Below are 143371 nucleotides of genomic sequence, written 5' to 3'. Positions count from 1 at the left end.
ATTGCCGGGCTCTTGATAGCTTTGCACAAAATACACGGTTTAGAGTTACGACAGCGTGACAGCCTCCATACAGTTTTCAAGAAAACACACAGCTCTTCTAGTGCTGCTGCAGGAGTGCTTGAGGGAATGGGAAATGCAAGGTGGGTACATTTTGCCACATGTGGTTCTGAGGAAGCATAAAGTTTCGCTTGTGCCGTGTTGCAGATGATATTCAGATAAGAAAGTTGCAACCAGTGTCATGCCCCACGCATGTTTTGGCTGCAAGTGCAACTCACTTCATCACTTTTAGCCAGCCATGACTGGACAAACTGTTACTATAATAAGTCTAATCATCACCAAATAGCAACAGCCACCAGCAAGTACCTGTTAGCAGTGACAACTCTGAGAGGCTATTTGATTTCGTCCTGCCAAGTTTGCCTTCTCGCCTGCAAGCCCATGGGAGTGCTCTTAAAGAACACGCAATTCTGAGCTTGGCTACTTTGTACAGCGATATTCTGCTGCATCAGCGTCATAAATGGTTCTAAGAAAACATGCCATGCTTGTTTGCTCACAAGAGAACACAATTTTTTTTGTGTGTGTGTTTAAATGTCAGTTCATGTTTTGTGAGCTTTTGTTGCTATAACCATTGATTTCTAAACATTCCTCAGACATTTCAGCTATGGAGCGAAGCTGGAATATCCAAGTTTCGAAGTGCAGGTGCCTTGGCCGACGTGCCAGTTCTCTTCGGCGCACAGACTGCATCCATCCCAACTCATCAATCTAACCCTTATGAGCAGACCAAAAATGCAGCAATGCCCCCCCCCCCCCCCTTCCCTCGTAGAAAAGAAACATGCATAGATGCACAAGCGAATTAAATCTTTGAATTCTTTGTTTTGTTATTACCATCCCATGGCCTGTCTACGGCCCATAACACTTTGCTCAGGTGTGGTGGTGTCATGAACCTCCTCAACATGAAGGGTGTGGAAGGTGGCTTGTTCACAAGATGCAAGTAACCCTAATTTCTGCAAAAGATAACTCAGCCATACATCCTTTGGGGTGCATTCTCTCAACATGGCAAGCACCCATTATGAAGAGAGTTAACGAAGAGGTTTCTGGAAGAATGCCAACAAAACCCCTTTCTTGATCCGTTTTGAAACTTTACAGTACATTTGTGTTGCAAGCTGTCTTTTTCATCCACACATGCCAGTTTTCATCATAAATTTATGTGGTGTGCAACACAGTGTGTCCATTGTTGCTGAAACGTTAGGGTGCCTCCTCTTCCAGGCTGATGCAATCTGTAAAGTAAATATTCTGGATGCGGGTAGGGTACACAAGGAGGCAAACATACATTTGTAGGATTCTTTTCTTCACTCTTGACTTCCCTTCACTATCAATGGGTTCACATAGAAAAAGGCAGTTGCGGCTGGCAAGAGCTATTATGCTTCCCTAAATGTACTGAAGAGAGACATTCCTTTACTCTTGCATCATCCTATGTATTTGAACTGTTTTGCTCTTGATGGTAAATGGCATTAACATATATTTTTTTATGTGATGGCCATATCCACATTTTTGCAAATGAATAGCTCAGAAAGAGATTTGAGGAACATCGATGTAAGAACAACAGTCACCCCGTTTCTGTGACACACTGGTTGTTGAGCCTGCTGGTAAGTGCACTTTTGCGAGTGCACAAAAGCCCCTTCTGGTACCGTCGTGCCGCTTCCCTTGTATGAATATAAGCTTACGATGATAATGATGCTCCTTCAAAACATGGCTTGTACCTCAACTGCTCTTTGGTTTGTTTCGTTACTTTTTCAATGTCAAGTTTTTGTACTGTTCATTGGCCCATACTTCCTTTTCCTGTGGGCAGGAATTTCAGATGCTTCACGAGTGCGAGCCTGCATCCACAGACGATATTATCTTGAGATGATCCTTCCAGCTCCAAGACCACTGCCAGCTATAACAAGTGACAACTGAGAAAGCGAATGAAGCTAAAAAAAAAAGAGAGAGAAGGTTATAAGATGCTGCAGAAAGCCACTAGCACATCCACTGAATTTCAATACAAATAAAAGTTTGTATGGATCACACCCAAGAATTTATCACAAAATTTAAATAAAGAAACTGCAGCCTCATACGAATTTTCAGCATTTCAATTCAGTTTTGGGTTCTGGAACATTCTAAGTATAGAACTTAAAGCAGGCTCAGGGATAGCTTAGCACACCGCCTAAAGTAGCCACAATGTGGCACACAATCATTTAGGCTTGCCACTTGGCTGTGTTTCCACCAGCATAGCCAGTTTGTCCCTCAAGCTGCCGGTTGCCGGTTCGACCCACACATCGACACACCACTTGTCGATTTTTTGGTTCTCCCTTAATCGCCACATTGTAATCTGCATCGCAAACATTCTGTCGGACATTCTTTCATAGCATACAACAGAATTGTTGAAAGCAGATTCATCCCCACTTGTGAGACTGAGCGACAAGTGGGAGACTGAGTGGTTCATCTTCTCGCTTTCGTTTTTTTTTCGCCTGAGCTTTCTTTTATGAGTCCAAGTGCAATTTCTACTTCCCTACAATACATCTTCTTGGTGGCCACCAAGATGTATTGGCTGTTGGCGCTTATTGCATCAGCTGCAACGACCAGTTTGCTCACATAAGCAAAATAGATTCACATTGTTTATTCTCCTGCCCCCACACACCCCTGAGATAGGGAAACAATGCTAAGCTGGCCGTTAACGTTACCAGCTGGTCTTTTTTTTTTTTTCAATGTGTACCAAAATTTTATATAAAGTCATGCAATTGCTACACTACTGCATTAGTTCCATCTGTTTTTACATACGCTAGAGCATTTCTTTTTTAACCTACACTTCGTGCAGGCTCATGTAGACGAACGTAGTGCAGGGCACAGGCTATGACGTCGTGTGCTGCACTTGGCTCGCTGGGCTGTAGCCGATCAGATCAGACAGCGCATCGTCTCCTGCATGAGCAGACGAAAAGCGCCCGACTTCGCACTTTGCCCGACTTCACACTTACTGGCTGCATATATGCCCTTGCCTAAAGCTAAACGCCAATGTAAAAGTTTCCTTTAATCAACATATCTAGACAAACTGCAGCGAAATAAATTGTGAATGTGCAGGGCACTCAGTACAGTAACAAACCTTAAAAGTTTGTGTCAATATGCAGACAAGTTGGCCTTTTCTGGTCAATAGCAGTGCCCATTAACTGATGCTACGCCAGATGGTAGCTATACTGGACAGCACAGTATGCTATATTATAGTTGTCTCATGGCCAGAAAGAAAATTATCAAGGGACACCATTTCAGGTTTGGGTTCAGGTCTGCTTCAACAGCCTGTCTGATACAAGCATGACTCTCCTCTGGACAGAGTTTCGGGGTTATAGAATGACAATCAGCCAGATATGTACTGAAACTGCATTTGACTTGCAATTAGTTATAAGGCTTTTCCAAAGTTTTCTCTCATTCATGTTTCAACCAGACATAGTAGCACATCAGTGCTTTCTAGTATTGTGTAGCAGCCATTTTAGGTACTGCCTACTGTGTGTAAGTGCAGAACATTTCATGTACTTTTATGCACGCAAACTCTCTTTGTAGCTTCCTTTACAGCTGCACCAGAATATCGACCTTTTCAAGAGTACAAACCGCGATGTAGATGTAATCAGTGAACGCTTAAAATTTAACTACACTACAGTCAGATCAGCAGCTCTAAATTCGGCCTTAATGTCAATAATCTCCCCTTAATTTTGTTTGCTTTTGTGTTAACCCCAGGAAGAGAAGCGTATTTATGAAAAGAGGCTCCGCAAAATGCGAGAGTCAGTGCCTTGGTTTCATTGGTAATGTATGCCACATTATTCTCAGTATGGTAAAGCAACAGTAAAATGTCACTTTTTTGCTGCCTAATATGGATAGCCCAAACAAAGACATGGTCAAAAGGAAGATGAGACAGGAGAGGAGCAAAAATGTTTTGCCTGTGTCGTCTTATCCTCCTCTTGGCTGTGTCTGTGCTGTTCATTTTAAATGCTACTGTCAAGTAGCCTACTACTTACTTCTTTTTTACCAGCGTTTCCCCAGATGTCAGACATGGGAGAAATTGCAAAACAAAGGAAATGACTGCTGGAATTCACACAAGTTTGTGCTCTTTCATAATATGCAAATACACTGAAATCGACTTTCTTGACTAGCTCCCAGAAAATATTTTTGATAACACAGACAGTAACAACATTGCAGATGGTGCAATAAGGTAGCTCCTTGCTACATGGTCAAGAATGCATAAACCAAAGCTGGAGATCCCACAACATCAGGAATGTTTTCCCAGCCACACCTCTTCACAAACGCATATGTACAACTGAAAAAAGAAAACAGGGCTCCAAAATGGCATTGGTTTCACATGCCTGTTATCGCAAAGTCATGTACGACTTCTCGGTGAGGTGTGCTGGCTACAAATCTGTCTGTAACCAGCTCACCAAGTAAAGTCCACCACTAAAATTGCCATGATCAAATGCCTGATAATGGAAGTTTCCACAAAATTTTAAGTGCAGCTCCTGTAATATATGAAACATTAACAATAAAATTTCACTCCTACCTGATGCAATTTTCAAGTTACAGCTTTAAAACGGTAAAAATCATGCTTACTTACGAGCATAAGGTGCACAACAGCATGTCACCTTTCTCATTGTGAAAAATATGACACTGCAACAAAATCACTAAGATTTGGAGGCTATAGCAAACCACACTCCTTCCTGCTAAATGAACAATAGTGTTAACAGCGCCACAAGATGCAGCTGACAGTTACTTAAGGCACAATCCACACAGCTCAAAGTGTGTAATGCAGTAACCGATTATCACAGCAGCCAGTGCACATCAGCAAACTGCAACCTTTTGATCAGAATATAGAACACTCTTAACATTAGATGCATTATGTCATGTGCAAAGTGACTTTGCTTACATTTCAATTGTATATGCATTGAAACTGCCTGTTAAACCATAATGAATTGTAGTCACATTTATATATGACAACCAAAGTGCATATTTCGTATTTTATTTGAAACATCCACAGGTTAAATTCATGTTATCGGAACCATTCCATGGCTTTTGTTTCTCTTGGTTCTATAAAAAATCTTGATTCTGAGTCCTGCTTAACCAGAGCGCAACTTTCTTGCTATTTTTGTAGCACACAGAAGTGGCTGTTCTTGTCATGTATGCACAACGGTTACCATCCCCAAAAAAACACCAAGTCGACTGAAATATGCCAGTGAATGCCCTTTGGCAGGGCACAAATGAAGGTTTCCTCGATGGTCGATGGTGTCAAAAATGAGAAGCAAGCCGACCGCTACCCAAGTGGCTGCATCTTTAAAATACACAAAGCTATGAATCCCTGCATCCATGTTTTCGCGCAGACCTATGGTGGCGGCGTCTGTTGCTGCTCGTAGTTAAGCACACGGCGGCGGCACTGGCGTAGATACTGGTGCCGCTTGAGGTAAATCTTTGCGGCACCCTTGAGGGCGACAAAGGCCAAGCCGCCCAGCAGGCTACGCTGCGACGGCGCCAGCCGGCCGAAGAAGAGACGGCCAACCAGGCTCGCAACGGTGGGCAGCAGCAAGGCGCCGCACAGCAGCCTCGTGGCCGACAACGGATCCTGCGGCGGCACAACAAGCAGCAGCCGCTTGGCCAGCGGCGCTGATCGCCGCCACCACAGTCGCAGCAGGTAGTCCTCCCAGCGCACCATGCGCGCCAGCACCAGTACTACGGGGATGCTTGGCAGGCCGACAAGCAGGAAAAGCGGGTCGGCTTGCTCCATGACACTAAGGCCTTGCTTATGGCCCAGCACCTGCATCACTGTCACGGCGCCGTACGTGACGGCCGTCCAGTACACCGATCCCATGAGCAGTCCCGCCGCCACAAACGGGCACGCGCGGTACACGCTCCGATCCACCAAGTCCAGCAGGTACACGGGGCCCCCTGCGAGACAACGCGGCGGCCTGAAAGATTATGTCGGGCGCGCGCGATCGCGCGTCCTCACCAAGACTGGGCAGCACCACCACGTATTCGCTGCTGCACTGCGGGCACGCCACTTTTGCCGCACTGTTACCCCCCTGCTTCTCGTCGATCCAGCGCTGCAGGCAGGCCTGGTGCACCCATTTCGTAGTTCCGCGGCATTTACACGGCTGCACCCAAGCTGCGTCGCGCTCTTCGTCTTCCGATGCGAAACACACCCAACAGTAGCGCCTGCGGGGCAAAGAGGGGCATCAGCTCGACCCACTGCGCTTGCGGCGCCACACTCACCGTTCGCAGGGGCCATCGGTACTTGCAGTGCTCATGTTAGCGGATGGCACCTACATAGCCACCTGGAACCTTCCAAGTGGGTCACGTTCCCAGCGAGTGTTGCTACTCGTAGCCTAAAGACTGTCACTCGCCTTGTGCGCGAAGAACTGCCTTGGGCACGCAACAGAAAGATGTTAACAATGTCCAATTGAAAATTTCTGCAACAACGATCTCGCAGATGTCCACTTTGCTATGAGCCACGCTTAACGACATCAGAACAACGCCACAACGCGTACCTCTAATCTGCCTAGCTGGCCTTGACGATGCGCCGCTGCGTTACAGCATCTGAGTCAGGGACAGCGGGCACAAGCAGGAAGTACGACACTTTCTTATAACATAAGTAAACTAGACTAAACTCATCAATTTTCGGCGTTTTTATAATAATGTTTAAAGTTGTTTTTCATTATTTTTGTGGGATTTTATTTTGACAACGCAGTATATTGATCTTTTGTGTTTTGCTGCGGGGCAGTTTCGCGTTGCAGTGCCAGCTGTAGCAGACGAACGCTGCTGCTGGGGGGTGTCTTTTCCTTTGCACTGCAAAATCACAATCTCACACCTCACTATTCTAGCATAAACCTGAAAAGTCGAACGTACCTTGGTGGACCCTCATCTTATGGAGTAAAACTACCTTTAGTGTAGTAAACAGTAATCTTGGCGGCTATATATACGGCGGCAAAGTATGAGTAATGAACACAAATTAATAACCGAATTGTGAGCCGCCATCTTGATAGTGAAACGTTCTGTTTGGAAGGACAGCACGGCAGCTTCTTGACGAAACTGTCGCCATAGATAAAAGGTAAGTCGCAAAGTTAACCTTGTTTTTGATGGCGTAAAAGGTCGACAACAATGTTGGCTTGCCAACGTGCGATTCCATATATGTCTGCATCCGAATGCGCCAACAGTCGACCTAGCAGACGATGTTTTTCATGTGATGAAAACAAGACAATGATTTGATTAAATGATTAAGTTGGAATTTCAATGCGCTTGCTATATTAATACAGAATTGTTTTCTTGTGTTGTGTATTATTTTGATTAAACAGTGAGTCGGAAACTCCATTGGCAACAGATGTCGCAGTAGTAGCAGAAACGGAACGCAGACGGCGTTTTCTGCTGCAGTGCGTCTGCGGTGTCGACGGTCGAGGAGACTTGGCCTGCACTGGCTGTAAAAACACGGTGTTTTTGAACAGCCTTATGGGGGATTATACTTTCAGTGTATCCGCCAATGTGAGGGCCTTGTCTCCAGTCGAGTTCCAGCCCAATCCAGGTAACAGCGCCCTATTCTTTACTCCCGATCAAATTGGCCACACGATGCAAGACGACCTGCTGCTTGAGAAGACCGCCGGCAAACAAGCCTCATCCCAGCTGTCGACTGCAAGTGTCGAGACTACATCCAACGGAGAACAAGCCCTGGAAGAGTATTCGTCGCGCAAGGGCAAAGGGGAAGACCCGGCAGCAAATTCGCTGCCCGAGAAGACTGAGAGCCCGGACGTAGTGCCTTCTCCGCTGCAAATGGGCTTCTCGTCAGAGGTGATCGCCACCTCGGGAGCCAACTTTTGGTCAGCTGTGGCGACGGACGAAGCCTTTATCCAGGGCATCCCGACTGTTAACGGCACGCTGGCTTTTCCCAGCTTCCCGAGCCCGATGCTGGGCGCAGGCCACCCCCAGCGGCGGGCCATCACGGGTGCGCACAATTTCGCTGCGCCGACTAGGGGCCCGCCGCCTCAGGGGCCCCCCCTGTTCAAGGCCTACTCCAGCTGGAGCAGCCCGCAGCAGCCGAGCTGGTCGAGCCCACCGTGGAGCGGTTTGACCCAGAAGCGCTCGGTTCCCAGCCTTGGGCCGCTCTCGCCGGCCGGCAAAGAGAGCCCCAAGTTTCGTCGGAGCACTTCGCTGCCCAAGCCGGACGAGGACGGCTTCCAGGTGAGCGGCCCCCGAGGGATGCTACTCCTGTTCGGGGGTGCTGCCCACCTCGCAGGGCGCGCATGCGCCAACATGGCGGCGCTCCGCGGAAGCGCCCGATCGTTGCCTGAGCGGTGGCGCACGCGGCCCCCCAGGTCGCCCAGGGCCCGCTGGACACGCTGCGGTTCCCGCTCGAGCAGCAACTGCTCGACATGGTGCGCCAGGATCCGCCTGAAGCAGCTGCCCACTACTGCAAGCCGTGGGGTGGCCTCGGTGCTGCATCGACGCTCGGCTCGGCGGCCGCATACCCGGGCGCCGCCGCCGAGTTCAGGCCCGACGAGGCTCGGCTTCAGGCGCGCGGAGGTAAGCCGGACGGCCAAGCGCGCGACCCGAACCCGAGCGCGCGCGTGCACTACGCAGGACGTGGCGGCTTTTCGCGGAGGAAAGGGCGCGCGGGTGGCGGTGGTGGTGGCGGCGGTGGCGGCGGCGGGCCCTGGCTCTTGGCCGGCGCCAAGTCGCCTTTCTTCCTGGATGGCGACCTGGTGCTCGAGGAGCAGCGCTGCTCGCCCAAGGGCGGCGAGCCCGCGGCCGAGCGCTACTCGCGCAAGGTGTTCGTGGGCGGGCTGCCGCCGGACATCGACGAGGAAGAGATCACCGCCAGCTTCCGGCGGTTCGGCCCTCTGGTAGTGGACTGGCCCCACAAGGCGGAGAGCAAGTCATACTTTCCGCCCAAGGGCTACGCGTTCCTGCTCTTCCAAGACGAGTGCTCGGTGCAGGCGCTGATGGACGCGTGCATCCAGGAGGAGGACAAGCTGTACCTGTGCGTGAGCAGCCCCACCATCAAGGACAAGCCGGTACAGATCCGGCCCTGGCGGCTCGGCGACGCTGATTTCGTGCTGGACGCGTCGCTGCCGTTGGACCCGCGCAAGACGGTCTTCGTGGGCGGCGTGCCGCGGCCGCTGAAGGCCGTCGAGCTGGCCATGATCATGGACCGGCTGTACGGCGGTGTCTGCTACGCGGGCATTGACACCGACCCCGAGCTCAAGTACCCTAAGGGTGCTGGCCGCGTGGCCTTCTCCAACCAGCAGAGCTACATTGCTGCTATCAGCGCGCGCTTCGTGCAGCTGCAGCACGGGGACATCGAGAAGCGGGTAAGTTGCCGCCGCACGTACACCACACATGCATGCACTGACACGGTGCTCGTGCGGCGCACAGGTCGAGGTCAAGCCGTACGTGCTCGATGACCAGATGTGTGACGAGTGCCAGGGCGCCCGGTGCGGCGGCAAGTTCGCGCCTTTCTTCTGCGCCAACGTGACCTGCCTGCAGTACTACTGCGAGCACTGCTGGGCCACCATCCACTCGCGGCCGGGTCGCGAGTTCCACAAGCCTCTGGTCAAGGAGGGCGCCGACCGGCCGCGGGCTGTGCCCTTCCGCTGGTGCTAGGCGCGTGTGATATAGCCTCTGCTTGAGTTCCCCTAGGGACAATCAGACGCCCGTAGACGGTCGACACGTATATATATTTATCGACATATCTCGCCCTTTCTAGTCAGGCAGCCGTAGCAAGCTCACAGACAGGGTTGTTGTGCCAAACTTGGTTGGCTTGGGTTGCCCCAGGGCGTCAGTGGGGGATTCGAGCCTGTAGTCAGCGCTGCTGAGTGTGTCGTTTGCCTCTCCCCGTTGATCTCAGGCGGCGGACGCCAGTGTGTTACTGTTAGGCGAGCAGTTCGTTGTTGCCGGGCCACTTCTTAGAGCAGCCCGGTGGCTCCGTCAAGCTAGCATGGTTCCAGCTGTTTTCTCTTCTGCATCGACGTGTCTTTTATATGCTACTCCATGTGATCAAAATTTTAGCCTCTGCTCGTTTCACTTTTGGACGTTTTTCGTTACTTTTTTTATGAGGTGTTGACTTTTTTAGGACAAGTGCAAAGATGCACTTGCTTTAGAAGTGCGCGAAAAGTGGAGCGCCAAGCGTGGGGTACTTTTTGCCGTCCGCTTCCACACTTTGCAACAATTGTGTGAACCGAGTGCAGGAGTTTTAAAGTTGCACTTTTTTTTACCTTCAACAAGTTTCGAAGCAATTGTTTGTGACATACTAGTCAGGCAGTGCCAGCAGATGACACTTTGGCTGTTTTTTGTACAGTGCACGGTCAGTTTACTACACACACTTGTGTCAAGCCCTGTGTACACGCGTGAGCTCACCCGAAATGAGCCTTTTTTGTTTTCTAGAATCAATCGTGCTTTACATTAGCGGCTTTACTTGGGTTATGTTGACCAGTTGAAGCTGTTTTATATACTGGCTCAGGGTTATGTGCAAATAAGAGGACCGCAGAAATGTTGTCATATGTTAGTGACCTTGCAATCACTTTGCATTAAATCTTTTTTTAGATGATACTGTGCCGCATTTGAAATTCTGGCCACTGCCACATGCCGTGGGCTCCCAACAGTAGGACAGCATTCTTCTGAATGCATTCCAAGACACTTTCTTCAGGCATGATGGGGTTGCACAATTGTTTCCTTTTATTTATTTATTTTCATTTCTGGTCCTATGGCACGAACGTGCGTGTCATGTTGTTCACAGGTGACTGAAGAGAAAAGAAAATAGCTGCCCTCATCTGTTTTTTTACTTTGGCAACTTGGAAGCGGAAATCACCACTATAATTTACAGTCACCATTTTCTAATCCTTTTCTGAAGTACATGCTTTGTACAGGTGTGCTGAAATATTTGAAACATACTTGGAGTTCATTCAATCCTTTGCCTTAGGTGGTGATGTCTCTGGCATCCAACATTGCCCTTGGATACCTTGCTTTACATTTTGGGGACAATATGTATGGTACAACAATAGGTTTTTTTGTACTGATAGTATTTAAATATTTCACCACTGCAAGGTGTTTCCACATGCACCATCAACACTAGTCATAGCCAGAAGATCTTGGATTTTCTTCAAGCTTCTATCAACAAAGCCAAATGATCAACATCTGCTGAACAGTGCTTGAAAATGGCAATTACTATGTGCTTGTTGAACTGTCCTAGCCATAGCAGCCGTTTTGCACAATTTGTTAGATTAGATGTATGTATAGATGAAGAACCGTGTGTTCGTCGCAAGAGTGGTTATCAATGCTCAAATTTTTAGTTGCCTTTGTAGATAGACGACACCAAAGGGCCATAAAACCTTATGCTTGCATTAGACCATATGTTTAATACTTCATGGAGTGAGTGGCACTACTGCATTCCTTTAATGATTACACAATCCCAAGGAACAGTGCCATACTTCAGATGTTTTTATGCTCTTCTATTTCTTAGCTAGCTTGCTGTAATGAACCTCACTTTGTTGGTTGCCAGGCCCCACGTCATTTGAGCAATGGATTGTTGCTATTGACTTGCTAATGACTTAGTAGCTTGTGCCTTTTCTTCTAGTTCTAAGACAATTTATTGCTGGTATGGTTGCAATGCTTATATATAGTGTGACAGCTACAAGCTCCATTATGAGCTGTAACGAAGCCATTAGGCATGCGTTAAACATTATGTGTTGCCACTCACATTGTCAGGTCGCTATTGCTGTGTGAAAGGCCTTGACAAGCCAGGAAAAATAATAATAATAAATAAATAAAGCCTTGGCAGCTAAGGCTCAATGAAGCCTGTCGAATTATAAAGGTCATGGACTGTGTAGCTGCAGGATGGTTGACTGACTAACTACACTGTCTCCTTTTTACTCCACCTTGGTAGTCTTAGGGGGGGGGGGGGGGGGGAGCAGCTGCAGAAAGGTCCAAGTCTGGAAATTTTAATTCTGAGGGTCTTAGTACTGCTTAATTACTTTCTGTCAGCTATATTGTATAGCCACATATTCTTTAAACATTTTATAATGTTAAATGACACTACTTTGAAATATTTGGTAATTCCTTCAATTTTTAAGGCATATAATAGTAGACGTGCACAATGATTATCCAGAAAGAGGGTAAAGAACACATCTCCATATAGGCTACAAAATTAGTATTGCTTGTTTTGTGGATAGTCAAGAAGTCAAGAGGGGGCACTGCGAATGAGTTTTGTCCCCACCTCACTGCAAGCATGCCTGTACATAAATATTGAAAAACGCAGATATAGTGCAGTCATATTCCACAACTGCCTACCTTCCCTCATTCTTGAGATGGAAACCAACTTGACAATTTCTGACCTTGAGATATGCCTGTTATTGGCCTGCATCACTTAGTGCACATGATCACTTGATTAACAGCAAAGCAAGAGCTTGTACTGACCACATACGCTGTAATAGAGAGCTTTGCTGAATGTTTGCCACCTTATTATTTTTATTTAAAATTGCTATATGAGTATTCATATGTTCAAGTTAAGATTGTGTCCATCTCATATCTCCTTTTTGTTTGTTAGATTATGTACTCTAACTAATTTAATTAAAAAGGTGCTGTTTCCACAGCTGCAGCAGTAAGACAGAGTGTAAACAACATAGGTATTTGAGTAAAGCCATGATATGTTTGCTTTACATAGAACACATTGCAAATCGTTCTGCTCTGCTTGAATATCAAACATCTAGATGCTTCTTAGTTACAGAGGTAAGCCTGTGGGATCCTAGTTTGGTGTGCATGACTAATTTCATTCTGTGTTGTGCTTCATTAATGTAGGGCAATTGCCTTAGGAGCTTGTATATCTTTGGCACTGCTGGGCTGAATTGTTTGAAAGGCACAAAAAACTATAGAAACTGCAGCGATACTGCTGTTCACTGCACTGTTCTGTGCAATGTAAGATAAGAGCAGTGAGTTTGAATTGCCTGAAATCAGCTGATCCAGCTCCATTGTTCTGAACGATATATCTAGGGGTACTTTGCTGAATGGCATGCAATTATTTTTCTGAAAAAGTCACCATGTTGAGTGTAAGGTAAACTATAAATGCAACAGTCCACAGCAGTTAAGCAATCCATATCTTCTTTTCACATGTTCGTGAGATCAACCTCTTTTCATGATGTCTCCTTACTGTGATAAGTCAACTAGTCAAAAGAAATTGACCTCCATGCTGCTTTTGACAAGTTAACTTGTCAGTAATGTTGCTATTCAGTGATGCTCACTGAGAGATATGCCTGATAGGACATTGCTGCTAGCCCATTTCGAATAGGGCATAATGATGCTATCATAAAATAGGAATTCCCCCAAAAGTAGTCTGCATGTCGTGCTGGTAGCTTTTAAAGGTACTCAGCCAGCTGTCTGATGTGAGTGGATTTCTCAAGGTTAGAGTCATCTGACTGTTCAGTATGCTTTCACATTATCTGTCTGCCCTGCAAAATGTTTTTAGCATGTAAAAAGCTCCCCAAAGGTAAATTTTTGTATTGGGAGGCAATTATACGAGACTTGATAAAGTTCACTCGAAACCTGCAGATGCATAATATATGCTTGTTTAATATGTCCCATAAAGGCAGAGCAAGACACATTGTAGGCATCCATCATAAGTAAAGAAACCACTGAAAGCTGCTCATCTATTCTGGTGCAGTGTTGTCAGTTGCTATCCTGTAGCATTTAACACCAGTGCACCCTGTGTACCTGTTTGTTCAGAAAGCTTTTGGGCAAGCACCAATACAGCAAAGCAAACACAGAACAGAAGCACATAACATGTAATTAACCTGATAGTTGCATAATGCTTCTTCTAGAGTCTTTCAATGCTGATGTAGCTGCATCATACGGAGTGTTTAAAATTTGTGTTGATAAAAGGTTAAAATTGTTTAGTACGAAGGTAGCTTATACATTGACTTTTGTTAAGCTTAAGGTTATTTTGCAAAGGCATGTGTCATCATTCCTTGCTTGCTTTCAGCACCAAGGCATGGTTTGTATTAGTGCTTCATTGAGATTCATTGCCCTGATAGATCTAACCCACAGCCATTATCGTGCAGAGTGGTTCATTGTTTGGGTGACCTCTGCATTTGTTTTTTCAGACAGGCAGGCATAATTTCACAAACATGAGCAGCTAAACTTGCCTAATGTCTTAGACAAGTTTACATGATGTGCGTGCTCCTGAATGCACTTTGTTTTTAAGGAATGCATTGTCTGCATGCAGGGTGCATTGCTTTCACTGGTTACAGATAACACGTACATACTGAAACATGTGAAACACAGAGCTTAATTGAGAACATGCCCTTATGTTGTCCACAGTGTACCTTAATGCTACTTCTCAGCAAAGGACAAAGCAACCGGGACACAAACTTTATGCAATATTGTCATGATTTGTTGAATTATTTGTACTATGTCATTTTAGATAAATTTGCCTCTGAAGAACAATGGACATTGCAGGTTTTTTTATGGTAGAATTGTTGTGACACATCATTCCACAAGTGAAAGTATCTGCTATAACTGGGTGACTACACATTTGTTAGGAAAAAAAATAAGGTGGCATTTCAGTTGCTAAGTAGAGCAGAGTCATGGGAACATTGTGATGGAAAAGAAGGAAATGAGGCAGGCGAAAAGACTACAGCCATGAACAACCAAACGCAGTCTGTCCGTTCTTTACTAATGCCGCCCATGGCTCAAAAGTTTTCCAGATTTAAAAAAAAAAAAGAAAGAAAGCTTATGAGCCATGGACAAATGGAAAAGTTGGATGAACATGGTGATTTCTTGCTTTAAAAAAATCTTAATTCACAAATTTTTAAGTGCACGGTGGTCAATGCAACTGCATAATTTAAGCCATTTTGCATATACATACATATAAGTTCAGAGACAATTAGCGTGTAGACATAAGCTTAATACACTAGCTCCTGTGTCACCAAGATGGATCAGGACTCTTGAAACAGTGAGCGAAAGTTGAAAAATCCCAAATTTATACACGCCTGAGTGATGTGTATGTGCCCAATATCAGAGTGGCAACTACTGCACAACGGTGGCACTTGTTGCTTGCCCTAACAGTTATTTGCTCTTTGTTTTCAATATGGCCAAGGAACTCAAAGTGCATTTCATGGGAGAATGCTAAACAGCATATTTTGTTGTCTGCACAGGACAGTGCACATGTCCTGTGCTCTGGTGCAAGCCATTTCATTGAGTGACAATTGAAGAGCAATCATAAAAGACAAACCTGCTAATATGGAAGGGTATTGTGTCACTGCCCTCATTATATTAATGAGAAATGGCTGTTGCCCCTGCTTCATTCAGATCAAGTATAACCGCTGTTTTCCTAACGTCTCAAATTATAGAGACTACAACTCATATTCCTATGCAAAACCTGTAAAGTTTGATGAGAACCTCAATGCACACATCTGATAGCAGAATCCCAGGTAGGACTGCTATAAGTAGTTATCTGGTGTATATGAATTATCAACCTATCGCCACTTGTCATCATCAGTATTGTTGCAAAGTAATAGCTTGGTTATCCTACCATATGGCGCACTTGGTGGCTGTGGCATTATTCATACACAACACTGCAATAATTAGAAACATCAATCTGTCACTTTTCACATTGCTGCTCAGTTAGTGCTGACACATTCTATTCGCTTGCACTGCAAAACTGTACAGTGATTGAACATTTTCTACATTCTGCTGACCATACCAAATGTGATATCACACACTGGCTTAAAATATTATCTAATGCCAGCATAAAGTGCAGCAGAATTAAATAATTTGTTATCCAGTTATTTCTATGCTTATAGACCTCTGCAACAAGAGCTCCCTGGTGCAGCATGATTAAAAAATTTATTATGTAGTTATTCCTATGCTTGTAGACCTCTCTAACCAAGAGCTCCCAGGGTGTTGCCACACTGCAATCAAGACTGTTGTGAGCCCAAGAGACAGTGACAACGTGCTTTATACTGACGCAACACTCCAGAGAGGAGTTTTCTCGCATCTTGATGGAAAGGCCTGCAAAGCCGGCACCAAAAATGCTAAATATGAGAACATTAGTGAGTGCTAAAAGAACAGATAATGGACAGATGACACATATAACAATTGAATAACTAGCAAGCCTTATTTTTGTAGGCACCCCTGAAAGTTTGCAAGAACCAAACACCAAACACATCCGGACCTCTTCCTTTTAAGTATCCAAACACTATGTATAAGCTTGGTATGGGCAATTAATCTAGTTCAACTGGTCAGAATAGTTCTGCATGAAATAGCTATATTTTGCTGTATCTTTCTTTTTGCTGTTATCATGCAAGAGGTTAACAATTCTTATGAAACTGTATTGTAGATTCTATACCAAGTGTGTGCTTTATTCTTCAAGTGCAAGTGTATACTACTGCAGTGCTCCTGCAACAATTTTATCAATGGTATCATGCACAGACTGCCAACCCCCCATTTTCAAGATGTTGACTACATTTTTGGTGAAGTTTTCTTGCTCTGTGTTACATTTGTTCAGTTGTCATATGAAAAAGACATGGTTGGTTCTGAACATTTGCACAGTGTAGCTGCTTTATAGTTATTGCTATACTGTGTCATTTGTTCCTCTCAAGCGTCATCTGTCACTGCTTGCTGTGTACACCTTATATCATTTTAGCAGGAGCCACTCTCCTCCCTCAGTGCTAGAGAAATAGATTTGCAGCAACCTCAAATGTCTACAGGAGTGCTACAAAATTTGATCAAATGCATCATGCAGACAGGTCTGTAGTGTGTAAAACAGTTACAATCTGTGCATGATGATTTAGTTTGTTATTTGAGGGAAAAGCTATATTAGCAAAGGCACATTTGTATGAAAAGAAAGGAAAGAAAGAAGGTGTATAGCCAGGTATGCCAGTAAAGACCCTTTAAAAGCATTATCTGATGCTACACAAAGTGTGCAGATATCTGCATCGTGAACTCTGCAGCCGCTTATAAGATTGAACTTTGAGTTTTGAGTGAATGGCCTCACTTAACAAAATGAAGTCAACAGTTACATGAGTGCAAAGTTTGTTTATACAAAGAAACCAAGAAAACCACGAAAACCAGATCATCACTATACAGAAGTGCAGTGTGGTCACATGGTCAAAATAAACGAGCACATGCATAATTACTAGCAAAGTAAACATACTTGTATTAATTGATGTTCTGGAGCCAATATGTGTGCCTTGTTCACAATGAAGGGCATGGCAGGAGGGTATGATTATTTATGTGCTGGATGGTATAGTGTGTAGGAGTATACCTAAGGAGGAAGATTACCTCACATCTGGTTTATCGTGTGTGTGTTGGTCAGATCCATAATGATTTCAAAAGCAGATGTTAAGGTGGATGCTTTTACTGTTGTGATTACTCCAACAAAATTCCAGTCAGTGTTGTAGTTAGCATTAATAGGATGCTCCGTCATGGCATTCGAGCTTGCATTGCCTCTACCGATGTTGTTCTGCTGCTGCTAAGTCCTTTTAAAGTTTCGCGTCTCTCCAATATAGGATGCATTACAATCCTTGCACCGTAACTTGTAGATTACCTCTAGATACGTTTAAGTTTGCAAAGAGCTTTCCATTCAGACAACCTGTTGCTTTAACTTTCTAACTGGCACGTAGGTAATTTTTACATATCAAAAATTTAGAATTCTTGCAAGTTACTCACTGACTCCTTGCATGTAGAGGACTAGAACATGCTTTTGCTTTTATTTTTCTCAAACTGTTTCACACTTAGTATCAGAAAAGTGGAGTTGTGTTTTTGACTCCAAAAACTTTTCATTCAATATGTGGATAGTTGCCTCCGTGATCTGTCACCATAGCGTGACGCCTTTTCTTGAACATCTGAATTTCATCATTCCAAGTCTTCAGTTGGCCTTGGAGGAATAATATTGACAGAATGCATTCCCCGATGTCCTTATATAATGTACTTCCCGGGGACTTTCAAACTGTATGTATAGGAAGCTGACCCTCACTGGCAAGTAATTAAGGTTTGACTCTGCACATCCCATTGAACACAAGCACTTTATCATAGTTGCACTCTTATTCTGTATGTACCGCATCTGCTCCAGATGTACAAGTTACAGAAAGAAAGGTAAAAGATTACAATTACAGTTACTTCTTCCAAAAATTTATTCATTACAGGGTCTGATTACTGTCCCATAAAAGTAACTGAACAATTACTAAAATGTAATCAATTACTTTTATGCTATTTTGCACCCAATCTTTGTTAACATTGCACAAATATAGTAAATAAAATGAGCTTGCCTGGTTCTTTCAGTAAGCCATCTGCAGCCCTTCATTTACCTTACCTAACAATTCCTTTTAAAAATTTGCATTGGTCATCTTCCCTCACTTCCATGAGAAGATATGATTAGTGAGATTGGAAACTCGGTCAGTGAGCGCACTGGAGGCAAGAGCAGTATAGTAACATATGAACACCTTGCACACAATATTGTGGTTATTGAATGCCGTGATGCTTACGTCTAGGAAGTGCAACGCTTTGTTGTACCTGGGGCTCGGAGAAGGCACTCCTGGTAGGGCACTGAAAAGCTGGAAAATCCAATAGTGATTTACTGCTGTGAACATCCGAAATGGCCATTGATATCGAGCCAGAGCAGTGCCGATTCAAATCATCGGCCGCTACCTGGTGGAGCGTTGGTGGAGCGGTGGAGTAAATAAATACTGACGCCTTGGTTTAGTGGTCTGAATATGTGCCCTTGCGAGGCTACTGTATGACACAACCGCAGGCGTTTTATACTCTTTTCTGCCAAATTCAAGTGCTCAAAGCTACGCCACCTGTTACAGCTTGTCTTGTCATTAAAGAAACTGGTTATTTGTAATTGATTGCTGAAAAAAGTAATTGAACTACAGTGAGTGTTGCACAGTAACATAAGTAATCGACCAATTACAAACTTACATGTGATTAATTACAAGTAATTAATTACATGCAATTCGTTACATACAAGTCTGATCTGCTCTGACCCTGGAGACCATAGGCAAAAGCTAGCCACGCTGAAAAAAAGTGCTGTCCAACAATCCCTATCCTTAAAAGCTGCCGAAAGCACAAGAACTCTACTCTTCTGTTGGCTATGAAATTAAATATATATATAAAAAAACCCAGAACTGTGCCCCGGTCTCCCATGCACAAGGTACCAACAAGTGACTTGCAAGAATTCTTGGCAGATACGGTGTAAAAATTGCCCAAGTGCCAAAGTCCAGTGGACTCTCTTGAAAGGGAACGTCGAGGGACCAGGAAAATTGGTCAGGAGTTCTGATCAGGAGAAAATTATCAGGAGTTCCATTTACCAAAAGACAAAGCTGAATACAATTGCATGAATACAAAACCAACCAACCATGAGCATGGCGTTTCGTTTAGGAGGCAGTTCTGTTAAGCAATTTCCTTTTATCAAGATTCCACTGTAAGTTAAAGCAACAGCTCATTCAAGTGAAAGACTTTGTAAACCTAAGTATTCAGGGGTGATCTACAATATATCATGCAGGAATTGCGACACATTCTACACTCATAAGACTGAAAACTTTAAAATAAGGTATTCAGCAGCATCAAAAACATCAGAAAAGGCTGTGCATGCTCGAACACCTTGGTGGAATATCGCATTAACATCAACTGCAACAATGACTGGGCTTCAGCTGGTATAATCACAACGTTGAAGTGTCTATCTTTGAATCGGCATTTAAAGTCATTATGGAACAAATTGACAATGAATGTGATAACATGGATGTTGGGTAATCTCCTAGAGATATGCACATGCTCTCTGCGGCTAGCACATAAATAATCGGCGCCTTAGCCTTGCATTGTGAACAAGGGACCTGCAAAAGCCCTGAATTTAAATGTCAATTGCATGAGTATATTTGTTTTGCTAGTAGTTAGGCAAGTGCTCTTTTTATTCTAACCATGTATTGCCAGTTTTCACCAAACTTTGTACTACTGTACTCACATATGCTCACAAACTTATACACACAGGCTTCAAAACTCAGCAAATGGACTCCACTCAGCAAAATATTCTTTGCAGGTGTTGCAGATGCATTCTTTGCAGTTTGCAGGTGTAGAAAATGAAAGCAGTGGATTTGTGAGAGTGGATAACAAAAGTGTTAGGTGATACATGCAGTGCTTGATTACAATTCTGATGCAATAGCCAGTGTATGCACCCATTACAGCCTATATATAGGAGGAGGAAGCTGTTGATACAATGTGAGGGAAACACTGGTCATCTCTCACTGCATGTCTTCAAGTTGGGTTGTAGTTAAAAAAAAAAAAAAAAGAAAATGCTTGTAGCTATATAGTAGTAGTAGGGTATTTGCAAATTCAGATAACCTTTAAAAAAAATGCCAGGTGTGGTTACTGGAGTGCTGTTGCGAACCTAGGCCAGAATAATGTGGCGATTTTGTTCCAATTCTTTCCTTTTTTGCACTTTATCAGTGGTCTGAATAGCGCTCTGCCTACGTTATCACCAGGCTCAGCTGATCTTAAAGGGGCCCTGAACCACCCCTCGGGCTTGGTGAAATAACGTAGTCCGCGGGTAGCATACGCTGCTGTGAACATCTCGACCAAGTTTTGCTGTCGTACGCGGAGCGTGGAGCCACAGAACACCTATATGGTGGAGCTCGCAAGCGGATTACGAAGTCACCTTTCTCTCAAACGCACTCTTTTCAACAGAAGGCACTGTCCTCACACTCTTCTGGACGCCTTATTTCGTGATTCCCTTAGACGGCTGCTATTGGCCGATAGCTGACATCAAGCTGCGGTCGGCTACATGGCGTAGATACCGCGGACGCCGCGGGGTGCTGCCACAAGTCCACTGGCTAAGCGCACTGCGGCTCGCTGAGTACAACCGCGTTTTGGCTTACGTTTAGCGCGTCGTAGGCACCAAAGGCGGAAGTCGTGGCGTCAACGATACATTCAAAATGAAATTTGAACTGCGCGCCATGGTGACATTTAGAAGGCAGCGCGTTGTGGGCACGCCCCACTGCGCCGTAGCCTTCGCAGTTGTGGAGGAAAGAAACAAAATAGGAGAAGCCTTGACGTCACGTTTTTGAAGCCGGAAATGCAGCCATGTTAGTGTGGCATCTCACGTTGCGCCTCCATGCAATCAGCTCGCCGGAGCAGATAGGCGGGATCTTTGAACTTGCATTGCTACGAGCCGCCGGTAGTGTTTGCTTTATTCTATGATTTGCTGCCGACACACGTCAGAACAGAGCCTACGAAACAGTTTTAGTGAAGCAGACGCGCTCTTGTGCTTTTTCGTGGCGCGCTGAAGAAGACGACGAAGACCCGTGCTGTCATTACTTTGAGCGTCTTTGTTGCTGGCTGACACTCACATTCATATATGCCCTAACACAACTTTCAAGCTTACACACGAGGCTGCAAAGTCAGGTTGTCTCGCGAACAGAATCTGCTGCGAGAAAGACACGGACCGAGAAAACCTACTTCGCTTTTCAGAGGCCTAGAGCAGCAGCGAGAGAGCGAGGAGCGTGGTTGCTATGGCAACGTTGACGTTTGGGATACAAACCCCTCCATACACGTTTCCGCCGACCAGCGGCCACGGAGGAAGGAAACTAAGGAGAGGCCCTGACGTCACTCTTTGTGAAGCAAAAGTGAAGCCGGAATTTGGCGTTGCTCATGGCGATGCTCCGCCTTTTGGGCCACCCTCCTCTCTTGTTTACATCTTTCGCGAAACCACGCCGCGCGGAGCGCGCGCGCTCGCGCAACATCTGTCACAGCACGGTGCAGGTAACACAGCGCAACAAGACACGGTGACTAACGCAAACCCGCCCACTCAGCGCCTTTGCCACGGCCCGAAAGCTACCAGAGCAACACGAGTGAGCGCTCAAAACCATAACAACGCCGCCATTGTGGCCCAAAAGACGTGGCCATACAACAAAAAAAATAAAAAAGCAGCAAAAAAAATGAGAACCTTCTACGTCATTTCCGCCACACTTTTCTCCTAGCGCGCGGAGGGGGTAGGGCCTCTCCTTAGTTTCCTTCCTCCGTGCCAGCGGCGGTGGCGCGTGGATTAACCAGTCCCAGTGGTTGTAACGTAGCCCAGCCTAGCGGGAGCGCATTGCCCAGCCGGCAACCCTGAGCTCCCAAGAGGCTGTTGCGCGTGCTCGAGTCGTCGGCGTGCGTTGCAATAAAGAGTCTTTGTTCAGCACTCGCCTTGGTGTGCGTGTCGTTACTCACGCTCGTTACAGTGGTCCTTTGCGAAAAACAGCAAGTGACTTCCGCCACACTTTCTTCAATACGTCCGTGCTGGCCGGGGCATCTCCTATGCTTTCCTTCATCCATGCTTCGCAGTGCAAGGCATTCAAGATGGAACGGAAGCACAGCGGGTGCCGTGTTTGATTGCAAATAACTCCGCTTCTGCTGAACACATTGAATTACTTTTTGCTGCAAAGTATTTCTGAAATAGCCTATTTTCACTTCAAATGCCTTTCTCCACTTTGATAAAAAGTGCTTCAGGGCCCCTTAAGCAGTGGTTGATCGGAAAGGAATAGAGTCGAGTGAAAGGAATTCCTACAATACACCAGCACCAGTCGCATATATAGTACAAGATGGCCTCTAGATAAAACAAAGCCATCATATAGCATGCTGCCTTTAAGGACTAAAGTTCGATGCTACCCTGTTGTGTGTTTAGTCTGATATGCAGCTTTCAATGCACATGGTGTTCAACAGTGCACAGCCAGGTTATAATTGCATCCGCCATGCATGCAGATTTGTCACATCAGGATTGAACATATGCTTCTTCTGGAAGATGTTAAGTATCTTTATTACTGATTATTACAAATCAATATATGGAGGCTCCCAACTTCACCTGCTGTCACAATTAACTGACACCACAATCTATACTACTAAAGTATTGCTATGTATCCATGGAAGAATAAGATAACATGTTGATTTTGCTTCTCGAAAGCAATGGTAAAACGTGAACTTTTTTGTAGTAATGTGCAACATTCTAGCAATGTAACAACATGGAAAACTGGACATGACAATAACAGCAAGTATAGTCAAACAGTATGAAACAATTAATGAGGCTGCGCATTTTCTTTGGTGAGTATAATGATGGTATGGCAGGTACAACCAATCAACCAAATTATTACTTCAACCCCAATATTCTCAAACGATTCTTGGCTCTAAGTTATTCCTCCACTTCATCGAGTTAAGCACAGTGCCACCCCTCAATTGATGAGGATACAGTTCTCAAGAATTGCCATGAGCATGGATGGCCGTGAGTGACCATGACTGTAGTGACCATTTTTGTCATGGGGTGGCGAGGCTATCTACTTATTTGCGTCGTATTCTATGGTGGAGTGTTCAGTAGAGGAACGGTTCTAGTATATGAGGGTTAGATTTGCAGTTAAGCTCAGGCAACCAAATATTATATAGTTAAGTCTCCAAGTAAATTAAGGTACTGCATGGGCCACATATTCAGCAAGTACCCTCAGGTAGTCATAGGTAATTTTAACAAGGCAGAAACCCAAAATATGGGGACCATACCGCCCCCGTACTGCGAAATAGCCCCAAGCATTGAATATATTCACAACCTCAAATGATGGCACTACTGAAATAATTAAGCTCCTTTTCTTTTATTCTTCTTCGCAGTGCTCTTCTAAAACTATGTTTTCCTATATTAGAAATTACCATGGCTACGAGTTTTATACACCGCACAGAAGAACAATTAATCGAGGACCAACTAGCGTCTGGAAAAAAGTGAGACTCTGGCTTTTTGTGCCTGACTCATCGAATTTCTTAGGCTTTTATAACATCGACACACAGTCGTACATAACTTATTACTGTAATATGGGACATTCGCTTAAGTTTTTACACCTCAGAAAAGGGAGCAAGATGCTAGTACTTTCAAACCGTAAAGGACGCATTTGTCTAGGACATGGCTGAGTCTTGCTTTTCGCAACTCCAGCAATTCATGCGACACCTAGCGGCAGTAGGGAGAAACGCCATACTGAGGTCCAATCGCCTTGTGTGCCGTAGAGGCTGCTGTCACAGACGGAAGAATGGAGCTGCTAGCAAAGAAAAAGCGAACGGCCAGGCAGTTCATAGAGTTGAGGCAGTGACCGTGGATCACATGGGAGAGCTGATAAGCAGCGCAACCCTAAGGAGCTGCACGGTGTTGGAATCTCAGCGCTGACACCCGTTGTTGCAAATGGGTCGCAAGCCCCAAGGGTAGCGTTGGCCTGGCGGCCTGGGGCACAACTGGAAGCATCCGAAGGTCCTGGCAAAGCATGAGTCGACTGCTAACAGAACAACTTGTTTATGCTAGCATCGCAAAAGAGCGGCCGGTCAGGTCGACCAAAGTGGAGAGATGGGAGAGCACGTTACTCAACAGAAGAAATCGGAGCCTCCCTCGGCGTCCGGGAGCAGCTGCTTTTATACTCTCGGAGTCGAGGGGGAGAAGGAACGCCTCGTCAGAGGCGCACGTGATGCGGGGCACGGACAGGCTGAGAGACACGTTGAGACGTGTAGTGACGCATCCGCCGGGCCGGCGCCGGTCAGACCTCCTCGCTTCACACTTGGGGGGGCTCCTCTCCCCGACTGCCGCGCTTTGACAAGCGTGGGCACCAACATGCACACACACACACACGCACACACGAATACACGTGGCATTGAAACATGCCTGGACGCGCTTGGCAGGAGGCGTTACGGCAGCGTTGAACGGGCCAAAATGTCCGCCGCTTTGAATGAAGCCCCGGCGTCCGTTGCATCCGCGCCGGCTATACCGCGCGTCGTAGGCGAAACGTAACAGACCGCCCCGCCGGGAGAAGGAGATCCCGATGGTCAGGGGACTGCATCCGCTGTCCGGAGGGATGTCGCTCGATGATGCTCATAACCGAAGTCGGTCGTCCCTCGGCGTTTCTTGAGCGCAGCGCACAGAGAAGGCCTCGTTCTCACGTTCAGGTTCACACAGGACACTGCAAAGTGACTTCGGGAGAGTTGCCATTTTTCTCTCGTTCCCAGCAAGCGTTAGAACTACGCCGAAACTCAACCGCTCAGTCAGCAAGCACGACACAACCCTCACTAAGCCCTGCCAGGCTCTTTGCCCTTTTGTACTACTGTCTAGTTCCTTACAGTAGTCTAGCAGCACTCAGAACGCGTCCACAAATTGGAAAATGGCACTAGAAAGCACATCATCACTTTGAAACACTACACAAAAGCAATATGTTAAAAATCCTGCCTCAGGAAGAAAAACATCCGTAACAAACAACTTTGAGACTGATTCCTACGTTAGGGGCTTCGACTTAAGCCATCGGCGTTACCGTTGAGACTCCCCTTTTTGTAACGCACCTCAAAGGAATATTGTTGCAAAGCGAGGCTCCAGCGCAGGAGGCGGCCATTTTTGGGAGAGATGGTCTGCAGCCATTGGAGAGGGCAGTGATCCGTCTCAATGATAAACCTCGAGCCGGCTAGGTAGCATGACAATTTCTGAACGGCCCACACGAGACACGCACACTCTTTCTCGGTGGCGCTGTACGCCTGCTCACGACTGGTCAGCTTACGACTAGCATACAGGACGGGGTGTTCCACTTCTCCATTTTCCCGTTGGCACAGTACAACGCCCATGCCTCGCTCACTAGCATCGCACTGAACAACGAACCCTTTTGTGTAGTCTCGCGATCGTAGCACAGGCTGGCTTGTTAGGGCGCTCTTTAGGGCGCTAAAAGCTCTTTCCTTTGTCTCGTCCCATACGACTGTTTGGGGCTCTGTTTTTCTTAGAGCATCCGTCAGGGGAGCCGCGATATCAGAGTACCTGGGGATGTACCTCTGATAGTAGCCGGCGACACCTAAGAACGACCGAATATCGGTCTTCGTGCGCGGTTGCGGGAAGTCTCGCACAGCGGCCACCTTTATTTCAGAGGGGCGGCGACGACCCCGACCAATCACGTGACCGAGGTAGACAACCTCGGCCTGTGCTAACTGGCAGTTGGGAGCCTTGACTGTCAAGCCCGCTTCGCGCAGGCGGGTTAGCACAGCCCGCAAGTGTGCCATATGCTCAGACCAGGATGCGGAAAATATCGCTACGTCGTCTAAATACGGTAAAGCGAATTCTTGCTGTCCCCGCAACACTTTATCCACGAGGCTTGAAAAGCAGTATGGCGCGTTCTTCAAACCAAAACTCAAAACTTTAGGACGGAACGTTCCCATTGGTGAAATGAACGCCGCATACCTACTAGCCTCTTCTGTAAGTGGAACCTGCCAATAACCCCTGACAAGATCTAGGGTGGAAATAAACTGAGCGCTACTAACTTTCTCAATGCGCTCCTCGATGTTAGGGATCGGATAAATTTGATCCTTAGTGATGGAATTAAGCCTGCGGTAGTCGACGCAAGGACGAGGTTCCTTGCCCGGTACCTCAACTAAAATCAAAGGGGAGGTATAATCACTCTCACCCGCCTCAATAACACCGAGCTGTAGCATTTTCTTTACCTCAGCCTCCAAATATCGCTCTGGCGGGGTGACACCCGGTACGCCTTGGATCGTACTGGCTCTGGGGAGGTAAGTTCTATGTCATGAGTAAGGACAGAAGTCCTACCAGGCCTCTCAGAGAACAGACCTTGAAACTCTTGTAAGAGACGGTCCTTAGTTTTCTTAACTCCTAGGTGTCCGGACCACGAACCCCCATGCGACAAGCGCAACAGATCCTGACGGTAGCACTGAGGCACGATCAGCTGATCGAACTCCACTCCCCTGCGGTCTAGATACTTCCGGTACAGGACCCCACCTCTTTCCACAAAACGAGCATTTTTCTTGGCGATACCTTCCTTGACATTGTAGCGGATGTTTTCTAGGCTGCCATCCTTTTTTTTTGCTCGGCTATCAAAGCCGACCGGCTGACTTTTAGCAACCTATTCAGTCCATCTGACGTAGGCGCGATGAGCAAATCTGCAGATAGCTCTTCTAACTTTCCCGTGTCGGGCATTTCCTCACCAGTATCTGGTGCCTTCAACGCTACAGGCTAAATTTTATTCAGTTCGGACGTGCTCTGAATATCAGCTTGCTGCGCCTCTGACCCTTTCTCATTGTTCGACAACGTCGGCCCCGCAACTACCGCCTTTGCAGCGAGCTCCCGAACCTTCGATCTGGTTAAGGCCTGAACGCTAGCCTCGCCAAACAAAAGCCCCTTCTCGCGCAGGAGGTGATCGGACCTGTTCGAAAATAGGTACGGGTACTGGGGGGGGGGGGGGGGGGGGGGGCAGCATAGATGACACTGCGGCCTCCGTCTCAAGTGCTCCGAAAGGTCCTTCAATAAGCACTTTTGCTACGGGCAGACACACGCTATGAGCTTCTACGGCTTGCTTGATCCATGCGCACTCGCCCGTGAACATATCGGGTTCTACGTAAGAGGGGTGAACTACATCCATCGTAGCTGCTGAATCGCGAAGCACTCGGCACTCTTTCCCGTTCACGAGGAGGTCTCGCATGTAAGGCTCGAGAAGCTTCATGTTCTCGTCAGTGCTGCATAATGACAAAAACACGACTTTTGTTTTTGTTTCCGGACACTGCGCCGAAAAGTGACCCGGCTTCTGGCACGTATAACAAACGCGCGCTTGCCTCGTCTCGAACCGCTTTCTGCGTTCGGCTTCGGTTGCCGCCGTCTCCTTACGTTCGGTCGGACTGCTTTCACTCGCATCCGCACTACGTGTGTCGCCCCTTGCTCTCATGGGTGTGAACTTCGGCCTCTCAAACTTGGAGCCAAATTCACCCTTTTGACCGTCCTTAGCTCCGCGAGCCCGACGCGTCACAAACTCCTCGGCTAGCTCGGCGGCTTTAGCCACTGTACTAACGTCTGGCCTATCCAAGACCCAGTACCGCACGTTCTCAGGTAACCGACTATAAAACTGTTCCAGCCCGAAACACTGCAGAACTTTCTCGTGGTCACCAAACGCTTTCTCTTCTTTGAGCCACTTCTGCATGTTTGACATAAGCCTGTAGGCAAACTCTGTATATGACAAACTTTTGCCTTTCTCATTTTCCCGAAACTTCCGACGGAACGCCTCCGCTGACAGCCTGTACTTTTTTAGCAGACTCGATTTCACTTTGTCGAAATCCTCTGCCTCCTCTCTCTTCAAGCGAGCTACTACGTCGGCCGCCTCGCCGGGTAACAAAGTGAGCAAGCGCTGTGGCCACGTTTCCCGAGAGAACCCCTGCTTCTCGCACGTTCGCTCAAAGTTAACCAGGAACAAACCAATGTCCTCTCCAAGCTTAAACGGCCGCATCAGGTCAGTCATTTTGAACGATACTCGTTCTCCTGCACCGTGTGCCTCACTTCCATTACGAGCGCGTTCCATCTCTACCTCGAGACGCTTCATTTCCAAAGCGTGTTGACGGTCGCGCTCTTCTTTTTCTTTCTCTTTTTGTTCTTTAAGTTCCTGTCTTTTTGCCGTCTCCCTCTCCTCAATGGTCTCAAGGCATTCCGACAGCTCGTCATCCTCAGCTTCTAACTCAAGAATAGCCCTTAGCAGTTCTGGTTTTCTGAGTTTGTCTGAGACATCCAGACCCAACTCTCTTGCAAGCTCCAGCAATTTCGGTTTGCGCAACGACTTCCAATCCATGGCTGCTCTGAATGCTGCTTTCTCTACTGCCTACTATTGTCTTGCCGCAAACTAACCCGGCAGCAACGACAACCACAATCACCAGCTCTGTTTCTGACACTAACAAAAGCCTGGCAAAACTCAGAAGAAGAAAGTCCCGCACTCACCAAACCTCGCAGCCAAGAATTCAGCGCAGTCGTTCCGCTGCAGGCAACCAGTCATCACACAGGGCTCGTTGCACTGCTCCCGGATGGTCGTTGTGCTGCTCAGCATACAGTCAACCGCATATCTTCGCTGCTGGCCTCCGTTGTCGCTATCCCACCGCTGGCAGACAGTTGTTGGAATCTCAGCGCTGACACCCGTTATTGCAAATGGGTCGCAAGCCCCAAGGGTAGCGTTGGCCTGGCGGCCTGGGGCAGAACTGGAAGCATCCGAAGGTCCTGGCAAAGCATGAGTCGACTGCTAACAGAACAACTTGTTTATTCTAGCATCGCAAAAGAGCGGCCGGTCAGGTCGACCGAAGTGGAGAGATGGGAGAGCACGTTACTCAACAGAAGAAATCGGAGCCTCCCTCGGCGTCCGGGAGCAGCTGCTTTTATACTCTCGGAGTCGAGGGGGAGAAGGAACGCCTCGTCAGAGGCGCACGTGATGCGGGGCACGGACAGGCTGAGAGACACGTTGAGACGAGTGTAGTGACGCATCCGCCAGGCCGGCGCCGGTCAGACCTCCTCGCTTCACACTTGGGGAGCTCCTCTCCCCGGCTGCCGCGCTTTGACAAGCGTGGGCGCCAACATGCACACACGAATACACGTGGCATTGAAACATGCCTGGGCGCGCTTGGCAGGAGGCGTTACGGCAGCGTTGAACGGGCCAAAATGTCCGCCGCTTTGAATGAAGCCCCGGCGTCCGTTGCATCCGCGCCGGCTATACCGCGCGTCGTAGGCGAAACGTAACAACGGTAACGGAGGGGGAAGAAGCAGCTGTGGCTCTAGCAGCGGCGGAGGGTTACCGTAGAAACAGATCCTTGATAATACTCACAGACTCCAAAGAAGCATGCAGAAATTACACGGCAGGTAGAATCAACAAAGGTGCGCTGCGAATCCTCCTCGAGGCAGGGCTTCCGTACGAAAAGATACTGCATACGATTTACTGGATGCCGGGTCACACCGGAATAGAGGGTAACCAGAGGGCCGACAGTCTAGCTCGCTAGCTCACATACCGAGTGGGACAATCAATGGACCTGGATACCACTATGACGGTGGAACCAACGTACGCGGAAATACTAAACCATCACAGAGGCAAAAGGATAATATATCCACCACCCCACCCATCTTTAACACAACACGAAGCAGTCGGCTGGCGAAGGCTGCAGACAGGAACATTCTCCAATCTACACATCCTACATAAAATGTTTCCCAGTCAATACAGGGACACATGCCCATGGTGTGGGGCCATCCCAACACTATATAACATCACATGGGAGTGCAGAAATAACTTCTCTTTCCACAAAGAAAAAAAACCCAGTGCGGAACAGTGGGAGGGCCTGCTCACCAGCGGCGTGTTCACAGTCCAAAAAAGATTGGTTCAACACGCTCTCAAAGTGGCCAGGCTCAGCGGTGCTCTGGAATAGGGGCGCCGACCACTCAAGACGACGGAGACTTCAGTAAAACATGAAGACCTCTGTTAGCCATTGAAAGCCGTAAATAGAGCAATAATGTTTTTCCTTCCCTCCTTCCTTCTGCCGTTATACATGTCGCTGTGGCACCTTATGTAAACACGTTTCACATTGCGAGGACTGGCGATTGGGCTGTGCATTATTTGCTGCATATGTTAGCCGCAATGCGAAATACGAGCACAGCTTCGAGACCTGTCACACCGGTTTCTCCGAGGAACGTCTCCTCTGCACTCGTTGACCACATTGGCTGTAATTAGAACTCATGTTCGACGTTTCACAGCGGTTTCTGCGGGGAACGTCTCCTCTGCACTCGTTGACTACACCCGGCTGTAACTCGGGAGGCTTTTGATGCCCAACACGTCTCGCGCAACTTATACGGGCGCCGGAGATTCAAATGTTTACGAATGATGTACTAGCAAGTTCGGGAAGTGTTCAGTGTAAACGTGCCACGTATGTGGCATGCTAAAGCGCAATAAATATCATGTGTGGCGCGGATGAACTTGCAGCACAGGCGCACTGCACACGGGCACTTCCCAGCGCGACTGATTACGAATTTGCCACTTGCACTTGAGAATCTCCGACGCGCTCAAGAGTGCCCATATGACACTGGTATTTCGCACCGACCGCGAGCCTATCACGTTCATTGCAGAAGTTTGCCACTTACGCGACAGCTACATGTCAATTTTACACGCGTTTGCTAGTTGCGAGAAAAATTAACGGCGTCCGCCGTCTACTGACGTGTCCCATATATATGTGCAGTATTAGTACCTAAACTAGCATTATCTGTATTATTAAATCATCCCCAAATAAGTGGCAAAAATACTACGGTCATATGGTGGTGTTTGCACCTGTGTACTTTGTGTTATGAGCAGCTTTCAACTACATTTTGCAGATGCTACATTCGGTGTACAACGTTGCATAGCCCTGCACACTCAAACCTGTGCTTCATTTCCTTGCAAATGCTTTTTTATAAATATTGTGGCCTTGTTTCCGAGGTAAAAAGAAAAAAATTTTGGGTGCAGCCAATATTGAGACACAATAAAGCATAAACAATTCATTTATTTTTTCAGATGTAGCATGTCAAAGACGGCGGCTGAAAAAAATGCAGTACCAACTGAAAACCTGCCAAGGACGTCATGTTATGATGAGAATAAGGATGCTCGTATGAAAGAGCTTTCACTGGCAAGACTTCGTTGACGTGCATATCGGTCAGCCAGAGTAAGTTAATTTGACCGCATAGTGCAGCACTTATATGCTAATGGTACATACACCATGGCTACAAGCATGCAATAAATAATGTCAACACCTTTTAATGCATTACAGAATGAATCAAGCAAAGAAACTGCTGCCTCCCCATTAGAAGCAAAGGCGTTGCCCCATGCACCTGTCAGCACGACCACCATGGTAAATTGGCTGCCCACAACTTGTGCACACATTGTTTCACCACTAATTCCTTGGAATTAAACTTTGTCTGACATTGCAGGACGATCTCCCATCCCCTGACAGCAACAGCATGGACCAAATAAGTGACAAACGAAATATGGTAATTTCTTTTTGTATATGTATGTGTTGTGGTAGCTGTGTTTACCTAGACGGCGGCATGCTTTCTGGACTTACTTCGTCAAAGCATTGTATTACGTGGTGTGTGATGGGTGCACATTAACTGCAACTTGTGCACACATTGTTTAACCACTGGTTCCTTGGACTGAACTCTATCTGACATTGCAGGACGATCTCCCATCCCCTAACAGCATGGACCAAAGCCTTGCAAACACCATAAGTGACAAGGACATTGCAAATATGGCAATTTATTTTTCTATATATATGTGATGTGGTAGCTGTCTTTACCTAGCCGGCAGCATGCTTTCTGGATTTACTTCGTGAAAGCATTGTGTGTGATGGGTGCAAATTAACTGATGCAAAAACTCTGGGTTTCCTACTTCCAGCATTGAATTTAACACATTGACGTGCATTATTGGAATGACAAAAAAGAAGCTGCATCTCGTGTCAGTTATGTCAGACATTATACATAACTCTTGCTTTTGTTTTGTGACAGGAATGCGCTTGCCAACCTGGCCCCCGGACATTAATGGCAGAGTACTCAAGAGAAGAAAAAGACGTGACAAATTTCCTACTAGAAATGGCTTCAGGAACAAGGCTTACAGAAAGCAAGGCTGTCCAAGTGACATCGGGTTCTTTTCCACAGAAGTTTGTGGACACGATAAATAGTAGCAACGTAAATACGTTCACAGGCCTGCCATCATTCGATGTTCTGAATGCTCTTGTGACGTGCCACACAAAAATTCATCCACTTTCAGGACGGCACCAGTTATGCGTAAAAACAATTGCATTGACATTGGTGAAATTGAAGCATAATATTTCCACTGCATTCTTGAGTCACCTTTTTAACTGTTCTCTAACTAAATGTAGCAACATAATTGCAGAGACTGCTCAGTTGATGTCTGAAATTTTAAAAGTAACTGTGGCTGTGCCACCAAAAGAAGATGGTGTTGAACATTTGCCCGTCTGTTTTAAACACTTCAGTAACGTGCGTGTCATTGTAGATTGCACCATAATTCCTATTGGCCAGCCCAACCGTTTGCGATGTGCATTACAGACCTACCCCTTCTATAAGAAATGTTTCACGGTTAAATATATGGTGGTGGTTACACGAAGAGGTCTTCGTGCCCACATAAGCCAAGGATATGGAGGCCGCACCTCAGACAAGGCCCTGTTTGAGCAAAGCTGCCTCATCAAGCAACTAGACCCGATATCAGATGCCATAATGGCGGACCGTGGCTTTTTTATTGATGACAATTGTGCGGACAACTTAATTTAGTTAATCAGGCCTCCATTCAGAAAACAAAAGCAGATGTCAAAAGGTGATTCAATTAGGACACAAAAGATAGCATCAGCAAGAGTTCATGTAGAGTGTGCTATACAGCGAATGAAAATATTCTAAGTGTTGTCAACAAGAATCCCATGGAGCATGGTAGGATTACTTGACGACATTGTTATAATAGCTGCAGGCATCGCAAACCTTTTATCACCGATTTTAGCAACACATCGATTTTTGCGAGTCCTGCATCAATACATTTCCCAAACGTATTATTTGCATCGAAGAGTGCTTCGTGCTTTCCATGCAAGGAAGTTTTAAAAAGTTTAAAGGAGTGGAAGCGCCATGTTCCTTACCAGCAGAGGTGAAGCCAGCGCTTGCCCTTATTTTACATTTGAAATAGACCTTTGTTGGGTTGTCCTCTTACAGATCAAGTGGTTTGGCTCTGGTAATGTAATTGCATGGCTAATTACAAACTAAAAGCATGTTGTTCCTGTCAGAAGTATTATCTTCCTCTGAGTCTTGATTACGTTATTTCTGAAACGATTTGCCAAGAATTTCAGGCTTCATCTTAAAACCAGTAACACTAAGATACACGTCAGCCAGTCTCTGTATGGCAAAATAAGTCACGTTAATGGGGTTGAGACATCAAATTTGTGGCTTGCGCGTTCTTTGTTTCAAACGCTTCTTATTGCTCCAGGAAGCATGGTACACACTCGAATATCTTATATTCTCAGTAAATAATTTAATATCGCATTATTTATGTGAACGATTTTCAGTTTCGGTTCGTGGGGTAGAGTTGGACCGTGATGTTAATGTCTAGGAAGCTTGGTCACGTGGGCCCACCAAGCGGTGACGCACACACTGCTGCATCATCTGGTCTCGCACACACATTCTGTACCAATGCAGGCAAACAAAACCACGCCGACACTTGTCTTGGCTAGCTGCGGCAGCTCCAATTATGACTCTACGATTGACGCGGCTCATTGCCCTCTAGACTCAACCTCTCTAGGCTTGCCCGGTGCTGTGGGTCACGACTCATTGCACGTCACTCTAATGTGGTATGTCGTCACTAAAACTTTCGTTGTGCTTCCAACACAGTGACATTGGTGTCAATCACGGTAGCGATGGGTTTCGATCACGAGAACGAGCATTTAGGCACTCTTTGGAAGCAAATTAAAATATATTTTAAACTTTTTCTGTGTCCAATACTTCATGTTGAGTATCTTTGCATACAGAGGAAGCCTACAGTATGCTTTTTATAGCCTCAAAATTTGGTGCCTCAACCTCTTTAAACTAGTGTGAAGTGTGAGGAAAGCACTTCTTTTCCTTCATTGCAAACTAATCTTTTATGGTGCCCCTCCTAAATTGGTGGTGTTGGTTCACTTTTGGCAAATCAATTCCCCTCCAACAATTTTTTTATATTCCTTGTTTCCATTGTGTACTTCCTTACTATAGCCTGTTCTAATGTTTTGTTTGCTTTTTTTTTTTTTACATTTCCACAATCTTATGTATTGTTGCAGCCCATTTGAACTTGACATGTGTTGCTATGTTGCCTGAGTTTACTTTTTTTCTGTGTTAGGAAAACTTAATTGTGCATGGCCTCGTAAGGGCCCCTCACCTGGCCCTATTGCAAATTTTGGTTATACACTGGTATTTGTAAGGTGCCGTCTAGAAAGCCTTTTTTTTCCGAAGATTTTCAAATTAATTCACCTGATGTCACTTGGACAACCTTGTTTTCTGTAAGCCGAGTACCTGAAGCCATTTCTAAGAGGAAATTTGCCACATCTTGGGAAATGGAAGAACCTGTCCTGTAACCATGCTGCCAGAAGGTAAGCGTTACTACCAGCAGACATTTTGTTTCTGCCTCGACTAGGGTGCGCAAGTGTTCTTTCCCTGGATTCTCCAATACCAAAGCGAAGAGACCATGTCACACGAACATGTCGTACCCCGCATCTTTTTAAAAATTCTTCACAATTCCGGTGGCATGTTTGCATATTCGGCATTAGGTGATTCACCTGAAGTCATGCGCCATGGCTGGCGACATTGCAAGTAGCCTGTCTTGCATAGAGGCATTTGTGCGTGTGACCTTGGCTCCGTCAAAGCGTGGCAGCCTTGAGAGTAAGGGCATGCGGTCTTCTGTTTGGAAATCCAGCATTTTTTATGCCACTCAGCCGTTTCATACTTTTCAGACAGGATGGTTACCATGTGATCTACATGCTGCACTTGTTTGCATTGGCCAAACCTGCAGACTTCAACTTCAACACACTTTTTGTAAATTAGCAATGCACATTCTTTTGCAACTTGTATTCTTCATTGAAGTGCTGATTTACGCTACGCATTCTGATGCAAGTTTTCGTCTTATGGTATTCCGAGATATTTGCAGTTCACTTATGATCTGTATGCATAGAGTTGAGGTTATTCTTCAATGGCTGTTTGTTGTCCCTTGCCTTACTTGTATTTTTTCACAAAATAAACCACACGCATTCAATTTTTTTGTTCACTGTACTCATTGTCAAGGTGTTTGCCTCATACATTTTACTCGAGCCCATTTTCGTTGCACTTTTTAGCACATGAGGGTTTATCTTGCCAAACAGAACATGAGAAGTAACATGGAACAGTGTCAAACCTGCATACAATAAATATTTGGAAAGTCTGGCCACCAGAGCTGAGTACCCTAAAAGGATGGTTTCATTCAGATGACTCCAGCTGGTATATGTACCATAATTTATGCTTCTTCCCAATTTGTTGAATGCAATGCAAATGGCTGTCCTGGGAAGCATAACTAAACCACCAGTAATACAAGATGGGGAGACATTTGTGCAGACCTAACATCAGTAACATCAATAAATGGTAAGTAAGTGACATATAAAAATTTAACATGCACTTAAAGCACTTAACAAGCACTTAAAGGGGCACTGAAACGCTTTTCCGACTGATCATCGCGACCTCACTACTAAAGGACATCGCCTGCTGCAAAAAATTTCTGAATCCTTGAAGTGTAAGCGGAATTAGTAGTTATCGCACCGATGCATTGCTTTCTCCTTTCGTCTCATCTAGTGTGCTGGAAGCTACACAGGGCATGGTAAGGGAGCAAGGCCCCGCTCAAATTTCTTTCTTTCTTTCTTTTTTTTGTCACATTGCTACTTGTGGTTCAGGCACGTGTTCTAAACGCGAGATCGACGCCTGGAGCTACATCACTTATAGAGGCCAATCAATACACACGGCTGTCTGATCGCCCTGCGGACAGGGCTTGTGGCGGTCGTGGTATCTATATTATACAGCAAGCCAGTTTTAGGGCCCCTTTAAGAAGGGCACAAAGACAACAAAGTTGGTTTCATGAGTTCTGCCTGAGTTGCCACTGATATCACGCAGTTGCTTGTGCACAACTTTTGAAACAATAACCTATGAGCCATAGGAAACGAACAGTCATGTCGGGAAAAAAAAAAGAAAAAAAAAGCAGGATATGTATTGTGATAGGTGACCTCAAGCGCCACAGCACAAGGTGAAGCTAAGTTGCAGTTTGGCACATAATAGGATCTCTTCTGCTTACAACGGTGCATGCACATGAACATTTCACTTTGCAATATGAACAGCATTGAAACGCAATGTAGAGATGAAACATTAAAGGGACTGATAACTACACCAAATGTGCCAGGAGAAACAGCTGAGATGTGCTTGCACTTTTGCGACAATCCAGCAGTGCACGAGCACTTTGCCTCCACGATCGATGGGTCCCGGAATGCGTCGGTGATTCTCACCACAAGCTCGTGCGGGTCCGCTGTCACGCCGGAGGTTTGCAGACACGCGCGACCACTTCTACCTCACTACTCACTGTACCACTAGTACCGACTAAAATGAGGTGCTCGGCGTCCACTACCCGTTCTCCCTGCACAAAACAGCGCGAATTAACATCGCACTGCAAGAAACTTAATATTTTCACCAAGGACAGCGCACGCGGGGACCTCCGTATAGCCGCCATGCTGCACAGTGCAAGGTAGACTTGCTAGACCGGATGGATGGATGGATGGTATGAGCGTCCTTTTTGGAACGGGGCGGTGGGTTGCGCCACCAAGCTCTTGCTACTATGCTGCCTAATATCCTACCTATAGCACTCTTAGGCAAAGTTACACCCTTTGGCTTGCCCCTTCTGCCACACAACAGTAATCGTTATCTGCCTTGATGCGTTTCCTTTCTTTAACGCTGCAAGCCCGGTACTTTCCAGTAACGAACGGCACGCCCGTTATCAGCATAGAACAGTTTAGACCCTTTGGATTGCCCCTTCTGATAGCGCGCGTGCCGTTCGTTACTGGAAAGTTCCGGGCTCGCAGCGTTAAAGAAAGGAAACGCATCAAGGCAGATAACGATTATCGTTGTGTGGCAGAAGGGGCAAGCCAAAGGGTGTAACTTTGCCTAAGAGTGTAGGTTAACCAATGAAAAAAAAAAAAACGCTATGAACTACCACGTCCAAATTATCTGATCCCCTATTGCGAACTGTGCTTTTGTACGTCTCCGTCTTTTGTCGTTTCCCTACTTTTCTTCCACCAATCCTCCAATCGCCTCTTACTAATGTCTATTGCGGACCTGTTTGCTTTACCACTGCTCTCGCTGAACCCAAGGGCTTCAAGGAGGCCAGTGGTGCCTAAATCGACCGCTGGGTAGACGTCTTCACATTCTAATAAAATATGCTCCGTCGTTTCCCTAGCTCCTAGCTTTACCGCAGCAAGCACATGCTTCTTCTTCCTTAGCTTCGCAGCGCCCCCTAATGTTGATTTGAGTTGCGATTAGGAGCAGCTAGCATGCACAAAATCAACATTATCGCGAACAGAGCCTTAATAATCCAGAAATTGAGGTAAATGCAGAACATGATCAGAGATACCCCTGGGACATTCAAGCAAGTTTCAGCATTCAAGTGCTTGCCCGATGACGAAAGCACTCCTTAGTTAAATGCTGTCGCTAGTACTCAACCATTCGTTGCATAAAACATTCTTGTATTGTATTATAAAATGAAATAAAATGCTACTTGCCAATTCTGTTTCATTTTTAGGAAAAAGAACTAATTGAAATTGCTCTTGACGACGACGCAGGCGGTCGAAAGGTTTCGTTTTCGCTCGACTCTGCGCCATATGTCTGCGCTGCCCACGCTTTCGCGTTTCAGCAGTTTAGTTATCGCGTAGTAAAGTTGTTCTTTATTCTATGGCGTAGTGCTGCGCTTGGTCGTCGGTACACCTGTAGGGTTTGCCTAGCCGAGTTCACGGCCGTCTGCGCACGTGCAATTCCTGAACTACGACGAGGCCAGAACCACTGAGGAATCGTTCTATAGCGAGTTACCCATCGCGATAAATAAAAAAATTTAGGCATGTAGGGCCCTCTGGGCTGTTCTTGTCGGCGATAAGCGTACCCGCGCCGCCTATGGAATTATCTGACTGAGCTATGTCAAATGCTCGGTTGCCATAGGTGGAAGTTGCCACAGTCATTGGAAGGAAAACTGGGGAGAAGCCCTCCCCCGTCCGCGCGCTATGAGAAAAATGTGGAAGAAATGACGTAGTAGGTTCTTCTCTCTCTTTTTTTTTTTTGCTGTTTTTTTTTATTTCTTTTGTTGTAGCGGCCATGCTTTCGGGCCATAATGGCGGCTTTGTTATGGTTCTGTGCGCTCACACGTGTTGCTCCGTAGGCTTCGTACCGTGGCAAAGGCGCCGTGTAGGCAGGTTTGCGTTAGTCGCCGTGTTTTGTTGGGCTGTGTTATCTGGACCATGCCCTCCCGGATGTTGATGTGCCCAGGTGGGACAGGAGGAACTAAAGCTCGTGAAATGAACGCGCACGCAACACAGTGTACCGCGCCACGGCAATGGCAACGGACGAAGGAATATCCGCGGAAAATTTTGCCCTCTTCGGCGTAATCATGCTGATGTGCCATCGCAGGCCGAAACCGACGCGTTTCAGAATCTGTACATATGAACGCCTTGTAGGTCAGTGATTCCAGCTTTTGACAGCGCATGGTGCATTTGCGGCATGTAGAACGTACGTTATGCAAGAATGCATAGTACTGGTTTTAGAACATTCGTGTTCAGTAACAACTTGCTTTTGTGCTTATTAAAACACATGTTGCTTAACTGTTGCATGTTTCTCGCAGTACTCGCGACGGCACGAAGTTTTTTAAGCAGAACGCGTTCGAGCTTCATGCGCACCTGCACAGGTGTACGCACGTGCCGCAATACACGTGCAGATGGAGCGTTACGCACAATATGTGCATTTTGCTGCCCTCGGCACCGTGCGCCGGCCAGTCGACGCTTCATCCGTGAAGATTGGAAAGAAGCGGCTGCTTTGAATGAATCCCCCTACCGCAGGCGTATCTTATCTGTGCGCGTACGTGAGAAGCGCAGGGAAGTGAAGGTTAGCCCGCGGATGCGCCTGCAAGAGTGAGCAAGGCTCCACAGAATTGTACGCCTGCGAACACATCAAACTGCTGTTCCATGGTCGCACGTAGGCCGGTTCTACGCGCGTACTGTTCTACACCGTGCGCCAGCTATCGCAAAACTTTGGTTCCGTGAAGCTTCACTTACCGTGGCAAGAAGGCATCTCAGGCCGCAGTCAATGAATCTAAACGCGGAGTCAGAAATGACATATCCTCGCCGGCGCGCTGACGCAGTGATGCGCGGCCACCCGAAGTTTCTTCAATAAAGCACGACGATTCCTCAAGCCACAGCGAGAATACGTGTTTGTGCTCATAAACTCCACATAGATCCCAAATGGGTCGGTGTGCCGTACGTGTCTCCAGTGCGTTCTTGTAGTGCAGTGAAAATGCATACATTCTTTTTCGTGTCGACGTCTAGCTCGCAAGTCCGTCTGAGAGCCCCAGCTAGGAAGCCCAAGCAGAGCAAAGCAAGTAGAAGGGAGCGATAAAGGTGATCGTTTTAAAAACACACAAGAACGGGGAAGCGGCCGGTACCTGCGGTTGACGAGACCAGTTGACTGGGCTGATAAAACATGTTTATTTTCATAAAAGCCGGTAAAAGCGGCCGATTCGACCTCACGGCCCAATTTGCGAAGTTCATTATGATCGTCTTTCAACATGCCTTCGGCAACGGTAATGCAATGAGACATCGCGATTACATCCTTCTGTTTTGTATTACTGCGGAGCGCGCGCGTCCGAGCAGCCCGGTTGCGCGCAGCGCGACGTAGTTTCGCGAGAAATGTAAACAAGAGAGGAGAACTGGCCTATAGAACTTCCGGCTTCATTTTAGCGTCACAAAAAGTGACGTCAGGGCTCCTCAGTTCTCCTTCATGGTCATAGCTGAGCCATAGAGTTTATGTGAGCTGAGCGCGGCACATACATCTGGAGGGGTATTCTGTAAGTCCACCAAGTGGACTGCCTATTTCGGCCGCTGCTGATTGGCTATGGCCGCTCGTATCCTCTCTCATACAGTCCAATCGGCAGTGGACGAAATGGGCAGTACACTAGGTCATGGAGTTTCCTACAAATTTGGTAGGAAACTCTATGCACTAGGTGGACTCTTACAGAATACCCCCCGGGTGACCTAAGTTCGCTTGAAAAAAAAAAGAAAGAAACAGCTATCAGCACAGATGTCGATCGAAAAGGGCCCCTCGGGTCCATTTCTTGTTCACACACACAGATCATAGAGTTTCTCACTACATTACCTAGAGGGAAATCTGGCGCTGCTGCGCTGTGGTATGCATAGGAATGCCGGTATATTGTGGATTCGGATTGGCATCGTTCTCGTAGAGACAGGACACCTTGAAGACGCGCTTGGTAAGTACGAAAGGTTAAGTACCGTTCCGTCTGTCACAATCATTCATTTTCTACTAGAACAGCACGTGAAAAGCTGTGTTAGCTTTATTATTACGCGAAAACATGTTTTGTTTAACTATGAGAACTAGTTATTGCGTGTACGATTATATGTTACGTAAAAAGTATCAGCGGGCCGCTAAAGTTGGAGAACAGACGACAAAGTTCGCGCTCGCTTTGAAACAGTTGGTCGTCTGTTCTTGTTTTTGTTCGCTTCGTCATGCATTGTAGGTGAGTAAAGATGTAATATGCGTGAATGGAAACATTTTATGAAGATTTTACTTTGAGAACGCGTTATTTGCATAGCCATATCCACGTTTTAGACGAAGCCTCTTACAACACCAGCCAACACGAGCCTCGCAGACACATATACCGTCATTCCCATGACGGCACTACAGTGTACTAGAATAAGTTCTAGTTCACTATAACGGCATGGTGCCCCCTTAAGAAACTCCCATAGACGGTGGCGCCAGATTACCCTCTAGGTGTTATAGTGAGAAACTCTATGACACAGATTATATATATATATATATATATATATATATATATATGCTTGTAAACCCTGATTATAGTGCTTACAATATTATACTGGCCAGTATATTTTAGGTCGGTCCACCGGCCGAAACTGTAATTGAAATTAAATACTTGTTCTGTTTACCTTGTAGCACCGCTCAAGTTCTTTACGTTTGAAAGGTAGCCTGAAAAATTACGCTTTACCTACTATATACATATATATATATAATTTACTTTGTTTATGTAGTTGTAGCAGCATGAGTGCGCATGCACACTGAGGAAGAAACGGCAACGGATAACTAGCGCCACGACGCTCGTAGGTTACATTTATTTATTTATTAATACTGTCAACCCTCATAGAGGGTCATAACAGAGAGGGCAATACAATTACATACATCAAATATGGACAATGTCAATTTGCCTAAAGTTGCTTAACACCAGACGCGGGTGAGGATTGACATACGCAGTTTGTGCATGCCAGCTGCCCCTCCTCCAATTAATCCCGAAAACTGTACATGTGTTGTATCCTTGTTCAAAAGAATGAAGCTTTATCGCGGCAAAGGTCCGGTGTATTCATTGGTCAGATTCTAGGACGGAGATATTTAAATGAATGATTTTTTTCTAAGTTATAATACTGCTTCGAGCAGCAATACTTGCATCTAAACTGTTAAAAGAGATTGAGAACTGATTGACATTTGCGCCTTATTTTACTGGAGTTAACAACTTGGAAGAGAATTTCACGAGGCAACACTGTAAAAAAAAACTGCACGGGCTACATTAAATTTTAATAAAATCAGTGTTTGATTGGCAGCATAATAGTTTAGCATGCAAAATAAATATAATAAAAATGTATTGGTAACTCATATTTAGTATCTTAATATATTATATTTTATTTAGGTAGTAGTGTGTGCGGGGTGTCTTGAAGATGGTGGCCTAACTTTTGTCGTCTGGTAAGAAGTATAAGTTATACACTTCCTTATCCCCGGCTTTATAGCGAAGCTTAACTGGACTTCGTGTGAGCTTCAGTAGAGTTCGCTTTATGTTGCTTTAACTCTTTGACGCATCACATGCTCTTGTAGCAGTTTTTTGGACTCTCTTGTAAGCGTGTGTACTGAAAATAGGTGAGAGTGCATATGTAACGTTTCAGAGGAATCTGCCACTAAATGTTTTTCCTGTCCTGATCGAGAACCGAAACTGGAGCTACTTTCTCTGATTTCAAGTATAGCTTGTCTTTACACAAGTCATACGGCGTAGCGTGTTTGTGTTGCGGTTGCCCCTAGACGTAACCTCTTGGCGAGCGCAATCTTGTGGGAAATGGTGGCCTCTTTATACAAGGAGGTTACCTCGTGAGGAAGTATTGGGGCTCGTGGCCATGGGACGCCTGCACTGGCACGAGGAAAAGCCTTGAAAATACTAGTTACGTCACTCTATCCAGCCTTGAGCGCAGTCCCACGTGGCTTACGTATAATCTTCCATCTGCTACGTTTTATTTACTTACTTTTTTTTTACAGCTTGAACGGGAAACTTTTTCCCATCCGAGAACTCGCGAAAGATCGCGCGATTACCAGTTTGCGTCGGGCTGCCTGAGGAAGGCGTGTGGATCTTGCGTCTTTTTTTCCGGGACGTCATGAGTTTGTCGTAAGCTTCACTTTCGCTGTCCGCATTTCGGCAGGCTTGCATGTTCTTGACATGTCTATTTGACAAGCGACGACCACTGGGCGCGTAAGAGGGCAGATTCGTTTTTATGCCGTATCACAAACTTTTGGTACACTTCTTGATGGAATGATGTATCACTGAAGATTCGTGTCGTGTCTTCCAGAGACTGGCCAGCAGCCACTCCGAGGACAGGCCTGGATTCGGATGGCAGGAGAGCGGCCATGGCAAGCGTAAACGGGGACACGACGGCTACCGCCCGGGTGCCCTCACCGCAGCCGCGTGAGTCACACATTCCATAGCATCTTGTGGTTGGCATATGTGCAATGACTGACGCATTTGCTTCTTACACAGCAATGCCCTGGTTTGGCATGGACATTGGAGGAACATTAGTAAAGCTGGTGTATTTCGAGCCTGCGGTTGAGGATGGACCAGCAACAACTGAGGCACTGGAACGCATAAAGCACTACTTGAAGAAGAATGCCGCCTATGGTCAGTCAGGCAAGCGAGATGTTCATTTACAGATGGATGGTGTTGAGGTTGGTGGCATTGAAGGCACACTGCACTTCATTCGTTTCCCTACGAGTGAGATGCCCCGTTTCTTGGAGCTTGCCAAAGCCAAGGGGATCGCCAGTTTAGCCTCTACTGTGTGTGCCACAGGTGGTGGAGCTCACAAGTTTGAAAATGACTTCCGCACTCAGGTAGGCCTTGGCCTGCACAAGTTCGATGAGATGGACTCTCTGATTCGTGGTATCCACTATATGGAAGCCCACAACAGTCGAGAGTGCTATTACTACAGCAGCCCCATGGAGCGATGTGTCAAAATGCCGTATGACTTCAGCAATCCATACCCTTACCTTGTGGTAAACATTGGCTCAGGGGTGAGCATCCTAGCAGTACGATCACCCACCGAGTATCATCGTGTAACTGGCACTAGTCTCGGTGGTGGCACTTTTCTTGGCCTCTGCTGTCTGCTGACTGGTTGTGAAACTTTTGAGGAGGCTATTGAACTTGCCCAGAAAGGGGACAGCACCCATGTTGACAAGCTTGTGCGTGATATCTATGGTGGAGACTATCCGAAGTTTGACCTACGTGCTGACACTGTGGCTAGCAGTTTTGGAAACATGAACTGCAGGGCTCGGCGAGAAGCTGCTTCACGGGAGGACCTTGCCCGGGCAACACTGGTTACTATCACCAACAACATCGGCTCCATTGCTCGCATGTGTGCCATCAACGAGGGCATCTCACGTGTTGTCTTTGTGGGCAACTTCCTGCGGGTGAACCCCATCTCAATGCGCATGTTGGCATACGCCATGCAGTTCTGGTCCAAAGGCACGCTTAAAGCTCTCTTCCTGGAGCATGAGGTAAGACAGGGCTCCTGCATTGCGGGGCCATAAACATTGACCAATCTTGCATTGCAGGGCTATTTTGGTGCTGTTGGCTGCCTGCTGGAGCTGATGAAGGCTTGCAGCTAGCCACACATTCCATGCTGCCATGGCGCAGCACGTCCCTGTGATATAGGCAGCCCTTTGTCAAAAGCTGGCCTGGTTTGACAGCTGCCAGATAGAATCCACCGTGCTCCGGACACTAAGCTGTCACCGAGAAGCTTGAAATGCTGGTCGAGAGAACCTGTTTCCATGTGATCTTCACCAGCTCGTTGCACAGCACCCATGGGCCAGCCACCTTGTGATGGCATTGGTGCTATGCAGGCCTCGGAAATGAAAAGATGGTTTTTATCTGTGCTTCAGGTTATCACTGCATGAGCTCCTTCAGGGAACAGTGCTTTTCGAGTCTCTGAATCGGACAAGAGTTTTTGTATGTGTTGGGATGTTATCGTGCAAATCCCAAATAGTATTCCAAAAGGTGTTCTCTCTCCACTTAACATTTGGGTGTGTGTTTTAAAGACGGCTTTAGGAATGGACGTGTTGTCAATTTCATACTTTTATAGTGTCATCCTTTCTTTTTTTTCACAAATTTTATGTATCAAGACAAATTGTTCATTGCGGGATTAGGCAGAACTTATTGTGGCTATTTTCTGTTATGCTTACACTTTCTGCCTTTATTCCCACAGGAGAGTGCAAACAAGTTGATCTTATTGAAAAAGAAAAAAATAGAGAGAACCATTTTCAATGACCCCACAAGTGCCATGCTATTACGGCAATTGTGAATGTTCGATCAAAGGATAAGACTATTAAGTGTATGTTCTAAATAAAAAAAAAAAAAAAAAACAGAACTGTGTCATGTGTGAAAAACATCGAAATATGCTCAGTTTTAATAGGGAGTAATGTTTCAAAGCTATCTATTCTTGCCACTTGCTCATAAAGGCCGAGGTAAAAGCACCTCAAGCCTTGCATTATTTTTGTGTAATTGTGCTCTGTCCAACTTTACTCACCAAGTAACTAGCACTGCAAAGCATTTACCACGCAATTAATTTACAGTGGCATAAATTGGGGAGGAAATTTTAATAGCACCAGTTGGTCCCTGCATGCCTGTTTACAGTCTTACATGCATTACTCAACGTCTTGCTGAGGCTGCTGATAAGGCTGTACACACAGTGAAACCCTCGCAAGTAAATCTACCACACTACAAACCACATGCTCGGGACATACATAGATAGCTGCAGCATGGGCATTCCTTTCACTAGCTCAAAATCTATGGTGACGAGTACGTGCACATTCTGTATGTTTGCAAAGTGATGTCCTCGTAACTTTCATGCACATGGCTGCTTTTCATCGTGGCTCTCGCGCAGCTGTGTGTTGTGGAAGAGGCACTTCTGCCTCAAGTAAGATCAACTGCATGAGCTGCACAGTTTATAGATGCTTTGAACAACTTGACAAGCATTTTCACTGTGTTCATGAATGCGTGGGGCAATGCGACTTTGAAGGCGTACTGACAGAAAATTTTGCCTTGTTTTTATTGCTCCATTTGGTAGCCATCGATCCAGTAACTGCGTTGTGAAGCGTCGATTCCCCCCATAATAATTATGTTGCTTTTTAACACAACCAGTTCAAGACATGTGCCAAGAGCAGTGCGACTTCAGAGGTGAAAAAAGTAGACTCGTCACATAGCCTAAACCTGTTGTGGCAGTCTTGCGGTATCAGACAACACTGACACGTACATATACACTATGACCATGCTGCTGAACGCAGAGTCCATTCAACACTCCACCGAATGAGAAAAGAGCATTTCCCCCTGTGTTTCCAAGGGAAGCACACAATTGGACAGGTCATTTTGGTAACTTTCAGCAACATGGTTGTTGTGTGTCCTCAACCACTGCACAGGACTTGTTTGAGATACATGAATGCTGCCAATGCTTTCTTTTCATCCTTGAGGATGCCTTTGAATGCAATTCCTTTACTGATGTCTTGCGAGGGCTGTGGCACAATGTGGCTTATGAAATATACAGCCCTTTTGACTTGGGCATATGCATCATTGATTGATACATTTTTTTTATTCCATGAAAGGCCACCTCTTCGACCTCCCTCCTTTAAGTGCACACATTTCGGCTGTAGATGTTGCACAATTTGGAAGTCCTGCTACATGAATGGTGCTATGACCATGACAACTTGCCACTAATCTATACTATCAGAGTCATGAGTGCTTTCTCCTATAAACCATTATTGCAGAACATATTGCACTCAAATAAGCATGCAAGAGTGCTTTGCACTTTTATTTATATCTAAGGTACAAGCGGAGAGACTGTTTGCATTGTGGCATTTTACATTCCTTGACCAGGAAGCTGCAGTCACTACACTGTGTCTTGAAACCCAGCAGGAATGCTGCAGAGTGGTTATATTTTTTTGTAAGTTTTTCTCCTAGAATCTTGGTGCATTAAAGGAATTGTACATTTTATTTTATAGACAGCTTTGAAGCCACCAAACGGTATTGGGGTGTCTTTTTCCTAATAGCTTCTTTCTTTTTTTACATGTGATGGTATTAAACAAAGACACTAAACAAACATTGAATCAATCTAGACTGTTGGGTAGCTATGACTGGTCTTTTAGACTTCAGATGGTGCTATAAAGGTTGTGCAGGGCAGCAGTCAAGCTTTAGTGCAAGACTAACATGGCCCCAACATGCACTGAAATATATAGATTATGAGTGGCAGATCCCACTTATCCTCAAACTACAGCTTGAAGAAAGTATCCCATGCTGTGCCAGTGACCTCGGGAAGGAGAGGGGATGGGGTCATGCATAGCTGAATTCTACTTCCCGCTTTTAATTACCACAAAGAGAAGGCACCATGCTCCCAAAATCTAATCTGACAGAGCATATGAAGAGAGTATCAGTGATCTATTCTGTAATGCATTTTCTTTCACATTGAAATGCGACATAGATAGAGAGAAGGGAGGAAGGAAAGGCATGGAGGTTAACCAGACTTTGTCCAGTTTGCTACCCTACGCGTGGGGAGGGGGGAGTTAAAGAAAGAAAGAGAGAGAAGGCACAAGTCTTGATTGCACTTTCACATGCACTAAGCCAGGTGCAGCATATCTAAAGTCAGGCACTCAAGTCTGTCGTCTTCAGGTACTGTAGGAGAGCTTGAATGGCTTTATGCGCTCATAAGCTGCAAGACCAGGCACCTAAGACCTTTGCTTCTGTAAATGGCCTATCGTCCAGTCTATTCAGGGCACACTGGAGAGTCTGGCGTTGTTTATCGAAGCGAGAACAGCGGCACAGAAGATGATATATAGTCTCTTCATGTTTGCACTTGGCACACATGGGCCAGTCCGCCATTCCAATGCGATAGTTGTAGAAGTTAGTGAAGGCTGCCCCTAACCACAGCCGATATAGCAGTGTTGCGTCACATCGTCAAGTCTGCTGGCAACATAATTTTTTCCATTTCAGTAGGAGCCTGCAATTTGCCAGTTATATATGTTCAATATTATGTATCAAGAGAGCTGGTATCGCATTTTCACAATAGCAGCAGCTTGTGCGTCATGCCAGGAAACTGAGTATATAGTAACACGAAATGTTGTTGCACTATATAGACTTTTTTTTTTTTTTTGTCCTTGCAGTGCTGCTAAATTTCCCAGCAATACTATCATGCATTAACATTTTCTCAGCAAAAGGAAGGCTTTGGACATCATTGAGCACTATTAACTTCAAAATGCTTGCCTTTAATGCATCCTCAAAATTATGGGCACATACTTTGTATTTAAGGTATAGGAAACATTGAAATGATTGATTCAAGCACTTTTGCAAATATTGAAGACTGTTAGCTCAATAAGCTAGTGTAAATTCCCATACTGTAGTAATACAGACCACTAGTAAAACTCTGCAAGTAGGCTTCTAGTGCGATTAAAAAGCCACTGCTCAGGTGGCGCATCTTGTGCATGTAGAGAAGGACTTGCGGAGAGTGGCATACTTACTTGTGCATATCTTTGGTGTTTTACAGCATTTGTCAAAAAAAAAAAAAAAGAATGAAGCCACTGCTTCATGACTGCAGCTTAGTTTGGTATGGTTGGCTGGTCACTCAATTGTCTCTGCACTGCTTTAAAGCTCCGAACTATAATAGAATTCTTGTCGCCACTTACCAATTTTTTAGCTGCAGGAATTCCTAATGTGCAAAATAACACAGGCAAGGTTTGAGCAATATTAATCCTTTTGGAATCTTTATTTCTTTTGAAAAAGGCTGCACCTGCTTTGAGTGCAAGTGCAAGCACTCTGGTGGCAGCATTTTGTGTGAGGAAGCCTACCTGCCGAGTTTGGCATAGTGTCTGTTGCAAACAAGTACATGTATGGTTATGGGGTGTCTTGGTAATGGGTAATAAAAATATGCAGTTTGTGTACCAGTACCATCCACTTGATATATGTGACCCTGTGTGGGCCAAAGGCACCTCATGCTATTTTTTTACCAGCACTTGCAAATGCTTTGAGTGGCAGTGATTGTGACTTGGTGAATGAGTATTCCTACATCTGCAGTTCCACAATGTTGCAATGAAAAAATTTGAAGCAAAATAATTTTTCTGATAAATTTATCAGCTGTGTGCCAAACAAGATGAACAAAAGTAATGTACATGTTCGTATTCAATAATCAAATTGTTTTGTGTTATTGGAGTTACACATCAATGTGCAACTTTTGGAGCAGATTCAATTTATACACTGGAAACTAGAAGGGCATAGTCATTAGTAAACATGTTTTGTTAATTAGTATACAAGCTGTGCTTGAAAAAAATAGCAAATACATTGACTTGCATCCAGTTTTTCTGGCAGACTAGCAAGGTACGTACAATAGTTACAACTCGCCAGTGTTTCTAGGAAACATTGCGTCTATAATTTCTCAGATTTATCCCCTCCATCGCTATGCTAAATAATTTCGTCACAGTAATGACTGCCTTATGAGTGGTTTAGTTTTAGTTAAATTCAAAGGCCTTCTAAAAAATAAGCAAAAAATTTGTTAAAGATCCATTTTTCACACTAAAGGGTCTGTATACAGTGTGTTCATGCAACTTGTGTGAAGCTTTAGAAAAATGGACGAAATCACTGCTCACATTTTGCATAATTTGACTAATTGGATCATTTATCAAATAAACGTTTTAGGGCACATGTGCTATTTGAGAGCATTTTCAGAAATGCATTTGTTCGCCATTCTGCTGCCTTGAACAGAAACTAAGGTCGGTGAAATGAGTGATGGAAAGGACATTGATAGGCGTAAGATGTGGCATTGATTAGAGATCGGAACATAAGTACATAATATTTTAGACAAGATTAAGAAGTGCATGCAAGTAGGTCAGATAATGCATTAAGATAAACAGTGGTCTATTAGAGAAGCAGAATGGATGCCAGATTGAGTCTTAACACAGTTAAGGTTCACAGAGGGTTAAATAAAGTGATGCCGAATTTTACAGTGTATGGGATGGTCTCAGATGATGCAGGTCGGAGTTGAATGGAGATTTTTGAGGGAGGCCTCTGTCCTGCTAATGACTTAAAATACACTTAACTGTCATCACCGTCTCGAGGGGTTAGTTTTTTCCAAACTCGTTAAGCTCAATTGCAATGAAATTTCACTCCTCGCTTAAGTGATTATAAATAAGTAGCATATATTATAGAAGCAATTCCGCAAAGTTGTAGGGCCAAAAATTGTGTAATTTTGTTAATGGCCCTTAAGTGGCACCTAAGCAGATATGTACACCTGCTTGTCAGCGGATACGATGGAAATCCTAGACCATGGCCTCAGATTTCCAGTGCACTGCAAGCGCCGCCCAATCTTGGATGTCCATGCTAGGTTTTGATAGTGAAGGACAAGTTAAAATGCCTGCCATCTGTTTCCTATTAGTATGTGTTGTGTACTTCTCTCTTTCCCTCCCTTTCTACCTTTTGTAAACACCTAACTTGACAAACAGGCATTTTCATCACTCTGGTCATATCATCAATATTCATGTGACTCCATGGCTTTCATGGTAATGCATGTGGCAAATGTAGAGGCTGTATACTGCTAAAAGGTTGCAGTGCAATAGCTATCACAAAAAAATGAAAAACTTCATTTTTACACACACACAGAAACAAGACAGAGAATGTAGAAAAATGGCAAAAGTGGCCAAGCCTGAATTATAAAAAAAGGGTTATTTTTAGTTATCCAAGAATCACTATCATCAGCATAACTCCCTAATACGAAATTTGAGCGCTTGCAGCTCTATACATGTTATCATTTCGCGATAGATTGGCTGGTGTGGACAATCTTTCTCGTGTAGCACGTTGCAAATGGAGTGAAGTGTGGCGCGACTGCATCGCTAATCAGGAAATTGCAAGAGGCAGTGTGTGGATGGGCGCAATTCACAGCAGCTGCCGCAGACAGACCTCCACTCATGCGGCGCTTCATTTCCATATACGGTATCAGTGGATGCGCTCGCCGCATGCCTTATCAATGGAGTCATCGGTGAACAGATGACGCACGTCACTCTAGCACCATCTCATAGTGATCGTTGCTGCAGAACACATTCTGCATAGCACTACGCTTTTCACACTTTCGCCATACCCTCCTCCCCTGCTTTCTGCCTCATGGTTTTGCTGCACCCACCTCTTCCACTTTCCTCCTTTCGCTGTGCACCACGTTCACTCTTTCATCCTTCTCTGTGCTCGTTTGCTTGGTTACGCCGAGGGACATCGACACTCAATGCAGGAACGGGGACCTAAGAGCTGCGCTCGAAAAAATAATTCTCAGGTTTTAGATGCTAAAACCATGATTTTATTATGAGGCATGTAGTGGGGGACTTCGAATTAATTTTGACCACCTGTAATTCTTTAATGTGCACCCAATGCATGGTACATCAGCATCAATTGAAAGGCAAAAAAAAAAGTGTGTTCTGCATATTTACACAAAAGTGTCATGCAATTTCTCTGGTGACCAAAAAAAGAAAAAAAAAGAAGCCGTGAATGCCTGTTCTGCATAATTACATGAAAGTGTCATGTAATTTCTCTGTAATTTGTAGGCATGAGATAATTCCAATTGTACGTTTTGGAACCTTAACACTTTGTAACAAACGCAGGCAAACCTGGAAAAAATGCATTTGAGTTGCTTTCTACTAGCTTTAATTTGAATTTATGCCTCTAGTGTACTCGCTTGCTGCCTTCTACTCGTCACTCAACTGCATGGTTGAGATGCTTTTCTACAGCTTTTGTAATTTCATTAGCATTTCAGTAAGATGACTTGTTCAAGGGACACCAAGGAGCTGCACTAAATCAGCCTAGACTAGTATTTTCTTAACTCAATTTTCATCCACATGGTGGAAGAAATGTTTGCCAATTAAGAAAATGAAGCCCAGACTTTCCTTTTCTTAAATTTTGCACCAAACCCTCAGCAGCAGCACATCAGTCTGAGGTGACGAATTTAAAAGCATTCTTTTGTATATTGGCCGTTTTCTTACAGAGCAAGTTCTTCAAAGTTCCTAGGTTCAATCTTTGGGCCCTTAATAATATAATGTAGTCCTTTACATATACATAACTATACCTCGGCACACAGCATCAAAATCTATGATGTCATGGCAAATTGATTGCAGGAACTTCAGGGTGCACTACCCATCTTTTGTCTTCCCTAGCTTACCAAGCCTCTTCTCATAGCAAGAGTACCATTTTTGTCTATTGCAGAAGCATGGTTTATACAGGTCAACTTAACATTCCTCGTTAGGGTCCATTTACATGTCCCAGTAACTTCACACTGTTAAAAAGAATGGCCACGCAGGTCGTAATTGTTTTATACAATGTACTGAGCATATGACAAATGAAATAGCAAGCGTTTATAAGAATTTGACAATTTTTTCAGCAAAAGTGCAGCCACACCGGAAAAAAGAAAATGTTATGCTGAATCCTTATGTCCTCTAACATGGTATAACAGGCTCATGCAGTTATCAGTCACACTGAAAAGCACCAAGGTTTCAGTGTTCTTTCAAATGCAAATAGCCACTTGAAATGGGTAAAGGTGTTCTTAGAATCAAGAAAGCTGCCAGTCAAGAACTTGGTAAACTCATTTGTGCTACTCTCTACATTTAGAACACTTTGCCAGTCAACAGCAACATTGCTACTTTTGTAGACAAAACACCTGCAGCACAAGCCAGTGCAATGTTCCTGCAAGCAACTGCCCAGTGAGGGAGAACCATACATGCATTCACAGCATAGCTTCCCCCCCCCTCCCCAGAAGCGGAAATCCACACCAACATGATAGAGAAAATGGCTGAGGCTATTCTTGGGGGATGCAGTCAAACACGGTTATAATAAACAGGCTTGTGAGCTAAAGATAGTTCGATGCATCAAGGCGATGAGCAAAACGTGAACAAGGTGAATGCAGGAGCCAACGTTTCGACAAGTGGACTTGTCTTCTTCAAGGCCTTGAAGAAGACAAGTCCAAGAAGACAAGTCCACTTGTCGAAACGTTGGCTCCTGCATTCACCTTGTTCACGTTTTGCTCATCGCCTTGAATTGCCATCTCCCGGATTCCCCGTCTTTTCTTTCGATACATCAAGTAATTCAATATACTCAAACTCGCCGACACCTAAAAACATTTGCGGAGCATTCGCTATACGCGGATTTCTTATCTCCAGTGAAGAAGCAAGGAAGGAATTCATTCATTGAAAGCAACTTCGCATAGTAGACAGTGCTTCAGGCACCAAATCGAGAAGCTGAGCAAGTTCCTCCCGGAGTGTGGCAATGCTGTCATTTTGCATTGGGACTGTGATCACTGGTTCAGTGCTTTCTAGCTAGGAGGTTAACCTGGTAGGAACAGTCATGTATGGTGTTGAATGAGAAACCATACCTGGCACGGTTGAGCACTGCTAGCAAAGCCAGCAAAGCTACGTGTCTGGGATTATTTAAAGATTGACTTGCTGGATTTGGCAAGTCAATTCAGCTGCAAGCTGGATTCTGCCGACTTGCTGCAAATCCAGCAAATCAATCTTTTAACCTTCCCTGACACGTAGTTTTGCTAGTAGCTGTTTGACCATGCAATTTCCATATCCTTGTTTCAATGTCTGGGTGATGCCCTGGTTGAGCGGTGGCTGCATAGACGTACACATGCTCGGGAAAAAGAAAGGTTGTACAAAAACTATCGACTGTTAATGTTAAGCTAATAACAGAACACTTCTAGAATTCTATTTGCTTTATTAAAGGGTCGATGCACTTGCTTGAAGGCATATATTTGTTGCACTGAGGATATTTAAGCAGTTTTCGTTTCATTGCATGATTCCATAGAGAACAGAGCTGTAACAAGCGCATCAGATAGGTGGCTATACGAGCCGATTCGTCATGCGTGTGTTGTCTCCAGAGACACAAGCACCAGCGTGCCAGGTGCCTGCCTTCTTCTCCTCCCACAGTTGGCACGAGGGAAGAGTGCGGCAGGAGAAGGGCTGCCATTCCCAAGCACCCCACCACAGCACGTAAACCCTCGGAAGTTCCAAAGCTCTCATGCAAGCATCTTAAAGAGCTACAATAGTTGGCGTTTTGAGACTAACATGCCTCACAACTGAGTTGTGTGACAGCACACATCCTTTGCGTCAACACCTTTTCATTGGAGAATTAAAAAAAAAATTTTTATCTGGGGTTTAACCCCTTTCCTGTCATGCTATTATTCCGAATTCTGATCAAAAATGGTCAAGTTATTTTTAAAGGGACGCTAAAGTGAAAAATGATTTCTTCTGCATCAGTAAATTACCATTCTACAACACCAAAAGCACCACTCTTACAATGATAAGATGTCTGGTAAGCCAGAAAAAGCTCAAGAACGAAATACGGGTGGCGACGCCTACTTAAGTTCCTGCACCTGGGGGCTGTGACGTCTTGGATTTTGATGGCATCTTCTAGGGCCTACTAATTATATATAGTGGTACAGATTGACTACAATGTGTTCTAAAGGAACCAAATATTAAACATGGCAAGTTTCGGGAACCTTTATTCAGCCAACGCGGCCCAAATGCGAAAACATACTTTGGAATCCCTGACGTCACGCTGACGTACCGGCGCTGGGGTTTCGGCGCGAAATTCAAATACCGATACTTAGACCTTCATTTTCTCATCTAATAATCAAACTATCTTTTTGAAATGACTGCCTGCAGGGTTCTCCTATGCTTCATTAGTCTAAACTGATTTATTGTTTTGCTTTAGTGTCCCTTTAAAGAGCCCAGATGCTAACACTTTTTACCTCCTTAGAAAGAATAAATTCACTTCTGCTTGCGCTGTCCCATGCATTACCGAGACAAGACTAGGCTCGGCCATGGCATTGCTAGAAAATGCCAAGTACCGTTCATAAGCCGGGCTTATCCTTGGCCGTTTTTACCAGAGACGCGCAGACAAACCCAGCTCGTCTAAGGCACAGAAGCGGTTGATGTTCCAAAATCCCAATCAGATTATGAGGCACATATAGTGGAGGACTCCAGATTAATTTTGACCACCTAAATATAAGTACACAGGCGTTCTTGCATTTCGCCCCCACTGAAATGCGGCTGCCGCGGCCAGAATCGAACCCACAACTACGAGCTCAGCAGAGTAACATTATAGCCACTGATACCGCAGCGGGTGGTGGTAAAGCCCAATGACCAGCCACGACCACCACAAATACAGAACCAAGCTTTCAAATAAGAATTTATCTGCTTAAAAAAATATATATAGCTCACCGTTTGCACCATGCAAACAGCTTTACAGTGCTAGCAGCCATGACCCCGAGTGATATATCCAATGCGAAATTTGTTACGAGGGAGTTATTTTACATGAGTATTGGTCAGAAGTTTTGTATGTTCAATATAGAGAATTGGCGGGAGGGGGGGGGGGGGGGGGGGCTTTATCTGGGTGTATATTTAAATACTGATTGTGTATTATGCCTAAAGATGAGTGCATTTAGCGCCATACACACATGGCAGAAAGTAGGGGAATGAGGTCCGATGCTACAAGCCCTGCATTCATTGTGATGAAGTCGCTGACAGAGCTATTTTTGCAGCTTGCATGTTGCACTTCATTTTTGACAAATGATGTAATTTGCCAAGAAGGTCGTGTAAAAGCTCAATAGTTACTGAAGATTATATTGAACATGATGGCACCAATACACCACCTGGTGTTCCAGTTTTTCCACATGGAAAGCCCACTGACCAAGGCAAGTAAGAAGTACACGAATGTGGACACTTCTTTTGACGTTACAATTACAAGTTGAACAATTATTATACTAGAACAACATAAACTACCCCAACTAGTGATGGAAGGAAAACAAATGGAATTTGACTACTAGGTTGGAGTTCACTGATACAAACTAATATATGCACCTAAACAATTTGAAAGGGCTACTGCTCACATTTTCGGAGTATGTACAGCAAACAGTGTACGCAATTAAGCTACATACAGGTTTTAGGAGAGGGAAAAACTGTCCACCTTAACGGAGCACAAAGTTACAAAGGGTTCGCACCTGCAGTTACCAATCTTTGCGGTTGAAAACTTCATCCTGGTTTGGGGATCCAACTGGGGCCAGTGCTTTTCCAGGGCAGTCACATTACCATATGAGCTAACCAAGAAGGCTAGCAGGTGTGGCAGCAGGATACTGAATTAACTCTAAGCACAGGAATATTGAATAAGGTTTCAGTTGCACATGCACATGGCTTACACAAAAATAATGCAAACAAAAGCCGCTGAGCTTTATTTGAATCAAAGGAATTAAATGCAAGGCATTCGACATTTCCCCAGAAGCAAACAAGCTCTGGTCAAAGGCTGTTTCACTGCACATAGTAGCTCAAATTGACTTACAGATTAAAAGCAAGAACTCAACGCAGATGACATGAAACATACCCTAGTTGCAAAATGTTTTCAAAGCACAGTTATTTGACAAGGCACTTCTGTGGCGCAGTGTTTGCTTTATGCCATTTATGCCATTGTTGGGCATCATCTATTGAATGGGCGGGCAGGGTGTCTAGAGATGTATTGTGAACACAAGTGGTGTTCACGTCAAATCTAATCAGTCAAAATGGGTAATGGGGTTGATGTTGAGCCAGACATCACTTTTTTTTTTTTTTTGACTAAACACGGGCTGCAGGTAGCATACACAGCATTTAGAATGCAACTCCTGCAGGTTGAAACATAAGATGCTTTTGGCTGTCGTGGATTGCTGTATACGCTCTTAAAATATACGCAATGGGGTGTCTGAATAGCCTGCAATAGGTCAAAATATGCAAGAAAGCTCTAAAAATTGTCACAGACACAGCCTCTAGTGTCATAATGTAGGATTTCCTGGAAAGGAGGGAGACGCACTTCAGGACGAAATCTGAACTCTCCTACTACTAGCCCACACCAGCCAGTGTAGACCTCTGCAGAATGTAACAGTGTGCCTTATCGTAGTTGCAGGCAAAATCATGCCTGTTCTTTACACATTTAATGCCTCAAACGTAGTGCCACCTACACCATAATTCACAGCATAGCTGACGCAGACGGACCTCACGCGAGATGGGCACTCTCGTGGACAAATTCAAATATACAATCAGGCATCGTCTACTGGGCACGCTTACTTCAGATGATGCGAGTGAGGATGCAGGACCAACTCATGCCACCACGCCACCCGAGTGCTACAAGCTGTTGTCGCCATGCCACATTACAGTGAAGCCACCTGAACACGAGAGCTGTGCTTCCATTGCCATCTTTGTACCCATTGCATGAAGTAGGTGTGCTCAGTAGATGGTGCAGACTGCACAGTCAGACATGCACTCCATTATTTGTATTTCAATTGTCCACAGTAGTACATCAGCTGGCAGGGCTGGTAGGAAGTTGATGCACATGCAGTGCTACATAGTGGTGCTGTTGCAGCCCACAAGTCAGCAGGCTCATTTGGTTAAAAACTTGTGCAACTTCTTGAATGCAAATTAATTTGTAGTATTGTGCACCAGACAAAAGTTATACTAGGATGTTTGCTCATTTTAGAAGTGCCTTGAAGCAGCTTTCAGCAGTCCTGAAACTAACCTTAGGTATAAGAGGACCTTGAAAAAAGCATTTCAAATAAGTACTTGCATTAATAATGTCAGTAACAGGCTTTCCAACCATCATTTAAAAAAAATTAAATTGTAGGGTTTTACGTGCCAAAACCACTTTCTGATTATGAGGTATGCCGTAGTGGAGGACTCCGGAAATTTTGACCACCTGGGGTTCTTTAATGTGAACCTAAATCTAAGTACATGCGTGTTTCCACATTTCGTCCCCATCGAAAAGCGGCCGGGATTCGATCCGGCAACCTCCCAACCATCATAAAGAATAACCCTTTGCATCACGAAGCAAGCTCCTCTGCAAACATTGGACTATGCTCCAGATGGCAACGTTTGTCAAGTGCACAGACGGCAATACTTTGTCAAGTGTGCATATTGCTATTCAAGGCATACCAAAATTTCGGCTAACAGGAACATTTTTTTTTTAAGATGCACCAGCAACCACTAAGGTTACTAAAGATGTGAAAAGACACAGGTTTTTGCAAGCAAACTTAAAAGGGGCCCTGCCACGGAGGTCAGGCATGCATTTTTATTTCATCTTGACACAGTGAGGGTTGTGCTGGTGCCTCAAGTGCCATGACAGCAACAACAGCAGGATATTTAGCATTTTAATGTCAGAAATGAATATGCGGTGGCATATGGCGGCAATATTTGGCAGCAAGAATGATGCGGTATTGTGTTCACTGTGATTTGTTGGGGGCACAGTTTGAGTATCTTTTCCTCATGCTCCAATAACACAAAAGAGAAAGTGATATGAAAAAGTTTCATTTCAGCCATTTCTTCTAGGAAACAAACACCACAAGAATAAACACTAATATATCTAAAGGGCAAAACTGTGACATGGGGCAGTGAGAGGAGTTGAATCGATTCAAAGGATACTTTATTCCACTGGACACCCCCACTTTCCCCACACTCCACCTTTTTTTCTCTTTTGGTACTTCTGTGAACTAAACCTGTCTGTGTTATGGCAACTGCACACCATTTCTTCACAAATAAGTCGGCTGAAATCAAAGCATCCTTTTGAGCCTTTGCCCCACTCACCTGTGCTGTTGGTAGCAACGGCATGCACACCAAAATGTTGCAAAAAGTACAGGCACTGACTGCTACAGCAGGACCATCTTGCTATGCAAGCTACTACACATATATAAAAATGCTCCTCTCATTCATAGCAGCAGTGGCATAAATGGGCAAGTGAAATGCGAGATGCTCCTTTTCACCCGCTTTTCTTCTAGTTTATAACTTTTTTCTCACATATGCCAATTTCCACAATTTTTTACATTAAACTCAGTCCTGCAAAAAAAAAAAAAAAAGATTTCGCATTTTTCTTGTGTGTAAACATTTTGCCGAGATATTCAGTGCAGTTACTTGGCAGACTTGCCTCATTCAGCATCTGCTGTGGTTTTCCATTGTTGGGGAGTGACAAATAATTTGGGTCAAAATGACAAACACTGGCAGCAGTTCAATAGAAGTTTCCGATATGCTGTTGCTGTGAAGAATACAGTGCTCGGCACATTTATTCATTTTTGGTACCTAATGGTCTTTTCACACAGCTACAATGCAGAAGTTTTATTAACTGTTCTTGACTATTTCAAGTACTACATTGATGTATGCTGTACCTTTATAAAAGCAAAACCTGATGCAGATCCTCGAAGGCAGGCTATAGTTGGAACTCCTTAAAACATAACGGCTTGCTCTGAATGGTCAAATTAAGCTTCATACAGGCCCATTAAGGCTTCCGACGGCAAAATTAGCATGTTAGTGGCAAATATTCTTTGTATGGGAGGTGTTTTTACTATTCAATGCAAGACATGATTTCAGCAGGCAACGGAAAGGGTTCAGTGTTCCTTTCCCGAACACACGCAGTGCTACCACATTGATACAGATGAGGACGCGAAATTCTACAGTCGATGCAGACATACAAGAGTAAAGATTCAGCATTTGGTTCAATGGTGGTTGAAACTTTCAACTGGTGGTCTCTCCTGCAATGACATCGTCTTTGTCATTTTCTTCTAATTACTTTGCAATAAGATTGTACATAAAATATATATATTAAAAAAACCTTCATAGAATGTCTAAGTTGTTTTCTTGGCTTTAATTTACTAGGGGTGTACGAATAGAGACTTTCAAGACCGAAATAGTGCCGAAAGTGAATCAAGTTGAATATTTTTTCTTTATTAAAAAAATTTACATTCTGGGGTTCTACATGCCAAAGCCACAATTTGGTTATGAGGCATGCCATAGTGAGGGTCTCCGGATTAATTTTTCCCACACGGGGTTCTTTAATGTGCACAGTACAGGGGCATTTTTGCAGTCACCCCCGTCAAAATGCAACTGCCACAGCTGGGATTCGATCCTGTGCCCTCGACTTAGTAGCACAGCACCATACCCACTATGCTACTATAGCGGGTTATTTTAGAGCGCAGCTCTTAGGCACCCATTCCTGTGGCACGCGTCAGCAGCCTAACCGACTGAACGGGCACAGCGAAAGATGAAAGCGCAAATGCAGAGCGGGATATGAAAGACTCCCGTAAGCGGCGAAGGCCAATGAGAGCAGCCCCTTCAGTGACACACGTGCGGGAAACTGGTGTCATGTGAACCCATGCAACCGCTTGTTTCGTACAACTGTCTGCTCACGTCAGCTCTCGCTCGCGCATCTTTGGTTTCGTCTCGTTTGCACTTGTCGACTGTCATGGTTTGCAACTGTTTTGTTATCTGATTGTATGCGCAATGCGAATTGTGTAATGCTTTTTGCAAGCCATGCAGCACCAGCGATTGCACTGGAACCTTCAACAAGTCATGTATAAAAACCGATGCGCTTGACCCGTAGATCAGATTTTCGACGATCACAACCTCTGCTACATGTCTCTCTGAAATTCTTTGCCTCAATATATTGCGAAATGAAAACACTTATAGAGCTGCACTCAAATTTCGCATTAGGGAGTATTGTAATCAACAGTGAATTTCTTTTTTCAATAATTAACAGTAGTTATCACAATTACTATAAAACAATGTTCACATCCTAGTGTTCTAAAGTTTGAAATTTTGTTTCATTACATAGTAGGTTACGAAGCACTGTTTATTAAAAGGACAAATGGAGCATTAGAGGTAAACAAGTAGTTTCTTCGCATGCACTCTTGAGACAGCGCGAATGATTGCTGTATAGGCTGTAAAATATGGCTACCCGAGCAACGTAGCCTGCTCCACTCCGTTAAATTATATTTATGTACTATGCTTCGTCATCATCATCATCAGCCTGGTTATGCCCACTGCAGGGCAAAGGCCTCTCCCATACTTTTCCAACTATGCTTGCAGGGGTGAAAATGTATCATACTTATGCTCCAATTTTGTTTGACTGGCTGCAGGTGACACTTTGAAATATTCAAAAGTATTAATATTCACATGTAGAGATCGTTTGATTCAAAGACCAAATCAAATAGGACACTATTCAACTCGTTATTAGAAAGTTTCGAATATTTGCACACCCTTAAAATTTAGTCCAACACAGTTTGCTATTTATTGGAAGTGAAGACAAGATTGTGCCATTTTTGTGGATGGAAAGAAACTGGGAGCAGAAATACCAATGTTGATGCATTTGTTGTTCTCTTTATACAGTTCTGTTCACTGCACTATACTGTATAGCGCAGTGAACAGAACCATGTCACTATAAACTAGCCCCAGTCGAAGCCTTACTGAAAGCTCTTTATACCTGCAACCTCCTGTGAAGCTTTTTGGCAGCCAGCAACAAATATTTTGCCTGAATACAGGTAAAAAACTATCAAACATGCTTTGAGAGCAAACAAACCTTACTAGCATAGTCATAGGCCCAGCATACTTTATTATAAAGTACACTTGCATTTTCTTGTGAAGCTATAAAGATGCTTTGTATATGCAATCTCATGCATTCATCATTTACAACATTCTTTTCCAAGACTTGCACACAAATATTGGCTTCAAAAGCAAGTACTAAGCATGATAAAAATGAGCTGCATGCACGGCATTACTTGCCAAGTTCAGCACTTCTCTAATTTTGACGATTATAAGATCAGAGAAATTATACAGCCGAGAAAAAACAATGTGGTCATTTTGGCATGACCCTTAGCAAAATGGCATACTAACTAAAACAGAATGTTTCTTTAATTATCTACAAATGAAAATGATGTACTTTCAGAAGTACACTTGGCGCTAATGAGTTAAGGGCACATCATAACAAGACAACAGTTCAACAGAGGCACCATGAAGTATGCAGGTTATTCATTAAAAACAAGTTGGGCACTGCACCAAGAATAAAAATTATTCACTGCAATGAACGAGCGTTCCTTACACTGCTACCTCGCTCAAAACATCCAGAAAATTAATGAAGCTCTACCATGGGAAATGTACAGCAGGTATTTTCTTCCTGCTTGCTTGAAAATACACTTCTAAAGCATTGCCAAATTTTTTCGACCAGCCACGTGTATAACAGTCATTTACTGCACCTGCACTGAAGGCATGCAGAAGGTGTAGAAAATTTCTTCTGCCTGCCTTCATAGCAAGTTGTTCAGAACATTGCGGACTAGGAGTGGCAAAATGTACCAATTCTCCTACACTTCCTTCAGCTAAAGAGGCCAATCATCAAAAGCATGCAGATAGTAGTGTTTAAGAAAGAGAGAGAGAGACTTGGTACTTGTTCTCCCCAACTTTAATTGAACAAAATTTTCCTGCAACAATAAGTTGCCTGTAAACGCCACTGATGCGTCACTGAGTGTCATCATCTGCAGGCATTCAATCTACATGCACCTCTGATGCCATTTGTAGTCAATACATTCTTCATTTCTTTACAGTCCCAGTTTCTTCAGCACCATGCACAAAACAAATAACTGCACGAGCACAGCCAGGTCCGGGGTATTCATATCCTATGCCACATGCACACACAACATTTCAGACGATCATCTGCAAAACCAACACCACCTCCGAGGCGAAAAAATGAAAAAAAAGCAGGGCGAGAAGATTTAACAAGCACTGCACTGAATTAGGCTGCCAGAGAGAGAGAGAGAGAGAGAGAGAAACTGCAGCATAAGAATCTTGCATAGCTCCCAGGATCATACAATGTATGTGCGTACCCTGTCCACTTGGAAATACGTTCTTGCTAACAATGGTATTGTCAATAAAATGAGTGCCTAAGAATATGATTGCAATAACCACAGCCACAAGCCTGGAGGAATTTAGAACCATTGTACACACACAGCCACACACCATCGTTTAAATAAAAAAAATTCATTCGCATTCATTCAGACCATTTGTAAAAATACAAATTCTACTGTAATTTCATACAGTTCCTGGCATGGGCATCTTAGTTTACCGCTTGCCTCACTGCCAAAAGGCACACAACTTGTTCATCCCATACCCACAACTACACTTCGAAGTGACAAATAAGTCAACTTGTGCAGGAAAGGCAGCAGCAGCACTGCTTCGATAGCAATTCACTAGGAATTCCCTCCCCATCACAAGCAGTCTTCAAACGAAGGGCGCAGGGCACACATGCTGTCTGGCCTGAAGAAAGTGGGGAGGGCAGCAAGAGGTAGAAGTCGTCCCCAACTTCTTTAATGCTGCTCCCCCTTGTAGAACACTGTACAGCACGCCCAGGACAGGTGGAAGGCCAGGCGGGTTGGCCAAGTGTGCGTTATAATAGTCGACAGCTCCGTGTGCACAGCAGCCACTAATCAAAGTGCCGAAGGAGCTAACTGGACGTTTACAGGTCATCTAAATCAAAGTCATCCACAAGGTCATTCACCTCGAGAGACTGGAAGTCCACACGGTAGCGCAGGATGCCTCCTATGCCACCAAAACCCTTGACAAACTGCGAGCCCTCCTGAGACTTATCTGTGATGATCTCTAGCGTGGCACCTGCGATAGGAAAGAGTTGATGAGCAAGGGCTACTACTTCACAAGCTGTCAGTCACTCACCAAAATTCTTGTAGTTATTCGCCAGCCATTCTAGCAGTGCCATTGACTCCACCAGCTCCAGTTCAACACCTGTCTCTCGATCCAGAAAGTGGCTCTTGTCTTTCTCTTGCTCAGGGGTCAGGTGCAGTATCTTCTCTTCATCACTTGTGTGGTTCTTCAGCACATAGCGTACAATGTCAAGATTTTCCCACGCAATCAGGATTTCAACAGAACCCATCTCAAGAGCTTTCAGTGTGTCTTCTACACCAAAGCAATATTTGCCAGTGTCCTGAGAAATTTCATCGAAGTAGCGGCCAATAAGTTTCTTCTCCTGAATGAACTTTACATTGGACAGCACCTCAGCAGACAGCTCTATGGCCTGGTTGAAGCCATTTTCACCACCATATGATACATCAACCAGCTTGAGCACCTTAACCTGCAGCCTTGGGTCAAACATATCTGACTGGCTCAGCTCGGTCTTAAAGTCGGCAGAACCTGCCAAAATGAGGCCCGCAATGTTTGGCCTATCATTGCTTATGTAAAGTGTGGTGGCCACTTCGGCTACCTTGCGCACATAATTGTGCCTCTTCTCCATACGTAGCCGAGCAAATCGCAATGCAGACTGACCTCCACGTCCGTGCTTCTTCGGTAAATCTACCGTGAACTTGTGAAGCACTTCGCGTGTGTTGCCTTGAAGGGTGCCGAAGAGGGCTCCGTTGCCGTCCATCACAATGAAGCCGAATTTGTTGTCATCGGCAAGCAAAGCGGACAGGGCCTCTGTGTGGAACTTATTGTCGCACAGGTACAGTGACGTGTTAATTGGCTTGAACGGCTCGAAGTCGATGTTCACCTTTTTCTCTTTGCCTTCCTCGGTTACGATCGTGCCACAGTAGATGACTAATCCATTCGGTGGCACTGCATGGTGAATGACGAATGAGACACTGCTCACCGCAAAGAGTTGCGCTCACCTTTCGTGTAGAGCTTGAGCCGGTGCTGCACAGACGTGATAGCCCCAAGAACTGACAGCCGGTTCACCCGGCTCTTGATGTTGGAAGCCGTTCCGAACTCGTCGGCCAACATTTTAGACACTCGGGAGATCTGGTCCTTCGGTGGGATGATCAATGAGATCATACTCGTGCCATTGCTGCACAGAAATTACGAATGATCAGCGCATGAAAACTTTAGAACGCCGGTTTGAAAGACACTCTAGGCTTAGCCTTTAACCCTAACATATGCCAAACACCATGGGAAAATGTCACTTACCCCCGTGCGGCCTCCAAGCTCTTGATCAGTTTCTTGATCTTCCAGATTTCCACATTCCTATCGGCGTTGGACTCCTCTAAGTTATATCCAGTGGAAGCCATGCTTAATTAAATTAAAATATAAATACTTCAATGTAACCGGTTCGCACCGACTGTATCTAATGCTCGTAGGCCTAATGTCGGCCCCAAGCGCTCCGCTTTCTGGTCGTCAGGAGCGAAACCCACAGTAACAGTGGGCTAGCAACGATAAGTAAAGTGCTTCGAAATGTTACGCAATGATTTTGCGTGCCAGAACACCAACGATAGCGATTACATGAACTGGCAGTGCCTACTACAGCCCTAGCAGAGCACGCGACAAAACGTGACTATGACTGCGGGCCCATGTGGAACTCACGAGTCCAGTAGGTCGACGTCACACGCTGCGCGCAGTCAGGGTCGTTCAGGGTGTCCAACTGAGGACGAGCTTTCGCGCCTTACCCTGCCGTGCTCTCTACACATTTATCATGACGTGTATTTTAATGCCCTTACAAGTGCTGAGACGATTATTAAAGGTAATAATTTGTTATTTGTTCCCAATTATTAACATTTCTTTATTTAGCATTTTTCAGGCCGCAGAGTTACCGTAGCTTTATGTTTACAGTTTTACCTCACATTCTTCGTGTAGTCCAGACTAAATTTTCTATAGATTGTTTCTTTCTAAAGAAACAGAAAAAATACTTAGGGACTTTAGTTCAGATCGCTTTGCCTTCCATGGCCATGACGTAACTATAATCACACAATTTTACCCGTCCTCTCAAGGGTGATTTTTCCACAACTAGTACATTAATTGGGCTAGCAAAAACGTTCGCGTCATTCATGTCACATAAACGGGAGTATACCACCGGTATCACACGGCGCACCTTTGATCGCGATCAAGCCCGATCCGGATCGAATTTCTCGGGCGTGATTGGCTCCTTTGCCACAAGATGCGCGAGAGAGCCAATCGCAGTCGAGAGTTTCGATCCGGATCGGTCCCGATCGCGATCAGAAGTGTACGTGTGATACCGGTATGAATTGTTGACACGGTTGTGGCACCTGTCATATGGAGGAAAGAAACAAAACGATTTCCTTCCTCCATGCACCTGTATTTCGTACCATAATGTCTGCCACCACACCTTGTTTGTGTCTTGTGCGCGAAAAGTCACGTATTTTTCTTTTTTCAGCTTTGGCACTTGTAAGGGCTCTTAAGTTTGTATGGGAGAAGTGACAAATCACTATTATTATGCTGCGGTAGCTGTTTTTGGGAATGATAGAAGGAAGCCTTATGCATGAAGACAGGTCTGACGCAATGTCCCGCAAAAGCGCAGCGCGTGCCCCTTCTTTCTACAGCCGAAAGTGGCGAGGCGCCGATCAAAATTGGTGCATGGTTGGAATTTATTGCGCAGTTTTTGTACTTAAGAGGAAACTTTAGCTCGGGCCCAACTCCGACGCAGCCTATTCAAATACATGTAAAACGCAAAAACGTTTTTATGAGATAACCCCTGGACCGATTTTAATGAAATTTGTTGCATTTGAAAGAGAACGTTGAATTCTAGTGACTGTTGGAAGCGGAATTTCTATTTAGGGCTTGAATTTTCTTAAAACGATTTTCAAATATTTGACCGCTTGAAAAAAATAGAAGCACTATTTTTAAAAGTTGATAGCTGTGTATCAAAAACAGATATCGCGGTTCTGTGAACAGCATCCATTAGATCATTAAAAGCGGACAAATTCGATATGTCATTTTACATCTTACGTGAATTTGTTACGTTGTTTACAAGGGTTCTGCAAAAGCTGTATTTCCATGTTACTACATTTTTTGAGATTCATGTGTAATACATCAATTTTGTCCGCTTTGGATGTACTATATTAGATGAATTTCACAGAATTGTATTATTGTTTTTTCTTTAGGAGTTAAGGAGTTGTAAACTAGACAATTTTGTTTTTTGAAAATTTCGGATTTTCGCCAGTTTTTAATAAATGATTGACGCCCTAACTCAAAAATTCGAAACCAACAGTCACTAGACTTTAAGTTTTTCTTTTAAATGCAACAAACCTCGTCAAAATTAGTGCAGTGGTTGCCGAGAAAAACGAATTCTCTTTTTACATGTATTTAGATAGGAGCACCCGAGCTAAAGCTTCCTCTTAACACCAGCCCAAAAGCGAACAATTCTAAGATTGGATCACCAGAGCAGTGACGGCAAACGCCACTACAGCTGCCGTGCTAGCACCAGTAAAATTATGTACGGACATCATTACCAGTCGCAAAAAGCAAGCGGCTGCATTAGCAACACCTATGCTGTTTGCCGTGTGCATGGTGTAGCGTAAAGTGTGCGGAATTGGGAGCCTCATAGAGTTTCATACAACTATGGGGAGCCTGACAAAACTTCGTAGTCGAACTGGTTAACCCGTTCATGAATGAGGTCAATGAGGTCATGGAGGAACATGCCCAAAATATGCCATAGGGTTTTTATGGCATGTGACTTCCGCCACAAACAGTACAGTACCTGGCACGGTGGCCCGGGCCACCCCGGCCTTCCCCACCCTAATTGTATGAAACTCTATGCACCGCACCTACAGTACTTGCTATCTGAGCCAAGCTAGCAAAGCCTGGAACGAGCTTTTTTTGTAGAGAATACCTACGAATGTTACGATCGGTGGTTCAACTAGAGTGACTGCCGGAAGTACGTCAGCAGTTAATTTTCCGGTTTCCTTGATTATGTTTTTCTTATTGAATTAAATTATGGGGCTTTACGTGCCAAAACCACTTTCTGATTATGAGGCACGCCGTAGTGGGGGACTCCGGAAATTTCGACCACCTGGGGTTGTTTGACGTGCACGTAAATCTAAGTACACGGGTGTTTTCGCATTTCGCCCCCATCGAAATGCGGCCGCCGTGGCCGGGATTCGATTTTTTTTTTCTTATGCTACAGTCATAGAGGTTCTTACTATAACACCATATATATAACAAGTTGTTCTTTATTTTATGATAACACTATATAGTGAAAAATTCTATGGCTAGAATAAACGTAAATTTTTTCCCGCAGAAAGAAGCGCAAAAGAAAGCGCACGCAGAAAGAAGAAAAAGGCGGGCCCTTCGTTAACGTACTGTAAAAAACCGCTCCATTCTCGAACACCGGTGTTTTGATGGGTCGGTATTACCGTGACATTACACGCATAGAGTTCCTTACTGAGAAACTCTGATCGCACGTGAATGCTAGTGATGACAACTGATCATGCATCGACGCTGGCGCTTTTTTGTGGCTTACCTGCCAGTGGGAAAACGACGCTGGTACAAAGCATTTGTACTGCATTGGAAAGTCGTGGAATAGTGCCAGCGCGCGGCTTGCCTTGGTACCCATGTGTCATTTGCTATGACGAACTCGTGAGTACGGATGCCCAAGCCGAAATGGTAAACAGCAATGGTTTTATATACGCGCAGACGATATCAACATGTTGAAGCTGTTGCATTGTGCAACGCTGGAGCAAACTGCCATCGTATATATTGCGAGAACTTGCCATTGTGCCATACTACTGGCGTTTTTTTTTTTTTTTTCGTAACACCTTTGTTGTTCTTACCTCATTTGTGCCGAAGTGAGAAATCTGTTCTTTATTTTAGAATAAAAAACACGGAACACCGAGTTTTTACAGGACTATGTTTCAGAGCATGTTTCTCGTGAAATTGGAATTTTGTCCCGGAAGTGGCGTTATGTTTAAGTGCCAACAGAAGAATATGTTGTACTTATGATTTGGCAAGCGAATGTATTGCGCTCTCGGACAAAATTGAAACACGAGCGTTGCGACACATATTGGGTGTTTCATATAATTTGAACCAAATATATGGGCGATTGCGACCAACGGCATATTGCCCACAGTCTCTAGTTACTTAGGGTATTTTTCTGTAGTGCACTTAGTTACGAATCAATTTAGATAAGTTTGTATTGTCTTAGGGCATAAGTTGTCTTGAAGCTCTCTCAATGTGATGGTTTCTTCCAGGATCAAAACAATGTTTGATTAACAGCTCAAGGACACCAGAGGGGACGGAAGAGAGAACAGAGAGCACTGTTCTCTCTTCCATCCTCTCTGGTGACCTTGCGCTGTTAATCAAACTTTAAAGCATGTTTTACCAACAAGTCCAATCTTACACCCTTCTTAATCACAGCAATGACCATGAAATATGGAATAATGATGTAACTGCTCATTTGCACACCTGGGATGCAGTGCTCTCATCTGTGTTTTCAAGTAACAGCAGCTGCATTTTTGCTGCAAGTGGGCTGTAGTGTTTTTATGGGCTTTGAGTGCCAGACCACTACTTATCAAATAAGACTCTGGCAGGTTTCATCTTCACAAAGGATACTGACATGGCTGCCTATGTTACACTGGATGCTAAGGCATGTTGCATTTTTTGCAGAAACTGTCCTGGCAATTTTTTTTTTTTTTTAGTACAATTGAGGGTGCTGCATTCAAAGTACACAAACATGTGATTTCATTTTTTCTTAATTTGCAGGTTTTCTTGAGAGCCCGAGTAAAAAGAACCATGTATAAAAACCACTTGGAAACAACTTCATTGAATGTTTCTGAACATGATGAACAGCTTCTATAAATATAATTATATGCCGAAGTGAATTGAACTTAATTAGCAAACTAAGAGCAGTACAAGAAATAGTCGGAGTAAGCCAAGACGATTGTGAACACTGTGCCATATTTGCCTGTGGTTTTCATACCTTTTCAAAAGTTTGGTTGAAGTTACGAGAAACATCTAGTAGCTACTCCATGCAATGAAGTCTGCCAGTGGCCTGTACACCATCTGTTGCGGTGCTGCCAAAACTATGGGAAGTAGGCAACCATTTACCTCATTGACGTGAGCTTGTCATTATGCAATACATACTGTAGCTTTGAATTTTTTTTATTTAGGAGGACTAGATTGTTGCTGGGTTTGTTAGTTTTGATGTGGAGAATGCATAGTAGTGTAAACCTATACAAGCACAAATGAAGCACAAAGCGTCTGTCCTGTCTTTTCTTTCTTTGTCTTTGTTCAAGTTTGTGCCACCATCTATTCTCTGAAAATGTCTTCTTCAGAACTAGAGCCGTGACACATTGTGACAGTCCATACTAATGAGATAAGCAATGTTACATTTCCTGTCCTTGTGCATTTGGCCTTTCCTAAATCTACTTGTACTCGGAAAACATCTTGCTCTTCCTTGTGTTGTGCTGTGCACTGAAGTCAAGAAGACATAGTGTTGTTTAACCACATGCCTTGCTGCATAATCTAGGGGATTGAATAGGAGCAAAATGTGTGGCCCATTTACTCAGAGGAGTTATGTGTCTATCACTGAGTTATTGGTCACACACAAGTGCACTTGGGGACTTGTGAAGCTATAATTTAATTTACATGACTAAGCTCTCTGTTATACCTTTTGCTGGGGCAAAGGAAATGATGACTGTTTTATTTTTACCTGTGGAACAACAATTGCAAGACTAATATGAGCGTGCATCTATGCAAAATGCCTTTTGAATTCAGTGAGATCATGCAACAGCACATTTCTATATCAGAAACATGCATGGTTTTGATGCACTTACTACACCTAAAGCAATTTTTAGCTTGCACAGCTGACACTTTTGCTGAAACAATGAGCTGTTACGAGAAAGAACCCAGAATTGTCCTGAATAGGCTGACAAATATTCTGCTTAAAGTACCGTTTAATTCTGTCTTTGAAAATTTAGTTTTGACAGATATTCAGGAGCTTAGTTTTGACAGATAAAATTGAGGAGCAAAACAAAATAGGAAAAGTTTGTGTGTGTTTGTGTGTGTGTGTGTGTGTGTGTTTGAGAGAGAGAGAGAGAGAGAGAGAGATTGTTAGCGTCCACGACGTACTCCAAGTGTGAATGCTTTAATAAGATTTTAGAGGTACGGGTACAATAGGCATTGCTTCATGTGCACTGTGCTTGGAAAACAGCGAGCCTCTTCACAATGTAGCCTTGTGCAAAGCATTTCTGTTAACAGCTGAAGAGAATCCACTATGAGGTGACATATTGGCATTGCAACAAACTTCCACATGTCTAGTGCAACTCTGCTAATATAGGTTTTATTCTGCTTAATGCCCCCTGCAATATTGCCTGTTGACACTGTGAGATTTGACTGATAAAAGAATAAAACTGTTTTCTCTTGCACTCTTGGTACATATTAATAAATTTTGGAGACAATATTCAATCTGAAGTGTCTTAAGATTATTTGTGTGGATGCTACTAAAACATTTTGTTTTCGATTGGTAATGTTGTGTATTCTAAATAGTGTAATGGAGATTTTGCAACCATTTATTTATTTAATTTGTTTACAATATATTGTGGTCACATTGGACCAAGCAGGGGGGGGGGGTTCATAAATAGCAAATACAAAAATATAAGCACATGTTGTACAAGCTACAATCCAATCGGAGGTACGCACCATAAGTAAAAAAAAAAAGAATATTGGAATCATGATGCAGCTAAACAGTGAAAGAGCACAGCATTTCTTAACAAGTATCTCAGTAGGGATGAACTTGTGTTAGTTGAAAGAGCAAGCTGCCAAACCACAAATATGGTGAAAATGTAAACAATACATAATAAGATGTGCACTGGTACAAAATACCACTATGTACAGTAGCAGCAACACTAAAATAGAAGAATAAACAACTCAGTGACTGGTAGTAATGCAACAAATTTAAACATTTCATACACATGCTCTTACAAAAGCAAAATGAAAACAGTAAAGATGCATCTATGTTAGAAATGGGGAATATAAGGCATTGAGGCATTGTTCTATTACTCACTGCATAATGACCTGTAAGCTTCTAGATAACTGTGCACAAGCACTATGAGCAATTTCATTTTCCAGTCCAGGGAAAATTATAGTGTACATAGTATTGTGAGCTAAAACTACATCCGGGACAAAATAAAATTATTTTGCCAACTCGGACTGACAACTTAAAACTGATTACAATGTTGCAACTTCAGTTTTGGGTATCGAGGAAGGCATCGAGGAAATTTTTTTTTGCAGAACCTGTGGTCAGTGTACTTTTAATCGTGGGTGCACCGCTTGTTTCTGTGTGCACCTGCCATGCACTGTTTGCTTTATTTAGTTTAGAAATTACCAATGATGAGCAACTGTCGGAGATTGTTGTGTCAGCGTATAATGTACATGTTGAGGGTGAAACATATTTTGGAATGGTCCCAATATGGATCCCTGAGGTAACCCCTGATTAGTTATTTTAGTGTCTGAAAACACACCTGATCAATGAACAATCTGTTGTCTTTTAGATAAATAGCTTCTTAAATATGTTAATGACTGGACCTGTTATTCCATGGACTTCTATTTTTGTAGACAACTGATTGGTAGCAACAGATATTGATTGTAATGACATAGTGGCCCAGCTGTAATGCGCATCTTCTCATGTTCAATTCCAAGCTATGGCAGCAGCAACTCGGTCAAGGTGAAAAGGAGACATCCAAAATACTGGTACATTAACACCTAGTGTAGAGTCACATGCATAAGTGTATTACTCTTAAAACCACAGCAGTGGCATACTGTTATTTAAACCAGTTCATTCTTTTTCGGATCCAATACTGAAATGTTGCTATTTTTACATCCAGTCAGGATTTTAATAAGTCACAGGTTTGTGTCTAGCGTTGCTGCTTTTGCCAAGGAAAAAATCCTGAAATTTGGCACCTGGTGTAGGGGTTGCAATAAGTACTGTTAAGGATCTTATCATACTTGGACTTTATATGGAACTGCTGTGCTTAGGTGGTCGCTCTTCGTCGCACGGCGTGTGATTTCAGAGGTACATTCACAAGCAGCTCCTTGTAATTCAACCATTTGGCCACTGCATTCGTGGAAGTTTCTATTTATTGTCTCAGTATTCCTTCGCGGCGCCAGTGAAATTTCATTATATTCAAATCGTGTATAAATGCACTTGATTATATTGAGGTTATGAATACATGGTGTTCTATGGACAAAAAGTCATAAAAAGTAAAATATTTCATTATATAGAGAATTTCGTTATATTGAGGTTTAACTTACTGGGTGCTGATGCACAGTACGATACCTACTATTGTTGCAGAGTACAGAGGGACTGTAGAAATCTTTAAAAATTCAGAAGTTCACAGGAACGTGTAGGTTTGAATTCATTAACAATGTTTGATTGAGATACTAGATGACATAAAAAAATGAGTGTCCTTGCTCCAGAAACATTCCTTATTTGACTTCTGTTGCCCACAGGGAGTAGAAAGTCCACATAAAGTATTATCCTGGAATATTGAGTGCCTTCAAATTTGTAAAATATAGTCTGACTCTTATCATAAATTAATCAGTAAACTAATTGCAACCTGTGAAATTTATATCTAAAATTACGTGTTTACCCGAACAAATGGTCTTACACAATGTAGCTTACGTAGCTGCCAAATTTAATTCTTCAGCAATTTGTTTCAAAGCTTAATATTGGGCCACTTTTACAACACTCCTTAGGTGGCACTTGACATAGGTAGTGATGAAAATAGGGTCTATAGAGAAAGCTGCAGTATTCAATTAGTGGCAAGTAAGGACTGAAGGTGTACAACTACGAAGGAGAAGGAGAAAGAACAAGTGCCTGTGTGTCACATTTGTAGTTCAAAAAATCAAATTTAAACATTTAGATTTGCTTTTTTTTATTTAGAGCTATTCTTGATACTTTAAAAGGGATCAATGCACCGATGAAATGCTTAAATATTTAAATAATTGATTTAGTATCTCTATGTTGAAAAATCAATCGAAAGTGATGCGTTACTTTTTCTGGCAAGTGCTTTTTTTTTCATTTTTTTTCAAATAATAATCAACCTTGCTTAATTATATCAAGTAAATGATTCAGGGACAGATAATGTTACTGAACAAAATAGGACGAGAAAATCACTACCTAATTTTGCTAGTACTGCCCCAGTTTCAAATTATTTTGGCACACTTGTATGAAGCTTCACGACTCATTTGCCATGAATTAGGCATTGATAATGGGCCATTAAAAATAGAATAGTTGTAATAATAATAGTAAAGGATGTGTGAAACACTTTAAAAGTTTAAAGAATTTTCAGAGGTTCATGTACAAAAAAGTTTGAATGTTCAGGAGTGTGAATTACCTAAACACTTAAGCCTAATGAAAATTTTTAGGATATGTCGAAGAGTATTGGTATGAAAGGTTTACTATATTGCCACTACATGTTGTTTAGTGACATTACCCTGTGCTATTGGCACCGTGGGCAGTTAGTGTGGGGGTCCTTACGCTTATCAGCTTTGTTTTATGGCAACTTTTGGCACAGGCACACAGTAAAGGCCTCACTAAGGAATCCCGTCAGCATTTGCTTGAAGCAGCCGACCACTACATCAGATGGCTTCGTGGAGAGTTTTGTGAGCCGAGCTCTATGTGTACAGGCCCTGTGAAGAAAATGCTTAACCACTTAAAGACTGCAAGAAGGCAGCTGCAACCTGATGAGAAGCCTTTGATCATGGTTGATGACAATCTCTACTATCGCAGCATGCGGGCTGCGTGGTTCAGGCTGGCCCGGAAGTGTGAGTCTACAGTTGTCATTTATACCAGTGCTTCATGGGTCTAGCTTGTGGGAGAACAAGGGTGCTGCAGAGTTTAGGCGGGAAACGGGGCAATGAAAGGTGTTTTCCCCATTTTTTGGTTATTTATGCAATTTTGCCGCACTTAGTAATCCTACACAGACATTAGAATGGCAGTGGGTTTTGAAATACATATCTGTTACAGCTTCTCAGTTACAAATCAAACAGTGTCTAACCAAAATTGCGATGTATTACACTAAACATTGTGGGGCCAAAGTCATTCCTTCCTCAAGGTTTAAAGAACAGGTGGTGAGCAGCACAGCTCTTTAGAAGATCTAAGTGTGGGATAGAGGGTTCTTTTACATAGATTGATCTTTGGTGTGAGTTCATTGATTATAGGCTACTAAGATACACAGATGGAGTACAGTTATTTGCCAAGAGATATCCCTTAGTGAAACTCTGCAATGATGGACCTCCTGGCATAAACTAAATAAGATAAAAATGTTTGCAACAGAACCTATTGCAAAGTGTAAGGAAAATACCTTTGTTTTTATGTGGTAGTTTGACATAATATGCCTGAATCAGAATAATGCTTGTTTTCCTTGCATGGTTTGGCATGTGAAAGATGAAGGAGAGGGAAAGAGAAATCCCAGTTTTGGTGGTATGTGTTGTTCGCTTTATTAACTGAACAAGACAAGTAATTCTGTCAAAATATCTAGCTTCCATGTAACTTCTGAGTTATAACAGGTGGCATTACTGCACACCCTGGCAACAGCACAAATCACATGTATGTTGACCCGCACACTTTTCACAAAGGCTGTACTTACTGTAGCAATGCGAGACATGCTGTGTCTTGCATTGAACCATCAGCAAGCATGAACCAAGTGAGAGCTACGCCATTTGCTAGGGCATGCTGTGTATATCTACCCACTTTGCCATGCTCTCTGCTCTTTCAGACTCTTTGGGCTTCTGCCAGGTATTTCTGCTCTGCTCTACAGAAGAGGCAATTAGAAGAAATGCTACTCGGGTCTTACCTGTGCCTGAACTGACAATTAAGACCATGGTGCAAAAATTTGAGCTGCCTCGCGATGAGCCTTGGGAACAGCACTCGGTAGCTGTTGATGGAGGGCCAGGCAGCATGTGAGTTTATTGCTCATCTTGCACTACTGTAACATCTGTGATGTTGATTGGTTTGCAAACACCCTTTTGCATTGCAGCTTCCGACTTCACACAGTAGGCTTATTGTTCAGAGTATGTTGGGTTCTCGCACAGCTGAAAAAAAATTGTTAATAACATTTAAGCAATTTCTAGTTAGTAGCAGGTGATGAATGATTGTCTACAGTGTTTTAGCATACCCAATGGCCTACCACTTCGAATACCGTTTCTGCCAGCTATACCTGCAAACATTGTATGCGTCAACTATGCTACACCCATTGCCTGTGTAGCTTAGCTGCACGTGCACTAGCAGGCACCTAAAACAGTGTAGTAGCTCTCTCTATTCCTGAACTCCTCACGGGTTTACATATAGATATTTACATAGTATGCATGTAGGAACAGATTGAGCAACGCCACAGGAGACTTATTTTGTGTTGCAGCTTTTGTTTATTTCTCATTGCTACCTTTTATCAATTTTCAAAGAAGTATTTCTACTTACACATGAAGCTAGCTGGGATAATAAATCTGCTGATAAGGATTATCATTTGGTTGTCATGATAACACATGGAATCCTTTTGGAATATAAGTTCGGACTATCTTTTTTATCTGGCTCCATGTTCAAGTGTCTCTTCACTTTTTTAGGATGAACTGACACATTTACTTCTTTACATATGCAGTTCAAGGACTACAAGGTGTGTCAAAAGTTCATTGATAGTGCGAGTTCTGAACACATGTTCCAATTTTCTATCTTTTTTTTTTTTCGTTTGTACCTTCTTTATGAAGTGCTGTTTATTTTACTGCCACAGTAGTTAAAAGCTAAAAAGTGGGTTAGCTGTGGCTGTCTGCCTGTCTACCCATTCTGTCATGCTGACAATGAAGTTGTCATTAAAAGCTGCATGCTTTCCATCACGTTGTCATCAGGCCACGTTGCCTACCTCAGGTCCACCCGTCCCATAGAGTGAAGAAAAAAAACTTTGCCCATCATTGCATGCCACTGGCATTTGAACTCATTCTCGTGTAACAATGTGCACTTAGGAGATGGACATGCTTTTCTCTCTCATGCAACTTTGGCGCCTGGTAAATTGTGTGCGGTTTTGCACTCCACACAGGCTCTGAGAGAGGTAGTATTTATGCGCACATTTCCAAAACTGAAAAAAAAACAATACAAAAGTAGACAAGGACAATGATTTTTGCATCGTAAAGAAATTTTTCTGCAGAAGATGGTGGTGTTCACTGTGGGAGCCTGTAACTGTTGCAGTAAATCAATTGATGCAAAGGGCATATGATGCCAAACTCTTTCTGAAGGCCGGCAAAATTCTTTTTCACCTCTACAACAAAGCATGGCAAGGAGGATTATACCCCTGACACACGGGCACTCCAAAGGCCTTTGGACTAGGGGACATCTACCGGAAAGGCGTTCACGTGGGATGACACATGACAAAGTAGTATCTGCTTTTTTGTAAGTCTCTTGTAGAAAGGGGGGTATCCAAATTCCTTTATGGGCCTAAAGTTGTAACCTTTTGCTCTGCTCTTCCACAACAGAAAACTTGAACAGAAAACTTGACAAAATAGATGGAATATGGCAGCACACTTCGAAACAAGGACGTAACACAAAGTGAACAAACACGAGTGCTGTACTACAGCTGTCGGTTTATTGCTGGATAAGCATACATAAATACGAATTCCAACGCATGCGTGGAGCACTTCATTAAAGGGTATGACACAGATTTTTGACCACTCATACAAGCTAACAGCCATCATGCTGCATGAAACCTCATACTTCACAAGCCTTCATACTGCACTGCAAAAAAGAAGCAAAAAAAAAATAGGTGAAAGAAGGAAAGTAAAACACACCATCTGACATTGCAGAGCAGCAATCCCTACAGTGGAAGGCAAGGTGACCGGTATCTTTTCTAGAGCAGTGGTAGTTATGCTCGTCAGCCTTGTGTTCAGACATCTACCTGTCTGGCCAATGTACACCTTATCACACGTCTGCGGAATTGAATAAACAACCTGCTCCGTGCAGGGGACGTACGGTTGCTTATGCTTGATAGCACAGACATCCGTTGGTTTCTTCTGTGTGTTTACTTTTTTGCTGAGTGAAGACAGCCGTACAGGTGCTGAGAATACCACGCTGACATCAGCTTTTCAACCTATCTTATGAAGGTTATGTGAAACATTTGATCATTTGGATTAGAGATGATCACTGATGAACTATGTATGAGTCCCATTGGTCAAGCTAAAAGTGCTGACTGTGGTATTTGCTGTTCCAATTTGTAGTGCTTGCTCTGCCAGCATTGGCGTAGCAAGGGGGAGTGGGGTTGACCTCCCCCCCCCCTGACATTTTATGATGAAATCCCCCTTTGCCACTGAACAGAAAATTTTAGGAAGTGGCCTCTGAAAGAGTGACATGGATGAAAAGGAAAGCTTGAATCTGAAAGCAAGGCGAGTGCAAGTGGTGGTCCAAAATGGGGGGGGGGGGGGGGGTCGTGGGGGCTATCCCCTCTCTCATGCACAGAACATTGCGGCCCTACTCATGGTGTGCCTCTGCCTCATTCCGGATCGTGTTAACCATGACTGCTGAGAGGGGATCAGCGCTAAAAATTCCACTTACAGATAAAGATGGGACGAGTGCATGCATAAAACTTGGGAGGCACTGTTGCTCCCACCAGGCCTCCGTGTCGTTGAAGAGCTTCTCATTTTTGGTACTTGACCGAATCATCGACCATGCTGTGCGGAAGAAAAGCATTCTGAAAATATTGTGCCTTGCTTTCCTAGGAGCACTCCCCCCCCCCCCCTTTTTTTCCCTTCTTTTTCATTCGCTTGTCTGTAACTTTCATTAACTTAATAAACTTGAGAAGAGCTTGCTGTTAGGCTAGTTCGTACACACTGTCAAGAATGAAAACAGTGAAAAGAATGGGACAAGAAACAAAAACCTACAGAACACTGATTTGCACATGGCAAAATATGTCTAGGACGGGGGTACTGGGCCAGCGTAGCTAAGAAGCCGCCACAGCAAACAGGTGGGAGGGCAGGTAGGTGAATAGCCTCGAAGTTCATGCAGAAACAGAAATATAGGAATTTTAGGGGCCGCCGTGGCATTCAACAACTCAGTGAATGTTGAAAAGTGCGACAGTGACTAACCGAAAAGAATCAGAAGATGGGGATTGAGGTGATGGATATGGGGAAGGATGGGGGGGGGGTGCATAAAATGGGTTGGGGGGCGCATAAGATGCACCAAAAACGAAGTTGACAGATAATTATGGACATAGGGAGAGCGTCTCATCACTGCCCGATCGCTCAACACCAGACGGCCGTGGCCAATCGCATAGCTGAGGCTCCCCTACCCTGCTGTAACACATGCTGCTCAACTGCTGTGGAGATGCCATCCTAACTAAACGTCTCAGCAGTTTTCAGAATGGACGGGTGTTGGGAGACACGACACTTTGAAATCTCTAGGGGCTACTGGCCCTTATTTTACTGTGTGGGGTTCTCACTCGTGCTCTTGGGACAAAGGAACGACAACACAGTAGTGTAAACAATCACAAGGGCATTTATTGCACCTTTCATAGATCAATGCCTGCTAGCCGAGCTGCTATCCACAAAACATGCCGATGGGCGCGCGAGAAATCGCGAAAGTCCGACTCACCGCGACCGGATAACGAGCGAACGTGTTCGCTCCGTGCTGGACACCAACGCCTGGTCGTTCGCGCATACGGTCACGCGAACGGTGGCGCGTTCGAACGAGGCCTCGCAAAACGGTCTCGCAGAAGCATGGATCGGCGCACGTGCTGGACGTCCGCGCCACTTGCCGACTCCAAGCCAAAGAGGAAGTGCCTTCTCCTTTCCGCGCCCAAGTAACCCCGCCGTTAGTAGGCGTTAGCACAGCCACACTCGCGCCATCTCTCGCAATGCGCTTCAACCACACCGACTTATATAGATATAGATTTATATCTTGAAACTGGTGTCATCTTGAAAACTCATTCCAAGTGGATCTGCCTTGCGAACTCCACGGCTAGAATTTGTAAATCGCAATATGGGCCATAATGTAATTAGTAAAAAACTTAATTAGTGAATTTTTATTAATTAGTCGATCTTGCATCTTAATTTTTTGTGCATGTATTGTCCGCCGCTTTGAGTAGACCAGCTCATGAACTAGAGTTGTGATATCTGCACAGGCAACTCTTAAACATTTTTGAAAGTGTTCGCTGAAACACCCTGTATATGAACAAAAAGAAAGGGAACTGAGGGGCCTGATTTTTATTAATCCTATCATAAGAAGCCAACAAACAGAGACACCATGGATAACATAGGGGAAATTACTTGTACTTAATAATTTTATTAATGAAATCATAAATTAATGGAAATAATGAGTGAACAAACAACTTGCCGCAGGTGGGAAACGATCCCGTCTTCGCATAACGCGTGCAATGCTCTTACCAATCGAGCTACCACTGCGGATGTGGAACATCCTCTCTGCCGCAGGCATTATGATATATATATATATATATATATATATATATATATATGTTATGACTGTAGTAGACAACATGCTGTTGGTCACGTACAAGAGTACAATGTGAGAGCCACGCTGGGAAGGTAGTTGGAGGACAGTTCCCACATAATGCTGGGCACTGCTAACTTTCCCGTAACAAGCTACCCTCGTAATAGAAGAAGTGCCATAAAGGGAAGAAAGAGTTGCCATTTTGGGGAAGGTGAGATGACGTGAAGGGCTTATGTACATTTCCAGGGAGAAAGCTACCATGAATTGGTGCCTGCCCTATACTGAGAAGCAGCGGAGAAAACCACTTGGGAGTAAAGATCTCCTTTCCCATTACCACGGCCAGACCCTCTCTTTGCCTTTGCGCCCGCTGGAACTTGGTGGGGACACCGGTCCAATATTCTGTCTGCGACAGTGTTGTTTGTGCTTCTTTATTTGCTGTTGTCCTGGTGGGTTGTGACCTGTGTGTGATTGGCTACCGCCAGGAAGGAGGGTTGGAACAGAGGTGTTATAATGACTGTGTGGAGAGAAAACAAGTGGCTCTGGGCCATGGAAACGCGGCTCATCCAGATGCTTCTTGCTAAACACATTTATCTTTTTCTGTTTTCCTATTCAACAATGTAAATAAGTTTTGTTCAAATGCCAGTAAACCTGTAGGTTTTCGATTTCCCAACTTCCAAGCTTCTGATTTCTTCAACCCGAAGCCTCCACCATGCTACCATATGGAGCTGGGCTCGAGAAATAACCTATCGCCGCAACTATATATATATATATATATATATGTATATATATATATATATATATATATATATATATATATATATATATATATATATATATATATATATATATATATTGTCACGTGGTGGTGACGTTAAGAACACAGTGGCAATACTGCGAAAGGCAAAACTAGATTTTATTGGGCGAACCTGTGCCCACAAAACAGGCTACACTTATAGCACAACGAAAGCGGCGAACACAGTCGGCGATCGTCGAAAATCTGATCAGCGGGTCAAGTGCGTCGGCTTTTATACAGCAGTCATCGAATGTTCCAGACTAATCGTTGGGACCCGCATGCCTTCCACAAAGTTCTACAACATTCGAGTCACGCGATGAAATCAGATAACACAAGGTTCCGCGACAACAGACAGCGGATAGAAGCATCGATAACTATCCAGAAACTTCGGATACATGCAGACGCGTCCCGCGCTGTGCGATAACATTTGTTAGGCGGCGAAACGTGGTCGCCCGTTAAATATAAGTACACGTGTCAATACCCCCCTCTTAAAAAGCATCGACCCGATGCTGCAAACAAACGAAAGTAATAAAAGAAAAGCACTCCTATATCAAAGAAACAACAACATAAGGAAGTTCGTCAGCGTCCGTAAAAGGGTTTCAGACGCACCATGTGGACCACTTCAGATCGTGCGCGGCGCCGCTGTGAATGCGAAATTCCGTCTGGCACGACCTCATAGTCCAGTGCGCCAATACGTCGAATGACCTTGTAGGGTCCGAAATAGCGGCGCAATAGTTTCTCACTCAGACCTCGTCGGCGTATCGGTGTCCAAACCCAAACACTGTCGCCGGGCTGGTACTCGACGAAGCGTCGTCGGAGGTTGTAGTGTCGGCTGTCGGTCCTTTGTTGGTTCGTGATCCGTAGGCGGGCGAGCTGTCGGGCTTCTTCGGCGCGCTGCAGATAGCTAGCGACGTCAACATTCTCTTCTTCAGTGACGTGGGGCAGCATGGCGTCGAGCGTCGTTCTCGGGTTCCTGCCGTAAACCAGCTTAAACGGCGTGATCTGTGTTGTTTCTTGCACTGCCGTGTTGTAAGCGAAGGTTACATATGGCAGGACCGCGTCCCACGTCTTGTGCTCGACGTCGACGTACATTGCTAGCATGTCGGCGAGGGTCTTGTTCAGGCGCTCCGTGAGACCGTTCGTCTGCGGATGGTAGGCAGTGGTCCTCCTGTGGCTTGTCTGGCTATACTGCAGAATGGCCTGGGTGAGCTCTGCTGTAAAAGCCGTTCCTCTGTCGGTGATGAGGACTTCTGGAGCACCATGTCGCAGCAGGATGTTCTCGACGAAAAATTTTGCCACTTCAGCTGCGCTGCCTTTTGGTAGAGCTTTAGTTTCAGCAAAGCGGGTGAGATAGTCCGTCGCCACGACGATCCACTTATTCCCGGATGCTGACATCGGAAACGGCCCCAACAAATCCATCCCAATCTGCTGGAATGGTCGGCGAGGAGGTTCAATCGGCTGTAGTAATCCTGCTGGCCTTGTCGGTGGTGTCTTACGTCGTTGACAGTCTCGGCATGTCTTGACGTAACGGGCGACGTCGGCGGTCAGACGCGGCCAGTAATACTTTTCCTGTATTCTCGACAGCGTCCGGGAGAACCCCAGGTGCCCAGCGGTTGGATCGTCGTGTAGGGCGTGCAGTATTTCTGGACGCAGCGCTGAGGGTACAACAAGAAGGTAGCTGGCGCGGACTGGTGAGAAGTTCTTCTTCACGAGCAGGTTGTTTTGTAGCGTGAACGAAGACGACCCGCGCCTAAATGCCCTAGGCACAACGTCGGTGTTCCCTTCCAAATACTCGACGAGGCCTTTTAGCTCCGGGTCTGCTCGTTGCTGTTTAGTGAAGTCTTCCGCGCTTATTATCCCAAGGAAGGCGTCGTCGTCCTCGTCGTCTTGCGGCGGGGAATCGATGGGGGCGCGTGATAAGCAGTCGGCGTCGGAGTGTTTTCTTCCGGACTTGTATATTACCGTGACGTCATATTCTTGTAGTCTGAGGCTCCACCGCGCCAGCCGTCCTGAAGGGTCCTTTAAGTTAGCTAGCCAACACAACGCGTGGTGGTCGTCGACGACTTTGAATGGCCTGCCATAGAGGTAAGGGCGGAATTTAGCTGTAGCCCAAATGATGGCAAGGCATTCCTTTTCAGTCGTAGAATAATTGCTTTCCGCTTTTGACAGCGACCGGCTAGCATACGATATCACCCGTTCAAGTCCTTCTTTCCTCTGAACTAGGACGGCACCAAGGCCTAGGCTACTGGCGTCAGTGTGGATTTCGGTATCGGCGTCCTCGTCGAAGTGTGCAAGTACCGGCGGCGACTGCATGCGTCGTTTGAGTTCTTGAAATGCTTTGGCCTGCGGCGTTTCCCACTTGAACTCGACATCACGTTTGGTTAGATGTGTTAGCGGCTCCGCGATGCGTGAAAAGTCCTTGACAAAGCGCCTATAGTAGGCACACATGCCAAGGAATCTGCGCACTGCCTTCTTGTCGGTTGGCTGCGGGAACTTTGCGATGGCAGCTGTCTTCTGTGGGTCGGGGCGTACTCCTGATTTGCTGATGACGTGGCCTAAAAACAAAAGCTCATCGTAAGCGAATCGGCACTTTGCCGGCTTCAGAGTGAGCCCTGATGACTTGATGGCCTCTAGTACTGTCGCAAGCCGCCTCAGGTGATCGTCGAAATTTCCGGCGAAGACGACGATGTCATCCAAGTAAACGAGACAGGTCTGCCACTTCAATCCTGCTAAAACCGTGTCCATCACGCGCTGGAACGTTGCAGGCGCCGAGCACAGTCCGAATGGCATAACCTTGAACTCGTAGAGGCCGTCTGGGGTGATGAAGGCCGTCTTTTCGCGATCTCTTTCGTCGACTTCTATTTGCCAATAGCCAGACTTGAGGTCCATTGACGAGAAGTATTTAGCGTTGCAGAGCCGATCCAGTGCGTCGTCTATCCGTGGGAGGGGGTACACGTCCTTCTTCGTGATCTTGTTCAGACGACGATAATCGACGCAGAAACGCAGGGTTCCGTCCTTTTTTTTCACCAAGACTACAGGAGATGCCCACGGGCTTTTGGACGGCTGGATGATGTCGTCGCGCAGCATTTCGTCGACTTGGTGCCTTATAGCTTCGCGTTCTCGCGTCGAAACTCGATATGGGCTCTGGCGGAGAGGTCGAGCGCCCTCTTCGGTTATTATGCGATGCTTTGCGACTGGGGTTCGTCGAATCCTTGATGACGTCGAAAAGCACTCTTTGTATCGTCGAAGTAGACTTCTAAGCTGTTGTTGCTTAATCGCGGGGAGACTTGGATTTATGTCGAAGTCTGGCTCGGGAACTAAGGTCGTCGGGGTAGATGCGGCGGAATCCGAGAGGACAAACGCATTGCTGTTTTCCAGAATTTCCTCGATGTATGCGATCGTCGTGCCCTTGTTGATGTGCTTGAACTCCTGGCTGAAGTTTGTCAGCAACACTTTCGTGTTTCCTCCGTGCAGTCGAGCGATCCCTCTTGCGACGCAAATTTCACGGTCTAGCAGTAGACGTTGGTCACCTTCGATGACGCCTTCTACGTCAGCGGGTGTTTCGGTGCCGACCGAAATAACAATGCTGGAGCGAGGCGGGATGCTCACTTGATGTTCGAGCACACTCAAGGCGTGGTGACTGCGAGGGCTCTCCGGTGGTATCGCATGATCTTCCGACAGCGTTATTGACTTCGACTTCAGGTCGATGACTGCGCCGTGTTGGTTGAGGAAGTCCATGCCGAGAATGACGTCTCGTGAACACTGTTGGAGGATAACGAAGGTGACAGGGTAAGTCCGGTCGTGAATGGTAATTCTTGGCGTGCACATTCCTGTCGGCGTAATCAGGTGTCCTCCAGCGGTCCGAATTTGAGGGCCTTCCCATGCAGTCTTAACCTTCTTCAACTGGACGGCGATGTGTCCACTCATGACTGAGTAATCGGCGCCTGTGTCAACTAAGGCGGTGACTGCGTGGCCGTCTAGAAGCACGTCGAGGTCGGCGGTTCTTTGTCTTGCGTTGCAGTTGGGTCTTGGCGTCGGATCACGGCTGCGTCGTGTTGAACTGAAGCTGGTACGTCGCGTCGTCAAGTCGTCTTTCGTCGGTGTAGTCTTGGCTTCCTGACTTCCTCGGGACGGCGGCGAGTCGTTATTATGTCGTCGAGATGGTTTCTTCGGCGTCTTCGTCGGCGGCGGAGGATCTTCGTCGGTTCGACGAACAGCAACCGCACCTCCATCGGTTGCTGCCTTTAGTTTTCCGGATATGGGCTCGCTGACCGGCCCCGGGCTGGGCCAGTGTATGGTCGGCGCTGCGGTGACAGGTAGCGACCTGGTGACGGCGAACGGGACGGTCGTCGAGGGCTCCACTGAGTGGCGGCGAGGTAGTCGGCGATATCCCGGGGGCGTTCACCTTGCTGCGGGCGCGGAGCGTTCACGGCGAAACCTCGCAGTCCCATCTCCCGGTATGGACATCGTCGGTAGACGTGACCCGCTTCTCCGCAGTGGTAGCAGAGCGGGCGGTGGTCAGGAGCGCGCCAAATGTCCGTCTTCCTCGCGTAGGTGCGCTGGACGACGGGTGGTCGTGCTGGCTGCGGCGGCGGCGTACGACGGAACTGCGGCGTGACAGGGCCCTGGCGCGGTCGCGGAGGGGGACCTTGACGGCGCGCGACGGCGGCGTAGGTCATCGCTTGCGGCTCAGGCTGCGGCGATTCAGGGGCTACTCCAAGTTGTTGTTGGAGCTCCTCGCGCACGGCGTCGGCAATCGAAGCCACTTGAGGCTGTGATGATGGGAACAGCTTTTGTAGCTCCTCCCGCACGACAGCTCGGATAGTCTCGCGTAGGTCGTTGGTGGCCAGTGATTGAACCCCGGCGTAGTTTTTATAGTTCGCGCGGCGATCGAATTGCCGGTTCCGGATCTCGAGTGTCTTCTCAATGTTCGTCGCCTCACGAAGAAACTCTTCGACGGTCTTCGGTGGGCTTCTTACCATCCCGGCGAAAAGTTCCTCCTTTACACCACGCATCAGTAAGCGGACTTTCTTCTCCTCGGCCATATCCGGGTCGGCGTGGCGGAACAAACGGCTCATTTCTTCCGTAAAGATGGCGACGTTCTCGTTTGGCAGCTGCACTCGGGCGTCCAGCATAGCTTCAGCCCTTTCCTTGCGCACGACGCTTGTAAAGGTGCGTAGGAAGCCGGTACGGAACAGGTCCCACGTTGTCAAGGTCGATTCCCTGTTCTCAAACCAAGTTCTGGCGGTGTCTTCTAAGGCGAAGTAGACATGCCGCAGCTTCTCGTCGGAGTCCCAGTTGTTGAATGTTGCGATTCGTTCGTAGGTCTCCAGCCATGATTCCGGGTCTTCAGTCGCTGCTCCATGGAAGGTTGGTGGGTCCCGAGGTTGTTGTAGGATAACGGGGGACGCTGGGGCAGCCATTGGGGTTGTTTTGACCACGATCTTCTTTGTCGACTCAGGTAGAAGTCCGTGCTCTGGGGGCAGTCCTTGCAGTCTGCGGCTAGCACGCTGGTCTTGGGCGATGTTGGTTCTGTCCTCGGGCTTCGGGCTTGGATCGCGGCTTTGCGGGGGCGTTCGGTACATGAACGCACAAGCACCTCCACCAGATGTCACGTGGTGGTGACGTTAAGAACACAGTGGCAATACTGCGAAAGGCAAAACTAGATTTTATTGGGCGAACCTGTGCCCACAAAACAGGCTACACTTATAGCACAACGAAAGCGGCGAACACAGTCGGCGATCGGCGAAAATCTGATCAGCGGGTCAAGTGCGTCGGCTTTTATACAGCAGTCATCGAATGTTCCAGACTAATCGTTGGGACCCGCATGCCTTCCACAAAGTTCTACAACATTCGAGTCACGCGATGAAATCAGATAACACAAGGTTCCGCGACAACAGACAGCGGATAGAAGCATCGATAACTATCCAGAAACTTCGGATACATGCAGACGCGTCCCGCGCTGTGCGATAACATTTGTTAGGCGGCGAAACGTGGTCGCCCGTTAAATATAAGTACACGTGTCAATATACACGCACACCAAGGACAACATAGGGGAAATTACTTGTGCTTAATAAATGAAATAAAGAAACGATAAATTAATGTAATCATAATGGAATAATGGAAACTTGCCAGCACTGCAGTTATCCTTTATAAATATACTTTGTAAATAGTCTCCAGTTATTGATCGTTCGTTCGCGTAACATTTTGCTGGAGGGTGCCATTCCCTGTCTTCGCCATGGAGCTCTGCAGCGGCCGCACCATCTTGCTTTCCGCCATGGCTCCCAGTGACGACACCTCGTCTGTGTCTACTCCTGCGACCCCAACAACAACGTACCTTACGGTTACCAATCCCCGCGATCCTGGCATTTTCTCCGGCCAAGATAATGTCAACGTTGAGGACTGGCTCAGCCTGTATGAGCGTGTTAGCCGAAACAACCGCTGGGACCCTACCATTATGCTAGCGAATATCCTCTTCTACTTGGACAGAACTTTTCATGTCTGGTTCTGGATGCATGAGGACAAGATCTCTAGCTGGGATGCTTTCAAGGAGAAGCTCAGCGACCTCTTTGGAAGTCCCACCAGTAGTCGGCAGCTGGCTACTAGAAAATAGCTTGCTACCCGAGTTCAGTCTTCTACTGAATCGTATGTCTCCTAAATACAAGACGTGCTCGCTCTTTGCCAGAAAGTCAGCGAAAAAATGGCCGGAGTTGACAGAGCCGGCCACGTACTCAAAGGGATCGCAAACGACACGTTCAACTTGTTGGTCTTCAACAATGTGTCCACCATCGACGTCATAGTCAAGGAATGCCGCCGCTTTGAGCTCGCCAAAAGCCGCCGCGTCAGTCCACAGTTCTCCCGGCTCCCTAACACGGCTGCGACGTCGTCTTGCGTCGACCTTCCTGCTTCATCACCCTTAAATCAGCATGTCACACGTATTGCTTGCCGCGAGCTCGAGGCTACAAGTCCTGCGCCGTTCCATCCACACCCACTTGACCCCATCATTGACCAACCAGCCTCAGCGATCTCCCTCATTCAGGCAGTTGTGCGGCAAGAATTTCGAAACTTTGGTTTTTCTGCTGCCTGCTCTGTCTCCTGACCTGGCACCCGACCGGTGCCGACAGCTTCGCCTCACAGCGATCTGTATTGCTCTGTCAGATACCGCAACCCTGCCAAGTGAAGAACTCCAGACAACAAGCCCATTTGCTTCCGTTGCCTCCGCATTGGCCACGTCGCTCGCCACTGCCGCACCTCCTGGACGTCACCGTATTTGAGCTCCTTTTCCCTGTCTCCTCGCCCATATGCCAACCCGTGCCGTTACTCACCTCGCTCTATGCCTCCTACTTCTGACGTGCCGTCGGTCCCCGTCGCCCCAACCACGCCGCTATTCGTCGCCAACCAATTATGGACCCTCCCGGACGGAAAACTAGTCCATGCAGCTTCTGGGGGTAGTGCTGCATTATTTTCATTGTGTCGAAATCCTCCATTGACGCTCCCAACGAACCAGAACTTACTTGATGTTCACAATGACGGTGTTCCTTTGACGGCGTTAATAGATACTGGAGCCCAGGTATCCATAATGGATTGTAACCTCCGTCGTCGACTGAGGAAGGGTCTCCCGCCTGCTCCTTTAGAGCCGTACACGTGGTTGATGGCAGCACTGTTGACGTCACTGGAATGTGTACTTCCCATATAAGTATCGCCAACCGCCACATTCCTGTTCTTTTTACAGTGCTGACCAATTGTCCCCTTGACCTTGACATCCTCGAACTCGGCTTTCTTATGGCTCATTCAGCATTGATAGACTGTTCTGCCGGTACCCTTTGCCTCGAAATTCCTCTACTCGCGCATATTTGTGCCGAACTGCTGAACAACTTTAGTAAGACCGCCTTCGTCCGCCTTCCGCCTTGATTTTTGTCTATTTGCTATCATTTTTTTCTGTGCTCAATGATGATTACGTCGCCACACCGTTTCCTGATGTCCTTCTGATGCACAGTATCACTGTGCCCCACTCCGTCGTCACTGTCTCTGATAACCGGCCATGCCTTCCCGTCATTAATTTTGGCCTGACAAAGGAAGTTCCACCCCAAGGCATATCGGTTGCAACGCTGTGTGCTATCGATGACCACGTCATGACATTTTCAGTAGACGTCTGCTCAGATTCTTCATGTCCACAGGATGCTATTTGCCCTGACCCAACATTTCGGTCACATGATTGCTGCGGACATATTGCCTGAACAAGCAGCAGCTCTGTGTCGCCTTTCGGTTTCCTACCATGACATCTTCGACCTCAACAATCGCCATTTGGGCCAGACTTCAATTGTTAAGCATCGCATAAATACTGGTCATGCCAGTCCTATTCATCGCCAACCATCCCCCGCAGGGGCGTCTGCGTCAGCAGGCGTTTGGTGTGTTGCGACACCACGTACTCGAGCACATGGGGGTTGGACCCTCCCGCGTGTAGCCGTGCACGGCTTAGCCGTGTCCGGTGAAAAGGGGATCCTGGGGGTTGAGCTGATGCCGGGTGTTCGGACCGTTAAGGCCCCCCGGCGGAGGCAACACACCTCTTTGGCCTCGGCTTCACGTAGACGGCACCCCCGGACTGACCCATCCGGGGGAAATCTGTAGTTGCCTTTTCCTGTCACCCTCTCCATTCTGCGTCTTTCTCTCTTCTTTTCAATTTTTCCTGTCTTCTCCTCTCTTCTATTTACTTCCGACTTTTCTGGCAGCGAGGGTTAACCTTGTGTGGGTACTCCAGATTGGGTTATAGTAGCACCGTACAACTGGCGAGGGCCGGTCTTACTCGTAAGACTTGCTCCGTCCCCATGTTGGGCTCGGTGGTGGGTGGTTGGCGCTGCCGCCGAACTCAAGACTCCTATATGGCTTCTAGAAAACCACTTTCCCTTGATCGCCCTTTAAGAAGAGGGCGCACCGATGCAATGTTCCAATTCTGTTTGAAGAACAATCAAGACCACTTTCCTAAGTACCAAGTAATCCACAGTGAAGGCAACAAGAGCATGCATAAATTCTCCCCCTTCTTGGTGGCGAAATGCCTCACAAACACTATAGGACCTGGCTACAAAGCCACAAAGATGTCCAATGGAGACCTGCTCCTTAAATTGAAGGATAAAACTCAACATGATAAAATTAATGACTTGAAATGCATTGGCGATGTAGCAGTCACTGTGTTGGCACATCGAACCATGAACACAAGCCGCGGAGTAATTTCTGAAGACGATTTCTTGGACCTTAGTAACGAAGAGTTGCTTGAAGGTTTCCAGGACCAAAATGTGATCAAGGTAGAAAGAATCCTAATCTGCAGGAACAATGAACAACTTCCAACAAAGCACATTGTACTAACCTTTGGTACTAGTGTGCTGGCTAGTACATTGGATGCAGGCTATATCAAAGTACGTGTTAGGCCGTACATCCCTAATCCTCGATGGTGCTTTAAGTGCCAGAGGTATGGACATGGATCTCAGACATGCCGAGGAAGGCAGACTTCCGCGAAATGCAGCTCAAACGATCATCCATCGGACACTTGTGACTTATCTCCACATTGCATGAACTGTGATGGAAGCCATCCAGCTTACTCCAGGACGTGCCCTAAATGGAAAAAAGAAAAAGAAATCATTGCATTAAAAGTCAAAGAAAATATAACACTTCACGAAGCAAGGAAACTTCTTTTGTACTTAGATCACGCCAGCTTTTCCGAGGTGGCGCGACGGGGGGCAGCATCACAAATACCTCGGGAGTCTACCGCGGTCACTGACAGTGGTCCGGTAATCACTCCGCCTGCCCCTCTGGTGGCAGCAGCAAGTGCTGCTCCATCAACATCGAAGGTGGACCTGCAGACTTCGGTTCCGCAGGCTCCAAAGCTAAACCGAACTCCACGGCCTGGGACGCAAGTCTCAGCGCCTAGTTCACGATCCTCCAGCGCCTCCGAGAAGGTTATGGAGGTCGATCAAAAATCCCCGGCGTCATCGACGCCGAAAGATCGGCGCTATCAGGAGCGCGCTAGGAGAGAGAAAATTCCTGTAACTGCTCAAAGAAAGGGACCGGTAACCTAAACGGTTACCGCCCTTGTATACATATCCATCTATCTTTACCACGTGCTCTTGAACACAGACAACAAAAATATTCCTCGATATGGCTACACAAATAATTCAGTGGAATGCCAGGGGCCTATTTCGCAATCTAGATGATGTCAAAGATCTACTAGAGGAATATCAGCCACGACTGTTCTGTGTTCAAGAAACACATTTAAAGTGTACACACAAGAACTTCTTAAGACAGTACATAATTTTCCGTAAAGATAGAAATAATGGTAATTCTTCTTCAGGTGGTGTGGCAATCATAGCCCAAAAGTCAGTAGCATGCCAGCATGTATCACTCCAGAGTTCATTGGAAGCAGTGGCTGTTTGGGCTATATTGTTCAACCAACTCATAACTATTTGCTCCATATACATACCGCCTGATGAACGGTTTGACGCAGCAGAATTTGAAAAGTTGACTGACCAGCTTCCCGAACCCTATATAGTAATCGGAGACTTCAATGCTCACAGCAGATTCTGGGGTGACTCAAGATGTGATGCGAGAGAACGGGCAATAGAAAACTTCCTTCTTTCTTCTGCAGCCTGTCTATTTAACAAGGCAGAGCCAACCTTTTACAGTTCCACACACAACACGTATTCATGTATAGATTTAGCCATAGGGTCAGCATCACGTCTTCCATACCTGGAATGGAGAGTTATCAGTAATCCATATGGGAGCGATCATTTCCCAACACTCCTAGAAACAACAAAGTAGCACGATGGGCCAGCTTACCCCAAAAAGTGGAAACTTCATAGTGCAGACTGGTCAAAATTTAGAAACATAAGTAAACTGCCCCTGGAAGATGTGGAGCACCTAGGTGTAGAGGAACTGACCACCTACATCACCGAACATATCCTCTGTTCTGCTAAAAACTGCATACCTCAGTCCTGCACAGATAAAGTCAATCTGAAACCGTGGTGGAACAAAGACTGTGAAACCGCAAAGAAACGCCAGAACAGAGCATGGAGTAGATTTTCACGCTACCCAACTACAGAAAATCTTATAGAATTTAAGCGGTGCAAAGCAAATGGCCGCCGTATCCGCCGAATATCCAAAAGGGAAAGCTGGACACGCTACGTATCATCAATAAATTCATACACAGATGTTAGCAAAGTATACAGCAGGGTGCGTAAACTAAAAGGACAACGTCCAAATCCTTTTCCTCTCATCCCTGGCTCTGGCGATACAATAGAAGATCAAGCAAACACTCTTGGTGAGCACTTTTAGAGCGTATCAAGCTCCGAAAATTATACTGAAAAGTTCTTACACCATAAAAAAATAGCTGAAAATGTTCCTCCGCGTCCAGAGAAGTCATCAGAAGGATACAACAAACCACTAACATTACATGAACTAAAGCTTGCCCTAGGCTCTTGTGGCAGCTCGGCTCCAGGCTCTGACACAATAACTTATGAAATAATCAACAATCTGCCTGGAGAGACCCTAACCTGCATCTTAGGTCTATACAATAAAATTTTTGCAACTGGTCATATACCTTCATCTTGGAAGGAGGCAATAGTCCTGCCAGTACTGAAACACGGCAAAGACCCTACCTTAGTTAACAATTACAGACCAATTGCACTCACTAGCTGTTTACTTAAAGTATTTGAAAAAATGATTAACCGTCGTCTTGTGTTCTTTTTAGAATATAATAGTATCTTGGACCCTCACCAATCTGGCTACCGAAGAGCAAGGTCTAGAACTGATAATCTTGTTCTCCTTGAGTCATATATGTGATGCATTTGTACACAGCCAATACTGCCTATCTGTATTCTTTGATCTTGAGAAGGCACATGATACTGCCTGGCGATACGGTATTCTGCAAGACCTGTCGTCCTATGGAATTTGTGGTTATATGCTGAACATCTTCCAAAATTACCTATCTGAAAAGAAATTCCGCATAAGAATTGGCAATGTACTATCACGCACTTTTGTTCAAGAAAACGGCGTACCACAGGGAGGAGTGCTAAGTTGCACACTTTTCCTAACTAAAATGAACTCTCTCCGCTCTGCTATGCCACCCACGGTGTCTTATTCTGTCAATGTGGACGACATTCAAGTCAGTTTTAAATCTTGCAATCTGTCCATATGTGAACGCCAGATACAGTTAAGTGTTAATCGGCTTGCGAAATGGGCCGACGAAAACGGGTTCCGATTCAGTGCAGAGAAGACTACCTGTGTGCTGTTTTCCAGACGAAGAGGGACATGTCCTGACCCAAGCATTACGATGAATGGGAGAAGCCTGGTAATTGGAAAAGAACAAAAATTTCTGGCCGTAATCTTCGATTGTAAGCTAACATTCATGCAGCATATAAAACAGTTGAAGCTCAAATGTCTTAAAACCATGAACCTTTTAAAGATTTTATCTCACCAGTCGTGGGGAACAGATAGGTATTGCCTGCTATCTCTTTTTAAAAGCCTTGTGTTGTCACGCATAGACTATGGATGTATTATTTACCAGTCAGCTTCGAAGACAACACTTAAGCTACTCGATCCTGTCTATCACTTAGGTATCCGCCTAGCACTTGGTGCCTTTCGTACGAGCCCCGTCCAAAGTCTATATGCAGAATCGGATCAGTGGCCGCTGGATTATCAACTTACATATCTGGGAATCACGTATGCAATAAGAACCTTGTCGCTAAAACAACATCCATGCAAAGCACTCATAAGTGATCAGTCCACAAATCAGTTGTATTTAAACAGGCCTTCACAAGCTCCGCCATTCCCGTTAGCAGTAAAATCTGTTGCGGAAAAACTCTGAGTCGTTTTCACAGATCTGCAGGAAAGCGACTACGCTGAACCCATCCCACCTTGGGAGCAATGTACACTTACCTGTGACTTGTCCTTTAGAGAACTTAACAAAAAGAGTTGTCCAAGTGCCCTCATCCAGCAACATTTCTTGGCCCTTGAAGACAAGTATAGATCGATGGCATTTTTCACTGACGCTTCAAAGTCTACAACTTCGGTATCATGTGCAGCCCATGGCCCAAACTTCTCCAACACTAAAACCTTGCACACCCATAGCAGCATTTTTACAGCTGAAGCGTACGGTATCCTGGTCACTGTTGAGTACATAGTACAGCACAAGATACAAAAGTCTATAATATACACAGATTCCCTAAGCGTTTTGATAGCCCTGTCCTGCAGCAAAGCAAGCCGAAACCCTGTAATCCACCAGCTCCTCAAACACATTCACGCAGCGTATAAACAAAACCTTGCTATTGTTGTATGCTGAGTGCCAGGCCACTCTGGGATCGCAGGCAATGAAATGGCGGACAAAAATGCTGGACAAGCGGCTCATAGGGATACAATTGATGTAAGCTGGGTACCTGGTGTGGATATGAAACCTGTGGTACAAATGGCGCTCCGTAATCATTGGCAAACTGAATGGGACAAGGAAGCTGAAAATAAGCTGCACCTGTTTAAACCGCAGTTAACCAAATCCTTTCCACTGAAGCTTGATAGACACACCGAAGTCACCCTGGCACGACTCAGAATAGGACACACTTATGGCACACACAAATACCTCTTGACAGCAACTGACCCACCGACGTGCACACACTGCGGTGAGAACCTAACCGTCCTACATGTCCTCATTCAATGTCCTGAACTTCAACACCGATTGGCTCATTTTAGAGAACTCTACTCACACCATATACCCCCCCATCCCTCGATGATCTTATCAGAGGATGCACTTTTTAACTTTAAAAGAGTGCTTAATTATCTTGCAGAAGTTAACTTTCTCGACATCATCTCATACCATCCTAACCTTCAGATTGTGCCTCACAGGTGAGGCACAATCTGATGCACAAAAGCATGTCTGAGCTCTTGCACTTCTTGCGTAGGCAAGGATTATACAGCAAGGGACTCGGGCAATCTGCTATAATTTACTATGTGTGCTCATAACCAATGCATTTAAGGCTTTATATTTATCTTCGTAGGTATTTTAGAATTCATTCACTAGTATTTATAGATTTGTCTTACGTGTAGGCCTCTATACAGCCTCTACGTCATAGCCCTAAACTCACAATTTTACTAAACCAAAACACATGTCATGGCGCTCTTTGGCCTTAGATGCCCTTGCGCCAATAAACTTCAATCATCATCATCATCGCCGACCATATCGAGTTTCTGCTTCAGAGCGTAACATTATTCGAGATAAAGTGAACCAGATGCTTGCTGAAGGCATTGTTGAACCTTCGTCGAGCTCTTGGGCGTCGCCCGTGGTGCTTATTAAAAAGAAAGATGACACATGGCGTTTCTGCATAGATTATCGTCATCTAAACCGCATTATCAAGAAAGACGTCTAGCCCTTGCCTCGCATTGATGATGCCTTCGATCGTCTTCACGGTGCCAACTACTTTTTATCAATAGACCTTGGGTTGGGTATTGGCAAATTTCTGTGGATGAAAAAGACCAAGAGAGGACCACGTTCATCGCCCCTGATGGTCTATATCAATTCAAAGTTATGCCGTTCGGTCTATGCAACGCCCCAGCAACATTTGAAAGTATGATGGACTCTTTGCTTCAAGGCTTCAAATGGTCAACATGCCTTTGCTACCTAGACGACGTTCTAGTATTTTCTCTTACCTTAAGCGCTTATCAGCTCTTCTTCAAGTCTTTCGCGAGGCTGGGCTTCAACTAAATTCATTGAAGTGTCACTTCGATGAATTTCATGCTGTCGCGTCTTTTACTGTACCTCAGTCTGTCAAGGACGTCCGAAGTTTTGTAGGACTCTGCTCCTACTTCCGACTTCGCAGTGATTGCCCGACCACTTACTGACCTTCTGAAGAAGGACGGGCCATTTACGTGGGGCCCCGCTGAAACTGCCACATTTGCCACCCTCACCAACATTCTCACCACGCCACCTATGCTGGCCCACTTTGACCCGTCTTCTCCTACAGAGGTGCGTACCGATGCCAGTGGTCACGGTATCGGAGCCGTCTTAGCCCAGCGCAAACAAGGTCAAGATCGTGTTATCGCCTACGCTAGCCACCTCCTTACACCAGCGGAGCGCAACTATTCGATTACAGATCGTGAATGTCTGGCTCTCGTCTGGGTGGTTTCCAAATTCCGCCCGTACTTGTATTGCACGCACTTCTCTGTAATCACGGGCCACCACGTGCTCTGCTGGCTTTCCTTACTCAAGGATCTTACTGGCCGGCTTGTTCGCTGGGCTCTGCGGCTGCAAGAATATTCCTATGCAGTAGTGTACAAGTCGGGCCGATTACATCAAGACGCAGACTGTTTATCACGCTATCCAGTGGACGAACCACCCTCCGACCCTGACCCCGATGTCGACGCTTGCATTTTCTCTGTCTCTCAGCTGCTACACGTTGCCACTGAGCAGCGCCATGATGCCACCTTGCGCGCCATCATTGATGGTTTGGAATCTTCGCCTTCTGATTCTTCCCTTCACCTGTTTGTTCTCCGGGATGGTGTGTTATACCGCCACAATGTACGCCCCGACAGTCCTGCCCTACTCCTCGTCATTCCTAAGCACCTCCGGTCAGCTGTTCTCCACGAACTTCACGATTTACCAACGGCAGGTCACCTTGGTGTCTCCCGCACCTACGACTGGATTCTCAGACGCTTCATTTGGCCAGGCCTTGCCCACTCCGTCCGGAAATACGTTGTGGCGTGTGAGAAATGCCAGTGCCGAAAAACACCATCGACATTCCCTGCCTGGTGTCTTCAACCGTTCGACATTCCTTTGGAGCCGTTCTTTCGCATTGGCTTGGACTTAGTTGGCCCTTTCCCTCTATCCATGTCTTGCAACAAGTGGGTCACTGTGGCGACAGATTACGCCACGCGCTACGCCATCACCAAAGCGCTTGCAATAAGCTGCGCCACAGATGTCGCCGATTTTCTTTTATGCGACGTGATTCTGCAGCATGGTGCTCCAAACCAACTGCTCACTGACCGTGGTCGGACGTTTCTTTCTAGAGTCATCGCCGACATCCTGCAGTCCTGCTCAACCAAGCACAAATTGACTACGTCTTACCATCCACAGACTAATGGTCTCACAGAGCATCTGAATCGCACCGTAACAGACATGCTTTCAAAGTATGTCTCGTCCGACCATACTGATTGGGACCTTGCCCTACCCTATGTCACTTTTGCATATAATTCTTCGCGTCATGACACTGCCGGTTATTCCCCATTGTTTCTGTTGTTCGGCCGAGAACCCACATTGCCACTGGACGCGTCCCTTCCATCCGCCGCAGCAGACACCAGCGAGTATGTGCTTGACGCCATCACCAGAGCAGCCCAAGCACGCGAAATTGCCCGCGCTCGCCTCCTGACCTCCCAAGGGAAGCAACGGCATTTGTACGACCACCAACACAGAGACGTCCACTTTTCGCCTGGATCTCTGGTACTCCTGTGGTCTCTGAATCATCATATTGGCCTGTCAGAAAAACACCTGTCTCGGTACAGAGGCCCATATCGAGTGCTGCGTTCCGTGACTCCAGTTACGTACAAAATCGCTCCAGTCAGTACCAGTGCCTCATCTGTCCCGAATTCCACTGACGTGCATGTCACACGCCTCAAACCATACTACTCTCCTGTTATCACCGATATTTAGATGTTTCTTGTGGATGATGCATGCGGGCGCCTTGACGAAGACGACGAACGCTCTCTGGCTCTCGAGCTGTCGGCTGAACTGGCCAGCGCTGCAGTTATCCTTTATAAATATACTTTGTACATAGTCTCCAGTTATTAATCCTTCGTTCGCGTAAAACTATAAATGAAGAAAATGAGAGTATGACGTACACTGAATTAGCACAGTATATTTCTCTGACGTTTCAGCTGGTGGACCAGCCTTTGACAAAGGCTGGTCCACCAGCCGAAACATCAGTGAAATATACTGTGCTATTTCAACGTACGTCGTACTCTCTTTTTCTTCATTTTGCTACCGGGGCCAGTGTGATTTCCTCAGCCACAATAATATATATATGTATTATGTTGCAAGGGCACAATACGGTCAACTAATCCTTAATGATTAGCTGGCCTAACTCAACAATGCGGTCAGCTAATCCCCTTCTGTACTTCATGCAGATTGTCGTCACTCTCCAGGTACCAGTGGGACATGACACACTGATATGCGCAAGATGTGGCGAGACAGTGCAGCTTTCTGGTGCAATCAACCAGCATGTGTCATTGATGATACTGAACCTTGATAGGGCAGCTTTCATCTTGGAGCGACGAGTGTCAGCGACAACCACGCAGAATCAAGACATCGGATGGATTTCCTTCATGGCAACATGCACATGCATGCCTATAAATGCTGGCAGCACTTGACTGTGGGCCGAAGGGCATGGGGGCAACTCAACGATGCGGTCAGATAATCCCCTTCTGTACTTCACGCTGATTGTCGTCGCTCTCCTGCTACCAGTGGGACATGACACACCAATATGCACAAGACGTGGCGATCCAGTGCAGCTTGCTGGCACAATCAACCAGCACACGTCATTGATGATACTGAACCTTGATGGGGCAGCTTTCATCTTGGAGCAACCAGTATCAGTGACAACCATGCAGAATCAAGACACCGGATGGATTCCCCTGGTGGCAACTTCACATGCATGCCTATAAGTGCTGGCAGCACTCGACTGTGGGCCAATAGGTATGGCAGCAACTAAACGATGCGGACGGCTAATCCCCTATTGTACTTCATGCAGGTGAGCCAGCGTTATGGAAAATGCTTTCGCTCTAATGACCCATTTTTTATTTTGCTGCCATGCCCAAAGCTCATTTCCTTGCTAATAACCAACCTTGTAGACTGTGCTGAAGATTTGCTTCTGTTGTCTGGTGATGTAGGAACTAATCCCGGTCCTGACCTCAACCAGTTTGCTAAGCAACTGCAAAGTATTGCAGATGATTTAAAAGAGATAAAAGAAGAGCACCTTACTCCTGTCAATTTGCAGCTAGCTAACATTAGTGCTCTAGACAATAAAATAGCAAACTGTGTTGCATAATTGAAATAACTAACCTTCAGAAAGTAGTACACACGCCCGAACTGCAGATCGATGATCTTGAGAATCGATTTAGATGAAACAACTCCATTATTTATGGTGTACCGGAAAGTGAAAAAGAAAACAGTGAACGACAATATTATCGGAACCGTCCTCAAAACTGAGCCAGTGGCCATAGAAAGAAGGATACATAGATTAGGAAAGCCTAAAGCTAACAAAAGCAGACCAATAATTCTATGGCTTGCTGATCATCACTACCAACTAGTGGTTTTGCAGAATTGCTACAAGCTGAAGAGGAGCAGTTACTCTGTCAGTGAAGATTTCTCAGCTAGAATTCGTAACATGAGGAAGAAACTATGAAACTATGGCAAAACAAGAAAGGAAGTGGGAGAAAAAGTGACCCTAAATTATGACGAACTTTGGATTAATGGTGAAATATTTTCCTGTGACGATGAAAAGAATGAAGTGGTTACCGTCAGCTGCGATGTCAACACTTCTGCAAAATAAAAAAATGGCCCCGCCAAAAACAGAACTAACCTGCATAAATCTAAATGCGTGTAGTCTTCAGAACAAATCACATTTGCTTGAATCTTTATTACTGGAACTAGAACCCGACTTCGTAGCAATTACTGAAACCTGGCTAACAAGTGACATTGATGATCAGGAAATAAGGAGCCCAAACTACGCGGTAATGCGGAAAGACCAGCCCACACGTGGTGGCGGCGTAGCTATTTTAATTGGCAAAAAGCTATCTTTCAAAGTTCTTCCAGATATTGAAAGCATAGAAGCAATATTTTGCAAACTGCTGATGAGTTCATGCGCTATCACTGTGGGCTGTGTATATCGCAGCCTATTGGCTTACAGTGACGCCATTACTTCACTTTGTAACTATATGCAGCGTCATGTATCAAATACCAGACTAAACCTTCTTGATGATTTTAACATGCCAGAAATACATTGGAAACGCATGCATTTCAAGTCCACTGATTCTCACTTAATCTGTGATTTAATTCTCAATTTCAACTTACATCAAATAGTGATTCAGCCCACACGAGTGCAAGCATTATTGTCTAACATTATTTATTTAATTTTTCTAAGCGATCATTTCCCATATCACAGTACTAAAATAGAAATTATGCCGGGCATCTCGGACCATCAGTTGATCTTCTGCACTGCAACTGTGATGGAAGTGGGATTTCATGAGCAGTCATCGCTTTTATATTGTTACGTGTAGCTGGAGCCCAATACTATATACAATTTATTTACAAGGAAGCTAACGGAAGGCCAAAATGGCGACGCTATATCAAGCGGGCCCACGTCGTCTTCTTCCTCCTCAGTGCAGCCTCACTGTGGCGGCTGTTCCGTAGCATCACCCCCGGCAGTAGAAGCACCGTCCCGGTGCTTAATCTACACATCCGCGGTGAAAGGTGTCTGGTATGGCTTTAGTCTCGCCACGTGAACGATGTCACTTGCAGCCAACGATGACGCTCACAGGTCGGCGGGGATGACTTCATACGTGACATCGGTCACTTGTCGCACCACACGGTATGGGCCAGTGTAGCGCGACAGCAGCTTTTCGGAAAGGCCCACACGTCGAATGGGTGACCAGAGAAGCACCAAAGAACCCGGAGTAAAGTGCACGTCGCGATGGTGGCAATCATAGAGGCGTCTCTGATGCTCCTGTGAGGCCTCGAGACGGGTGCGGGCGAGCTGGCGCGCGTGGTGGGCGTGGTGGGCGTGTGCGATTGTGTCGCGGGCGTATTCAGTGGTTGAACGTGTGGCCGAGGGCAACGCAGGTTCTCGGCCGTATAGGAGATAGAATGGTGAATAGACGGCAGTGTCGTGGCGCGATGAATTATACGCGAACGTCACATATGGTAAGTGAAGATCCCAGTCGTGGTGGTCGGTCGCAACATACTTTGAAAGCATGTCGGTGATGGTCCGGTTGAGGCGCTCCGTGAGGCCGTTGGTCTGTGGGTGGTAGGACGTGCTGAACTTGTGCTTTGTCGAGCAGGAGCGGAGGATGTCCTCGACGACTGCCGACAGAAAGCTGCGGCCACGGTCAGTGAGTAATAGGCGTAGAGCACCGTGCACTACAATGATGTCATAGAGCAGAAAGTCAGCAATGTCAGTAGCACAACTTCTCGGAAGGGCTCTGGTGATTGCGTACCGCGTAGCATAATCAGTAGCGACGGCGACCCATTTATTTCCGGAGCCCGAGAGAGGAAACGGTCCAAGAAGGTCTAGACCAACACGGAAAAAGGGTTCCGGTGGGATGTCGATCGGCTGGAGACATCCAGCTGGAGGTGTGGAGGGCTTCTTCCCGCGCTGACAGGGCTCACAAGTGGCAACATAGCGCCGCACGGAGCGGGCGAGACCCGGCCAAAAGAATCGACGGCGTACACGGTTGTATGTGCGCGAGACGCCCAAGTGTCCAGCCAAGGGAGCGTCGTGAAGTTGTTGGAGGACAGTCGAACGCAGGTGTGATGGAATTACGAGCAGAAGGTCAAGGCCGTGTGGATCGAGATTGCGGCGGTATAATTTCCCCTCCTTAAGGAGAAACATCCGGAGAGAGGCGTCGCCAGGCGTTGACTCCAGATGGTCGATGAGGGCTCGTAATGAAGGATCGTGGCGTTGCTTGTTACCGATTTCAAGCAATTGGGACACAGAGAAAACGCAAGCGATGGCGTCCGCATCAGCCGGTTTGTCGACGGGGTAGTGGGACAAACAATCGGCATCCTGGTGCAAGCGTCCCGTCTTATATACCACGGAGAAGGTATATTCTTGCAGGCGTAACGCCAAGCGAGCGAGTCGTCCCGTGGGGTCCTTGAGCGAGAATAGCCAGCAGAGCGCGTGGTGATCAGTGATGACACAGAAGGGGCGTCCGTACAAGTATGGACGAAACTTCGCAACAGCCCACACAAGAGCGAGGCACTCGCGCTCTGTGATTGAATAATTGCTCTCAGCGGGTGATAGAAGTCGGCTGGCATAGGCTATAATGCGATCATGTCCACGCTGGCGTTGTGCTAACACTGCTCCTATGCCGTGACCACTGGCATCAGTTCGAACTTCCGTTGAGGCAGACGGGTCAAAGTGGGCCAGAATTGAAGGCGTGGTAAGGAGAGTAGTGAGCTGCGAAAAAGACACGGCATGGTCAGGTCCCCAAGGAAATGGGGCGTCTTTCTTCAAGAGATCGGTAAGAGGACGTGCGATGGTCGCAAATTCCTTCACAAAGCGTCGGAAGTAAGAGCACAGCCCTACGAAACTACGAACGTCCTTGGTAGACTTCGCAACAGGAAAGTTCGTAACGGCGCGAATTTTGTCCAGATCAGGTTGCACGCCTCTGGCGTCCACGAGGTGTCCAAGGACGGTGATTTGGCGGCGAGCGGAGTGACATTTTGACGAATTCAACTGGAGACCGGCACAGCGGAACACGTTAAGCATCTCTGAAAGACGGTCTAGATGCGTGTCAAATGTGGGCGAATAAACGATGACGTCGTCCAGATAGCACAAACAGGTGGACCACTTGAATCCCCTGAAGCAGAGTCCATCATTCGTTCGAAGGTGGCGGGCGCGTTACAAAGACCGAAAGGCATCACCTTGAACTGATAAAGGCCGTCAGGGGTAATAAATGCAGTCTTCTCTCGATCCATGTCGCTGACGGATATCTGCCAGTAGCCGGACCGTAAGTCGATAGAAGAAAAATAGGTGGCACCGTACAAGCAGTCTAGAGCGTCATCAATACGTGGCAAAGGGTAGACGTCCTTTTTTGTGATTTTTGTTCAGGTGGCGATAATCTACACAAAAATGCCACGTTCCATCCTTCTTTTTGACAAGCACGACGGGAGAAGCCCAGAGACTACAGGAAGGCTCTATAATGTCCTTTGCAAGCATCTTTTTGACTTCCTGTTGGATAACAGCTCGTTCGGACGCAGAAACACGATATGGACGTTGGTGAATAGGGTTCGCATCGCCAGTGTTTATGCGATGAGTCACGACGGACGTTTGACCTAAGGGTCGATTGTCAAAGTAAAAAATGTCGCGATAGCCGTCAAGAACGCGGCAAAGGGCTTCAGCTTGAACAGGTGTAAGGTCAGAGGAAACCATCTTCTCAATGTCGACGTCAGTACCGTGCGATGACGTCACGGTATGGGCTGAGCTGTAACGATCTTCCACTGTGAATGGCTCGATGTCATCATCGTGCAAAGCGCTAATTATAGCCAATGAAATCCCCTGAGGCAGAACTTGCGCGGTTAGCGCGAAATTGACAAGGGGAAGGCCAGTAATTGTCAGCACAGTGTGCGGCACGGTAACACCATGTGTAAGTATAACTGCCGGAATAGGTGCGACCACGTAATTACTGTCAGGTACAGCTGGTGAGGACAACAAGTCGACGTGCGTCACAGATTGAGGCGGTAAGCGAATAAAATCCATGCAGCTCAAACGGCTTGGAGGCGGGTCCACAGGGTCGGCAAGAAGAGGCAAGTCAAGGCGAAGTGAGCCGGCCGAACAGTCAATGAGGGCCGAATGATTGGCAAGGAAATCCAGACCGAGAATGAGTTCGTGAGGGCAATGCTCGATGACGGTGAAAAGAACGACGGTGTGTCTCAGCAATGGTGAGTCGGGCAGAGCACATGCCAACAATAGCGACAGTCCCTTCGTCGTCGACTTGTACAAATCGGTTCGGGGCGGGCGTCAGAACTTTCTTGAGCCGATGGCGAAGAGCAGCACTCATAATTGACGCATGCGCCCCGGTGTCAATCAACACGCACACAGGAACATTGTCGACGAGAACATCCAAAAGATTCTTGTTCATGGGTAAGGTGAAGCGAGGATATTGAGCCAATGTCGTCTTTGCAGCTTCACCTCCAGAAGCTGCACTGTCTAGTTTTCTGGTCGGGGGTGCGGCGAGTAGGTCGGAGAAGGAGCACGGTGTGACGGGGGCGAACGAGATTGACGACGGGAGGGAGAAGGCGAGCGGGAGTAGCGGGGTCGTGTCAAAGTTGTCGCAGGGTCAGATGATGGAGCGGGCATAGAAGGGGCGAAGGAAAAGGACGCGCTAGAGGGGCAAGGGTGGTAACCAGGAGAATAGCGTATTGGAGAAGTCCAGCGGCTGCGGCAGTGGCGAGCGACATGTCCAATGCGTCGGCAGTTAAAACAGATCGGCTTGTCGTCCACGGTTCGCCATTTGGAGGGGTTGCGCTGTCCGTAAGAGGAGTAAGAAGAACGCGGTGGGGACGTGTGTGGAGAAAGAGGTTCCGAGCATATGGAACGAATGGATTGCAGGCCGACGTTGGACAACTCTTGACGGAGGACGGCCTGGATCAAGGAGATTGTCACCGGAGAATGATCAGGTGACGTGAATGAAGGGGCCGCCGGTTGTGCCGCTTTCACCTCACGACGAATGATGCGGGTCAAGTTGTCACATCGTGACGGCTGGTGGAAGAGGTCGTCACAGGATGACGTAGCAGCTGTGTTGGGAAGTCGCGTGATGTGCTGGGATACCCGGCGGCTTTTAGCATGCTCGAGACGGCGGCACTCCTTGAGGATCGCATCGATGCTGGTGACGTTCGTAAACACCAGTAAATTGAAGGCGTTGTCAGCAATGCCTTTGAGGACGTGATTAACCTTATCGTCCTCAGACATGGTCGGGTCAGCCTTGGCACAAAGGGCCAAGACGTCGAGAATGTACGACACGTAGGACTCGGTCGACGTCTGTACACGTGTGGTAAGGGCTTTCTTGGCAATGACTTGGCGACCGAACAGATTGCCAAAGAAGTCGCGGAGCTTCTCTTTGAAGAGATCCCAGCTCGAGATCTCCTCTTCGTGAGTCTGGAACCATGCAAGTGGAGCTCCGTCGAGGTAGAAAAGAATGTTCGCAAGCATAATAGTCGGATCCCACCTGTGACTGGTGCTGACACGTTCGTATAAGCGGAGCCAGTCGTCAACATCAGGACTGCCAACTCCGTCGAAAACACCAGGATCCCGAGGGGGAGAGACGGCGACGAAGGTCGGGGCCGCAGGCGGAGACGGTTGCGTAGATGAAGTGCCGCCGGCCGGAGCCGAAGTTGCACTGTCGCCGTTGCGACCGCTGAGAAGCTCCATGACGGGTACGGGGAACGTCCACCTCCACCAAATTAATGTTGCGTGTAGCTGGAGCCCAATACTATATACAATTTATTTACAAGGAAGCTAACGGAAGGCCAAAATGGCGATGCTGTATCAAGTGGGCCCACGTCGTCTTCTTCCTCCTCAGTTGCAGCCTCACTGTGGCGGCTGTTCCGTAGCAATATCCTGATTTCAGCCATGCCAATGGTACAAGTATAATCGACTGTCTTTCTTTCGAGTATGATTCTTTTATAGTGCTTTCGCATAACTTACCCGCTGATATCGGAACGTTGTGGAGTAGATTTACAGAACTCGTGACGTCATGCATAAAGAACTACATACCGATCAAGAGAAAAAAAACGAGAAGACTAAATCCCTGGATAATGCTTGATGTAATACATGCAAAGCGAAAGGTAAAGCGATTAAGAAAAAAGCTGAACCAACAAGTCTAACTAGAAATGATCTTGCAGTAGGCGTTAATCATATGAGGTGTAATCTAAAAGATGCTAATAACAATTACTTTACAAAGATTCTTCCCAAATTTATGAAAAATGCTCCAAATAAATTTTGGAAATATCTGAATCCAAAGAAAAATGATGAGCACACACATTTTTCTGTAAACAACAACGCTCTTGCTAACTCCTTTAACAGTTACTTCCAATCAGTTTTTGCCGTAGGTGATGGAAACATACTGTCCATGGAACCTTCCGACCATACACAAATGAAACCACTAACATTTACTGAGGAAAGAGTGCTTAACTTTTAATTAAACATTGATGCAAAGGGCACGGGTCCTGACAACTTGCCAAACATCTTTCTTAAGAGGTATGCGGAATGGGTAGCTGAATACTTATGCATAATATTTAATGAATCCCTAAAATCTTGCATTATTCCCATAGAGTGGGACACCAAAATAATACCCATACATAAATCAGGCAGCAAAACCATGGTCTCAAACTACAGACCTGTATCGCTAACTAGCTCTGCATGTAAATTACTAGAACATGTAATAATAGGACACATAACCATATCTGGAAGAACAACATATCTTGTCTCCTGTACAGCATGGTTTCCATAAGGGCCTTTCAAGAATTACTCAACTTTTAGAGTTAATACATGATGCAGCCCAGGCTGTTGATAACCACAAATAAATTGATCTTACTTTTTTAGATTTTTCTAAAGTGTTCGACTACGTTTCACACAAAAAACTCATAAATAAATTAGAGATAACACTTGGAGATTGCCTCATAGTTCACTGGATTAAAGACCACTTGAGTAACCGTTCACAGTATGCACAAATATGCAACGCTGCCTCTAGAATAACATGTCACATTAGAATCTATTCGTTATGCTTAATTTCAAGCTATACGCAACGACACTTACTTTCGTTTCTTAGTGCTTTTCTTTTTCATTTCTTTCCCTCTTTTTTTTCTTTCCGTTTTTTTTCTTTTATTTATTTATTTATACCATTTCAGTATTCTTTCTTTTTTTTTTTTTTTCCACGAGCACTGGTTTCTGCCACTCCTTCTATTATTTCTTTCAGAGGCATGATAGCCCACGACCACCAGCAAAACAGGTAATAGAGGGCTGCTGTGCACACCGTTGTCACGCCGGCTGACACACGGGCGTTGACACATGATTGACAGACGGCCGTGTCCCTGGCCTTGTGCACAGCACTCCTTTATTCTCAATTCAACACCCTCGCCGCCAACACACCTTCGCTCGTTGCCTCACCCACCCGCCTTACGCCCCCTCCCCTTTAGAAGAAGCCTACCTATATATACTGCGGCGAGGAAAGCATCTGTCGCCTTGAAGAAGACAAGTCCACTTGTCGAAATGTTGGCTGCTGTTTTCGCCTTGTTCTCGTTTTGCTCATCAACTTGAATTTCCATCTCCCGCCTTCGCCGTGTTTTCCCTGGATCAGTCACATCAGGCGTACCACAGCGTAGCGTTGTAGCCCAAATCTTATTAACAATATTTATTAATGATTTGCCTCTCTCCAATGATGTAAAAATTGGGCTCTTTGCTGACGATCGCATTATTTACCAGAAAATTAATACTCTTGAAGATCACCTCATCCTTAATGGCACGCTAGAAGCTGTACACGAGGGGTGTAAAATATAAGTGGAAAGTTTTCATTTTTCAGGGGGGCTGGGGCTTTCCGAACCTCGTATATATATATATATATATATATATACAGAGTGTTTCAGCTAACTTTAGCTAGAATTTAAAGATGTGACGATGTACTCTAAGATGACACAACTAAATGCATGTTGCTCCCTTTTGTATGTAGTGTGTCACACTATTTTTTGTATTTTTCTTAATTAGATAATTGTTCAAGATTAATTAAGCAACTTCTGAAGCAAAGGATCTAGGAAAAAAATTCCAATTAGAAAGTTGCAGAGCGGCTTGCAAAGCTGCCGAATAAACAGTTTCTGTCTTTCTATCTATTAAGTATTAGTGTTTTTCAGCTTACTGCGGATGCCCGCGAAATACAATAGAACACCACGTGACATGCCCGCATACGTGTCGTGATTGCACTGCGCCCAAGCGTTCCACGCACAAACAAACATAGCATTTAGCCGGGTGTGCTGCCCCTGTGTCTGCTTATCGCTGTCATGAACTGCCGTGAGGGAAGCACATCGCTGGCGTAAATCGCACAGCCAGCGCCTTCGTCACTGCCCTGTTGCCTTTTAAGCGGCAGCACGCCCTGCTAGATGCTATGTTCGTTTTCACGCGGACAGTTTGGGAGCGCTGCAATGATGGCACGCAAGCGGGTATGTCACATGGTATTTTTTTTTATTTCGCATGCATCCACAGTAAGCCAAAAAAAACACTAATACTTAATAGATAGAAAGCCAGAAACAGTCTAATCGGACATTTTGCAAAGAGCTCTGAAACTTTCTAATCAGAATTTCTGGCCCTAACTTCGTTGGTTCTGAAGTTGGTTAATTAATCTTGACTAATTATCTCATTAAGCAGCACGTTACATTAAGCACACATTACAAGCGTGACACATTACATACAAAAGTGAGCAACATGCATTTGGTCGCGTTGCCTTAGAGTGCATCGGCATATTTTTAAACGCTGGCTAAAGTTAGCTGAAACACTCTGTACACACACGCACGCACGCGCGCGCACGCGCATGCACGCACACACTTTAATAACAGTTGCACTTGAAACTTCGTGTGACCTCAAAGAATTGTTCACTAAGTGACGGCCTGATGTGAGCATATACAAGACCTCATAGTAGGAGACAGTTCGATTTCACAGTCTGAGTCCTCTTGCACCACCAAGAATCTGGCATCTCTTGGTGGTGTAATCTTTCTTCGGAAAATTATTGTGTACTTCACTATCACTAATACTGCTTTGCCTTTCCGGAGAAACTGCAGCATCTCACTTTTTTTTTTTGCTGCGCATGGCTGCTGTTGATTCTGATTTTGAGTGAATCCGGCTTGGCCTCATTTCGTTTACTGAGTGAATTATAGAGGATGTGTCCCAACTATCATACAACAAGACTTGTTACTACTGAGATTTAATCAGGTAATTATAATTAATTACCTAACTCTAGAAGAACTGTCATAATTATCGAAGTGTCAATGAGGCATTTGTAGGCACCCCCAAATGACATTTTGATGCGGTGCTTTCAGCGGCGTACTAATTGCGTACAATTTTTTCCGACTGGTAAAGAAACCCCACGAAAAATGAAAAATACCGCATGATTGCGCTCCCACCCGCATCATAAAGCAGCGCCCTCAAATAAGCTGATAGAAAGCAACTGATTTGCCCATCGCACACCCAAAGAGACAGTTCATCACCTTGATAATGGTACGGAAGGAGCACCAAAAGCAGGTTTCGCGGCTTCGCATGCAGCTATTAGTTCCTAAAATTTCTACGTCACATTTATTATCTGTCTCTCAAGACCGACTGATCACATTGATAACAAAAGCTCCTTGATAACATGGCCAAAGCGCCGCTCTGAGCACGCACGAAGCGTGAACAGCAATGCAATAGGCATAGAATGTTTCGAAATCTCGGCTGTGCTCGCACCACATCGAAAGAGTGCACTCGCAGCTCCATTTTGTGCCAGAAATTTGCTTCGGACCTAAGCCAAATTAAAGTGATCGTTTTATTTTTCATGAGAGTGTACACATGCTGCAAAAAGAGGTTCGTGGCAAAAAATAAAAGCGAAATAAACAGAGCAGGAAGCGACCCATGTGTAGAGAAATGGCAAAACAGATGCGTTCAAGAAGGTAAATGTACCACTTCTAAATGTGCCGAATCGGCAATAGGGACGTCTGCAAAAGAGAGAGAGAGAGAAAATTCCACACAGAATCTTCTCTTGGATATATCTGAATGATGCATAAGCATCTCGTAGTACTGACGTGGTGTTTCATGGCATTATGCTGTTGTGTTTCATATAATTGCGAGAACAACTGCAAAGGAACCATGAAACGGAGAAGCACGGTTGCAACAGCGAACTGTTAAGTGAGACCTGCAGGAAATTATGTAGAAGAGGCGAGTAGAAGCAGTGCTCATTGGTGTTATAGACAGCTCACAGCAGATGTAGATGTGGGATCAAATGACCAGGGAGATGTAGCGAATGAAGGAAATATATGCAACATTTATTAGGTACACTGAACTATTATCGACAGTCATCAATCGTGCTCCGGCGGCGGCTACATCTGGTGCAGCCCGTTTGAAAGCGATCTACAAAAGCCGTGGAGTACGGCATGTGCTGCGAGCCCCGTGAGCACTGTGTAGTCGCCGCTTCGTTGACATTGAAGTGAGAAGCAGCACACAGGGGAATTAGCTCGCTGCTGCGGGCGCTATGTTGAAAGCGATCGTCTTACGGGAGTTAATGGAGAATACCTTAGTAACTTGCGATTCGCTGATGATATTGCCTTGCTTAGTAACTCAGGGGACCAGTTGCAGTGCATGCTCACTGACCTGGAGAGGCAAAGCAGAAGGGTGGGTCTAAATATTAATCTGCAGAAAACTAAAATAATGTTTAACAGTCTCGGAAGAGAACAGCAGTTTACGATAGGTAGTGAGGCACTGGAAGTGGTAAGGGAATACGTCTGCTTAGGGCAGGTAGTGACCGCGGACCCGGATCATGAAACTGAAATAATCAGAAGAATAAGAATGGGCTGGGGTGCGTTTGGCAGGCATTCTCAGATCATGAACAGCAGGTTGCCATTATCCCTCAAGAGAAAAGAAGAGAACAGCTGTGTCTTACCAGTACTCACGTACGGGGCAGAAACCTGGAGGCTTACGAAAAGGGTTCTACTTAAATTGCGGACGACGCAATGAGCTATGGAAAGAAGAATGATGGGTGTAACATTAAGGGATAAGAAAAGAGCAGATTGGGTGAGGGAACAAACGCGAGTTAATGACATCTTAGTTGAAATCGAGAAAAAGAAATGGGCATGGGCAGGACATGTAATGAGGAGGGAAGATAACCGATGGTCATTAAGGGTTACGGACTGCATTCCAAGGGAAGGGAAGCGTAGCAGGGGGCCGCAGAAAGTTAGGTGGGCGGATGAGATTAAGATGTTTGCAGGGACCACATTGCCACAATTAGTGCATGACCGGGGTAGTTGGAGAAGTACGTCATGTACTGATGCAAATAAACATCATTGTCATTGTATGGGAGAGGCCTTTGCCCTGCAGTGGGCGTGACCAGGCTGATGATGATGATGATGAATACTGGGCCCACCCGCGGCCGAGGTGAAGCAGGCGTTAAGCGCTCCCCATACGTGGGTCCGTGCTGAAGATATTGCAATACCGGGCCCACCCGCGGCAGAGGTGAAGCAGGCGTTAAGCACTCCCCATACGTGGGTCCATACCGAATGTAGTGCAATGTCGGGCCGACCCGCGGTGGAGGTGAAGCAGGTGTTAAGCACTCCCCATACGTGGGCCCATCCCAAAGATTCCGAAGGGCACGTTATAGGTTCCCGAGTCCACAGGCGTTTGTGCCATTGATCTTGGACCCTTGTTACACTATCACCAGGATCAGCCCACATAATTATTTTTTCTGTTAACGGACGCCGAAAAAAAACTATGCAAGTTAGTCATACACTGTTTTCGCTGTAAAAGGCAGCAACATGTTGACCGCCAAGTAGATTGATTTGTCGGCGCTTTAGGAATGTGTGTGAGGAGTGGTGGCGTGGGCGGATGGGGGGGGGGGGGGGGAGTATGCCACTTAATTTCTGGGAGGGAGGGGGGCCGGGCCCCCACGGGCCCCCCCCTGTGCCTGCATCCAGCCAGTTTCATGCTCGGCTGCTGCTGTGTGCTGGTGCCCGATCTTGCTGATACCACAGAAGTGGAAGACGTGACAGTGGGAATTCGCTGAGAAACTCATCTGCCTCTCCTTCAACGATTTCGTCCACGTAAGCTGTTCAGTCAGTGTGTGATCGAAGATGGGACCGATTTTAGCACCGGTGTAAATCCCGAACCACACATTGAACGACCACTGGTACTGGTGCCGAGTGCACTTTACCCAGTGTGGATTGGAGTCACTTCAAAGTTGTATATGCAAATTTACCTAGCTGTTTCTGTAAATGTTGGCTTCATCTGTGCACATGATGTTGCTCAAAAAAGTCCGGTGACTCATCGGCTTTTGTGAGGACCCAATTAAAAAATTCTAGATGATTCCACAGGACCCTATCTTCCAAGCATTGGTGCAGGTTAAGATGTTACGGGTGAAAGGCGGAGTCATGCAGAATCCCCTAAAGTGATGACTTGGAAATTGGTACCTGGGCCGCGGCCACGTCCCACACGCTAGCATGATGGTTTGAGGTCATAAATGCTAGAACATTCGTGCATAGGCTAGGACTCAAAGATAGAGTTTTCCACCACTGTTTTTGGAAGCTGCCAGTCAGTCAGTGCATTTGGTCTATCACTACACTTCCATGACTGATATATATTTGCAGCCTTCCTCTTGTTGCCATTTGCAGCTCCCAAGGCAAGGATCATGTTTTCCTTCTGCTCATTAGAGAAACACATGGCGACTAGAACAAAACAAAACGCACCTTGAAATATTTTGCACTGATGTTGCCAATTTGCTTTTGTGTTGGTAGGTTTTGTGAAAAAAGAAAAAACATTCATGCACTTCATCGATGTTAAGACAACAGCTATCACAGCGTGTTTCCAACACCAAACACGACGTGTTACTTCTGCCAGGGCGTGGCAGATACATAATGTTTTTCTTTATTTCCTTTATTTCGTTCTAGCTAATTCAGAGGGAGCTTGTTTGAGGGTGCTGCTTTATGATGCAGGTCGGAGTGCGGTCACGTGGTATTTTTCACATTTCACGGGGTTTATTTATCAGTCTGGAAACATTTTTATGCAATTAGTACGTCGCTGAAAATACTGTAATTAGATGTCCCTTGGCTGTGCCTACAAATGCCTCATTGACTGTTTGATAATTAGGATAGTACATCTCGAGTTAGATAAATAATTACAATTACATAAATTAAATCTCAGTAATGAAAAAATTACTGGCAGCTACTCCACGGCACCGGAAACAATACGCACTAGGTCTTCTTCGAGTAATGCAACTTTTTTTTTTAATCTTTGTGCATGGTAGTTAATTGGGACGCCCTGTATGTATTTATGACCTCTGCGTGCAGGTGACGATGTTACCATTCTTTATAAATGTTGTAAGTTATTAGAAGAGTTTTTTTTTTTCATGAGTCGTTAGCATCGCTTACTGGATAGAGAAGCAATACTGAGACATATTATCATTCACGTGCATTTCACATGTCATTGATAAAAGACTTTGCCGAAGGGATCACTGAAGCCTGCAGGTTTATTTAGGGTCAAAAAAATCACGCAAAGCAATTTGAAGTGAGGTGAACATGCAGCAACATATTCATTCTCTAGGCATAGGCCTTTAGAAATAATATTATTGGCTACCTCCTTCTCTTTCAAAAAATATAATAAACTTTGTCCTGTGTGTATATTTAAATAGAATTGTGTATGTGCATAGTGTCTACAGTGGAAATTTAAAACAATGTTGAAGTGAGAAAATATGGATAAGGTAGCCGCCGCTAGTGCTTCTAATGTGCTTGTCCTCCTATTGTCAGGATTTGCAGAAATAAAGCGAAAGTATGAATTAAGAGCCGTGCATGTCCGCGCCAACAGTGATGCAGTAAGCTATTAGCCGCAATAAAATTTTAGCCTAAAAGGTCGAGGCAAGTCAAAAGAATCCTCAAATGATGGGGGTGACAAAACTCTGGTAATGACATTTGAGGTGTGTGTGTGGTGGGGGAGGTGGGCTTCGGCGCCGCCGGGGGGGGGGGGGGGCTCTGCTTTCCTAGAAAACTCTGGACGGGGCTCGGGCCCCGGAGCCTCCCCTATAGTCGGGGCCTGTGGTGTAAAAGCTGGCAAATGTCTCTCAATGTTGGTAAACGTGTTTCCTTGGCAATAACCCGCAAAAAGTACAGGTCTAACTTTTCTTACACTATTGACAACTGTCCCCTGACTAAGGTAATTGGTCACAGGTACTTGGGAATAACAATTTTAAGCTATGTAAGATGGGAGGCTCACATAGATAAGATTACTAGCACAGCCCTGAAGTGACTGTTTGTATTCAAAAGACGTCTTAAACTAGCACCCACCAAATAGCAAACTAAGAGCTTATACAACACTTGTCTGATCTGCACTAGAATATCCTAGTCCTGTCTGGTTCCCTTTTACCCAGCAGCAGGTGAGCAGAATAGAGGCAGTACAAAGAAAAGCAACAAGGTTTATTTTCAATAAGTATAGACTTACAGACTCACCAACACAACTAACTAATAATGCTGGTATCCTAACACCACAAAACCGAACCAAACTAACATGGCCAAAACTGATGCTCCAGTTTCTCCACAACATGATAAAAACTGACACCTCAACCATTATATCTTACTCAAGTGGAAGACCATCTCGTCATAAGCACACCCATACACTAACCGAATACTCTTTCAATACTAATTGCTTCAAATACTCATTTTTCCCTCTAGCAATTATACACTGGAACTCCTTGAAACTCACTGTAACTAACTCATCATTAAACAGGTTTATTAGTATGATTGTCAATTAATTTCTTGCTTCACAAATATCCTCAATGTCATCGTAAAAACATTAAACTTGCTGAGTGTCTAGTCTATGTTGTTGTTATAAATATATTCTTTTTCTTTTGCATCTATATAGATGGTGCAACCAAAACCATTTTTCTAATGTATTGTTCAACTAGCACGGTATAATGTTATGCATGTATGACTCTGTGAAACCAACAGACATTTCATGTACCTTCCCTGCTGTAATCTCTGACGAGATTGGCAGTAATCTTTAAAAGATTATATATATATATATATATATATATATATATATATATATATATATATATATATAATCTTTAAAAGATTATATATATATATATATAGATAGAGAGAGAGAGAGAGATGAAGGAGGGGAAGAAGTGGTAGTTGTTGGTCGAGAACCCCTCCTGCCGAATAAATTTCTGGCTATGCCTCTGACTACCAGTGCTCTAAGCATCCAACTGTAGTAGAGTTTGAGGACTACCGAAGCAGGTTAGAAGGTGTTAGTCAATAGAATACAGCATGTGCTTTTTGGCAAACGGTAGCCTGCAAAATTTGAACCATTCCTGTGTGTTTGATTCGGTGTGATTGTAGCAGACTGATGTGGACGAGTGAAATGGAAGCCAGACTTGAATTGGCATCATATTTGCATAAAAAACAAGTCAGATGATGCCCTACAGTATATGTTGGTTTGTAATGTACAATGCCAACAGTACTGGCCACTTCTGAATACCATTAGAGGCAATCTGCAGAAAGCATTTTAAGTAAATAAATGTTTATGTTGCTCAGGTCTTGAACACATCATTTAATTTCAACATAGTATATGCCTATGTGATGTGTTAAGCTAATTGTATCATTATGATAATTACTGTTTTGCCGAAAATGTTCCCAGGCAAATAATTAAGGTCTTTTGTTTTTGGGTAAAACCCGAGAATTCTAGATTTTTGTACCCTGAAGAAATTTTATGAAAATCAGGTTAAACCCAACTCCTCCCTGAAGCTCCGCCCTTTTGTAAAAGGTAACGAAAAAATGCAGGTGTTACAAAAGCAATGAACATAGGGTTGTCAACCGTCCTAAATTTAGTTGGACAGCCTCGACTTTCGAGTAAATGTTCCGTGTTCTGACTTGACCCAGTCAGGATGGCCAAATATCCTGACTTTTTCTTTTCTTTATCAACCGGATAACAATAAATAGACCAGATTTCCTTTTTATAACACCTGACAGCTCGGTTGAGCATTGTTATCTTTGGTCTTCTGTTGCATTGTTATAAACATAAAGGCAGTGTCATTTTTGTCGTGATTCCAGTTCTGTTGTAGGCCTTAAACATTCACAGTACCTCTATTACTATACCTCTATCCACATTGGTAGCCATATTAGTCAGGACATATACTGCACCTTTCTTGTTGTGAATTGCGATATGGTGGGACTAAAAAAAAATTGTTCAGCTTTGTTGCACGCACACGCTTGCGGCTTCTGGCTCTGAGAGGGTCGGTTTTCACCAGCCGCTTCCTGTTCTCTTCTCAACCCCATCTCTCTATATATGTAATGTTATCTGGAAAAACATTTGCATAGCTAACATGAATGCTTGTTTATTTTACAAGTTGTATTGAATAAATAATTTGGCACTTGAAATCTATTTTCAAGGTTCTTTTGTTTTCCTAATTGCCTTAGCAGGAAAATTGGCAGCACTGTCAAATAACCTTCTTTAAGGCACACTTTGAACTTCTGTTTCCATGTAGGGAGAAAGTAATGGCCATTCTAGAGACTGCATCAAAAGAACCATGGTCACCTGTGGATACTGCAGGTTGCATTACTGAACCAACACCTGCCAGTCAGATTCACATTTGGGACCTACAGCTTCGTGCCATTGTGTCCAAGCTCATCAGGCAAGCACAAGGTGAAGCTACATCAATTTTTTTTAAATGTTATGTGACATACAAGGTCTAGCTGCACATTTCTCAAAACATTAAGATATAAGTTGTCTGCAGTGACTACAATATTCTGTCACTTTTCAAATAGTGCCCTTTGCTGTGGGGTGTTTGCTTTTTGCAGAAAAGTCGTCCAAGTCCGAGCTTCAGGCATGGTGTCTCAGGATTCAGAAGGCTCGCCAGAACGTTCTAGACTACTTAAGAACTCTAGATGTTTATAATGAAAAGGAGGAGCTGAACTTGGAAAGGCTCATGCAAGTACATCTTGACGGCAACACTGAAGGTGCAAGCTGACAATTTGATGCCTCTGATCTTCCCTTTTTCTCTTTTAATTTATGTGTGTGTTTGTGCCGACAAAAGTAGATGTACACAAAGTGGCGTAAATAAAAGTGGCATAATAAAAGTAATAAAAGTCGGTGCATAAGCATTGATCATGTGGGTGCACGGGTTCTTGACCCCCCCCGCCCCCGAACTTGTACAGAGGGAGGCAAAGCCTCACTTGGGCCGGAAACCTTACACCGCCCCAATTACCTGCTGCATTTTTGTAGTGGACAAGTATATTGCTGTATTCTTGTCACATAGTCAAACTCAAGGCACTTCCTCAGGTATACAGGGTGTTTTTTTTATCTGCACTAAATTTTTTAAAGATTGCCTATGGCAGATAGAACAATTCTAACCCTTGATCTAAATTAGCCGATGAGGCGGCCATTACTTCTGTGAGAAATCAAAATGTTCAATTCAATAATTAACATAATTATGCAAATTAACTTATTTAAATAATTATGTTACACCACATATTTCAATCTACTAATTATAGCCACGTAGTTTGCACGTCGTATCTACTTGGAGCGAATTCTCCAGACAGCACCAGTTTCAAGATATTAATTTTCAAGGTAACCGACGAAATGCTTTGGCATTCCAGTTACTTCTTAAAGTAACCGCTGTTTTATGCATTGAAGCACCAAAGGAACTGGAACACCAGTGCATTTCGACGGACACTCTTAAAATTAATATCTCGGAACTGGTGATGCCCAGAGAATTCGTACCAAGTGGCTATGCTGTGCGAACTCAGCGGCTGTAATTCGTGCATTGAAATATCTGGTGTAAAGTAATTAATTAAACAGTTAATTAGCCTTATGATTCGGGTGTAGAGATGCGATGTACGAATCAGATGCGGTGGTACATCCGACTATACATGTGTTGAACATTGAAAGGAGAGGACGGGGTCGTTGCCGGAAAATATTCCATTTTGCGCAACCGTACATGCGCGTTAGCATGTGTGGCGCTCACGGCAGCTAAACAGAAACTGCATGCCGCGAACGGAACAGGCGATCGAAACTAAGCACTGAAATGGCTGAAACGACCTACTGCTTGCGGCCATCACGACTTGCTACAGCTCCCCCCCCCCCCACCCTTTTTTTTTATTTTTTTTTTATTTTTTTTTTTTTTTAGCGGCTTCACTCAGTTCACCCACTTCGGCGGCGGCGCCCGCGGCGCCGACGCACTTGTGCGCGCGGAGCCGCTGCGACGGCCAACCAACGCATAGACAAAAGGCGGGCGAATTTCAGAGGCACACTTCCGCAATCGGCGCGGGCGCCGCCGCAACGTCCCCCGTCCACTGACGTCTTCCACATCCGGAGGGTGTTTCCTCGCGTGGTCGCCGTTGCTTTTGCGCTCGCATCACACGGCCGCCGTGCACGATGGTGATATGGGCACCGAGGAAACCGCCAAGACTGGCTACCTGCACGTCCTCCACCAGGGATTCCTCAAGGTAGAGACGCGTGTCGGTGTGCTTTGCTTCCGTTTATCGCACTCGTTTCGCTTTACCCCCGTGTCCGCTGGCCTGGCGACTCGATCGTACGTTGTGTACATCGCGTGTGGCGACCTACACTAGTTGGATTCGCCGTAATACTGGCGCGCTTCTGAGGTATAACTGCACCGACACGGATCATAGAATCTGTGCACGCGGAACCCCGTCGAAGAGCCAAAAGCGTACCAGCGTTGCATATATATGTTTTTTGATTCTCGCTGTTTTGTCGCGCCGCGTCGATCTGAGCAGCGTGTTCTGCTTTCTTTTGGTCTCAGTTGTGCGAACGCACATGCTGTGTCACGGAGATAATGACCACGTGGTCCGCTCATTTTCCTTTCGGCAGTTTCGCCGCACCGGCTGTACCGGTCAGTCCCACGTAGAACTGCAACTATTGTAACTAGATTATAGCCCAAGTTCTCATTTGTGACAAGTCATAATCGTCATAAATCAGCAAATTAACACCGGCTATACAAATAAGCTCGAACTTGGACAGTAGACATTCACCTGCAGGGTCTGATCTTGCTGCCCTTGCAGAAGTCGTGGTTGCACAAGTACTGCGCCCTGTACGATAGCAGCCGGCACGGCGTGAAGCGGCTTGAGGTGTATGACTCGGAGGAGAGCTTCTCTCGCCATGCCCAGCAAAAGTGCATCACCTTGGAGGACTGCATTAAGGTCGTGCCCGCGTTGCAAAAGCACCAGCCCAACGTTTTCGAGGTGAGCAACTCTATAGCGGAGTCAATCGAATGCGCTGCTGCCGCCCTAGAAACGAAGCAACTCCGTACGTGCCACTTTCCAGACTCGCTCGCATTGACGGAAACGTCAGGCACAGTGTGGCAAAATGAATCCTCCAAAATTTTCATGGTCACGCTATGTAGACAACCGCGAGCGCGTTGATGTGTGCGTTGCGTTCTTGTACAGCGGCCTCGAAGTAGGGCCAGTTAAGACAAAGCTTTAACTTTCTTCAGCGGTACATTATTTCCGCCAATAGACATCGGAAATTGCCCATTCATATCAGTGTCTACCCATTAATTCTGAGGTAGTCTTCTGCCGTCCTCGACTGCGCTTCCCTTGGCACCCATTCTATAACCCATTCGGTGGGGTGATGAAGTTTAGAAATTCGCAGGCGCTAGCTGGAATCGGTTGGCGCAGGACAGAGGTAATTGGAGATTGCAGGGAGATGCCTTCGTCCTGCAGTGGACATAAAATAGGCTGGTGATGATGAGTATTTACTATACTTCACTAAAGTCAATAAGTTTTTCAGTTAATTACGAAGCATTTTGCACTTGCGAAATGGAACCCATTCGGTGCTAGCCCGACGGTAGCATCTATTTTGATGCGATTGTCTGCAAACGAAATACAGCGGGCGGTAACGGTAAATGAGACGGGGGAAACGTCATACACAACCCTGTATCGTTCACTGTTTCTGCGCTAAGGAGTTTGGTCATGGAATAGCAACGAGCCTGATCTCTAACATTGTCTGTGAACTTGAGATAAAATGCCATTGGCGTTCCTTTAGTGAAATCTCCTTAGTTAGCTATAGGTGATAATCGCCCACTTTCTGGCGTCCGCCAGCGCCAATAACGCGTCGTCAAGATAAGGAGCGAGAGAGAACTTCGTCATCATCCGTACTGTCTTTAATAATTAAAATAATTTGGTATAAATTACCAAAGCAACTCGTGGGCTGTGAGAAATGGCGTGAAAGAAAGAAAAAAAAAAAAAAAGGATGGGTGCTCTTCGAAGTGCGCCTGAAGCACGGTACACGAGCATTTTTGCATTCTAGCACCATCGGAACGTTGTTGCTGCTGCCGAGGGTCGAGCCAGCGACTTCGTGTTCAGTAGGAAGACGCCATCGCCACTGAGCCGTCATGGGGGATCTATAACTCTTTAGCATTCGCTGAAACACCCGGTATACTAGTGCTACGGTGGCTAGACTAGTGCTTTTGATTGGGTTGTCTCTATTCACACGACGAGGCACGTGTCGCCTCGCAGGTGCACACTCGGACGCAGAGCCAGCAGTTCTCCGCCGACTCCTTCGGCGAGATGACAGAGTGGATCGAGGCGATCAGAGGCGTCACATTTGGACAGCAGGCTGTCGCGACTTCAGCGGTGCAGGATTCGCCCATCGTGGAGGAGGAGAACACCCTGTACGGATCTCTGGATGCTCGTAAGTGGCCGACAGCTCATTAGTTTATACTAAAGCCCCTGCATCCACGCGCGCTACCGCCGCAACCTGGTCGGCGGAAACGTGTATGGAGGGGCTTTAGTTTATACTGCCATGCGGCACTCAAAAAGAAAAGAAAAAAAGAACACCCTAGGGTGTTGGTTTGTCATTTGGCTAACACCCTTAGGTTTAGGGCTGTAAAAAAGTCATTTTGGCCGCGGGGGCGAAGCAAAGAATGCGACAGCAACACATTGGAATGCTATACGAAGTAAGGCTAACAGCTTTAGGAGCAATATGAATTGCAGTAAACATGAGCTTGCTAAGTAATAGTGCCGCGGCCTAGCCAGACCGATTTAACGGCACACAGTTCAAGTTGGCCACCGTGCGTGGCCGGTCGTTTGCGAGAGCTGTGTGTAGTTGTGTCGTGACGCTTTCTCGGTGGCTGCTTGTGTGCGCGGCGACAGCTGCGGCCACGCGATTATGGCACGGATCATTGCATATACATCTGTGTGCAAGGCTCGAAATTCTGTTTACCGTGTAATTGCAGCCGTGTGGACATATGAAGCGTCGCTGAAGGTATGTTTGTGTTTGCCTTGTAGCGTCAATACAGTGGTTCATGCACAATCAGGTAGATTTGAGTCCGCGCGCGTGGAGTTGAACCCGCACATGAAAACGCATTGAAACTCGTTATCTCCCCCGCACGTTGGCACATCATAGTGTGTGATGCCGTTACATTGATAAAACATGTAGTGAAAGGAGTGTCGCTACGTAATTGTCATTATTGAGCAGTTAAGTGAGCAGTGCGCATAACTCTAAAGGTACACGAAGTAAGGATAGTAGCTTTATCGGCCGTATAAACTGGACAAACATGTACACATTACACTCGATGACCGCGGACACTCGCTGTCAAAACGCTGGCGTGAGGAAACTTCACAGCAGCAGCAAGCGAAGTGACCTTTGTGGTGTCTGTCGCTTCAACAAAACTGAGCGCCGAGTACACGCAGCACGCACAAAGAGCGTAGACTCTGCCCGCATCGCAGATCGCTCTCAAGATACGGGCGCGCGCGACCGCGCGCAGCATCGGGCGCGGCCGCCACATGAGCAGTCGCGGCCGGGGTCGAGTGCCGCCCCCCTCGCTCCCCCCCCCGGCACCTCGCAACGCTGGGTGCCTCCTGCGCGACGGAAGAGGGCGCGCTTCCTCTTCGCTTCCCTCCCTTTCGCGCGGGTCAGATTGAGCCGCGAACGTCGGCTCCTCACTTGCGTAGGGCGCGCGGCAACGGTGATATCGCCCGCAGACTTTACATGGAAGATCACGGCGACGCCGACGACATAAGTGCGCCTGGAGCGTCCATATAATTGCTATCGCAATAAAATTTATTGCACACGGAGAGCTAGTTTAACTACACGTGCGATGAGAAGAGACGTAGTTGAAAATTGTAATATTCTGACCACCCGCGGCGCACAGAAATAGCTGACGCGAGAATTTGACAGCGATAGCTATGAAAGTTTATTTAATGCACTTTTCGTATCGTCTGTCGCGATTATCGCTATTTTTACATGCCGCAAAAAGTCACGAAAAGGTAAATCTTCATTTGTACGACTCGTTCTGTGAGGGTGTCAGCTGTAGGACAAACTAGCACCCTTTATACACCCGTAAAGGTGTTAAAATGTTTTGGTGTGATGACAGTATTACCAAAGTGAAGTCTGTCTCACGTGGCGCGATTTTACGCTGAGTTTCTCGCAGTCACGATTTCCGCAAACGCGGACTTCGCATTTCCGTTTCACATGCACCGAGCGCGGCAGCTGCGATTTTCGCATTTACGAGCACCTAACAGACGATTGAATATTCTTGGCGTCAATTCGCTTCGATGAAAACAAAGTAAAACAACTTAAACTGTTTTCGTGAAAGTTCTTTTTTTTTTTTTTTGTCATTGAGTGCGTTACTTTATCGAAATAGAAATTAAGTAGGCAGACCACAGTGACGCGTCCAACGTTCCGTGTTGTGATTGGTTCCCCGTCCTCGCCGCATGTGCGTTTTCGCAGAGAAGTTCAGCGCTCCGAACATCGCAAAATCGCACGCACGAAGGGTGCGACGGCCCATTTGCGGCAACCGCGAAAACGCAATCAAGTTCGCGCCATGTTAAAACTGGCTTTATAGTCGTTTAATGTTTGCGCGGGACGCGCCGCTCAAGTGGTTTCGCCTCACGTGGAACGATGTTGTACTGCGTTTTTCGGAGCTGCCACACACCCACATTCGGACTTCGCGTCCTCGTTTGTAAACATGCACCGATCACAGCATATTATATACAGCACCGATCACAGCATTTCAATGCATTTTCGCATTTCTGAGTACCTAGTGGGAGACTGTATTATTGTTGGCGTAGGCTTATTCAGTCCACTTCGGTGAAAACTAAGTGAAACAAACGTAGAAACTGTTCTCGAGAATGTTTTCTCTTCTTCCTGCTTTATTTTTTCTTATTTCTTTATTTTTCTGGTTTGGGGACCTTATTACTCCACCAAAGAGAGAAATAAACTTTTATTTTCTGAAACGTAATACAAGTCAGGACCTGGTTCACCCTAGGTTGGAGAATTCCTTATTTCAGGAACCCTCTGGCTCCGCCAGAATTAAAAGATATATATATATAAATAAATAAACAGGCATGTCACCGTGACGTGCCTGACGATCCACGTTAGTGGTTTTCCGTCCACGCCGCACGAACGATTTCGCGACGAAATTGAACACTGCGAACATCGAAATCCACGCACGAGGAGTTCGCAGGCTTGTCCTGCCACGTCTGCGACGTCGAAGTTGCGAAATCGCAAGCAAAATCGCAACAGCGCTCACCCCGGCGCACAAACACATTTCGTGGATGACGCATGTAATTCGCTTCTAGGAGACCAGCTATCACTTCTGGCTGGTTCGCTGTAGGATTACCAACCGTCTCAATATAAGCGTAACAGTCCCGACTTTTGAGTAAATAATATTCCGGGTCCCGATTTGACCCAGTAGAGGCGGCCACATGTCCAGACTTTTGTCCTTTTTTTTACCCTACTGCATAACAATAAATAGACCAGATTTCGTTTTTATAATTCCTGGCCTCTCGTTTGCACATCATTCTGTCTTCGGTTGCATTGTCATAAACACAAAGGCGGTTTCGCTTCGGCCGTGCCTCTAGGTCTGGTTTACGCTTTAACCATTTACGGCACCTCCCTATTTGTATTGGTAGCCGTGTTAGCCAGGCAGGTATACAGCGCACAACTACACAATCTTATATCGGCCATATAAATTGCAGTAAACGTTCGCTTACTAATATAAATTAACAAGCATGGTGTCACGTGCGTAGAAGCAAACATGCACCGACCTTACTGTATGTGATGAAGAGCGCAGGTTGGTGGGTCGGTTGGTAACTCGTTTATTCCACTTATTTGCGCTCTTATGCGCTGCGTTGGAGAAGCGATGGCGGTTAATGGAGGTGCAGTCAGCTATCTCCGAATTCTTGAGTGATCTCGGAAGCAACAAGTGTGGCGTGGATCCGATCGGACGACCTGTCTTGCTTAGAGACGCCACGCAGTCGGTCCATCACCGGTTGCCGCCGGGCCTCATGGGTGTGCGCCACACTTGAGAGTGCTCCACAGTTCTATCGCGTGCTCTGGCGATGATGATGGCGCTGGACACGCCCATGTGTGATGTTGGCAATGAGCCCCGCTGTATGCTGGAGAGCGCTTTGGTCCGAACCGCGCTGTAAACTGGACAATGCCAGAGCACGTAGTCCAGATCAACCCGATGCTGGCACTGAAAGCAGATTTTAGCTGTCGATGCTGACTCTCTATTGCGTCGGAATCGACTGAGTAGAAACGGGGTCAGCAGTGTTCCTGTCTGGATACGCCTGATGACCACAGCATCCTTGCGAGAGAGTTTTGGGTGGGGATGGGGGGTATACGGTTGACGACAGCAGCCAGATAGGCGGTGCGTTTTGCCCTGGCTTTTTGCAGCTCGAAGGTATACGGTAGAGTAATGAATGGCGTGGAGTCAGGTAACATGGATGGTTACTCGCGTGCGCAAGACTGTAGTCCACATCATTGCCAGGGATCCCGCTGTGTGTAAGTATCCATTTGATTATCACTCTGTGTCCGAGACTTCGTTGGTGGGTGACCTCTTGTCGGAGATTTCGTAGTAGATCGTCGCCATATAGAATGTTGGCACACGGTCTAAATTCCGGCTGCGAGTCCGCTTAAATGTTGTGAATGAGAATTGTCGCGTTTTTTGCAGACACCAGTGCCACGTGCACGTAGTCGTAGATTGCTTGCACCTCTGCCTGAGTACTGCTCAGAATATTCGAACGTGTATAAATGCAGTTGTCGGCCGCGTTCGCAGTTGGTGCAGCTGTACCAAGCAGAAGCATATACCTACGCTGACTGGTGTTTTTTTTTTATTTTTTTTTGGGGGGGGGGGGGTGGTAAGGCGGTGACAGTGTATCTAGCACGTTCGTGTGGAGCAGGTTGCTGTATGTGCCGGAGATGACGCTTTGTATAAGCAAGCCGTCTGCCTTTTTGTTGCGGGCCTATATTCGTTAGTAGCGGTTTCCCGTCTGTAATTACGATGTGGCACCACAGTGGCACACCTTCTGGAAGTGAGGGTGGATCTGTGGTGCTGTACCCCAGGCTTGTCAATAAATGCCTGCCGGCATGGCTTTAGCGAAGTCGCACCTCCTGCACGTTACCACACACAGTAACGGGCGTTATAGGTGCGACATCGCTCAAGCCATGCCGGCAGGTAGACAGTGGGGAGCAAACGCTTCCTACTTACCGTCGATCACTTCAAAGCGTCACCGAAACTTGCGATTACGCGACCTCCAACGCTATGCGCGCGGGAAGACTGCGCGCATGAAGCCACCAACCATTACCAGATTACCTCCAAGATAGGCCGCGCGGGCCGCGCATGTGCCCAGCCGCGCATACAGTCATGCGCAGCCACGCCCGGGCTGTTGGCAACTCCAGAAACGGTCACTTGTGCTGGCGACGCTGCCTAAATAAACAAAGATGGCTACGACATCCAGGGTCACGTTGGCTCGTTCGCTTGGTACACTGTGCTCAAGTTTCTCGATCGTTTGCGGCGTTGAATCGAGATGTCCTGTCGAAGCCGAAAGATTCCTTGCTGCCAATAACAATATTTTCATCGGTCTCAAGGATTTCAGCGACAAAACCGCGGAAATTGTTGCTCTGTGCGTGCGAGCGTGCGGCCTGCCTAGCGAGCCGCATCATATATATATTTTAAGACGAGTCTTTCAAAAGAGCAGGAGGTTAAATATTAAGGGAAGTGGGCCTCTCCGAAAGGTGCAAGCGCTTGTTCGCGGCGTTGTTCCACTGCTACAGCTACGATACGTGACTGTTTTCCACCTTCATATAAACAACTCCGCACTGCGACCCCTGTTGGAGTATATCACATAGCATCCCCCAATATTTATTGGCAGTAACGTAAGTCGGGCTTTCGGGCGCTAAATACGTATATTGCATGTGCGCTGATCGAACGAGGCTAAAAACTGTAAAGTTACCTGGTCGTGTGATTTGGGATAAAAACAAATGAGAGTTCCAGTTGTGAGTCGAGATGTGCCATTCTGTTTAGTGAACTTATCCGTGTGATAAGGTCGTTTGCGTCCGATGACTTGCGCTTATTCGTGCTCGCAGTAGGCAGTGTTCAAGATATAGGGCCCGGGCTTTGGAACACAGGAGACACCCGCGAACCCTGGTGAAACGTGAGAAGTGAACAGTCAATCGGACCAAGTCGCGTTTATTCCAACAGGTTTCCGAAATTTAGCGAGGGTTTTATTTTGAGCAAAGTGACTTGTATTAGTGTAAATGCATGACTTGGAAACGAATTGAACCAGTTGTATAAAATTTAGCGGTGCTGTGTGCAGGTCGAATGCCCCAAGCTGGAACGCGTGCGTTTGCAGTTACTTCTAAATTTTCTGTGAGCAAATAAATTGTCAACTCACCGCGTTGAATGAGAAAACAGTATCTTCTGCTTACACCGCTAAACTAAAACATGCTATCAAAACGATATGTCGCCTCGCGGCATAACATTTGTCATGATCAACTTCAGACAATCCGAGCTAATTGTCGTTCCTGCTACCGTGCCTGCAAGAAAAAGAAAAAGAACAAGAAAAACCCCGCTTCTCCTCCTTTCGCATTCCCCTTTATGTCGCAGCACGTCTCTGCCGCGTAGGCTTCGTTTCCCACCCTGCAGTCGAATAACTGATTAAAAATTAAAAATCTAATATCCACCGCCCTAATTATTATTTTTCTGACAAGTTGTGTTTTCTTCCCCCGAAGTCAGCCCGTGGTTCAAGCCCGGGTGCTACGCTGACTGCCCAGTTTTGGTCTGCATAATGCTGCCTCATTAAAACGGAAACAAGAATTCGAAGTTTCGCCCGGAATGCAAGTCCAGTGACAGCGATGGCTGTCTGCTGCTGCTCGCCGAGCCATACGCGGAGCGAAACGCTGGCACCTGCAAAGAGCAAGCGCCGTGCTAGCGAGCACAGACACATATGCAGCGCGCCGTGCCTGCACTGCGTCGCGGCCCGTCGTACCTTGTGGGAGGTCGGCGTATTGCAGGGAGATGCCACGAACAGATTTTATTGAGGAGGGGGGGGGGGGGGGGGGTAAGGAAGAGGAAGACGCTTTGTCATCTATAAAAGAAAAAAAAAGCTTTAATTTGTAATGTGTGTGACAATTAAGTAATACCATTCTGTCTCTCAGTTACTTGTGGCGTTTTTTAAAGCTTGAAGCGCTCCTTCAGACACCTAGGTATGTTCGCATTTAATGGTTGGGCCATGAACATTACGCAGGTGGTGTAAATCGATCGCCGTTGTTCGTAGTAATCTTCGCTGTATATCAGCATTCACACTTAATTTATGCAGCTTTTCACTTTTCGTAAGCTGCATGAATTAGAACACATTGAGCGTGTATGATAACATATATTCCTTTCTCTCTCTCTCTCTCCTTTTTTTTTTTTTTTGCTTTGAACAGTTCTTCTTAAAAAGCCTACAAATATTACTCAAATTACCCCACTAAAGATTAATTATATGCCCAGGCCGACATCATTTCCAAGAAAAAACCAAAGCAATCCATTTACTAAATAAACTAATTGCATTAATTAACTTCCTAGCTGCCAACCTTACAACTATGTTGGAAAGTTGTAGGAAATGGCCATAAAAGCCTAATTCTGTGTTTCTACATTTCAAGGACCGAAATGTAGACCGAAATAACTGGCATCAGGTTACTCGTTAATTTTGCCTGATTACGCTCGCGGCACTGCGGAACGCGGCTCTCTGTACAATCCCTGTGCACGTATAGCGTAAAAAACGTGGCGTAATATGAAGCTGCCGTCTCACTTCCGTCTTCCCACGATCATATCAATGCGAATAGCATTCCTGGCATTGTCAGACCGGTTTTATTTCCGCCTATCTAGCTATCCACCTATTCCACCAAAAAATGTGGGCTGACCCTGAAGATATTGCAGTCTAAAAAATGTGGGCCGATCCTGAAAGTAGTGCAGTCTAAAATGTAGCCGTTCACGTGGGTACGTGCCAGTGGGTAAGTGTGCCGCTCTTCGTTGAACCTCTTTGACACCGGCTAGGGTGTGCGCCACTGCAGTATGCGCGGACTTCACGGCGGCGCCGCCAGAAGGCGCAGCGTGTCCAGAGGGAAGTGGAAGAGAGGGGCCCAGCTGCACTTCACGCCTCATACATGACGCAAACATATTCGCATACTTGGACAGAATTATGGTCGGGTGAGTTTTGCCCGATTTTTCTGATCGACGCTTTGCTCAACTCCTGATTGGTTTCATACACTTCAGCCGCAGGGACGAGCTGTACCGCTTTATCGCGCCCTATACCCATGCTTCATTTTACGCCGCCTTACTACGTCACAGGGCTGTACCACTGCGATCCGCGTTTGGCAGTGCTGCGTGCGTAATCAGGTAAATTGAGCGAGTAATTTTATGCCTGCAGTTATGTCGGTATACATTATTTCGGTTTTGAAATGTAGAAACACAGGACTACACTTTTATGGCGATTCCCTTAAACTTTCTAATATACACATGTGCCGAAAAGATTAACTAAGAAGTTAATTAATGTAGTTAGTTTAATCAGTTCATTGAGTGTTTTGGTTTTTCTTGCAAATGATGTCCACATGGGCGAATAATTAATCGGTAGTGACGTTATTCGAGTAACCTTTCTGGGCTTTTCTTAAGTGCGCTAAGTGAAAAAGAAAAACTATAAGTGAATAAGCATACTAGAAAAACTTTTTTTGCCTATCTGCCGAAAATCATGCAACCGTTGCGCCGACCGTAACAACTAAACAAAAACCGCGTGCGCGCGTGTGTGTCTGTGAGTGGATGTGTGTGTGCCCGGGCCTTCTTTCTGCCTGTGTCCAGTTCGCGTTTTTTTTTTTTTTCATTCTGAAAGGATGTACCCACCGCCACTTTCTAAAATGGCGCACGGTAAATATACATGGTAGCGAAGCTTCCATAGAGGCGCGTACATTGAAAACATGGTGATTCCTCGGCGGTTCATGGGGCTTAGCGCCATCTGTGTGAGGAGGGAACACTTCCGGCGGAAGGAAAATTGATGTGACGCCATATCCGTTAAAAACAGACGTGACGTCATTTTATTCTCAAAGGCACGAAATTTGTTTTGGTGCCCTTCCATTAGAGCTGCATACTCAAATGCCTCGCCATTCGACTTGACGGGCGTTTCGAGCTTTCAGTACCGAAAGCGATGCAGCAGAAGGTCAGCCGTACGGTTGTCGAAATCGCACCCCTGCACAGAACATACTGTGGAGGCCGACGAAAGCTATGTGTGTGGAGTGCTGGTCCCATCGTGATAGCGGCTTCATCGCCGCTATCACTCGCAATGCAACGCATTGTAACGCAGCGCAATGCAACGCAGCGCCCACCATCAGCGCCCCTCTGATGGTGGGCGCTGAAAAAAGGTAGTTATTGATAATGTTAGAGTAAAAATAGAGTTGATTTTTTCTTTCCTCGCCACGCTTAGATAAACTTGATGAGACATTTCATTTTCGTTGAATGAATCAAACTGCGTCTCGCTTTAATTAAAACCCCCTTTTATTTCTTTCCCAGTGTTTGTTCCCTCCTCACATAGTCGCGCTTTAATAGCTGCTTCCATAACCACCCTTGCTGAAGTCGGGGACCGTTTGTTCTGAACCGCTTTTCGCCCTAAGCTTCGCGACCTGTTTGCATCGACCTTGTGCACATCCTCCTCATCGACGGGTCACAGGCTTGCCGATCCATAGCCTCACCACCCATTCTTTCTCTGTGGATATCGCATGAAAGAAGGAGACTGAAAACAAAACAAAACAAAATGTTGGGGCCGCAACATTCATGTGGGGACGGATTACCAGTGAAGTTGTTTTTAGGCTATTACGGCACCACAATACACCCACACAAGCGTCGCCGCGGTGGCTGCACCTCCCATGCATCTGCCGCAACCGCTGCTGCAGCCGCGCCGTCACCTCCGACGCGCGTGGCGTTATAACCATTATAATAACCACAGAAGCGCAGGCAACGTGCGCTAGAGGTAAACAACTTCGCTGTAAGACAGCGTAAAAAACGGCGCAATAAAGAGACGAGCACAACGCTGACTTTCAACTGAAGGTTTATTTCGCGCGACGCAGAGAAGGAAGAAACTGGGGTAAAGGGTTTAGGATGAGGAAAAACTGCCTCAACAAACATGGAGGGGGGGAGGGTGGAAGGGGCGTTTAGACGAGCCGCGACGTCCACACAACGCTAGTCTCCGACTGCAACTGCGCATGTGGCGGCTGCGCGCGGTCGCTGTATCTTGAGAGCGATCTGCGTTGGGGGCAGCCTAGGTGCGTCGGCGGCTCGTAGCTTTGTGCATGCTGTGTGTTCTCGGCGCCAAGTTTTCGTTGAAGCGATAGCACGAATACACTTCGCTCGCTGCTGCTGCTTCCGCGTTTCCTCACGCCAGCGTTTTGACAGCGAGTTTCCGTGGTCATCGAGTCAGATGTGTTCATGTTTGCTTGTGCGCGCGTGACGCCGTGCTTGTTAATTTAGTAAGCGAATGTTTACAAGTTCATACGCCCGATAAGACTATTACTCTTACTTCGTGTAGCTATCTGCTAATTTGCTATCGCAATTGATGCTTCGCCTATCGGGTGAAACTGCGACTTTTTTTCTTCACACAACGATGCCAATGTAAGGGGCGTGTCTATTGCGGGTGCAAAGATATAAGCGAGAATGCTATAACATGTTTTCGTTACCTGGGGTATTAGCAAGCGACCCCCTTTGATCAATTTTAAAGACGTTTCACGTCAAAAAAAAAAGAAAGAAAATGCAGACCGAACGCAATATATAAATCTAAACGAAGCAAAGCTTTCGGGCTGCATGCGTTTAGGTGTGTTTTTTTAACATATTGTCACATTGAAGGTGCAAATGCGTGACCTGTACCGAAATGCAGGCACCATCAGTTGAAAATAGTTGAAAGTCTCTCTCTCTTTCTGTGTGTGTTTGCAAATGTACGAGTTGTCTTTTTTATAGTAGGTGTGCTATTAACGCGAGTAGTATGTGCACTCACATTCAAAGAGACCGACCCCATGGAGAGTGTGATCATACGGGGATGCCAGCGGGGATGCTCAAGATGGGCCGGTGCTTGGAGTACAAAACGTACGGGTCTACGGCATCCAACCACTGCGATACGTGGTACGAAGTGGTTTGGGGTTGTGTTAAGAGGAGATATATAAACTCGAGACCGTAGGTGTCTTTCATGAAATCGAGAACACACGTTTTCATCAGATACATTTTGTTTGTCGTTTTCATAGCCTATTTTACACTCGTAGGGGTGGGGGGTGGGATGGGGACTGAACTCAACGTAAAACCCACTTTCGCACGCTCCCCACACCCGTAAATCGCACCGCAACGCCTCCCGTGTCACCCCACCGTAAAAGTCGCTCTTTTTTCTTTTTTTTTCAGAGGTTTTTTTTTTCCTTTTTTTTTTTTGTTGAGCACGGATGGCACGAAACTGCACGAACTACAACATAACACCCTAATTCGCGTTTCCCCCTCGCCCCAACCTTCTTGTCGCCCAAACCCACGTGCGCACCCTAACATGTGGAAACGCTTTGATTCACGCTACTTCTGAATGCCGCTGTCTCTCTCTCTCTCTCTCTCTCTCTCTCTCTCTCTCTCTCTCTCTGTGTGTGTGTGTGTGTTTTATTGAGAGCTTCCGCTGACTTCTCCCTCTGAGCCCTGCAATGGCCAGCGCCTTCTGACTACAGGATGCATCGCAATCCGTGATCGTACATGTCCTTGTCCCCAGCGGAGAGTGCTTCCTGACATGAGTGCGGGCCGGTGGGGTTCGAGAGGAGAAGCTGCCGAAATCACCTGCACGCTCTTTGTCGCATTATTTTGCGTGCAGCGAGAAATCCCTGGTTGTGAGGGTGCGGCGTATTAACGCGTAGGGTGCCTCCATGGAGGGGAAAAAGAAAAAAAAAAACTGAGAAGGGCCTCTACCCACTTCGCGCGCTAGGAGAAAAGTGTGGAGGAAGTCACGTCATATCTTTTGGCAATGGCAGTTTTGTAGTGCGTGGTCATGCGTGTGCTGCCCCATGGGTCTCGTTCCGTGGCAGAGGTGTCGTGTGTGCAGGATCGCGTTGGTCTCCGTGTTTTGTTCCGCGTTGTTGTCTGGACCGTGCTATCCCGCCAGTTGTTGTGGCCAGGTGGGACTGGAAGAAGTAAACTTGAAGCGAGCGTGCAAAGTAGTATACACCACGTACCACGTCACGGATAAAGGACAATCTGAAAATATATTTGCCGTCTTCGGTCGATTTATGCTAAAGTGCTATCACAGACTGAAACCGCTGTGCTTCAGAATATCTACGATAAACGCCTTGCAGGTCAGTGACAGCTCTGCAGTGTCCGTGCATTTGACAGCGCACGATGCATTTGTGGCACGTAGAACAGTCATCTGGAAGGATGGGAAAGCAGCAGCTGCTGTGAGTAATTAAGGGACGAACCCTCCTTACCGCAGATGTTTTATCTGTGTGCTCGATGGGCGCAGGGAAGTGAAGGTTCGCGAATGCGGCGCAAGAGTTGACAAGGCTCGACAGAACGTACACCTGCGCGTACATCAAACGAGTGATGGTCGCACGTTGGCCCGGCCCGAGGATACCATAGAACTTCGTTTCCGTGAAGCTTCACTTACCGTGAGAACAGTATGCCTCAGGCTGCAGTCAGTGTATTTAAACGCGTAACGACGCTCTCCTCGGCTGGCCTCTTCGTCGGCGAGCTGTGGCTTGTCACATCTCCGCGGAGAGCAGCAGCTCGAAACTAGTTCAATAAGGCAAAACGATTTCTATAAAGCTATGACCAGCGTACGTGCTTGTTCTCGTAAACTGCAGATAGGCTAGCCTTAGCTTGTGATGTGCGTAAAGCGTGTACTGCTGGCCATCGCCTTTGCATTCTTGCAGTACAGTGAGAAAGCACAAATTTATTTTTCAGAAAAGCTGGCAAAAGTTGCGAGAGACCGGCTTCACTACCTAAACTGGCTGAGTTCATTATGAGCTCCTTTCAACGCTATAACACAATACTCGGACGAAATTACTTGAGCAACGGTATCGCGAGGGTATACACCGCGATTAGGTCAGTTGGTCGGGTCACTACCGCGCGCGCACGTCCGCGCAGCCCGGTGTGGTTGCGCGCCTAAGGCGAGAAATGTAAACAAGAGAGGAGAATCTGCCCCGACAAGATGGCGGAGTAACGCCAACTTCCGGCGGTGCGCTTCACAAGGAGCGACGTCAGGGCTTCTAACGCGGTTCGTGGCTGCGTGGCTGGGTGCCTAGCGTTTAGTAGGTGTTGGCCTAGCGCGTCTGGAGCGTGATCCGCGCGAGAGCAGGCCGGAAGTTCCGCCTTCTGACGCTTATCGCTTCGGGATTTCTTCCGGTGCCCGCTGCCTGCAACTGGTATCAGCTGCTATACCGCCACTACTCTGTGCTGTCCTGCACGCTTTCCCCTCTATTCGCTGCTAGTCCAAGGCATTAGTTTGGGGCTAGTTGGTTTATCTTTACTCAGTAGCGTTAAAACGACAAAGACAGAACGCGAGAGAACGACGATAACTTGTGTTCATTTCGAGGAACGTAAACGTGAGTGATATGATCGTTTCCGCTTCACCGTCGCGCGAGCGTGAGCTCGAGCCTTTATCAAGCCGCGATCTCTTTCGTTTCATGCTCGCCCGACGGGGAGACGAAGCTGGTTACGTCATTCCTAGGCGTCTTCTGTGGGCGTGGCAGTTGCGCTCTCCGGCATTTCACTTTACATTTCTTGGGTGCAATTGACCGAAATTCATTACCCCACAGAAACTAGCAGCGTCGTCTTTCTGCAAGTTTGGAAGAGTTTACGAAATACTCGGACGACGGACGGGTCTCGAATTAGGGCCGATCCTGTGCCTCTTTCGGTTGAATAGTTCTAGATTTTTTTTAATTATGTAAACATTACACCGAATCATCTTAAAATGTACGTCGCCGTGGTAAAAGCAGTGACGACGAAATCGCTAAATTATCTCTTCTCTATATATTCTTAAAGAATTTCTAACGAATTTTGTGAAACCGCGTATATATAGGTCGACACATAATCAGTCGCCCAACCGATATTTTTGTGGCATTGTCTCTATATGTGAGAAGTGTAGACATTTGGTAGATTATTCCGAATGTAGAATTGCGCGTGCATTGCCCAAGATGGAATCAAATTCAGGCACTTGTCCTGCAGAAAGATTTGAACCATGACTGGCTAGCTTGCACACAAGGATACACCGCGCACGCCAACCACTCTGCCATCGGACAAGTGGTGAAGGCAGTGCTTTGTGCTTGACGTACGTGTTACCCGTAATGAAAATGTAGTACTGATGTGATTCTCATGACCCTAATGGCCGTGTGTATATCAGTGCAAGAAAGTGGCATGGCCTCCGCGTAGCCTTAAATACTACAGTGCTAGAAGAGTCGACGTTTCTGAGAGCCGACACTTTGGGGACAGAGCTCAGGGAACAGTGCCAATGTATGATCGGTACGGGACCGCAGTGGCTACGCTTCCAGCGTGCTATATTTCACCACACACTTGAGCTGATTTCATTGCCAGGCTCAGAGACGAATATACTCGTCTCACGGTCGATTTAACTTGACTGACAAAATAATAGTATTGGTAAATTCGTAGGTTTTAGGATTATGTGCGCGTGGCTAAGCAAATTTTGCGAGTGAATTGATGTAAGTGAGGGTGTTTCCTTTATTTGCATGCACTTTTTTTGCATGAAGCCTTCTATGCAAACGAAGTCAGTTGTATGTTGTTAGCAGCCATCTTCAAGTAAGTCTCCAGTATTTTATTGTGTTCCCCTTAATTCACTAATTTGTGGTGACTGCTGTGCAGACGCGATGACAGCGGCGTGACGACGGTGGTGGAACGACACTTTGCTCACTGACGTTGAAGGCGCCGTGAATGAGCGCTATGCCGAAAGCCGCGATGCGAACGACCGCAGTTTCTTGTGACAGTGCTGATTATCCCATTACTTTGAAAATCTTTCGAATCTTCAGTTCATCGACTCTTTCGGTCTTACTCCGTAACCGTCTTAGCCCCAGCGTAGTCTCTTAGGCGCCCACAGAACACAAGTGAAGAGGGCGGACAACGGCGTTGCCTCGCAACAGTAAGGCTATTCAAACCACGCATGGAAATTGTTGGGGAAAAAAAACTCATTGCCCTTCCACTCTGTGAAGAAGGATGACCAGCGAAGCTATGTGGGCCCCTTAATTGCGAACTGCACCTCCGCCGCGGGTGGGCCCGGTATTGCACTACCATCGGGATGTAACCACGTATGGGGAATGCTTAACACCTGCTTCACCTCCGCCGCGGGTGGGCCGGTATTGCACTATCTTCGGGATCGGTCCACGTATGAAAAATTGTTGATCTACGCGTGGACGTGATCCGCCAGATCCCAGTCATAGACAGCTTCTCTGTTAAGAGAGAGAGAGAGGAAAGAAGAAAAAAAGCCCACACCCAAGTGCATGCAGGCGCAGAAAAGGACAAAAAACGAGATGCAGACAGCAGCACTATAGCGTTGTGGAACATAAGTACCTAATTTCGTGCCAATTGGTTTGGTGAAGATGCAGATGGACACAGCTCGGAATACTAGAAACACAAATGCGTCGCTGGCTTGGTTAATACTTGCAGATTTTACAAACTTACACTTTAGGCGGGACAAGCTTGCAACAATGTTTAATGTTCAGCCATGTTCTTTTTTTGTGTGGTACCTAGTGAATAGCAAGAACGTGTTATCTACAAAGTGGCGTACCCATCCGCTGATTACAGGATACATTTGATTATTTGTTTCACTTTCTTTTTCTGTGCCTGTGTACCTATATGTGACCTGACCTGTACTTCGCCAATAATTAAACACTGTTGGAAGACAGCGCCGCGTGCGAGGTACATGTTGAAAAGCCAGTTTCAAATATTGTGGGCGGTGCATTGTGGGCGGTGCATTCTATACTGGGCGGTGCATTGACGCCAACGAGAAAGAGGTTCTCAGCAGCGCGCGTGCCACGCCGAATGCGGTTCATGGGCACCAGAGAGAGAGAGAGAGAGAGAGAGAATCTGAAGACGAGCTGACGCATTGTGTATCTGACTCAAGGCTTGTCCGTACCCGACGACGAAGCCTGGTCTTCCCAAAATGTCTTTACAATACACTGAGCTGTGAATGTTTTATTCGGTGTATATTCGGCCGCCTTTGGAATATGAACCTGGCAACGTTTAACGCTAGAACGTTATCTAGTGAGGCGAGTCTAGCAGTGCTATTGGAGGAATTAGAGGGCAGTAAATGGGATATAATAGGGCTCAGTGAAGTTAGGAGGCCAAAAGAAGCATATACAGTGCTAAAAAGCGGGCACGTCCTGTGCTACCGGGGCTTAGCAGAGAGACGAGAACTAGGAGTCGGATTCCTGATTAATAAGAACATAGCTGGTAACATACAGGAATTCTATAGCATTAATGAGAGGGTGGCATGTCTCGTTGTGAAACTTAATAAGAGGTACAAAATGAAGGTTGTACAGGTCTACGCCCCTACATCTAGTCATGATGACCAGGAAGTCGAAAGCTTCTATGAAGACGTGGAATCGGCGATGGGTAAAGTCAAAACAAAATACAGTATACTGATGGGCGATTTCAATGCCAGGGTAGGCAAGAAGCAGGCCGGAGACAAGTCAGTGGGGGAATATGGCATAGGCTCTAGGAATAGCAGAGGAGAGTTATTAGTAGAGTTTGCAGAACAGAATAATATGCGGATAATGAATACCTTTTTCCGCAAGCGGGTTGGCCGAAAGTGGACGTGGAGGAGCCCGAATGGTGAGACTAGAAATGAAATCGACTTCATACTCTGCGCGAACCCTGGCATCATACAAGATGTAGACGTGCTCGGCAAGGTGCGCTGCAGTGACCATAGGATGGTAAGAACTCGAATTAGCCTTGACTTGAGGAGGGAACGGAAGAAACTGGTACATAAGAAGCCAATCAATGAGTTAGCGGTAAGAGGGAAACTAGAGGAATTCCGGATCAAGCTACAGAACAGGTATTCGGCTTTAACCCAGGAAGAGGACCATAGTGTTGAAGCAATGAACGACAATCTTATGGGCATCATTAAGGAGTGCGCAATAGAAGTCGGTGGTAACGCCGGCCGTTAAACAGGAAAGCAGTAAGCTATCGCAGCAGACGAAAGATCTGATCAAGAAACGCCAATGTATGAAAGCCTCTAACCCTACAGCTAGAATAGAACTGGCAGAACTTTCTAAGTTAATCAACAAGCGTAAGACAGCGGACATAAGGAACTATAATATGGATAGAATTGAACAGGCTCTCAGGAACGGAGGAAGCCTAAAAGCAGTGAAGAAGAAACTAGGAATAGGCAAGAATCAGATGTGTGCTTTAAGAGACAAAGCCGGCAATATCGTTACTAATATGGATGAGATAGTTCAAGTGGCTGAAGAGTTTTATAGAGATTTATACAGTACCAGTAACACCCACGACGATAAGGTGAGAGAGAATAGGCTAGAGGAACTTGAAATCCCACAAGTAACACCGGAAGAGGTTAAGAACGCCTTGGGAGCTATGCAAAGGGGGAAGGCAGCTGGGGAGGATCAGGTAACAGCAGATTTGTTGAAGGATGGTGGGAACACTGTCCTAGAAAGATTGGCCGCCCTATATACACAATGCCTCATGACCTCGAACGTACCGGAATCTTGGAAGAACGCTAACATAATCCTAATCCATAAGAAAGGGGACGCCAAAGACTTGAAAAATTATAGACCGATCAGCTTACTGTCCGTTGCCTACAACGTATTTACTAAGGTAATCGCAAATAGAATCAGGAATACCTTCGATTTCTGTCAACCAAAGGACCAGGCAGGATTCCGTAAAGGCTACTCAACAATAGACCATATTCACACTATCAATCAGGTGATAGAGAAATGTGCAGAATATAACCAACCCTTATATATAGCCTTCATTGATTACGAAAAAGCATTTGATTCAGTCGAAACCTCAGCAGTCATGAAGGCACTACGGAATCAGGGTGTAAATGAGCCATATGTAAAGATACTGGAAGATATCTATAGCGGTTCCACAGCCACCGTAATCCTCCACAAAGAAAGCAACAAAATCCCAATAAAGAAAGGCGTCAGACAGGGAGATACGATATCTCCAATGCTATTCACAGCATGTTTACAGGAGGTATTCAGAGACCTGGAGTGGGAAGAATTGGGGATAAAAGTTGATGGAGAATACCTTAGCAACTTGCGATTCGCTGATGATATTGCCTTGCTTAGTAACTCAGGAGACCAATTGCAATGCATGCTGACTGACCTGGAGAGGCAAAGCAGAAGGGTGGGTCTGAAAATTAATCTACAGAAAACTAAAGTAATGTTTAACAGTCTCGGAAGATAACAGCAGTTTACGATAGGTAGCGAGGCACTGGAAGTGGTAAGGGAATACATCTACTTAGGGCAGGTAGTGACCACGGATCCGGATCATGAGACTGAAATAACCAGAAGAATAAGAATGGGCTGGGGTGCGTTTGGCAGGCATTCTCAAATCATGAACAGCAGGTTGCCACTATCCCTCAAGAGGAAAGTGTATAACAACTGTGTCTTACCAGTAGTCACCTACGGGGCAGAAACCTGGAGGCTTACGAAAAGGGTTCTGCTGAAATTGAGGACGATGCAACGAGCTATGGAAAGAAGAATGATAGGTGTAACGTTAAGGGATAAGAAAAGAGCAGATTGGGTGAGGGAACAAACGCGGGTAAATGACATCTTAGTTGAAATCAAGAAAAAGAAATGGGCGTGGGCCGGACATGTAATGAGGAGGGAAGATAACCGATGGTCATTAAGGTTTACGGAGTGGATTCCAAGGGAAGGGAAGCGTAGTAGGGGGCGGCAGAAAGTTAGGTGGGCGGATGACATTAAGACGTTTGCAGGGACAACATGGCCACAATTAGTACATGACGGGGTAGTTGGAGAAGTATGGGAGAGGCCTTTGCCCTGCAGTGGGCGTAACTAGGCTGATGATGATGATGATGATGATGATGATATATCTCGTTCTGGTTCTCGATTCATCGTGCATCCCGTTCCTTGAGGTTACGTGGACGAGAGCTTTTCGTTAGAACGAAGCCTTGCAGGTGCAGCCGAATCGCAGACTTTTGGAAACTGTCCATTCATTTCTTTACCCCCACCCGCCGTGGTTGCTTAGTGGTTATGGTGTTCGGCTGCTAAGCACGAGGTCGCGGAATCGGATCCCGGCCTCGGCGGCCGCATTTCAATCGGGGCTAAATGCGAAAACACCCGTGTACTTAGATTTAGGTGCACGTTAAAGAACCCCAGGTGGTACAAGTTTCCGGAGACCCTCACTACGGCGCGTGCCTCATAATCACGTCGTGGTTTTGGCACGTAAAGCCCCATAATTTAATTAATTCATATTTTGCCCCGCCACGCCACGGAAGAAGTGGAATAAGGGAAGTAATGCGAGCCTGATAGAAATGTTTTGCACCGAAGCTAAGCGTGGATTATTGGGCTCGTTCGCACTGCATTGCTAAAATAATTAAAGATCGCTAGAAACACGGAGACGAAACTGATGCATACGTCACTCTCTGTACACCAAGAGCGTTACGGTGTTCAGCTATACGTCTCCGTGTTTTTCACGGGCTTTATGTTAGCGAAGCTGTTAAGGACAGTTTCACAAGAGTTTTCAAGCGCCGGAAGAGGACAGAGGGATGGTGCGGCGGCATGGTCAGTATCCAATGTCATCTAAAGATTTGCCAGGAACGCAGCTTGCGTTGCAGGCCCGAAGCGGCCGTAATGTGGCCAGGGTGTCAGAACTCTGAGCTCGCGAATATAGTGAAGCGTTTGAAAAGACTCCTGTATATTGAAAGAATCGCACCGGCCATAGTGAAGCGTTTCCAAAGTCTAGGAAGATTTCGGACAGTGGCGAACCAGTCCTCTTGGACTTCCGAACGGTATGAGAACTCGCTTGTTTAGAGCTTCGGTGTCTGATGCTAGGCTTGACATACGTGTGCGAAGATTTTTTTTCCTTTTTTTTTTTTTTTTTCTGTCTCGCAGCGCACGTGTTCCGGGTGCGTGCCCTGCCGACGGAGGCCGGCGAGCGGTGCGGCATGCGCGGCTCCTTCTTCCTGCTGGTCGGGCCCCGGGGCGTGACGCTGGCCGAGCAGGGCCTGCGCGGCGCTCTGGGCGCGGCGCTGCTTTGGTGGCCCTACTACAGCATCCGCCGGTATGGCCTGCTGGCGGGCACCTTCTCGCTCGAGGCAGGACGCAAGGCGGCCTCCGGCGAGGGCCTCTTCAGCTGGCACGCCGCCGACGCCGAGGACATCTTCCGCGCCGTCGCCTCGTTCGTGCGCACCTCGCGGGACGGCTCGGCACTGCTCGAGCAGCTGGAGCAGCACTGCTACGAGAACGTGCCCCTGGTCACGAGCGCCGAGGGCGACCCCGCGGATGATGCCGTGCAGCACGTGCGCCGCAACGGCGCCGAGTACGCCGTGGTGCACAAGTCTTCCACGAAGGCCCTCCACCCGCAGTAAAGAAGTGTTCTTCCACCCTGCGCTCCTCATCGGGCGCTGGTGCGCGCGAAGCCTGCATTGTTTGAAGTTTATCACGATTTTGACAATTCAAGCTTGTCATGGCGCCGGAGCAAAAGGCGAGACTATGCACGTCCAACTAGGCTCCTGGCGCCACGAGCACAGCAGACAACAGTGCAAAAAATATGTATACATAAATACACATAATACACACACACACATATACATACTTATACATATATGTATATAAACGAATGACTCAATTATACGTGCAATAAATCAATGTAGTACAATAAGTATAAATAATGCAAGTGAAGAAATAAAGTAGGTACAGAAAGATACAGAAAGGCCAAAGCCAAATGGAAGCAAGAAGTCTTGCAACGCATTAAATTGCATATCAATCGAAAAGCAGGAAAATCAATTAGAAAAACAGGCGTCAATTATCAAGAAAAAACAGTTTCAATTTTTTTCTGAATATTGAAATGGTTGACGAATTTTGCATGATATCAAATAAAAGCATGCTCATCATTAAGTAAATTAGAAATCTGCCACTCTTAAAGCTGACTGCCGTAGTTTGTTCTGGTTTTTGCCTTAATAAAGTTCCTAGCTTTTAAAGTGTAATTAGTTGTGGTATTAGTGTATATAGAAAAAAGTTACCATGATTACTTATGAATTGTAAAAACGCTTTTTCGGGTAACTTTTGTTGATATAGACTACTGACACTCAAGATACTGTCCTGGTGAAAACACTCAGAGGTATGTTCGTACATCGATAGGTTATGAATAAAATGAACACACTTTTTCTGCATTCGGAATAGAGTTTCCAAGTTAGCTTTGGAAGTGACGCCCCAGATAAATAGACAATAGTGGAATCTAGAATGAATAGTAGAAAAGTACAACTGACGCTAAAGTTTTAAGGTAACAGCGTGCGATGCTTATTCAGCATACCAATCGTGCTATGCTACGTTTAATATAACTTACGTGATGCGTCCACCGTAGATTTTCATGGAAGAGTACACCCAAGAACTTGTACTGGGAAACCCTTTCAAGCAGTTGCGATTGAAATATTAAAGATGCGAGCTTAACTGGCTTGTTAATAGGAGTAAAAACAATACACTTTGTTTTTTTAACATTTAGGTTCAGCTGATTAGCCGATAACCACACTGAAAGGGAATTTAACCAGTTAATAAGAGTAATTAGAATAGATATGTCATCAGAAAAGAAAAAAACGTTTGTATCGTCGGCATATAATACAATATCGGGTGTTTCTGGTATTGCCACGATATCATTGATGTAAAGCAGGAAAATCGTAGAACCTAAAATAGAACCCTGCGGGACGCCGTACCTAATGTCTGCTGAATCTGATTTTATGCTGTTGATTTCCACAAATTGGGAGCGGTGTGATAGATAGCTACGCAATAAGTCTTGTGCAATGCCTCTGATTCCATACTTCCACTCTGTGCTCCTCATCGGGCGCTGGTGAGCGAGGCCTGCACCGTTCACATGCCTTCACGGGCATTTTCGTGCGATATGCGCGGTACTTGGCGTAACTTGCGAAAGAATATGTACTGGCCATTCGTGCGTACTTAATTTTTTTTTTCTGTTGACAGTGTTTCAAAACTTCATATTAACTCTGTGCGCACAATTGGCAAAAACTGCGTTGCATCTGCTTGCCTGACGTTGAATATTCGCTCCGTTCTACGTCCTCGTAGTATGCTAGGCGATTGTAATTGCAATTACATGGTGTAATTCTTTATTAGCTAGCGGACGTGTCCTGCTTTAGAGAGATCCGCAGTGTTACAGCTTCATCGCAAACGTTGTTTGCTGCATGTGCACTAGTAGTATGTAACGGAAACAAAGCTTACGAGTCACTGGTAGCACAATGCAATCGCGACGACAGAAGCTTTAGCATAGCGCTCTGCTTGCCGCCGCTGTTTTGGCCAGCTGCGACCTTTCAGTGCACCAAGGCTCACCAGAGCAGTAATGGTAGCATGAACTCCCAGACGTAGCATTTGCTTGGGTCTAGTTTGTTGGTAAAGAACTTACGAGGCTTATCAATAGCAAGTTTATAGAATATGATTTTCCTGTGTCAAAACAGCCTAAATGCGAGAATACGCTTCCGAATCGACGTCACAGGACATACCGACGCTGATGTTTCGTTGCAAAATTAAAACGGAAAAAATAGTCCTTCAGTTTAATTGCTAGCATCCAATATTTTCTTGCGAATTCCTTTGTGCAGATACAAACTAATGCACGGTAGCTAAAATTTAGTCCCTAAACTGGATGGTACTGTGCAAAAGAACAGCACGCTGAAGCCCACTGCAATTATTACTTTCTACCTTCTTGTGTCATTTGAGGCCAGTAAGGCATCTTTTGCATGTGTAAGGAACCCCAAAACAGTAGCTCAGCGCTGTTTGAAAGTGTGTTTCAAAGCATCGGGAAGAAACAAAAACCTGCACCATACCGATCGAGCCTCTACGGTTCGGCTGCAGTTCGGCAGCATCTTGTAAACCATTATATCCAGTGCGTCGCCATATTGCATACACAGAGGTGCTCTCTGCGAGCCATTTGATTTTGTCGCCATGCTGGCTTGGCGCGAATCAAGGAGGTTAAATAAACAGTTTTCCTTTAACCTCCTTGCCGCGAATGCTGTTCTTTGCTTTTTTTTTTTTTTGGCTGGCACGGTCTACAGCATATGACGTGACGTCTTCTACGCTGGAGAAGGTTCTGTGAACGTGATGAAGGGATTTAACTCGACATGACCGGAATTTCTGTTGCTGGTGAGGCGGACGGAAACGTTGGACGGAATACCCAGTGCGACACGAGCGCGCGTTTGAACATGCCATAACTACGGTTAAAAAAAAGAGTTTACATCTTTTGAGGCGTATTTTGGCCCCAAACAATAATCATCATCATGCATGCGTTTCCGTTCTTGGAAACTGTGTTGGCTACTTTCCCGTCAAGAATGCTATGTCACGTTGATAACGCACAAGACATTCGATACCTGAAATACCGGGCGCGAGGCGTTAAAAAAGGGAAGGCACGCAAGATAGATGACGATTCTTGTTTGGGGACAAAGTAGCCTTAGAGGTGCAATCTTTTCTTTAGGATGTAAGAAACGTTTATACTTTAGAGGCTGATCTCGTCTCCCATACACGCACTCTAAAAAAAAAAAAAAAAGTTTACACCATTTGTGGCTCTGTGACCCTATACTATTATACTGTGCTTGAGACCATACTTGAGTACGATACTTCACCTTTTTGACGCGCCGCTGCCTGTAGGGTAGAAGAGAAGGCGCGATGCGTTGAGAGTGTACGAA

General features: G+C 45.8%; 6 protein-coding genes and 1 pseudogene across 14 annotated transcripts; 5 read left to right on the top strand and 2 right to left on the bottom strand.

The window, feature by feature from the left end:
- Positions 1-5013: 5013 nt before the first annotated feature.
- LOC126545529 (E3 ubiquitin-protein ligase MARCHF5) lies at positions 5014-6576 on the bottom strand. The gene is made up of 3 exons (XM_050193442.3): positions 6274-6576; positions 6011-6216; positions 5014-5949 (listed from the first exon to the last, which is right to left on the bottom strand). Exons 1-3 carry the CDS (start codon positions 6306-6308, stop codon positions 5390-5392), a joined length of 801 nt encoding a protein of 266 aa, XP_050049399.1. The 5' UTR covers positions 6309-6576; the 3' UTR covers positions 5014-5389.
- A 152-nt stretch (positions 6577-6728) lies between these two features.
- orb2 (cytoplasmic polyadenylation element-binding protein orb2) lies at positions 6729-10596 on the top strand. 2 transcript variants are annotated; one of them, XM_050193403.3, is made up of 4 exons: positions 6729-8229; positions 8364-8571; positions 8629-9359; positions 9424-10596. In XM_050193403.3, the coding sequence occupies exons 1-4, from the start codon at positions 7504-7506 to the stop codon at positions 9649-9651; spliced, it is 1893 nt and encodes a 630-aa protein (XP_050049360.1). In that variant the 5' UTR covers positions 6729-7503; the 3' UTR covers positions 9652-10596. The 2 variants fall into 2 exon arrangements, with proteins under 2 accessions (XP_050049360.1, XP_050049359.1); XM_050193402.3 differs by having other exon boundaries at positions 8364-9359.
- Positions 10597-31324: 20728 nt separating this feature from the next.
- On the top strand, positions 31325-38926 carry LOC126545531 (uncharacterized; annotated as a pseudogene).
- A 3356-nt stretch (positions 38927-42282) lies between these two features.
- Positions 42283-46937, top strand: fbl (pantothenate kinase 3 fbl). 5 transcript variants are annotated; one of them, XM_050193424.3, is made up of 4 exons: positions 42283-42382; positions 43252-43367; positions 43440-44449; positions 44507-46937. In XM_050193424.3, the coding sequence occupies exons 2-4, from the start codon at positions 43310-43312 to the stop codon at positions 44558-44560; spliced, it is 1122 nt and encodes a 373-aa protein (XP_050049381.1). In that variant the 5' UTR covers positions 42283-42382; positions 43252-43309; the 3' UTR covers positions 44561-46937. The 5 variants fall into 5 exon arrangements, with proteins under 5 accessions (XP_050049381.1, XP_050049382.1, XP_054917468.1 ...); XM_050193425.3 differs by lacking the exon at positions 42283-42382 and adding an exon at positions 42402-42553; XM_055061493.2 differs by lacking the exon at positions 42283-42382 and adding an exon at positions 42560-42651.
- Positions 46938-61334: 14397 nt separating this feature from the next.
- eRF1 (eukaryotic release factor 1) lies at positions 61335-65124 on the bottom strand. The gene is made up of 4 exons (XM_050193416.3): positions 64706-65124; positions 64411-64586; positions 63464-64357; positions 61335-63403 (listed from the first exon to the last, which is right to left on the bottom strand). The coding sequence occupies exons 1-4, from the start codon at positions 64804-64806 to the stop codon at positions 63249-63251; spliced, it is 1326 nt and encodes a 441-aa protein (XP_050049373.1). The 5' UTR covers positions 64807-65124; the 3' UTR covers positions 61335-63248.
- A 2496-nt stretch (positions 65125-67620) lies between these two features.
- Pstk (Phosphoseryl tRNA kinase) lies at positions 67621-116363 on the top strand. Of its 2 annotated transcripts, none has more exons than XM_050193435.3 (5): positions 67621-68134; positions 74044-74293; positions 75247-75430; positions 115744-115901; positions 116057-116363. In XM_050193435.3, exons 1-5 carry the CDS (start codon positions 67937-67939, stop codon positions 116224-116226), a joined length of 960 nt encoding a protein of 319 aa, XP_050049392.1. In that variant the 5' UTR covers positions 67621-67936; the 3' UTR covers positions 116227-116363. The 2 variants fall into 2 exon arrangements, with proteins under 2 accessions (XP_050049392.1, XP_054917467.1); XM_055061492.2 differs by lacking the exon at positions 67621-68134 and adding an exon at positions 69575-72217.
- Positions 116364-117360: 997 nt separating this feature from the next.
- Positions 117361-142682, top strand: LOC126545526 (docking protein 1-like). 3 transcript variants are annotated; one of them, XM_050193437.2, is made up of 4 exons: positions 117361-117703; positions 118253-118456; positions 119732-119906; positions 139581-142682. In XM_050193437.2, the coding sequence occupies exons 1-4, from the start codon at positions 117641-117643 to the stop codon at positions 140054-140056; spliced, it is 918 nt and encodes a 305-aa protein (XP_050049394.1). In that variant the 5' UTR covers positions 117361-117640; the 3' UTR covers positions 140057-142682. The 3 variants fall into 3 exon arrangements, with proteins under 3 accessions (XP_050049394.1, XP_050049396.1, XP_050049395.1); XM_050193438.2 differs by having other exon boundaries at positions 117362-117703; positions 118277-118456; XM_050193439.2 differs by lacking the exon at positions 118253-118456.
- Positions 142683-143371: the final 689 nt, after the last annotated feature.

This window comes from Dermacentor andersoni, chromosome 1, assembly GCF_023375885.2.
Source record: "Dermacentor andersoni chromosome 1, qqDerAnde1_hic_scaffold, whole genome shotgun sequence".
Lineage (NCBI taxonomy): Eukaryota > Metazoa > Arthropoda > Arachnida > Ixodida > Ixodidae > Dermacentor > Dermacentor andersoni.
This window is presented reverse-complemented; position numbering and strand designations above follow the sequence as displayed.

Coding starts and splice junctions, on each gene's coding strand:
- LOC126545529 (XM_050193442.3), bottom strand. CDS start 6,308: ATGAGCACTGCAAGTACCGATGGCCCCTGCGAACG. Junction 6,217..6,273: donor ACCGATGGCCCCTGCGAACG/GTGAGTGTGGCG, acceptor TTTGCCCCGCAG/GCGCTACTGTTGGGTGTGTT. Junction 5,950..6,010: donor GGTGGTGCTGCCCAGTCTTG/GTGAGGACGCGC, acceptor GTTGTCTCGCAG/GGGGCCCCGTGTACCTGCTG.
- orb2 (XM_050193402.3), top strand. CDS start 7,504: ATGGGGGATTATACTTTCAGTGTATCCGCCAATGTGAGGGCCTTGTCT. Junction 8,230..8,363: donor CGGACGAGGACGGCTTCCAG/GTGAGCGGCCCC, acceptor GCGGCCCCCCAG/GTCGCCCAGGGCCCGCTGGA. Junction 9,360..9,423: donor ACGGGGACATCGAGAAGCGG/GTAAGTTGCCGC, acceptor TGCGGCGCACAG/GTCGAGGTCAAGCCGTACGT.
- fbl (XM_050193422.3), top strand. CDS start 43,111: ATGTTCTTGACATGTCTATTTGACAAGCGACGACCACTGGGCGC. Junction 43,155..43,251: donor AAGCGACGACCACTGGGCGC/GTAAGAGGGCAG, acceptor CGTGTCTTCCAG/AGACTGGCCAGCAGCCACTC. Junction 44,450..44,506: donor CTCTCTTCCTGGAGCATGAG/GTAAGACAGGGC, acceptor CTTGCATTGCAG/GGCTATTTTGGTGCTGTTGG.
- eRF1 (XM_050193416.3), bottom strand. CDS start 64,806: ATGGCTTCCACTGGATATAACTTAGAGGAGTCCAACGCCGATAGGAAT. Junction 64,358..64,410: donor GCTCAAGCTCTACACGAAAG/GTGAGCGCAACT, acceptor TTCACCATGCAG/TGCCACCGAATGGATTAGTC. Junction 63,404..63,463: donor GAATAACTACAAGAATTTTG/GTGAGTGACTGA, acceptor TTCCTATCGCAG/GTGCCACGCTAGAGATCATC.
- Pstk (XM_050193435.3), top strand. CDS start 67,937: ATGCTAGTGATGACAACTGATCATGCATCGACGCTGGCGCTTTTTTGT. Junction 68,135..74,043: donor CGGATGCCCAAGCCGAAATG/GTAAACAGCAAT, acceptor CTTTTGGCACAG/GCACACAGTAAAGGCCTCAC. Junction 74,294..75,246: donor GTTCAGGCTGGCCCGGAAGT/GTGAGTCTACAG, acceptor CTGCTCTTTCAG/ACTCTTTGGGCTTCTGCCAG.
- LOC126545526 (XM_050193437.2), top strand. CDS start 117,641: ATGGGCACCGAGGAAACCGCCAAGACTGGCTACCTGCACGTCCTCCAC. Junction 117,704..118,252: donor TCCACCAGGGATTCCTCAAG/GTAGAGACGCGT, acceptor ATTCACCTGCAG/GGTCTGATCTTGCTGCCCTT. Junction 118,457..119,731: donor ACCAGCCCAACGTTTTCGAG/GTGAGCAACTCT, acceptor GTCGCCTCGCAG/GTGCACACTCGGACGCAGAG.